Source organism: Muscardinus avellanarius, assembly GCF_963383645.1.
Source record: "Muscardinus avellanarius genome assembly, chromosome: 1".
Taxonomy (NCBI): domain Eukaryota; kingdom Metazoa; phylum Chordata; class Mammalia; order Rodentia; family Gliridae; genus Muscardinus; species Muscardinus avellanarius.
In genome coordinates this window covers 2,574,390-2,718,568 of record NC_137786.1, presented here as the reverse complement: position 1 = coordinate 2,718,568, position 144,179 = coordinate 2,574,390, and positions in this window count along the sequence as shown.

The following is a 144,179-nucleotide window of genomic DNA, read 5'->3' as shown; positions in this document are numbered from 1 at the left end:
CTCCCGTTTTCACATCAAGTCCACACATCTCCATAATCGTTCCTCTGTGCCGGGCGCCCCTTGCTTTGTTTTCCAGTTCTATTTTCTAACGGCATGCCTCAGTCCCATCCATATTCAAGTTAGCGCTCTAAAATGAAACTATAAATTTCAATTTGGAGAAAATAAGCCCTCATTTGGGTTCATAAGTTTTAAATAACACATTACCATCGCGACGGCGTTTGCATTTCTAACGCGATTCGATGCACTTGACAATAGGCCCTCCACCGCACGCAGGAGGGGGAGCACACGCCGTGGACGCGGCGGCCCGGGCTGGAGGCATTTATTAGAGCTGTCAGTCAGTGCTGACGGGCAGAGCGAAATTATTTCTGAAGAAATTGGAGACATTTGTGTACGCTGCATTGTCTGCAGGTTCTGAAGTTTCAGAATCTTATTTTTCAAACCTCTTCAAAACCGTGTCTTCAGTTTAAACCTGTATCATGGTAAGTGTTCCATGCCAGCCTCAAGACTCAAGAGAGGAATTTCAAGGGTGATGTGGATGCCAGCGCAGGGCAGCCATGGCTTCTGGGATAGCCAGTCCGCCCCCTAGGCCATCAGTCTTACCCATGGTAGCATAGCTACGTCCCACAATGGCACGAGCAAGGAGCCCCTGCATTCCTCTTTTGCTTTCTTATCAGGATTGTGAGGATCACAGTTCAAGGCCAGCCTCAGCCCCTTAGTGTGATGCTCAGCAACCTAGCAAGATACTGTTTCAAAATAAAAGATAAGAAGGGCTGGCCGGGCATGGTGGCACACGCGTGTAATCCCAGCATTCAGGAGGCTGAAACTGGAGGATCATGGTTCGCGGACAACCTCAGCTACTTTGTGAGGCCCTCTGCAAATTACTGAGACCCTGTTTCAAAATAAAAAATTAAAAAAAAGATCTAAAGGGCTGGAACATAACTCAGTAGTAAATGCCCCTGGGCTCAATTCCTAGTACCAAAAAAAAGTCATATAGGTAGACACAGAAGTAAAAGTACATATGTGATGTTACAGTATGACAAATTGTGTATTTCATAATATATATTGTGTTAAACATGAGATGACATAAGATCTACTACATACATGCTTATATCACTTTGACCTACAAAAATAAAACATTTCAAAGACAATATTACCCTCCCACTTTAAGAAGATGAAATTAGGAAATTTGTCAACGCTTTGAATGTTAGGCCTATGTTTTCCCTAAATTCCAGGAAATCTAGTTTCTTCTTTTACATAGTAGCTCTACTCCTGAAATACTTTATGATAATGCTCCCCCCCGCCCCCCGCACCCAGAAAGCTACCCTGTTCTTTAAGAAACCTGCTTTAGGAGAAGCTCCTTCACCAGAGCCTAACCTCCTGGGCGAGGACACAGACCACACCAGGCAACGTGAGCTTTCCGTGTGGGGAAGAAGTAAGGCTCATGCTAACATCTGACCCCATCAAGGCAGAAGACCTGAGCAGCGCTGAGAAAGAGCTCGGTCCTGGGCGCAGAGACATCAGAAGACAGGCCTGATGGTAGAAGTGTAAAGCACCCCGCTCCCGGCTCACCTCACGACATCACTGAAGGTCTACGCACACCACTCCTTTTACCTGGTACGTCATGCCAACTTTCCTATAAAATATAGCACTATGACAAGCAACTGAAAAATGTAATTTGAAGACACTGAACAAACATCAGAACTAGAGTCAAATACGTCAGGAGTGCTGGAATTGTAAGAGCAAGAAATTAAAAGCAAACCACTCAGTCAAATAAAAATTGAAGGAATTTTTGACAGGAATCATCTCTTGTAAGAAATGTTAGATTTTTAGAGAAAAGCAAAATGATGTAGCTCAGAAACAAAGATCTACAAAAGGAAAGAAAAAGCATTAGAAAAAGAATAAGTAAATGTAAGTAATAACTTTCACTTTTCTTCTTAATTAATTTAATAAGTATTTCTCCAAAATAATAATAAAATAGTTCATTAAAAGTGTGCCTGTCTGTGTGTTTACATAAATTATGTAAGTATGCAAGTGGGTAGACATATGTGTAACTATATATTAATGGACTGCATCATCGTAATGATACAGGAATGGGGGAAATTAAAATTATCTTTTTAAAAAGTGCATTTACTGCCAGGCCTGTTGGCACACACTTGTAATCTTAGAATCTGGGAGGCTGACACAGGAGGATCGTGGTTTGCAGACAGTCTCAGCTACTTAGGAGGCCCTTTGCAACTCAGTGAGACCCTGTTTCAAGTAAAGAATAAAAAAATAGTGCTGGGGGTGTAGCATGTAGGTAGTATGACCCTGAGTTCCATCGCTAGTACAGAAAAAAAAAGTGCATTTACTGTGAAGAAGGATAGTTATGTGACATTGTACTTGAATTAGTTGTGAATATCTAGTTACTCTAGGACAACTGTGAAGGGGTTCTTTTTTTTTGTCTTTTTTGGAACCAGGGATCGAACCCAGAGCACCACACACACCTGCCAAGCAGGCGCTTTGCCACTGAGCTACATCCCGGCCCTAGGGCAACTATTAAATTAGTAAAAAAAAAAAAAGAAATGAAATTAATATGCTGAGAAAGGAGAGGAAATTGAATCATAACAATGTTCAATCAAAAATATAAGAGACAATAATGTGTATAAAACTCAAAAAGACCAAAAGCAGCAAGTAGAAAATAGTAAGAAATGCAGTGGATAGTAATCCTTTATCAACAGTCTGCTCAAGTTCTGGTTATCTACGTACACTGATTTAAAAGCAAATCTAGAGTCTACCAAAAGGAAGGCTCAAGTCTATATGCTTCCAAATAGAAACGACTTAAAATATTAAGACACATACACATTAAGGTAAGTTGGTGGTAAAAGAAATGGCATGCTAGCATTACTCAAAAGACAATGGGAGCAGCTATATTAATTCCAGACAGAGCAGATTTGTGAGCAGAGAAAATTATCAGAAATAAATAGGGACATTACATCATCACAAAGGGGCCAAAATAGCAAACTTCCATGTGCATAAACCTAATAACACAGAGGGTCAGAATATGCAAGGCAAAAATTGATAAGAATGCAATGATAAATAGATATATTTATCATAAAAGTTAGAGACTTTAAGACCCTTCTATCAGAAATGGGCAGATATGGCAGGTGGAAAAGAAATATTGAAATCAACAGCACCATTAGTCAACTGAAATTAGCTGATCTTTACAAACATTTTATCCACCAAAAGCAGATTAAATATTTTTCTTACCTCATTTAGAATATTTACCAATATAAATCAAACTATGAACCATAAAGCACAAATTTAAAAAATTAAAAGAATAGAAATAACAAAATATCTCCTCTCAGACCCCAGTGGAAACAAACTGGAAATCAATGACAAAAAGAAAGCTTCAAAGCCCTGAAACAATTGAAGATAAAAACACTAAAACACTAAAAATAGTGTGCATAAATAAACACTAAAAATGAATACATGAACAAAAGAAAATAACCTCAACAAAATTTTTAAAATATTTTAAATAGCTAATACCAGTACTTGGGAGGCTAAGATCAGAAAATCACAGGTTCAAGACCATCCTCAGCAACCTAACAAGACTCTGTTTCAAAACAAAAAATAAAAAAGATCGGAGAGGTAGCTCAGAGGTAGAATGCCCAGGTGCAATCCCAGTATCAACCAATCAATCAATCAATTTGATTGAAGTGAAAATGAGAGTGTAATTTATCAATTTTTTGTGATACAGCAGAGGTTCATAATGGGAGTTTTTAACATTAAATGCATGTAGTAGACAAATAACTAAAATCTAATCATGTAAACTTGCACTCTGGGCAACTAAACAAACTAGAACAAATTAAACCTAAAACCAGGGGAAATAAAAAGTAATAAAGTTGAAGAACTTAAAGGAAAAAAGTACAAAATGAGTCAACAAAGTTACAATTTGATTCTTTGGAAATATCAGTACAATGAATAAAACTGTATCTGTTCTAAGAATAAAATGGGAGGGACATAACTTACTAAAACTTTAAAGGGAAGCAAGGACATGCTATGGTTCACATCAGTGTTAAAGGGATAATAAAGAAATATAATAAATAACCTTGTGCCCATAATTTATATGAGAAAGACCATATATTTGAAGGTAGTATCTGCTAAAACTCACACACAAAGAATTGAAAATCAACTAGCCCTACTTAATCAATGACCTATAACCTTTCAAAGTATAAAGACTTGCTGTTGAATCCTACCAAACACAAAAGAAAGAACTTATGTTATTCCCCTTTTAGCTTTTTCAGGAAAATAGAAACTTTGGACTCACTCTATGAGGCTAGTCTTTTCTAATACCAAAACCAGGCAATGACATTCCAGGAAAAGGAAATGTCAAGCTAACATCTCTCATGAATATCAGTTCAAAATCCTCAATAAAATTGTATGGAATTAAATCCAACAATTCATGAAAAAATTATACACCATGATTAAGTTGGATTTATCATAGAAATGCAACAATTAAAAATTAATGTATTCCATCAAATCAATAGGTTAAATAATAATAGTATGATCATATCAATAGACTTTATTCATCACCATACATGCAGCTATAATCCAGCCATGCAGCCAGGTCTGTTGGCACATGCTTATAATCTCAGCATTTGGGAGAGTGAGACAGGAGGATTGCAGGTTCAAGGCCAGCCTCAGCTACTTAGTGAAACTGTCAGTAACCTAGTAAGACCCTACTACAAAATAAAGAATAAAAAAATAGGGCTGAGGGTGTAGCTCAGAGGTAGAATGGCCCTGGCTTCCATCCCAAGTACTGCAAAAAAAAAAAAAAAATTGACCATGCAACTTAGTGAAAATAAGATTTATCTTCTTATGGTTTCAGGCTTAGTCTATGTGAGGCCAGAGACCAGGAATCTCAGGACATGGTGGCAGGAGGCGGAGAAAAGGAGAGTATATGAACTGTGCTCACATCATGGAGGCTGGAAGCAAGAGAGAGTGAGCCACAGGAGGAAAGACCATGCATGTAATCTCCAAGGCCACACCCCAGGGACCCACCACCTGCAATCACAGCCTGCTGGCCTACCAAGTACCACCGCAGTAAATTCATTAGGATGGATTTATCCACTTCTGGGATTGCAACCCCACAACTCAATTGTATCAACTCTGAACATTAGTAAAGAAGCTCTTTAGGGGACATTGCATATTTAACTCTAACATAGACACAAAGAAAAAGTAGCAAAATTCAACATTATTCATTTAAAAACTTTCCAGGAAACTAGCAATGGAAACTTTCTCAATCTGATAAAAACAAAATCTACAAAGAGTCTCTAGCTACTATTAAGTTTAGTGAAAATTTCAAAAAATCTAGACACAAATCTACACCCTTCACAAAAATTAACTCAAAATGTATTCTAGACTGAAATGTATGTGCACAGCTGCAAAATTACTAGAGAATAAGACAGGGGGTTTAGGTGCTTTGGGCACGGAAATGCACTTTTAAAAATCAGTATCAAAAACACTATCCAGAAAAGAAGAATTGAGAAGCTGGGCATTGTAAAATGTCTGTTCTGCAGAAAGTATGCCAAGAGATTGAAAGGAACCCTCATATTCTTGGAGAAAATGTTTGCAAAATAGTTCATAAAAGGCAGTTACCCAAAATATACTACAGACGCTTAACACTCTCAAGCAGAAAGGGAAAAACTTGGTTTAAAAAAGGTGGGCAAAAGATCTTGACAGACACTTCACCAAAGAAGAAACACAGAAGCAAATACACTTGTGAAAAAGATACTGAGCATCAGGTCACTAGAAAATTGCAAACAAGAGTGGCGACCAGCTCCCACCCCACAGCTGCAGAAGGGCCAGAACCCAGACGCTAACAAGCCTAGTGCTGGTGACGGTGTGGAGTAACCAGCATGCCCACTCATTTCTGGCAAGAATCTCATACAAAACTAGCACAGGGTCCAGCAGGAAAGGTTCTTAACATCGTACTAAAAGGAGTTGGAACCTTACTCCACATGAAAATTTTAACACGGATGTTTGTAGCGTCTTAATTTGTAGTTACCCAAACTTGGAAGCAGCCACAATGCTGAGTGGATACAATGTGAGTGGATACATCGGTTATGGCATATCTACGCAATGGAATATTATATAGCTCTACTGAAAATAAGCTTCCAAACAGTGAGATGATGTGGAAGAACGCATCTATGAAGAAACAGAAGCCAGTATAAGAGGGCGAGACACTCTAGGATCCCAATTTTGTGTCTGAAAAAGACAAAGTATAGATTCAGTTGAAAGATGAGTGACCATGCAGGTGAAGGGAGAGATGGACGGATGAGCAGAGAGAGCACACAGAATTCTTCAGGTAGTGAAGACACAATGCCTGATACAGCGACCGAAGCTGCAAGTTACCACACAGTTGACCAAAGCCGTCAGCTCACACACCGGGAGTGTCCCGCTGCCACTGGACTCCGTGCAGTCACGCTGTGCCTGCGTGTCCGCGGCCCCTCGTGTTCTGAAGGGTTTAGTTGCAGGGCTGGGCTTCTGTAGGGCTTTCTGTGCTTTGTGCTAAATTCTGCTGTGATGCTGAACCTGCACTGACAAAGAATGTACATACGTTTTAAAGAAATAATCTGTAAGTTTGGATAATAATTTAATTCTCTTCAGTGTGTACTTCACGTTGCTACAGCTCTTCAAGGGCAGAAAAATAGGACATGAATGTAGAAGTTCTTTTCTATCATTTCTTTAAAAATAAAATTTTTGCACAAAAATTTTTAGTATTAATCACAAGCCATCCAGCATAAAAGTTTTAAAAAGAAAATTTCATAATTTCTGTTGTGGTATGATAGAGAGAGAGAGTTCTTTTTTCTTTCTTTTTTTCACTAGAAAAACATATCTATTATCATATTCTCCAAAGAGAAGCTCTAATTATGTGAATCCAGAATTTGTTTTTAAATGAAAAGAACAAATTGGCTTAGTAGACAAGCGTTTGTTGACACATGAATTAACGGATATTTAGTCGGGCAATGATCACGCATTTCCTGAAGAGAACTTCCCATTGCTGAATTGTACTTACTGGTGTGACTGGACTCAGAGCTACAGCCCGAGGCCGAGTTCTTTCCATGTGTAATCCTGCTGCGGGTTGATGAGACAAGACTCTGCTTCTACAGCTCTGGTCTTGGGCCCCTTTCTCAGGACAAACAAGTTCTTAGACCCTATGCGAGCTGCAACAAAACCTGCACGTTGATCTTCCTTAAACTTAATGGATCGCTCCGTTTTGTCAAGATTTTGCCATAAATCCACCCCAAGGATCTTTGCATTTTGTGAGCTGTCAAAATTTTAAGCAAAGACATGATGTTCACATGACAGGCCAAAGCTGAGATTTTTTTGAGGGGTAGAAGGGGAGGTGTCACGGTCCCGGAAAGATCTGGATGGCTCCAGGTGCAGAAGCATCCTTTGCCAGCTTTCCAGGTGGGAACCTTCAAAAAACAGTGTTTCCTTCTGCTTTCAAGCATTGCAGTCAACACTGGGTGTACTTCTTAAGTAATTTTACCTCTGCACAAATCCATCTGGCCAGTTATCTTCCTTATTTCTACTTTCTGCTTTTTCTTTGCACTAACATCAATGAGCCATGAGTTATATGATAGGTGGAATGCACACATACAGAGGATGCACTGTGAACTCACCTCACAGATGAGCGCGCAAGTAGGCCATGCGATTAGGAAATTCCCCAGGCTCCCAGGCCGCTGGCCAACAGGGACTAGCCCGTCCCCTCTCTCTGGTGAGGCCTCCACTGGCCAGCCACACCCCAGCAGCCCTGCAACCAGCAGACCTCAGCCTTCCGTCATCCTGCAGACACCATGACACAGCACTACTGGGTTGTTCAGAATTAGGCAGAGGAAGAACTTGGAAATTTTGACCAGGACACATGACAAATATAAAATATGTTCAGGCTAAATGATGGCTGAAGATGTGGGCAGGGGAAGTGCTTGATGTTTGAACGTTTCACTAAGGCATTAAGGATCTGCTATGTCCTGAATCCTGTATGTGTGTGCACTGTACACTGTGTTCTACGATGGTGGCCCTCGATTATGGCCTTCTGTCCACAGACTGGAGATGCAGCAGAACCAGTGCTGTCATTGCCATCCTGAGGGCCGTTGGTGTAGATTCCAGAAGAGTGCGGAGGCCTCTGGAGCTCCTCCTAATGAGGGCAGATCAGTACCCTCATTATCCAGGCAGCAGAGGGGAACTCCAAACTTCCTCCTCTGTCTGGTTCTGCCCAGGCCCACAGCTGGTGGGCTGAGGCCTACGCACAGTAGGGAAAAGGGGATCCTTGCCCTCAGCGCCCCTCTCAGGTTCTGAGCTCATCAAGAAACGTGCTCACCCACAGACACACCCATAGATAATATGTCACCAGAAATCTGGGCACCAAGTGGTCCAGGCAAGTTGACACATAAAACAATCATCGTCCACAAAGAGAAACTGCAGCTCAGAAAAGCCCACCTTCCGGGGGAAATGAGAAGAGGTGGGCTTTAGCCCCACTCCGGCCTGCGCCATGAAATCTCACCTGAATTTTCAAATAGGAACATTCTCTCATAAAAAGGTAGAGGAGGCATTGAGAGATTTTATGAGTCTTATCTTCATATTCTTTAAAGATGTGAATATAAAAATTATGTTCTTTAAAAATTTTAAATGACCTTAAAATGCAGAAATGGAGGGAAATTCACTATTACAAAATCTAAAGAAATGTATTTGTTGTATTTGAGTTATAGCCCACTTAATTCTATATTTCCTGAAGATGACTCCCAAGGAAGAAATGTTGTATTATGATGTTCCCATTATCTACCAGAAAGGTATGTGCCTGTTCATCAGTAAAGATTTTTGAAATTTAGATTTAAAAAAAAAAATGTCCCCTTGATTCCTTAGCTTACATATGCTGGTCCAAGTGCTGATTCTGGACTTTCAGAAGAGCCTCGGTCTCCTCCTTGGCTTCTGAGCTCCACCAGTGTAGGATTCTACAGGGTGGAGTAGGTTTTGGAGTGGACCCGCCTCGGTGGGTTTCAAAGACCCCAGGTGTCACATCTTTCTCACCTCAGTTTGCTTCTGTGCAATGGCTGATTTTGTGTGCCAACTTGACTAGGCCACAGAGTGCCCAGACATTTGGTCAAACGGTGTTCTGGGGTTCCTGTGCGAGTGTTTCTGGACAAGGTTCACAGTGAGTTAGTAGATGAAGTTAAGCAGGTCACCCTTCCTATGATCCATGTACACATTTGCAGCACTGAATAAATCAGGATAGGACACAGGGTCGTCCTCTCATGAGAGAAAATTCACCCTGTTGTCAGTAGTATCCCCCCAGCTGGGGTGTGTGTGTGTGTGTGTGTGTGTGTGTGTGTGTGTGTGTTACTGAGGACTGAATCCAGGAGTTTTCTACCTCTGAACTACACATGGCCAGCCCTTTTTTATTTTTTCTTCTGAAACAGGCTCTCGTTAGGTTACTGAAGCTCGCCTCAGACCTGTTGATCCTCCTGTCTCAGCCTCCCAAGTACTGGGTCCTAAGTGTGTGCCGGGGTTTCTGGCTCCTCCCAACTTCCAAGTAGAGTTCTGGTAGGGTCTTTGCTCTCCTAACGGGGCTTATGCCTTTTCTGAACATCGCTGTGCCTTCCTTGCAGGTTTTCACAGGTCTCCTTAGCAATTCCAGGAATTCCGATACTATGAAGAGGATGTAAGTTTAAATCCTGACATTTCTGCAAAAGGATTGCTTCTCTACCACATTGCCAAGACTTCCGGACAGGCCCCTGGAAGCACTGCCCTCCTTTAGGGACCCTGGAATGGTCAGGGCTGTCTGGGTGCTTCCAGGCATGGGCAGAAACCAAACGAGCACCAGGAAAATAGTTCGATTGGATTGTCCCAAGACAGCAGGCCTTTTACGTTTCCTAACTGAATGTGTGGTCCATTGTGTCCGGATTGGACCTGACACACGCTTCCAGCCCATTATGATTTACAGAACGGGTCAGTGCTCCGTGACGCGTCCTGAGCCGAGTCTGGCCGCTCCTGCCCTGCTCTAGAGGCCTTGGGCACAGGTGCCCGTTGTCAGGGTACCGCTGCAATTGTTCAGCTGGCCCAGTTGACACCTGTTCTTGTGAACTCTCTCCAGCTTGGCATCTTGTCTCAGCTGCAAGCAGGTATTTTGCTGTGTCCACAAACACAGCAGTGAGCCGCCATCTTTCAAGTGTGCTGGTCGTAATGTAAATGAATGCTTCCCGGGAACTTCCCCGGGCTATGAACTGGCCAGCCAACTGCTCCCAGCTACTCTGATCTGGCTCAGGGACGTGTGGCCACATGAAAGGCTTCTGTTGTTTTCCCTGCCGCTCTTTTTAATTGATATGTTATGCCCACTGTGGATTGCGTCTGTGTTTTAACAACAGTTTGATTATGCAGAGAGATGCACCCATAGGGGCTGGAAGAGATAAACCCGAGATCAAGAGGAGGATGGACTCCGACAAGGGCAATGCGGAGTGCGCCCTGCCGGGTCTGCCTTCCGCCGGGAAGGCTGAACGGAGGAGCAAATGCTCCTCTTCACGTTGAAAACCAGGCAACGTGACGAGGCTTGGCTATTGAGACTGGCGCCACTATAGTTTATAAGTCCTGTGTGTCTGTGCACATGACAGCATCACCCAGATTCCTACATTATTTTAACTTCTTTTCCTTAGAAATCTGATTTGAGGTTAAACATCATAAATGAGAACCGTAACTTTTCTCTTCTTTTCTTTTCCCTTTCTACCTTCCTTTTTTCTCTTTTTCTGTCTTTCTTCTCTTCCTTTCCCTTGGCCATTTTCCTATGTTAGGAATTCCTAAAGAAGAGAAGCTCTTGGTTTGGTTTGAGTTTCTGTTTCTTAGCATTCAGTAATCTATTGCTACACTAACAACTATCTTAAGACAAGGAGTAAGGTACTTTCTACTTCTCCGGCTCCTTTTCTACAGAGGGAGCAGCAAATCCATTGGCGAGCTGGGTGGCTTAACATGCAAATCACTCCAGGAGAGGTGCTCAAAAGGAGAGCCGTCCCTGCAGAAGTGGCCAGTCCTGGCCTTGGAGGTGGGAGACTCGGGTCTCTCTCCCCGCGGGGGCCCTGCCCAAGCTTTGGTTAGGGCAACCTGTTGCTCATTCTTCAAGTGCTCAGAACCCATAAACTGTCTTCAGGAGATCAGCCTGTGTCCCAACTTTGCTTATTTTCACTGACAGAAAATTAAAAACTAAAACTAAAAAACAAACAAACAAACAAACAAACAAACTTCACAAACAACCCAGAGTTAGCCAAAAATAGAACCAGGGAATGGATCTCAAAATAAAATTTATAAGAAAAATGATTTTATTTTTAAAGTATCGAATTATTTCTTTTTTTAAGGTGACTTCATTTATATATCACTTAGATACCTGAGACTGACTTGCTTCCTTCTCAAAAAAAAAAAAAAAAAAATCCAACATGAGATACAAGAGCTCCAGTTCTCAGTTAAGGGTAGAGCGCTTTCCTCCAAGGAAACTAAACTTGCTCGTTGGTGTCTGCCTGACGCATACGTCTGTTCTTATTGAGTTCGGTGTTTCCTATCTATCATTTTAAGACAGTAGAATCTTATCTGTCCTAAAGTCAATGAGATAAGAAACTGCCCGTCCATGTAGGAGTTCAAGCACCAAACTTGTTAAAAACTTGAAAAAAGTCGGGCGTGGTGGGCAACGCTTGTAATCCCTGCGCTTGGAAGGCGGAGACGGGAGGATCACGCTGGCTCGAAGCCAACCACGCTGGCTTAAGAGACCCTGTTTCTAAAAATAAAAAAGTTTAAAATAGGTCTGGGAGTGTAGCCCAGAGGTAGAAGGGCTTCCAGGAACCCCAGTACCACCAAAAAAAAAAAAAAAAAAAACCTTGAAAAAACCCTGTGAATCCTATTAAAAATATATTCTGATAACATAAGAAAATACATCAATGATTTAACATTCACACTTTTGTAGTTCTTTATAAAAATACACCACAAATTATGTGAACTATAGTCACCCTATGTGCCGTAGAATATTAGAACGTATTGCTTCTATGGAACTATGTTTTGGTAGGATTATCCTGCCCCATTGTTCTCCTACCCCTCGGGCTCTGGTCTCTACTCCCCACACTACTTTCAACTTCTATGACGCTGACACTTCAGCTCCCATAGAAGAGTGAGGACAGAAAGTGCTTTTCTGTAGCGATGGTGTTGCTTTCGATTGAAATGTCTCCCATGAATGACAGTGGAGTTATAATGATCTGATAGAAAAGTATTAGAGAAATAAGACAGCAGAGGGGGGTGGAAAGGAGAGATGTCCTGCCTTCCACCAGCATCTTGCTTGCACTGAAACTTTTAAGCAAAGCACTGCAATCCCAGAAGACAGCAAGGTCATGGGGTGTCAGGGGAGAACATCCAGGTGGACATGGATGAATCAGAGAATTAAGGGGTGAAGCTCTGGGAAATGAGGGAGTTGTCAAGGCCTTTGCTTTTCATCTCCTTTGGTCCTTGGAGATTTGTTAGTGTGCAGTTCGTGCCGCTCCCAAGCTGGATCAAGGTGACCTCAACACTGATGACTAAACGCTCCCAGCTTTTCCTCTGTGTCCAACTCATTTCCCTTAACCTTCAGTTCCATCCATTTTGTCATAATGAAAGGATTTCATTTTTAATGGCTGAATAATATTCTATTGTATCCCTATACCACACTTTCCTTATCCATTTCTCAGTCACCGGACAGATTTCATATCTTTTTATGAGGTTAACCACCAGTAAAACCAGAATCCTAAAAGTAAAATAGTTTCCTGCTTGATTAGAAACTACTATGTTTGTGATTACAATAACTTCACCACTAATCCCCTAAAAGAGGTCCAAAATTTTCAGGAAAGTGAACTGATCTTCCAAACACACAGTACGAAGAGCTCCTCCGCAGCTTGGCTTCCACAGGCCAGCAGCCCAGCAGCGTCCCCAGCCTAGCCCCAGGACGGCATTGCCTTCAATTTAAAAACCTTGGAAAAGGTACGGGCTGAACTGTCGGCAGCATCGCTAACGACGAGGAGGAGCAACAAACGTGCCTTTGACTCTGGGGGAGGAGGTGAACCCCTTTGCCTAGGTCTCCATCCCAGTGGCACCAGTCAGCAGCAGTTAACAACTATTCTGTAAACAGGATGGAATGCGCCCACCGCTCTGACCGCTGGAAAAAAGCCGGTCACTAGCCCCGGGGGACGCCGGTGCCCCGGCAGCTGCCCCGCTGCTATCCAAGTGCGCGAATAAAAACCCGGCGCTCGTAACGAGGAGTTTGATAGAGTGTTAACAATCTTCAGCTTCGGGCCGAGCTGTTAACCAAAAAGTCGTCATTAACTGCTGGTAATGACTGCGTTCCTCAGAGTTATTGCTTAATTATGAACTGGAGAGCCCGGGCCGGGCCTCCTGACACGGGGAATACCTCCACATCCAGCTTGTGCCGCCGAAGGCTCCGCCTCTCGGAGCTGGGGACGATTTGTCAGGCGCTCAGGGGCTGCTGGCTGCCTTTGTCTGCACAGCTTGGGGTATTTCAGGCCTCCAGAGGCCTGGACTCTCTGCAGTCGTAAACACAGCGGAGTGCTGGGAATAGGCGACTTCTCAGAAATGCTGGCCTATTATAATCTAGAATTGGCCGCTGGGGTGGGATGACCCCAAATCCCCACCCCTGGACTACTGAGCTCTTGGGGATAATGCCTCTTCACATGCACCCATTCACGCACATACGTACACATGGGAACACATGCACATGTAAACATACACACACATGCACACACTCTTGTAAAAAGTACTCAGTTCTACTGCTAACATAGAGCCAGTTACATCATGCTGGAACTTTCTACAGGACTGGAGAAGCAATGCCTGAGTGGGTGATGGTTTTCATTAGCGGGCGGAGTCTTTAAAGTCGGTCGTTAGATTTCTGAAGTTGAATAAGAGTGGTCAGTTTCCATGTCACTGGTCAGGAGTAAGTTGCTTAATTCTGCACGCACGCACACACACACACACACACACACACACACACACACAGGCATCCGCACACGCACACAGGCACACGCAGACGCACACTCCTGCGTCTTGGTAATGATTTGATGGCGTCCAGAGACCTTAAATTCTCAGGTTCACTAGCAGCAAATTCTTCGGTGGAGAAAATGGGCGGGACATTCAAGTTCAAGTCTGGAAAAACCACAGTGTAGGCTCTCGGGGGTGATCCCTGCGTCGTCGTGGGGACCATTCCCAAGAGCTGCAGCAAGAAGGCCTCAGGCTGCACTTCCTGTTTTGAATTAAACCCAGTTTCTGTGCAGTAAGAGCCATTTCCTTCCTCAGCCTTCACCCTTTTTATTTGATCCCTGGACTCTTTTTTTTCTTTCCCGGACAACGGCTTTATTTTTTTATTTTATATTTTTTGCGGTACTGGTGATGGAACCCGGGGCATTTTACCTCCAAGCTACACCTCCAGCCCTATTTTTTATTCTTTATTTTAAGACAGGGTCTCACTGAGTTGCAGAGGGCCTCACTAAGTACCTGAGGCTGTCCGCGACTGAGATCCTCCTATCTCAGCCTCCTGAATGCTGGGATTACAAGCGTGCGCCTCCACGCCCGGCTTCTCCTGGACAATATCTTTAAGTGATGTGACAGATTTGACTTCGATGTGTATAAAACTCTACGTCCCAGCAGCGTGTTGATCCTGTTTCCGAGAGGACAGCCGACCTGCACTGGATTCCATCCGCTGAGACAAGGAGGGGCTGATCTGTATTTCCATGGACACTATCAGTTGGTTCAAAATGATTCGGCAACTTCTAGCTTACAATGTGCAGGCTTATCCCATTGTAGTTAAGCAAAACGTAATCACTGAAAGCTAAGGAGGAATCTCCGCATGCACGAATCGACGGGGTTTTAAATTCCAGAAGTGGTCTCTGGACTGCTGTGAGCACGAGCCCTTGTTTCTTCCTCTTCCCCTGAGACACCAATGTGGCCGGGAGGATTAGTGTTTGGCACAAAAGGGCGATGGAGACCTTCCTGGACATAGGCCACTACTGATGCTCCAGCAGGTGTTCCTGTACAACAAATTGGCTTCATGATCCAGGCTACTGTCTTGAGAAAGATTGTCAGGGTCCCTCCTATGTCCCAGCGAAGGGCCAGCAGGAAAGGAGCTGCTTGCGAAGGTCCTAGGCGGGGACCCTCAGTAGGGCCAATGTCCAGGGAAGGTGCTTCCCCTTTGCTCCCTCAGGCCCCAACCAGAAGGGCAGCATTGCTCCCTAAGAGGAGGAGCCCCAGCAGGGAGCAGAAACACCAGTTGTCCTGCCTCTGTGGGGCTTCGAGTCGGCTGCCCAGGCTCCCCATCTTCCCCAGCACTTCACCTCGGAGGATGCTTGGAAGGGACCCGGGCCTCTGCCTTTTCTTACCTGGGGTTCCAGGGGCACGTGCTCTGTGGGGAGCAGGAAAGAGCAGGGAGCTGTTCAGGGAGAAGACTCGAGAACAGTCGTGCAGAGGATAGACTGAACAAGTGTGCCTGGGTCTGTCGACAGGAGGCACACAGCCCACTTAGCAAGGCCCAGGTAGGCATTTGCTGGTTGATGAGTGCACAGCTGGGTGGACACACACCCGGCCCCCAGCCTGGCCTGCTGCCTGGGCACAGCGGTCCACCAGGCATTCAAAAGTGGCCTGTGCAGAGAAGGGGTGGGGCAGTTTCCCAGACCCTGAGTCTTGAGGGGAGGGGAGGGCTGGCACCTGCGCTGATGTCCCCTGATCAGGCCAATCTTAGAGCTCCTCCAGTTAGGACTTCTGGCTCTGGTCCATTCGCAGGCAGGGCTATGGATAGAATAAAACGACTGAGGTTTGGGGTATGAATTTACCCAGCTGTGCACTTCTGACCCCGGTGGTGTGACCGGAGCCCCTGCGTCCTGACCCGGCTGGTGCTGCCCTCCAGAGCGAGGCGTGCTCTCTCTGCAGAATATGAAAGGCATAGCTGAGAGTGTTCTCTGTCTCCACTCCTTGTTTGTAAGAAGCTACTAACATGGATTTAGGGGAAACTATTTTACAGACACATTTGTCCGTGCCAGAATTAAATGAAAGCAATATTAAAAATGTCTTTGAACGTGTTGCACAATTCTCGAAGACTATTAGAAACCGTGCCTGGGAACACGCACTTCGCCGTCCTCCCCTCGCACAGCATGCCGGATTCATTTGGCCAAGATGAGGCTTCAGGCACCCAGCACCTCCTGGAGTCGGATCCCGCCCTGTTGCCCGAGGCCCGGCCAGCAAGAGGAAGAGGCCCCGCCTGGAGAGGAGCCCAGCAAAAGGAGGCCAGGCCAGGCAGTGAGCCTCGCGAGAGGTGCCGCGGTGCTTGGTGCTGGCGTTCTCGTGCTTAGTTAATTAAACGAAACAAGTAGGGGTTGAATGGACATACTACAGGCTCCGCGAAGGGAATGCTAACTCCCTCTCTCTCCCTCTCCGCAACACGGAGCTGGGCAGACTTTCCATAGTAATGCAACAGGTACTTGCAGAGCCCAGAATTACGCACACTGCCAGTGGAGCTGTTTTCTTTGGATGTGTTATTCATTATTTCAAGCTTCAGAAACAGAGATGTGGAAAAAATGAGATGTTCTGTATCAAGCTTCTCAAAACAAACAGCAAATTAGAACCTAGCGAGCACCAGGCTCTGTGTAGATGCTGTAGCTCATCACACACACACACACACACACACACACACACCGTGCACGTGCATATGCACAAACACACATTTATGCTCTGAGACATTCACAGGCTGCATAAAAGCATCGTAATGGGGATCGCGTTCATGCTAATTAAGCCTGGTCCTCCTGGCTCTTTCCGAATCTGCTTACATGCTCAGGGATTTTCCTTCCTCTTTGCTCATGGCCTTGTTTATCTTCTGCAGACACAAGGAGGAGACTCTGGTACATGTTTTGTTTTCATGAGAACAGACTGGTTACAAAATCCCTAGCAGGTCCGCAATGGCCCTCAGTCAACTGAGGGAGGGAGGATCTCTGGGTCAGTCAGGGAAAACCTGAAACTCTTCCCCACCCCTCTGTGGACACCACCTCAGAATTAGAAGTAAAACTGAGTTGTGTTTAAGATCATAGCACTATAGATAATCTGAATACTAAAATACTTACATATAGAGCATGTACTGCCTCTGTGTCTAATAGCTGTGGTGTGGAATAGTGTGTGCTTTTGCAATGACCAAGAATATCTTCAAAAGAAAATAATTTCACACATAAATTCAAGAGAATTATCCTTAAAGAGAATTGTTAGTCCTTTTTTTATTCTTGATTTATTACACAGTTCCAAATACTCTCCCCAAAACACCTTATTAATATACTCTGTAGGGGTATTCTCATATATGGTATGACAAAAGTGACAGGTGCTATGATTTAGCATTTGATATTGGGTGTTAGTTAATAATTGTGATTTTGTGTTCTCTTGAACTGAACGGACATGCCTTTTAGACTCATGAGCTGAAACAGAATTTTACTTTTTAACATTATACTACTAAAACATCAAACAATACTCAACTTGAAGAAACACTCTCCCAAAATTTTCAGAAAATATTAAATTTTTATCTAATAATCAAATAAACTTTTCTTTTCTAAGTAGTTTTTGTCAAGCATTTTAGTCCAAATGCCAAATACAACAACTAAAAACCATTATTTCCTTTTTTATAATGGCTGAAAACTGATTAACACAGCAAACATGGACACTGTGAACATTTGAAAGTGCTGCCTTCCAGTCCTGCTCCAAGAATATTTCTTCTATAAATTTTAAAAGATAATTAGAAAGTCAAATACATACTGTCAAAAGTTTGTATTATAGGAGGTTGTGGAAATTTGAGAGGTAGGACCTATTAGGAGGCCTTCAGATCACTGAAAGAAAAGAGAAGAGAGACCGAGAGAAGGACAAAGAAGGAAAGAGAGAGAAGGAAAGAGAAAGAAAGGGAAAAAGAAGGGAGAGACAAAAAGGGAGAAAGAAAGATAAGGGAAGAGAAAAAAGTACAGAAGGAAAAGAAGGGAAAAGAAGAGAGAAAAAAGAAGAGGAAAGAAAGAGAAGGGAAAGGAAATTTGGCTCCACCCTTCAAAAGTGCAATACTATAATTCTTAAGATATGGCTTTCGGCTTGAGATATTGGAATCGATGCTATAACTCTAGATCTCATAGTATATACTCCTGTTTTGTAAAATTATATTTCTAATCTATAATTTATAACTCTCTATAACGTATAGGGAGAACCCAACTGTATCACTGATGTCACTGATTCCAAAGTACCCAAAAAGTATAAAATTCTCACTCTACTATAGAAATTGAAAAAGAGCTGTTATTGCAACTTCTATGAGAACGATGTGTTTGTAGTTTTGGATTTTTTTTTTGCTTGTATGGTGCGTGTGTGTGTGTGTGTGTGTGTGTGTGTGTGTGTGTGTATGTGTGTGTGTGTGTGTGTGTGTGTGTGTGTGTGTGTGTGTGTGTGCAGGGTAGCCCTTAATAAGAGAAATATTTAGTCTTAACCTAACATATTTTAAGAATCATTTTGATGAAATACAACAATACAAAAACAAAAAAGTTTTGTGCATTTATGTAGTAAATTAGCTTGGCATCCTGTTGAAAATAAAAATGGCACTTCACATAGGAGGCCAAAGACAGTGCTCTTGTGGGAGCTGTGTGGAACGCTAAGCCATCTCCTTACTCTGTAGCGGGATACTTATCTCACCTGATAGAGAAAGGTAATATGTCACTTTGTCAACAAATTCCTTGACTTAGAAAAGCACCAGAGACAGACCGTGACAATGGTAGCCTTCTATATCTTATATTTATAATTGTCTTCTGAGGCCGAAATAATGGCACAGGTAGTGTCAGGTAGGAAGGAAAAACAGGAAATCAGCCCGTGCCCTGGAATCACATGGGCAAGGCCATATGAAGGAAGTCACATGGTGAGATCACATGGGGAAATCCATGGTGAGGTCCCTGGGGAAGTCCATGGTGAGGTCACATGGTAAGGTCACATAGTGAAGTCCATGGTGAGGTCACATTGTGAGGTCCCTGGTGAGGTCCATGATGAGGTCCATGGTGAGGTCACATGGTGAGGTCCATGGTGAGGTCACATTGTGAGGTCCCTGGTGAGGTCCATGGTGAGGTCCATGATGAGGTCACATTATGAGGTCCATGGTGAGGTCCATGGTGAGGTCACATGGTAAGGTCACATAGTGAAGTCCATGGTGAGGTCACATTGTGAGGTCCATGGTGAGGTCACATTGTGAGGTCCCTGGTGAGGTCCATGATGAGGTCCATGGTGAGGTCACATGGTGAGGTCCATGGTGAGGTCCATGGTGAAGTCCATGGTGAGGTCACATTGTGAGGTCCCTGGTGAGGTCCATGGTGAGGTCCATGATGAGGTCACATTATGAGGTCCATGGTGAGGTCCATGGTGAGGTCACATGGTAAGGTCACATAGTGAAGTCCATGGTGAGGTCACATTGTGAGGTCCCTGGTGAGGTCCCTGGTGAGGTCCCTGGTGAGGTCCATGGTGAGGTCCATGGTGAGGTCCATGGTAAGGTTCATGGTGAGGTCCATGGTGAGGTCCGTGGTGAGGTCCATGGTAAGATTCATGGTGAGGTCCGTGGTGAGGTCCGTGGTGAGGTCCATGGTGAGGTCCATGGTGAGGTCACATGGTGAGGTCCATGGTGAGGTCCATGGTGAGGTTCATGGTGAGGTCCATGGTGAGGTCACATGGTAAGGTCACATAGTGAAGTCCATGGTGAGGTCACATGGTGAAATTCATGGTGATATAATATGGTGAGGTCACATGGTGAGGTCCATGATGAGGTTCGTGGTGAGGTCAATGGTGAGGTCCATGGTGAGGTCCATGGTGAGGTCCATTGGTAAGGTCACATAGTGAAGTCCATGGTGAGGTCACATGGTGAAATTCATGGTGATATAACATGGTGAGGTCACATGGTGAGGTCCATGGTGAGGTTCGTGGTGAGGTCCATGGTGAGGTCCATGGTGAGGTCCATGGTGAGGTCTATGGTGAGGTTCATGGTGAGGTCCATGGTGAGGTCACATGGTAAGGTCACATAGTGAAGTCCATGGTGAGGTCACATGGTGAAATTCATGGTGATATAACATGGTGAGGTCACATGGTGAGGTCCATGGTGAGGTCCATGGTGAGGTCCATGGTGAGGTTCATGGTGAGGTCCATGGTGAGGTCACATGGTAAGGTCACATAGTGAAGTCCACGGTGAGGTCACATGGTGAAATTCATGGTGATATAACATGGTGAGGTCACATGGTGAGGTCCATGGTGAGGTCCATGGTAAGGTCCATGGTGAGGTCCATGGTGAGGTCCATGGTGAGGTCCATGGTGAGGTCCATGGTGAGGTCACATGGTAAGGTCACATAGTGAAGTCCATGGTGAGGTCACATGGTGAAATTCATGGTGATATAACATGGTGAGGTTCATGATGAGGTCACATGGTGAGGTCCATGGTGAGGTCCATGGTGAGGTCACATGGTGAGGTCCATGGTGAGGTCCATGGTGAGGTTCATGGTGAGGTCCATGGTGAGGTCACATGGTAAGGTCACATAGTGAAGTCCATGGTGAGGTCACATGGTGAAATTCATGGTGATATAACATGGTGAGGTCACATGGTGAGGTCCATGGTGAGGTCCATGGTGAGGTCCATGGTAAGGTCCATGGTGAGGTCCATGGTGAGGTCCATGGTGAGGTCACATGGTAAGGTCACATAGTGAAGTCCATGGTGAGGTCACATGGTGAAATTCATGGTGATATAACATGGTGAGGTTCATGATGAGGTCACATGGTGAGGTCCATGGTGAGGTCCATGATGAGGTCACACGGTGAGGTCACATGGTGAGGTCCATGGTGAGGTCCATGGTGAGGTCACATGATGAGGACCATCACCTCTCCGACTACGCCCCCAGCCCTATTTTTTAGTCTTTATTTTGAAACAGGGTCTCACTGAGTTGCAAAGGGCCTCACTAAGTAGCTGAGGCTGTCCTCGAACCGCAATCCTCCTGTCTCAGCCTCCCAAATGCTGGGATTAGCAGCGTAAGCCTCCTAAGCTTTCAGGGACTTGTCCAAACAAACCCTTGCCCATTCCCATGTCCTGAAGTTCTTCAAATGCTTTGTGCTTTTCTAGAAGCTTCATTGTTTCAGGTCTTAAACTTAAGTCTTTAATGCTTTAAGCAGATGTTCATAAGTGATGAGAGATGGGATCTAGGTTAGTTAGTATGAAGATTATGCAGAACAATATGGAGATTCCTGAAAAAATTAAACAGAATGACCACAGAATTTTGCAAGCATACTACTGGGTATATATATCCAAAATAAATCAGCATGCCATGAGGCAGCTGGGCCCCCAGGTTTATTGCTGGGGTATTCACAATTGCCAAGAGTTAACCAACCTTACTCTCCACCAACTGATGAACAGATAAAAAAAATGTGATTGTATGCACAATGGAGCACTACTTAGCCATCAAAAGAATTAAATGCTGTCATTTGTGACAAAATGGATAGAATGGATTATTGTGTTAAATGAAATAAACAGTCTATGTGTGGAGTCTAAAAGGTTGATCTTACAGAAGTTGAGCATGGAGCGGTGGTTATCCTTATCTGATGGGGAGACTTGACCAAGGGTCACGAGTCACAGGGAGGTAGGAGCAAGGCATTGGGTGCTATTGCACAGCAGTGACTGTAAAAAATAGTGTTACACTCTCCGTGTGAAAATCTACAAGAGGGGACAGAATATTATCATCTGGAACAATTGGTAATTAAAGAGTTCAAGCTGATTTGAACTTTACATAATGGGTACTTGTGTTGAAAGACCACAGAGTGCCACAGTATTATGCAGATCCTTTTGTTTATGTGTATTAAATAAAATAAAGAAATAGCCAGGCCTAAATAAAATAGCACACACCTATAATCCCAGTGACTCAGGACACAGGCAGAATGATCCCAAGTTCGAGCCCAGCCTTGGCAACATAGCAAGACTGTCTCAAAATTAAAAAGAAAAAAGATGGGTGTTGGAGATGTAGCTCAGTGATACAGCACCCTTATATCCAATCCCAGTACTGCAAAAGTAAATGAACAAACAAGGAGAATTCTGCCTACAACGATTTCTCAAGATTCTCACGAAGGCAGGCCAGGTTGATCAGAAACCAAGGATGGGGATGGGGACTGGACTGAAATCCAGGGTTACCAATAATGAGGCGTGATCGCACATCAAAGGTGGAGTCCTCATAATCCTGACACAGTAGGATTCCTGCAGCCCCGCTAAGAGCAGGCGGGGCTGGCGTCCTGGTGAACAGAGGGCTCCAAGGAGTCCGAGGGAAGCTTGGTAAGGAGTCTCCTCGATATCTTGAACAAGGCAGCAATGCTGCAGATGGGGAGACACAGATGGGGAGACAGGCAGGAAGTTTTAAGACCTGGGGGAAATTTGGCCTGCATTGGGTACTCAGCAGGTATTTTGATGGTTCCAGAGGCTTTCCATAGCAAGTAATACTGGGAGGGGAATGATGTGCTTCCTGCAAGGGAAGAAGACCCGGAGCACGCTCCTGGGAGTCCTCAGCTCTAGGCAAGTGTGCCCCAGCACTGGGGTCAGTCACAGGTCTGAGAATGTTTCTGCATCCGTCTCCACCCAGAAGCATCACGTAGGACCCTGAGAGTATAGGCCAGTGCATCTGACCACGCCCTTCAGCACCCACGGATGCGACACATCTGGCCCACCACATCTTGTGTACGATATTGTCCTCTCTGGAGAACCACAAACCACATTACCTTGAATTACCAAATCAAAAGACCGCGTGAAGCAACTTCATCACACGGTCTTAGCATTTTCATGTCATAAACCCTCTGAACCCCTCCCCACGCACTTTATACCCATTACGTTACTGAGAATTTCTCACACCAGATGTCAGTTGAAGATGAATGTGGCCACCCTTGGTTTCTCAGCTGGAATCTGAATATTTTTAAAGATGGCTAAAGCTATTAAGGGCAGAAGCATCAGCTAAGAAATAGGAGCTGGGCCAGTACGGGCTGCCTTCATGTGGGCTTCACCTGGGCTCCCATGTGCAAATCCGTGCTGTTCTAAGATGCCTTACCCCAGTGGGGAAGGACGGGGACAGGTAAGAAGGTGGGAAGGGAACCACAGCTCAGAGCGGCTTGAGTTCCATCACCCCGTCAGCTTTCCTGTGTGCATCCCAGGAGCTTGGGATCCACCCTGCTGAGTGCTGCAGGCATGGCTGCTCTGAGCCAGGAGGGAGGAGGAGAAGACAGAGCCCAAAGCCCTTGGCTTTCCCTGCAGCCAGGCTGCGAGCTGAGAACATCCGAGGGCCAGGCGACAGAGGGATGCGTGATTGCGGCTGTGCAGCCCCAATGGCTCTGCAAGGGCTCCTGGAAGGAGATGAGCAGGTGATCCCAGACATGGTGCTATGTGTGGGAAAAGAAAAGCTGTCCAGGGTGACCAGATGGGGACTAAAGTATAGTTGTGGAGGTGTGGAGTGAGGAGGCTGGAGGATCAATGGCCGTCTGTGACCTCAGGAGCATGCACCCCTCTGAGGGCCACCTCCCTGCCCTGGATAAAGAGCCTGCTCTCCCTGGGCGCAGACGTATCCTTACTGGAGGGAAACCCAGAGCCCAGGAAACACTGAGGGCTTGCCTTGGTGAGATAAGTAAGCAAAGAGGCTGTGTAGGGAAAGGGGCAGCAGGCAAGGGAGGAGGGCACGGAGTAACGGGAGGATGATGGGAGAGGAGGCTAGTGTTACCAAGTGTTACTGTGGGGCATCAAGTGAGGTCAAGGTGACCCCAGGCACCCGAAGCCAACGTGAGTAGCATGGCAGCCTGAAGTCTTGGTAAAGCAAGGGTCAAGTCAGGGGATCTACGGGGCAAGAACCTAGGAAGTGGAGATTTAGACTCAGATGATCCTCAAACCTACTGGTCCTTGATGGCAGGAGAGCCCAGGAGAGCTAAGATCCAGGGTGAGAGGGCGCTGTGAGAGCAGCGGGGGGCAGCAGAGTGGGCCCGGTGCAGCCAGGGCTGCTTCTGCCCCCCAGGATGCACACAGTGAGCATGGAAAGAAGCGCCTCCATCCAGGAAGGCTCGTGGCAAGGTTAAGAAGGGGACCAAGGCGAGCAGTTATCCTTGGGCATGAGTGGACGTGGAGACCAAGCAAGCCTTGGAGGAAGAGAAAGAAAACGCCAAGGAAGAAATGGGGAGGCTTACAAAACCAGAGAAAGAAACAAGATGCTGTTTTCTCTACTGCTTGTTCCAGATCAATAAATTGACGCATTTAAAACCTTGCTCTTTCTCTGGGACTTCTTGAATATTAAAGACAAAAGTAAACGCCTATGCTGGAATTCCAGCATTCAAGAAGCTGAAACAGAAGGATCACAGGTTTGAGATCAGCCTCAGAAACTTAGTGAAGCCCTCTGCAAATTAGTAGACCCTATTTAAAATAAAAAAGAAACTAAATAGGATTGGGTGTAGCTTAGAGGCAGAATGCAGAATGCCCCTGGGTTCCATTTCTACTATCAAAAGGTAATAAATAGAGTAAAAAGGTGAGTGGGTGACCAAGGGCAAGAAGCGACCCACCTGCTGTGGCTTGAGAAGGAGGAGCCAGACACAGCGGTGGCCCCAACATCTCCAAAGGGCTGGCCCAGGAGGAGTGCATCCGTGCACTTAATTGAGAAGAACTGAGAGTGCTCTGCTGGGGCCCAGAGCCTGGATGTTCAAGATCGGGAGTAGAGATGACACTTGGCTCACTTCCTACGTGCGACCTTGGATAGAGCTTTAGTTTCTGTGTGCCGCATTTCCTTTCATTTGCCACTGGAGCTTGGCATAGAGATATACTTAGCTTTGTCCTCCAGTACGTCCCTGTACAGCAGCAAGGGTGAGCTCACCCCACCCCATGGTGATTCTACCTGACTCTGACGTGTTTCTTTTTGCTGTTGCTATTACACACATGATGCATTCGGTGATTCTGTGGTCTAACTGCACTGCCCATTTATTTTCTTTCTGCTTTCTAAATAAAACTTTCCTTTCATGGCCTCCGGCCCCTGGCAAAGCTTGGATGCCGCTTGCTAATTATCCAATGTTTTTGTGCATATATTGCCACCAAGTGTTGCAAGAGAATTGTGTTGGGGATTAATTTATAGAAACATTACTATCTAACTATAGATAGGACTGTGTCACTTCAAGAAACATATTCCAAAGCTGGACATCATGGTACACACCTGAAATCCTCGTACATAAGAGGCTGAGAAAAGAGAATCACAGGTTCAAGGCCAGCCTCAGTAATGAGGTGCCCAGTTACTGAGTGAGACCCTGCTTCAAAATAAAAAATAAAAAGGGCTCAGGGTGTAGCTTGGAGGTAGAATGACCCTGGGTTCAAGTCCCAGTACTAAAAAGGAAACATGTTCCAGGGAGGGGGACTTTAGCTTTGATTATACACCACATAAATCTGTTCTCGGTGCAAGGCGTCTTGGGCCCCTTGAAGTTGCAGAGTGACAGATACCAAGGCGTCTAGCCCAGCGCAGAGGCCGTGGGACACAGACTGGTGAGGGACACAGTCACGCAAGCTCCACCAGAGGGCAAGACAGGGAGTGCTGGGAAGGAGACACAGGCCAACGAGAAACTATGGTTTGCATCACGAAAAACACACACAGTCAACACCTCAATTTACTCCTATCTGCTTTATGATTTTTAATAGTTTGTTGATTTTTGCGTTGCTCAAAACTTCAAAGATTTTCACAGGAAAAACGATGTTGGATTCAAGAGAACTGAGAACGCGGGCAGGAGCACTTGCCTTTCAAGGCCATGTTGGTTCAGAAAGACTTCTGGACAGCAATTTAGAATGTGGTCATATTTTCCCGAGGGGCGATTGGAGAGAGACCCTGATCGTCAGAGTTGAGCTTCATACGCTTTAAGGACAGAGGACATACCTGGAAGTCTCCGCATTGAACACGCTGAGATTTGAGTCCATGGCTCAGCTTTTCTAGAGAGCAGTCCAACTCCAGAGCTTGGTCTCTTGCGAGCGCACATCAGATCCCCTGGTCCTCATCTGCCGTCGCACACCTTGACACACCCAATTATGCATCACATTAACTTATTTGCAACAGCCTGTGTTGGCCTTGGGAAGCCCACATAGCCCCAGTGGGACTCAAGGAGGTGTGAGGGGAGGGTCGTTCCTCTCTCTCTTTTTTCCAGTCTTTGCTCTTTGTTGTTTTCAATTATTTGGGCCAAAATTGCTGAAATGTTTTAAATTACCTCCAGAAAAGTTGCTCCTTTTGCAATTTACATTGTTTTTCACCTAATCAATGGATATGACAGAAAAAGCCACGTGGGCATAGTGTTGATCTTGCTAGAGATTTTCTCCTTCAAAAGAAGCAAAATGAAAAATAAAACAAGAGACAAAGAAGTTTGACCAACATCCTCTAGGAGTGAAGCATCTCCAGGTCCCATCCTACCGCTTCCTGCCCTGAGCTTTTCCATTCCGCCCTTCCTGCTGCTGCAGACAGGACATTAGACAGGACTGTCTAAAAAGGCTCCCCAGCTGGGTGTGGTGGCACATGCTGTAATCCCAGCATTTGGGAGTCTGAGACAGAAGGATCGCAATTCTAAGATAGCCTAAGCTACTACTTAGTGGGGCCCTTTGCAACTCAGTGAGACCCTGTTTCAAAATAAAGAATAAAAAATAGGTCTGGGGGTGTAGCTCGGAGGAGGTGGAATGTCCCTGGGTCCCATCCCCAGTACTGCACACACAAAATAAATAAATAAATTAATTAATTAATTAAAAGGGCCTCCCCAGGGAAGCACGTCCACCTCTTGCCGATTAGCCAGCATCTCCTCCCAAGGATATTTTGAGCCTTCTCTATTCAAACTCTGTGTTAAGCTTCAGCTTATAGAATTAACTTTAGCCCAGATCTTCCATTACTGTTGGAGATAGATTAATAATTGACAATATCATTGTAAACACAACTACTAGCCTGGTGATGACTAATTTTTGACTATTTTAACATGTCTCAGTCCAGGTGTGTAGCTCAGTGGCAGAGTGCTTGGCTAGCATTCAATCCCCAGCAAGACAAAAATATATATATAATAAATAAAGATGTCAGTGTGCATGTAAATTAACCAGCTAGTTAATGTATTGCTCAATGTCCAAGGCCTCAGACTCATTTTGACGAGTTTGTGCGGTTCACACAGCACCCGGCGTGTTCCCTCTGGATCCTGCCCAGTCTCCCACCCACCTCCCTGTGAATGAGGTTTGCAGTGATGTTTTGCCGGGTGGACGTAGCTTATTTGATCTACTTCCTTCCCCAGTCCTCCTTCTGCTCCTCCCCACCTCCCTCCCCAGTCCTCTACCACTGTTCTGCTGGTCTCTCTCTCTCCTGCTGGATTTGAAGTCCCCTTCATTTTCTATTTTCCTGAAGATTCCACTTTTGAGAGAAAATGCACACCCACAACTCTCTGAGACTGACTGATCTCACTTAGCTCAGTATAAGTTCCCTCCATTTCCTGCAAATGACATAAATTTGTTCTTCTTTATGGCTGAGTAAAATCGCATTGCATGACTATACCACATTTCTTTCCCCACTCACCTGTTGGTGGACACCAAGGCTGCTCCCATGATTTGGCAACTGTGAACTGTGTTGTTAGAAACACAGATATGCATATATTCCTATAGTACTTCAACTTTAATTTCAGTTGTTCTGAATTTAATACTTGCTTGAAAATTTATGTTTCCTTCTATATGTATTAGTAAAATTAAGTGAAAATTAAGTAATTTTTTTTCTTAGTGAAATTAAGAAGAAATTGCTGTTAGCAATCAATCATTTCTTGATCACCGGCCATGGCCATTTGAATATCTGATATTTCAATTGAGTTGACGCTTTGCCATTATCTTTCTTTTTCTCCACCAACAGTTGTAACTTCTTAAGGCCCCTGAAGGCGTTTCTATCCAGTGGCTCAATTTGAACTCCCAGAAGAGTGTGAGGGAGCCCTGAGGTCACATAAAGAACCCCAACCCTGACTACCATCTGCACCTGGCCACACTCACATGCTGGGTTAATCTGATTATGTGGAAATGGTAGTTTTGAAAGAGGACAAAACTCATGTTGAGTTTTGGCAGAAAAATAACACAGTAGACGTGGGGTTCCTCTTTTAAAAATCACTGGCCCGGTCTTGTAAGTAATTGAGTTTAAATAAGCTGGTGTCTGGGGTGAACAGCTCATCTGGCCCACGCTGTCACTTTCCATGGTTCTCCATTTCACGGGGGACAGAACGTCCTTCCTGGGACACTCCTGCCAGCCCTTGGGCTTTGGTACTCCCGTGCTGGTGGACAGAACTTGCTAAGTTTTCTTTTCTGTTATGATTCTCCAGGAATCTCCTGGAATGTTCCATGGTGTTTTCTGAAGGTTGAGTCCAGACATCCTTTTTTGGTTGAGTTACAAGGAGAAGTCACTGCAAGTGCTAAAAAACTCACCTCAGGGCAGGAGGAGTTTATCAGCACCAAGTTCAAGTGACTCCTGGGAGTTTCAACTGTTAATCCTAAAGAAATAAGAATGGCCATCGAATTAAAGCTTCTGGGAGGTGTCTGAAAGGCATGGGCATTAACCAGCTTTCCACTGCTGTGACAAAACAGCTGATACAGAAACATAACCAGAAGAAAGGTATTTGGCTTATGGTTTCAGAAGCTTTGTCCTGTGGGTGTTTGGCCCTGCTGCTCTGGTCCTGGGTCAGCATGGCAGACCACGATGGGAGAGTGTAGCAGAGGACCTATAGTTCACCTCCTAATGGCCAGGAAGCAAGGGAGGCGGAAGGAGGGAGGGCCATGAAGTTCTTCTCTAGAGAACCTCTCCAAAGACCTCACTCTCTCCCACTAGCTCCTCTCCTCGAGTTTCCATCTTTTGATAGGGCTGCAGCATGGGCCCAAGCCTTAGCACACAGGCCTTTGAGGACATTCAGGTCCCGGGGACAGCAGCGCCCTCCTTCCCGCAGGTCCGCCACTTGCCTGCAGTCTCTCAACAGCAGAACATATTTTCATAGGAGAAGATGTTTTTACTAATTTTTTTATACACATTCAAATAAAGACTGGATTTTCAAATCGACATGTTATCCTGAAAGTTTTTGATTCACAAGAAAACTGCAGAGAGAAGAGACCCTTCCGGTGTGTCCACACCTTATTCCTCTATGTTCACACCCAAACTAAAGACGCTGCATTCGACGGTCAGTGAAGCACACTGCAGCAGTGTTCTCACTGGAGCCCAGAGTCACAGCCGCAGATCCATCCCAGGAGCCCGCTCACGGGCTGGAAGTGCACTGAGCCATTGCATCTGTTCAGGCCCCTCTCTGGGCGTTTCTCAGAATTTCCTTGCTGGGATGTCCTGGCAGCTCTGAGGAGCGCTGGCCGTGCCTCTTGACGGCACGCCTCTAGTGGGGACTCATCGCTGTCTTCCTGGCGACTGGCTGGGGCCGCAGGTTCTGACGGCAGCACGGGGCTCAGGCATGATCTCGTCACATTGGATGTGCTATGGACGGGTCCCACCCCGCTCAGCTGACCTCACCTGGCTGAGGTGGCCTTTGTCAGTTTCCCCCACTGGGAAGTTGCTTCCCTCCCTTTTCTTGCTGAACTTGTTGGAGGAAAATTGTTTTGCACAGCCCTTTCTTATGTGGGACATCATCTCCATTTCCTTGAGGGTGGAGTGACTACATAAATTATTTTGAATTTCCCTAAACAAGTGATTTGTCTATGTCTCACATTTATTTCAGTTGTAATTGCAACTTATTTACATTGGCATAGAGTCCTTGATAATATATTTTTTGTTTTTATTTTTGCTTGTTTTCTTTTTATTTTGGTGCTAGAGATTGACTCAGGGGTGTTCTAATTCCCAGCTACACTTCAGACTTTTTTTTTTTTTTTTTTTTTTTTAAGTATCGGGAATGGAACCCAGGGGCATTCTACCTCCAAGCTACACCACCAGCCCTATTTTTTAATTCTTTATTTTGAAACAGGGTCTCACTGAGTTGCAAAGGGCCTCACTAAGTAGTAGGTGAGACTCTTTGAACCACGATCCTCCTGTCTCAGCTTCCCAAATGCTGGGATTACAAGTGTGTGCCACCACACCCAGATATACTTCAGACTTTTTACTCATTTATTTTTTATTTTGAAATAAGGTCTGGCTAAGTTGCTGAGGATATCACTAATTTGCTGAGACTATCCTCAAACCTAAGATCTTCCTGTCTCAGACTCCCAAGTACTGGGATTACAGGTATATGTCATCGTGCAAGAGTTAGACATTCAGCCTACATTCAACGATACAATCCGATGCCGTTTTTTGTGTGTGGTAGTTCTATCACTTAGCTCTGACATCCCGCTGGCACACCCAGTACTGTGTACATGTGTGCATGTATGTGTGCCAGTGTATGTGGTGTGCACTTCTGTGTTTTCTTGCCATACCTGACGCTCAGGACTCATGGTCAATGTTCCCACCACAATCCTAGCAAGTCATCCTGGAACCCTAGCTCCTTTTACTGCAGAAGGGAACCACAATGCATGATTTCAGAGCTGAGGATGGCGTACCTGCGGGGAGTCATAGCTTCTAGGCGCTCTGGGCTGGTGAGACCAATAAACACACAGTGTACACTGACCTGCGCATGTGCGCATGTCCAGAGATGGCCCTGCCCATCATCTGCATCTCTCTGAAGCTGAACAGAGACCCGCACTGACGTTGCTAACGCTCCACCCATCACCACACAATGGACTCCCCAGCCTTTTCATATCTTTATCACCCAGCATGAGAAGCCTGGGTCTCGCGACATGCCACCAGTCACTTAGCTGTTTATTCCTGCTATTCATAAGAGTTTCTGAAGTCACCTGGACTGCATGGGAAAATTTAATGAATTATGATAACTGCCTGTATACTGGGTTTGGCTTTCCTTTGTGTGTGTGTGTGCGTGGTGCTGGAGTTTAAACCCAGGGGCGTTCTACCTCTGAGCTACATCTCTGGCCCTATTTTACTTTTATTTTGAAACAGAGTTTTCCTAGGTTGATGAGAGTCATGCTACTTGATGAGGCTGTCCTTTGTAATCCTCCTGTCTCGGCCTCCCAGGTACTGGAATTATAAGTGTGCCCACCACACCATACTCTCACAATGTTCACCTATTTAGACAGCAGCTTGGCTCAACGGCTTTATCCCCACCTGCTTTGGTGAAGTTGGTTTGTACTTTTGTGATCCAGTTCGGTTATTCTTACTGACATACTGATTTCTTATGTCCTAAATGATTTGCACATGGAAAGTTTTATTCTTTGTGCTTATAGGTGAAGAAAATCATAATGTCATGTGTCTACCAGAATACCCAGAATGCACGCACTGCTCAATTAACCCCACTACCCCAGAACCATCTGACAGCCTTGATCTGTTTACCATCCCATCTCTGTTTTGCTTTTTTTACAGATTATCATATAAATATCATATACTATGCAGCAATGTTAGACTTCTTTATTTCATTAACTCATATACATTTAAAATTAATTTATCTTTACAGGGCTTGAGAGCTTTTTTATTGCCGGATAATATTCTATTATTTCTATATACCACTATTTATTTATTCATCCATCTATTGATGGACAGGGGTCAGGTCATGCTGCTCCCTGGTTTTAGTGATGGTTTGTAAAGGCGGCTCCCATATGGGCATTCACATACAGCATTATGTGACGTCAGGTATAACTCAGTGGGATAAATACCTAGGAGTGTGATATCTGGTTTGTCTGATAATACCTTGTCCTTTATAAGAAGCTGCCAAACTTGTCTTCCAAACTGGAGATAAATGGTGTGTTCCCACCAGCAAAGAGGGGCAGTCCCCCTTGCTCTGCATCTGGTATGGCCAATGTTTGAGGATTTCTGTTTCTCTAAGTGGTGTCTTAGGATGGTTATGATATTTTAAATATAAATTCCCTGATAACATATAATCATAATTTTTGTATACTTTGCATCTCCATATCTTCCCTAGTAATGTTTCTGTTCTTATATAATATATATTTTAATTCTTTTTTCATGTTGAATTATAAGTGTTTTATCTATATTTTAGATACAAGCTCTCCATCAGAATATCTGTCTTATAATATTTTTACCCAATCTATTCATAAAAGTATCTTCCATAGTTATTTTACTTTTAAAAATTTAAATTATTTTTTCACATATGGTGCTTTTGATTGTGTCTAAGAATTCACCACGGACCACTCAGTTCTGCAGACTTTTTCAATTATTTTCTTCTAGAAACGTCATAACTTTACATTTTGACATGCAAATCTATCATTCACTTTGAGTTTATTTTTGTGGAAGGTAGAAATTCTAAATTTAGGTTCATGCTTATTTTTGCATAAAGTTGTTCGATTGCTCTAACATCAATTGTAAAAAACGCCATTTTTTCTCTATTAAATTGCCTCTGTGCTTGCAGCAAATTCAGCTTAAGCTGGGTGAGGTAGCACGCTCTTGCAATCCACATACTTGAGAGGCCGAGACAGGAAGATCACATGTTGGAGGGCAGCCTGAGCAACTTAGAGAGACCTTGTTTCATAATAAAATAATTAATAATAATAATAATAATAATAATAATAAAAGCCGGGCATGGTGGCTCACACTTGTAATCCCAGCATTCGGGAGGCTGAGACAGGAGGATTATGGTTCGCAGACAGGCTCAGCTACTTAGTGAGGCCCTTTGCAACTCAGTGAGACCCTGTTTCAAAATAAAGAATGATAAAATAGGGCAGGGGGTGTAGCTCAGAGATTGAATGTCTCTGGGTTTCACCCCCGGACCCACAATAAATAAATAAATAAATAAATAAATAAATAAATAAATAAATCTGGGGATATACCTCAGGTAGAATGCACCTGGGTTTAATCACCAGTATTAAACATATAACTGAGGGGAGGGTGCTGGGCTGAGTGGCAGAGTGCTTGCCTAGCAAGCTGCACCCCCGAGTTCAGTCCCCAGCATCACAGTTTCTTGCGTCAGTCAATTTATTTTTTTAACTTTTTATTGGTGCATTGTAGTCATACATCTTACTGGAGTCCAAGATGGTGGAGGCGTACATGCACACATCACTCAATTATCCCTTCCCCAGTTCCTTCCCCATTCCCTCCCTCTCCCTCCTTCCTGTGTTTGGCTTAGTGATTGGCTTTGATGTTAGTTAATGTACATCATGTGCATTAGAGAGTTTCCCTCTCCCCCTCCCACCCCCTCAGTTAGGCCACCTTATTTGCATATCTATAGGATCTCCTTCTTCATCTAGGGTTCTTCCTGTGACCCATTTTCTCCCTAGTTTTCTCATATTAGGGAGAACTTCCAATTTCTTATTTTTTGTAACTGACTAATCTCACTTAGCATAATGTCCTCCAGTTCCATCCATTTCCCTGAAATGACATAATTGTGTTTTTCTTTATGGCTGAGTAAAATCCCATTGTGAACATATCCCATAGTTTTGTGATTCATTCATCTGTTGATGGGCATCTTGGCTGGTTCCATAGTCTGGCTATGGTCAATTGTGGGGCTATGAACACAGATACGCAGGCATTAAGTTGGTGGGTTGGTTTCCATTCTTTTGGGTAGATCCACAGAAGTGGTATTGCTGGGACATAGGGTTAGTGAAACCACTTTGGAAAACTGTGTGGAGGATGCTCAGAAGAATGGGCAAGAACTTGCCACGTGATCCAGCGTCAGCCGATGTGTTTCCTATTGCTGGACTCTGGGCTCGGCTGCTCCTGTTCTCTCATTGACATACGGCTGTCGTGATGCTGTTGGTTTGGTCTGGCCTTGGGACCAGACCTTGTGGGGTGGGGGTCTGGAAGCCTTTCCTCTTCGGCACTGTGCTGTCCTCTTCAGCTCTGTCACCCTGCCGTGTAGACTTGAGGATTTGCTCGCCAATAATTACAAAGTAGCTTACTGGGACTTTATTGTGACCGCATCAAAGTGAAAGGTGCAGGTCCCCCACAGTGGCAGGATTGATACCTTCACTGCGCCCGATCTTCCCCTGCAGGGACACAGGCTCACTCAACATTTGTTGAGGGATCCATTGCTTACTCCATCAGCATTTTGTTGTTTCCACAAACACATTTTCATGGTTTTGTACCTAAATTTTAATTTGTTTATTAGCGCAACTGTAGATGGTATTACTTTTTATGGTCCCACCTGTCCACTGCTGCTATACAGGAACACAATTGGCTTTTGTACATTGACTTTTCAAACTTGCTATGCCTGTTTATTAGTTCCAGGAGCTTTTTGTAGATATTTAAAATTTTATACATAGACAGTTATGTCACCTGCAAATAAAAAAAGGTTTTTCCCCCCCACAACATCTGTATATGAGGGGAGAGAAGGAGCTGCACCTCACCGTATAAAAATGCACTCGCTACCACTTCAGTACAGGACGGTGCTGAGGAGGACGCTGTCATTTGGAGGTTGGACACCTTCCAAAGATTACGTCTTCAAATCATGGTCCCCACATTGCTGCTGCTGGGAGGGGGAGGGACACACGAGGAAGGGACGAGGGAAGCCTCCTAGGGCAATAAAGGTGTGCACTTGAAAGGCATTATGGGATTGTGGGTTCCCCTCTTCTCCCTGGCTTCAGATATGGCAGCTTGCTCTGCCATGCTCCCAGCATCAGGTGTGGCCCTCGCGTGAAGCCCCGACTAAAAGAGCTTGAAGCTCCAGAACCATGAGTCAAAGCAGACCTCTTACTAGTTGACAAGTAGCCTATATCAGGCATTTTATTATAGTAACAGCCAGGTCATGTAGTACACACCAGTTCCTGGTACCTGGCATGAAGACATAGTGTCCAGTGTCTCACTAGGAAGTATGAGGTTACATGTGCTTTGCCACTTAGGAAGTTTTTCTCTATTCTTAATGTACTGAGAGTCTTTATTTTGAAAGATGTTGAATTTTGCCAAATATTTTTTTTTACATTAACTGATGTGATCATGTGGTTTTGCTTGTTTTAGACTATTGATTTGGGAGATTACACGAATTAATTTTTGAATGTTAAATCAATATGGCATACCTAGAATAAAACCCACTTATTTATGATGTATAATCCTTACTATACATTGTTGGATTATAATTTGCTAATATTTTATTGGGGATTATTTAGTTATGTTTATGAAAGATATTGTTCTGTAATTTTTTCTTTTATGGAAACATATTATCTGATTTTGTTGTTGGAATAAAGCTAGCCTCATAAAATGAGTTGGGTAGTATTCTCTGTTTCTATTTAAAGGAAGATATTATAAAGAAGTGGCATTAATTTTTCTTTTAATATTTGGTGGAATTAACTACAAAATCCTTTGAATAATGTGTGTTTTAAAAATATTATTAATATTTACTGAATATCTTTAATACTTGTTTCTTTTTTGTGGAACTAGGGAATAGAACCCAGGGGCATTCTACCTTTAATCTACACCACCAGCCCTATATTTTATTCTTTATTTTGAAACAGAATCTCATTGAGTTGCAAAGGGCCTCACTAAGTAGTAGCTGAGGCTGTCCATGAACCATGATCCTCTTGTCTCAACCTCCCAAATGCTGGGATTACAAGTGTGCGCCACCACACCTGGCTTTTGCATATTTCAAATATCTATTTGTTTAACATTTTATCTCTCTACTATTTCTATGAATATGGGACAGTGTAGCCGGGCAGGGTGCTGCACACTTGTAATCCCAATATTTGGGGGGCTGAGACCAGATGATCGCGGTTCACGGACAGCCTCAGCTACTTAGTGAGGCCCTCCGCAATTCAGTGAGACCCTGTTTCAAAATAAAGAATAAAAATTGGGCAGGGGGTATAGCTCGGAGGTCAAATGTCTCTGGGTTCCATTAGCAGACCCGAAATAAATAAATAAATAAATGAATAAATAAATAAATACGAGACAATGTGACTATTCACATACTGTGACTCTTCATGCAATTTTGGTGGTTTCAGAGAATTGCTCTGTTTCATCTTTATTCCCAAACTTGTGGAGATGAAGTTGTTTTTAGTATCATCTTATCTACTTTTAATGTCTTTAGTATAAATAGTGTTGACCCCACATATATCTGGTATTTTTATTTGTTTTTATTCTCTGCTCTGTTTATTGATGACACTAAATTTATAATTTTTGTTAGTTTTCCAAGAAAATTTTACATTTTGTTGATTTTCTTTCCAGTTTCAATTTTCTTGATTTATGTCTTCTTTTTGTGGCTTTTGTCATTGCATTGTTTTAAGCTTAAATCTCTTCTGTGTCTAGGTGACTAAGCTGAAAGCTTGTGTCATTTACTTTAGACCTTTCTTCTCTCATACTTGAGGTATTTCTGCCTCTTCACCCAATTTTCATATTCATTTTGTGAAAACTGTATTTTAAATTTCTGTTAAGACTTCTTATTTGGCTCATAAATTATCTGCATATGTGTTGCCTAATTCTCAAGTCATTGGGAACATGGAACCATTTTTCTGTTATTCACAGACTTTTATTCCACTGTGACCTGAGAACAGTCTTTTGGGTGTGGTGTGTCGTATTTCAAATCTGTTCATGTGTGTTCCCCAGCAGGTGATGTGGTTTATTATGGTGAATGGTCTATCTCAGCATGAGAAAAAATTGTATTCTGCTTTGCTGGATAGATCAATCTATAAAAGTCAAATTAGATCCAGTAGATTAATAGTGCTATTTAGGTCATATTTTTCTTTATTGGTTTTCACTCTGTCTGATCTATCATTTTCTGACGTGGGGTATTAAGTCTTCCAGTGTAAATGTGTTTGCATCATTTTTTTCCTTTCAGTTCTGTGAGATTTTGCCCCATGCATTTTGATGCCCTACTGGGAGTTGCATACAGATCTGGATTTGCTATACCCTCTTCATCAACTCACTGAACCGTCATTACATAACAGCCCTTTAACCTTACTAAATTTTCCATGTTCCCAATCTTTTTGTCTGAAATGTATGTAGTTGTCTCAACTTTTGATTGCAGTTGTCCTAATTTATCTCTCTCTGTTCCTCTGCTTTTGACTCTGTATCTTTATTTGAGAACAATTTCTTGCAGACAAAAACAATAGAAAGAATATTTTATTCACTTTTTTATTCATCCTGAAAATCTCTGTCCTTTAATCCATCTATTTAGACCATTCATATTTAAAGTGGTAATTGATGTCCTTGGATTGATTTTTACCACATTGTAACTATTTTCATTTGTTCTTTGCTTTTTCCTTTCCTTTATTTTTCTGCCTTCTTTAATTGAACATCTCTATGATTCTATTTTACCTCCCCTCTTTCCATGTCAATTGAAGTTACTTTTGAAAATCTTTTAATGGTTACATTTGCTTTTCCAATATTCATTTTCATGTAATCTAAGTCCACACTTGAGTAACATGAAGCCAATCACAGGGAGCCCAATTCCCTTACTGCGACTTTCCTGCCTCCTCCCTCCATCTCTTGTGAGATTATTGTCATTCTGTGTCATGCAATGTTTCTCTTAATGCTTTAGATAAGTCCTTAGGTCGATCAATAAAAACAAACATAAAAATTCCTATTTTACTGTCATGTCTTCTCCGGTGCTTTGCTTTTCTATATGAAGATTCATTTTATTGGTTCCTGACCTGTATCATTCTTTTCCTCTGTGAAAACTTTTTATTTTAAACATTTAGTGAAAAGCAGATCTATTGGCAACAAATTCTCTCCATTGGTTTGCTTGATAAATGCTTATTTCCTCTCCTTTTGAAGGCTAACTTTCTTACATGAGCATTTTGAATTGATATTTTTATTTTTCAACAGTAAATATTGTACTTCACTACCTTCAGGCTGGCAGGGCTTCTGGCCAGAGTTCTGCTATAATTCTAATCTGTGTTTCTCTCTATATAAGGTGTCTTTCCTTCTCTCTGACTAATTTTGATATTTTTCCTTGTCTTTGGTTTCCACAGTTTTAACACAATATGCGCAGTTGTGTCTGCTCATGTTTGTGTTTATTTCTTCTGCCTGTCATCTCCTGAGCATTCTGAACATGGAGCTTTGCATCTCCTGGAAATTCTGGAACATTAGAAAGCTCTTGAAAGCCTTTTATTTCAAATATTTCTCCTTTTAGTAACTCAAGTGTGTATGCACATTCGTGTTTGTAAAATTGATCCACAGTTCTTGACTGTACTTTTCTAGGTGTTTCTTCATCTCACTAATTCTTACACACAAGTTTGGGAAAGATTCCATTCACCAGTAATCAAGATTATTGGTTATCTATGTTCCATCTGGTGACAAGCACACAAGAGACATTCTTCAGTGGTCTGATTGTGCTTATCTTTAGCATTTTTTATTTTTTTCTTAGAATTACCATCCCTCTACTTTCGGTATCAGTTATTGTTTTGCTATATACCTTAATTTGTGAATTATATTTAAAGTAGTTCATTTAAAATGAAAATATTTAAAATTAATTATATGTAAAATTCCCCATCTGGCATTTCCAGCTTTTGTGTCTTTTCTGAATCTGCCCATCTTCTTCATTTTTTATTTCCCATTATATCTTGATATGTCTTGCAGTTTTTGGTTGAAAGCTGGACGTTATTTTTGGTCATGGCTCCAGCCTCTCTGGCTCCTGGTCCTTGTACACTAGGCAGGCAGCTCTCAGCAGTGAGTGTATGCCTTTCTCCTCCGGGCTCAGAGACACAGTTTACCCTGCATGTTGAGCTCTATGTCAGGTCAAGAGAAACCACTGATTTGTAACTTTTCCAGGTTTTTCTTGATGTAAGGATAGGAATCTCTTTCATTTCCTTATATATTCAAACTGATATTGAATGCTCAAACCCTAGTACCATACACACAAAAAAGGCACATTACTAAATAAATTGTAAAAAATAATAGTAACAATAGCAACTTGTAATGCTCTGGAAAGAACTGAATGGCTGCTGTGTAGAGTTATCTGTGAACTGGAGCTTCACAGCACTGGAGACGCAGCTTGGAGAGTGAGCTGTAGGTGAGCTTGTGACCCCCAGTGCCCTCAGACCATGCCCCAGGGAGCTCACCTGCACAGGAGTGTGCAGTGGGGGTGGACTGGTCAACACAGACTGGATGCCTCTCACAGAGCTTTGCTTGCATGTTATGCCACAGATGTATGAGGTCATCACCATCGTCCCGCTGCTACAGATCTGGAAAATGAGGCAAGACAAGCCGAGTCATCTGCCCCATCATACACCTAGCTGGTGTCAGAGCCAGGACAAGTTCAGGTCTGTCTGACTCAAAATGACTCTTGACAGGGATTGAATGGTACCCTGGAAGGACCAGCAAGAGCTCATTTGCCATAACCCATCAGTTTTGTGGCTTTTAAAACTGAGGGTATAGGAGAAAGAGAGAGGGGGAAAGAGAGAGAGGAGAAGAAGAAAAAGAAGAGCCGGGCGTGGTGGTGCACGCTTGTAATCCCAGCATCCGGGAGGCTGAGACAGGAGGGTCACAATTCGAGGACAGCCTCAGCTACTTAGTGAGGCCCTCTGCAACTCAGTGAGACCCTGTTTCAAAATAAAAAATAAGACTGACGGTATAGCTCTCCCTGTGTTCCCAGTACCACAAAAAAAGAAGAAGAGAAGGGGGAGGAGAATGACAAGGAAGAAGAGGAGGAGGAGGAAGAGGAGTTGGAGGAGGAGGAGGAGGAGGAGGAGGAAGGAGGAGGAGGAGGAGGAGGAGGAGAAATGAGACTCCAAAGATTAAGATCACTATTCCATGCACCTCCCCAAAATGGAGCAGGGGTACAGGGACTAGTGAGGCTCCATGTAGAGCTGCTTGCTGGACAGGACCTAGGCCAGACGGGAGGTGGCATGGGGGAGTGACCTGTGTAAAAGCCCCTTCGTCTAATGTGAAGGGGCACAAATAACTGCAACTGGTTGAGGAAAAGAGAACAAAGAAGTGATTGGACCACAAACGGACTGCGGATAAGAAGACTGCAGAGGAAGGAAAGACGTGTCCTCTGCCTCAGCCTGCCAAAGGACAGGAGCCAGGCACTCGTCATGGGCCACCGTTCTCTGAGTACAGGCCATGGCTCCGTGGGAGGCAGAAGAAGGGGACGTGGGAGGCCTGGGGTTCTGGAGACAGTGGCAGCCCTACAGCCTGCACTAGCAACAAAGTACCTTGGAGTAGGGCAGCAGGAATGCGCTCATTCCTCAGCCCAGGAGCAGAGCCACATCTACAGCATGGCCATGCTAAGATCCATCCTCCAGAAAAGAATGATCTCTCCAAGGTAAATGTACTGATGTAACAGTGACCATGGCTGGTGTGGCCACATGGCCCTGCTTTGTCCCTCCATCCTGTCCTTATGGAGAATCAGTGAAAGGAGGCGAATCATAATCCCAAGTGACAGCCCAGGATCGGAGCAAGGGTCAGACGTGGAAGACGGAAGGACCCAAGCTGCAGCTCCGGTTGGGTGGGGGCAGCTGGATGTTCTTGGCTTGCCGTCTGACCACTCTCCCTCACCGCCTCCCATGAGCACGGCCTCCCATGAGCACGGCCTCATCCAAGTCCAGCTTCGAGTCCAAGACTTCAGCAGCCTCCTGTAGAAAACTGTCCCTGCCCTCCCAGGGCCCAGTTCAAGGGGGCCGAACCTGTGTCCTTGTGCTTCCACACTAGTGTACACCTGCCTCAGCCTGGATCTCAGCTTTCTGCAGAGATCCCACACACCTGAGGTGCCATGCACGTCATGGAGGGGCTAGTCGGTTAAAGTATGAGACATTAATGCATATAAGAAAAGTCCTGAGCGAGCCGATTCTCCTCCTCCTCCTCATCCTTCTCTTTCTCCTCCTCCTCCTCCTCTTCCTCCCCCTCTCTTCTTCCTCCCCTTCTCTTCTTCTCCTCCTCCTCCTCCTCCTCCTCCTCCTCCTCCTTCTTCTTCTTCTCCTTCTCCTTCTCCTTCTCCTTCTTTTTCTCCTTCTTCTTCATCGTGGTACTGGAACCACAGGGGCATTCTACCAGGGGCATTCTACCTCTGAACTATAACTCCAACCCTATTTTTATTATTTATTTTGAAATAGGGTCTCACTAAGTAGCTGAGGCTGTTCTCAAACCACAATCCTCCTGCCTCAGCCTCACGTGAGGACACAGTGATATAGCTCCTGTCCACCATCTGCAAGGAGAACCGGCACCAAAATCCAACCATGCTGGCTCAATGCAGGTGGAATTTCAGCCTCTGGGGCTGTGGAACAATAAAGGTCTGCTGTTTAACCCTTGCCTGTGGTAGACTGAGCTAACACAACATTTCCTTTAAGTTGTAAATTTTTAAAATTATTATATATTCTTCCAAGTTTTTCCATTAGTGATACCTAGTTTCAGTGTATACACAGCACATGTAAAAGGAATTAGATTCTCATGTATTGATTCCATGATTCGATTAGTCTAAAACCCAGTAGGTACAGTATCTCTGACAAAATGGTAGCCAACCAACAGTGAAATCAGAGTATTTCATTTTACACGATGCTATTTTGATCCTTTCATAGACACTTGGTTGTGAACGTTGAGTTCAATAAATTTCTTTAATCAAATAGACAGACACACTTTCTCCCTGCAGAGCATCTCAACCCAAGTGACCCTGTGCTGTGATGCGAACAACCTCTGAGGTCTTCATGCGGGTGCTGTCCTTCAGGGACGCTGGCCCACTAGTCCCCTGGGTCCCAGGGGAGTGCACAGCAGGAAGGAGAAAGGGACCCACTCACAGCACTGCAGGGCAAGGGCGCGCTCAGCTTCATGGGACAAGACCTGCTGACTGTGGTTTGTTTGAAATAATTTGGGTCAGGAGCACAGTGCGCTGCCAATTCAAATCTCAGGCCTTCCTGTTGGAAGAGTTCTTTCTGACCCATTGGGTCACAGGGCATGAAGACTCCTGCTGCCCAGGTCAGGTCACACGGGAGTTGACACCAGGGTGGAGCAGAGGTGGCTGTGGATACGCTGTTTTCAGGATGGGCTTGGGAAGGTGGCCTCCATGACTCCTGCAGGACCCTCTCCTGGAAGGAGGAGGGCAGTGCTGTGAGCGCTGTGGAGCCCTGTGAAGATGGGCATTGGTGCATCTTACAGTCCAATGCAAGACGCCACTGAAGCCCGCCGCTTGACTCAGCACCGTCTATGGCCACGGAGGCTGCAGGACATTCCTCTCCAGACACCATTTCAATTCTCATGGCAGTGGCAGAGTGAGACTAGGTCCCATCCTCATTGGCAAGGACCAACGCCCTGGAGGCCCTGGTTCCTAGCCCCAGAAGTGGCTGCAGCCTCTCAGCATCTGCTCTGGGAACACAGAACATGGAGTGTGGCATCAGTCAAGTGTCCCACAGCTGCTGCAGGTGTGCGAGGCACACCAGAACCCAGGGCATCACGGGAAGGCCACCTACTGAGTGGCTGCCTTTGAGGAGGCTGTAGGAATCAGCAAAGGCCACTCACACACAGAGTGAGCCTGCTGTTTACTCAGAGCTGCCTAGGACAGGAGTCTCCACAGTCACTTGCACTTGGCAGAGTCATTGGGGAGCAGGAAGATCCTCGATGGGGAAAAGGGAGCTTGAGGGTGAGCCTGGTGGAGGCTGGGAGGCTGGTGAACTTTGGGGAGCATGTTTGCTGTCTGCAGCTGGGTACAATGAGGGAAACGTTGTCCATGGCTGCATCCTATCAACTCTGGGCTGAGCGCTGCTGACCTGTGTCCAAGCACTCGGTCTTCTTGGGGCTGACCACTGTGTCGTGTGCATTTAGTGTCTCAGCTGTCCTGTGCTAGGACAAAGTCACCTGTGTCTCTCAGAGTGGGCGGGACAGCAGGGAGGGCACCCTTCAGTGGGAGGAAGAGGCCAGAGCCCCTGAGACATCTTGTGGTTCCAGCAGACCAGATCCCAGAGAGGGTCCTTAAGGACAATACAGAAATACACCTTAGTCCCTGGACTTCACCTACAGCTAGGAGAGGGAAAGGTGAGTTATTTATTCATGATGAAGGTGACATTTTGTTCTATTTAGTAGAAGGACAAGGAGACTGCCTGCCTCCCTGCATTGAAGTTGGTGTGTACAAAGCCGGATTGTGCCTTTTAAATACTCACTGGGGCAGAAAAGCCCCTTGTCAAGGGAAAGTTCTCTGTCTCTATTAATTCTGTTGCTAATAAGCCAGAGAATGGCACATTGTTAACCTAAGTGCCCCATAATGGTTTTATAAGCTATTTAATCTCAAAGAAAAGAACAGCACAGCCACTTCTACATAAATCACACTCAAACATGATTTCTGTCTTTTCATGTTAATAAATTCCCAAAACCACGGCGTACACATTCCCCAAACTTCTCCGAACTCTACATCCCAGCAGCATGAGTCCACTCCGACAGGTGGATTGCAAACAAAAGCCATTTCATCTGTGTCCGACTCACTGGAGTCCACAGGAAACAGAACTTTCAAGGCCTACAGCCCCAGCACAGGTGCAGAGCTGTGTGGGCAGGAAAGTGGCCCAGAGGCACCAGCGTCCTGGAGCCGCAGGCGGGTGACGGCCAGCAGCTCGGCCTCCTCTGGGTGCAAATCCCTAGGCACAGGGGCCTGGCCAGGCCTGCAGTCACTCACCAGGGTTCAGGCAGCATCCGAGAGGCTCAAAGGGTTGTGTCAGGAGGGATGGGTCTGGGGAGGGCACCCAGAAGGCTCCAGGATGGAGGCAGAAAGAGCCTCACCCTGCCCTCAGTTTTGAGTTCACTGTGGTCCGCTTGGGAAGTCCATAAGAAGCATCAGGGATCCAAAATCCGTAAGTGTTTGGGCTCTCCCCTCCTGTTCCCTATTTCAAGGACCTAATCCATGGTGAACCACTCCTAGAGGCTGGGTCTGGGGACCTAGAGAGAGCCTGCATCGATGGCCACCAGCCTCTCCAGCTGTCTCTGCTCAGCCTGGGGCTCAGTTAGGTCCAACACAGTTGAGATAGGATATTTTGCAGCAGAAGATTTTCAGAACTGTTTGGAAAAAGGGGGAATCTGCTAGCCCGAAGGAAGCCTTTAGTGGGAGCCCTGGATCCCGCTTCTAGTCTGGGTCCTGCTTGTCAAAATCCCTCCCACACCTTACTCTGGATCCGCCACTGAAGAAGAGGGCTCGGCTCCCCTCAAGGAGGGCCTGGGTGCTGCACTTTGGAGAGCTCTGGACTGCTCCGTTTCCCTCCCTGGAGGCTCTGAGGAAGAGGTGTCACCCAAGGACCCGGCTGACAGCTCTGAAGGGGCCAAGGCTGCTGGAGAACCCGTAGCTGTCCAAGGGAGGCCAGGCAGAGTCACACAGAAGCTCCACACTCCAGCCCACGTGGTGCTATTGTCTCAGGCCAAAGGCATCCCTAAGCCACGTGTTCACGGTGGGCGACTCCATCAAACCTAAAATAGACGACGCAGCTGAGAGCCAACATTCCTGACTCTTGTCAGATTTGTTTTCTGTTTTTCCCTGTGTTCAGGCAACTTTGAACAACAGGAATTCCTAGAAGGAAGCAATAAACAACCAGGAACTAATCTGTTTTCTGTAGAAATATTGTGATATGTCATGGCTACTATGGTTAGGAGAATTACAAAGATTTTTTTTTAATACTTTCAAAATAAGATTACCTTTTCGGCCAAATGTAGGGGGACCTCATTTAATTTCAAATTCAAATGTCCTGCAGGATTATAATTTATTATTTTTAGAAAATGTAACCATTGTGTTGTTAACAGCCCTGTCAATAAAAATATGCAGCTTATATAGTAAATGTAATAATACATTACTATTTATAATAACCAAATATAAGTGGGATGGAGAGTCCAGATCCTTCCGGGCTTATGTTGTCAATACTGATGAGAGGTATGACTTTGTTGCTAGATTGGTTTTAGAGCGGCCCTTGCTCTGTGACTAGTACCCCTCCTCCGGTGTATCTTCCGTGGGGTGAGCCCTGTTTCTGTCTGATCACGAAGCACCAAAAACAATTTCCCTGACCTTCAGCTTTGACTTTGATTCCACATCAGCCATTTAAATAGGAAGGTAGTAAGCCAGCGTGTTCAGATAAAACCTGTACTTGGGAAGATTTGCAAAATGGGAAGGCAGAGGATGTGGTGTTTGCCACTGGCATATGGAAGAGATAAAAGCCAGATAAAAGCCTCTTTACAGACAGGAAATAATGAATATGAGGGAAAGAAGGGGGGAGGGTTTTTTGTGTTTTTAAGTGCAAAGCAAAAGTTTCAGCAAGAGAAAAGAGCCCTTCTCCCCTCCCCCTGACCCCATTCTGAGAAGGAACTGTCTAATCTGGTCCTTCCAGACGAATCACGTGGGAAAGTCTGGCGCCCTGGCATTTGCAAGTGAGTTGGGCCTGACGCGATTTACCTCTGACATCAAGTCCTCGGCAGTGAATTTTTATATTTAATGGGATGCGGGGTCATTTCCCAGGAGCTATTTAGGGGACCTTTGTAGATTCCGATGGGATTCTCCCCTCAGAAGTGCCTAACGCTGACTATGAACCATGATTCATGCATTCCTCCAGCTGATCAAGTTAGCTTCATGCATCCAGGCAGTGAAGAAAAGCGCCTTCTCTCCAGCCAGAACACCCGCCCACCGCCACCGGGGCATTTAGAGATATTTTTTTCTTTACTTCCTTTTGTTTGTACAACATTCTTTTGAGAAAAAAAGTACAGACTCCATTTCCATGTGACCAAGAATGGGAAGGAGATGGTAAAAATAAAGCCGGCCGATGAAAAGATGACCACTGCCCCACACCCAGCTCTGATTGCACGTCTCCACACAGTGCTAAGATGAGCCAGACAACCTGAAGCGCAGAAGGACAGAAGACAGCCAAACACCCTGCGCTGATCGTGGCTGTGGTCACTGAACGCACGGCAGTGCTGGAGTTTCCTTGGCAAACAAACTCTTATACAGCCTGTGAGTTTGTAGGAAGCCATCCGTCTCTCCCACATTCAGCGCCATGCTCTCCACACGAGCTCTGGTCCACACAGTGCCTGTCCAGGGCAAGGAGCTGTCTGAATTTCACAGGAGAGCAGCCTTTCCTTCCCAAGGCCAGACATACTAAAGGAGACCTTGGCCCCAGGGCTGGACAGGAGATGTACGACACTGGACCCTGTCACGTGGGAATGATTGAGGAACATCCATCTGGAGTCCTATGGCTTCTGCCTCCATTGGAAGGAGCTAATAATAATGGAAGCTTTCCGGGAAGTGGGCTGTGGCCAGCCTGGGAACATCCAGTAGTGTGTACGTGTCCAGCCTTACAACGGCACCTTGTTTAATTTTATCATAAAAAAACTACCAGGGCTTAATCCCGTGATATCATACGTGACTGAGTTCTTGCCCAAGAGCCCAAAAACCCAAAGTTTCACAATCAAAGTTGGCCAGCTATCTTTCTCTGAGGGTAAAATTTTCTTTGGCTCTCTGGTGTCTCCTTTTCAAAGATTGAGAAAAATCAGCCTCCTTAAATACATAAACAAAGCCAGGCGTGGTGGTGCACGCTTGTAATCCCCATGCTTGGGAGGCGGAGACAGATGATCACGCAGATTCGAAGCCAGTCTAGCTGGCTTAAGAGACCCTGTTTCCAAATAAAATATAAAATAGGTCTGAGAATGTAGCCCAGAGAGGTAGAAGGGTTCCATCCCCAGTACCACCAAAAAACAAAAACAAACAAACAAACAAAAAAACCCTGAAACATGACTGGGTGTAGTAGCGCAGGCCTGTAATCCAAGCTCCTGGGGAGACTGAGGCATGAAGCCAACCTGGGCAACCTAGCAAGATTCTGTCTCAAAATAACAAATAAAATAGAAAAGGGCTGGTATATAGCTCAGTGGTGGACTGTCCTTGTGTTCAATCCTCAGTATTGAAAAGAAAAAGATTTAAATTCTGAAACAAAAATCCTAGTTAACTTAGGTGAAATTGTTATCTGAATAAAGAGGGGCCACCAGGAAAGATCCTTTGAGCTCTCCACACTGACAGACCCACGCTGCATGGGCCGCCTGGGCTCTGCTGGAGCGCGTTGGCTTGGGAGCACAGAGCTGAAGGGAAAACTTGCCGTCTCACCTGTGAACCACAGAGCTGGAGAGGCAAACTACTACGTCAATACCTGTGAAGTTCTTTGATTTCCCAGAACTTCTCTTCCAATGTTTATTGTGAGCCAAGTTTCATTAGAAACAGAAATTCCAAAATTTTGCTACTAGAGGAAAACATATATTAATATTATAGTTATTATAGTTACAGCAGATGTCTCTCCTTATATTATCTGTATCGAGCAGAAAGAATAACAGGTTTGGTTCCAATGTATTCCAAGACTAGCTGGCACTGTTGACTGAGTCACAAGCAGAAGCTATCCAGCTCACCGTGACAGTGAGATTTCATTCCATAATGCCTGATCAAGAAATTTTAATAAAAATAAAGTTGTCAGTGTTGAGATTACCCGGAAACATAATTTAGTGGTCTTTGTCAGAGACTGGAACCTCTGTGTCTGCTCTGCAAGAAAGGCATTGTGGGTCCACTCTCAACATCCTCGGCTTGTGTGACAATGTCTTGACGCTCTAGCACCTCACGATGGGATTGGAACAGGGATCTCAAGACAGAAAAAGGTAAAATGAGTTGACATGGTGGATCCTAAGTCAGAAGCTGTCATTGTCACTAAAAGAGGAGACTTGGGGACAGGCATGTCAGGAAGGAAGACGCTTATGTAGCAAGAGAGGTCTCAGAGGAGACCTGCTCGCACCTTGCCATCAGACTTTCAGCCTTGAGACCCGGCAGATGAGGACAAATGTCTGTCTGTCCGGTCTCCTGGTAGGTGGTATTTTTATGGCAGCCTCAACAAAGCATGATGTAAATGATTTTGCCTATTTTATTAGTTTTTTTTAATTACACTAGATAATTTCAACTACCTATTCTTTGCCTTAAATATATGTTCATCTAATACATTGTGGGTGGGACTGCAAATTAGTGCAACCACTTTGGAAAACTGTATGGAGGATCCTCAGAAGAATGGGAACAAATATACCATTTGATCCAGCAATACCACCTCTGGGTATCTACCCAAAAGAATGGAAACCAAACTACCAAACTAATGCATGCATATCTATGTTCATAGCTACACTATTCACAATTGCCAAACTATGGAACCAGCCAAGATGTCCACCAACAGATGAATGGATTATAAAACTATTGGATATGTACGCAATGGAATTTTACTCGGCCATAAAGAAAACCACAATTACATCATTTACAGGGAAATGAATGGCACTGGAGGACATCATGCTAAGTGAGATTAGTCAGTCACAAAAAATAAGAAATCAGATATTTTCCCTAATATGTGAAAGCCAGGGAGAAACTGGGTCATAGGAGGAGGAACTCCAGACGAAGAAGGAGAAACTACAGATGAGCAAATAAGGCGACCCGAGGGCATGGGAGGGGAAGAGGGGCATTCTCTAATGTTCATGATGTACACTGGCAAACATATCCAAGTCAGTCACCAAGCTAAACATGAGAAGGAGGGAGGGGGAGGGAATGGGGCAGGAATTGAATAAAGGCTAATTGGGTGATGTGTGCATGTGTGCCTCCACCATCTTGTGCTCCATTAAGATGTATGACTACAATGCACCAATAAGAAAATTAAAAAGATTGTTCAGAGAAACCTCGACTCGACACCCCCCTGAGTCAGGGGCTTGCCATCTGGTGTGGTCCTCACTGAGATGACGCCCTCAGAGGCCTCGTGGAAGATGAGCAGTGGGGCCAGTGGGTGGCCATGTGGTGCTCTGACCCAGGGCAGCAGGCCACAGAGCAAACCCTGGCTGCCAGGCCAGGCGGCGGGCGTGCTGGAGCAAGTGGCATGAGTTATTTTATGTGGCAATTCCCAAGTCTAAATCTTAATATTAAATGCAGGGGGTGAAAAGCAAATATTACAAATTTAATCTACTTAAAACAGAACCATAAATCTTATTACATTTCCAACCACTCTGCGTTCATGGGTGAGCAACAGATGTTAATACTTGGCAAGTAAATCGCCTTTGCCAGATGTTAACCCCCCGGCTCAGCTCCCTCCAAATGGCATCCGCTCCCAGGCACGAGCAAGCAAGGTTCTCAAGAGCAAGGTTTCATGTAGCGGGTGTTGTAGTCTCACGGGCCAATGCTGGAAGAACCCGTCTGACCGAAATCAAGGACCCTAGTAACGAGTCTTTAATGTCTGCATAGCTACAGCAGCAGTTGGTCCTGCAGGGATGCTGATGTGCCCAGAGGCCACCGCGAGCTGGTGTAAACTCTTCTCCATCCACAGTCATCATGGACCAGCAGAGAGCCATGATCTGCCCCCCATGCTGGGACACAGATTTCCTTAGCAGAGCGCTCCACCCCCAAGCTCAATGACCATGGATGCAAAAGCACCTCTTCCTGGCTCATGAAAGACAGAAGTGTTTGGAGCCTGGTATCCACCCCCTTTCCCCCAGCAAATATTCATGATGGTAGTATTTTCTTGTTATTTTCAATTCAATGTGCAGAAAGGACCTGAGGCTGGAAGAAAGGCAATTGTAGAGAAAATACCCTGAAATCAAGAAGCTGATTTCCAAGCTTAATGAGGAAGAGTCATAATCTTAGTAGCTCCTGGTATGGTTCCCCGTGAAGTCCTTGAGGAAGAGCTGGCCATGGAAGGCTCCTGGGACTTAGGATGCAAACCTGCCCATCCATACTCACCCCACACCACACGTGTGCTGGCTTGCTCCTTCACACCATTCTCACACTGCACATGATAACCACACCTGCTTATGCTCGCATTCCTCCCGGCCCCAGGTTCCCTCTAAGTGTTCATCATAACCGAGGTCTAGAAGTCCTCCATCCACCTGTGACCTCCTGAGACCCTCCACCCACCTATAATAAGTCCTAGGTGTCCCCCACCCATCCTGGATGCCTGCCTACCTTCCCTGCCCCATTCCCTCCTGCTTCTCTCTTTCCAAGGCCCCTCTTCCTCTGTTCTGTGGTCATAGCAGGGGTTGAGCAGCTCAGGGAAGCTGTGACTCTCTCGCGCGAGAGCATCCAGCCAGTAGCTAGCCATTTGGCTTCCTTGGGGCTCATTAAGTAGACGTGGAACCCAGACAAGTGAGACCCTGGCAGCTTGATGGAGACCTTTATAAGTCTGATCCTCAGAACCACCCAAGTTGGTCATTCCACCTCCCTGGCTTGGGTGTCAAAAAATGATTGGACTATGACACTCTATGGCCCAGTGCTTAAAATTCCAGGTCATGGGTGTCAGAGGCAGCCCAGGAGAACATGTGCCACAGAGAACGGCACATGTTCAGTTGCAGGTGCCAGGGCTCCACTGAAGCTCTGGGAGGGGGTCTTGATTCAGATGTGGGTGTTAGGGTTCCAGGAATGGCTGCACCCTGTGATAGGATTAAATTTGGAGAGCACAGCCTTGCCTAGCCTCAAGGCCTGGGTGTGGGAGCAGAGATTTCCTAGGAATTGAAGTTCCCTTTAATTACTGATTGACAGAAGCTGGGGCTCTGAGTGAGTGCAGAGCCAACAGGGTCTATGATGTCCCAGAGAAGAAGCAGAGTGTAGGCAGGAGCCATCTGAGGGCTGTGAGGGGCAGGCAGGCTGGGGGACAGGGCCAGGCCGAGGAGCAGGCTGAGACTGGTGACCCCAATGCCCATCTGGCCCTGCACCCTTAGCCCACACTCTTGCTCCCTAAAACCCATCGGCTGAGTACTGTCGGTCTCTACTTAGAGATGTAGAAACTGTTCAGACTGATCCAAGGAAGAGGAAGTTGGGTTCAGAGAGTAGAGGAAGGGGGAAGGAGGGAGGAGAGGCTGGGGAAAAGCGCACCCCTAAAACAATCCAGGGAACACCACGATGAAACAGTCCTGGAGAAAGAAAAGAGTCCTGGGCACCCGTTGGTGGCAAGAGAGAGCCCATGGGAAAAGACTTTGTCATGACACTCAACCCCTGAGGGCGGAAGAACATGGGGTGGCAGATACAGCAAAAAATACCATGTATCTTGGACCTGGCTCTGAAGCTGCGAGGGACCCCAGGCTTCCTGTGCCCTTTGTGTTGTCTTCTAGGTCTTAGGGTCTTGTTTTGAGGGGGTTACTGGGGATGGAACCCAGGGGCATTCTACCTCCGAGCTACGCCCCCAGCCCTAGATTTTATTCTTTATTTTGAAACAGGGTCTCACTGAGTTGCAAAGGGCCTCACTAAGTAGCTGAGGCTGTCTGAACCGCGATCCTCCGGTCTCAGCCTCCCAAATTCTGGGGTTATAAGCCTGCACTGCCTCTCCTAGCTTTTGGGGTCTTGAAGCATAGTCAACTCCTACCCAGGAAGCAGAAGTTGGACCACTGCAGAAACAGGGCCAGACTCAAATCAGAACTTTCCTCTTTCTCCCTGGGCAGGAAGAACACATAAGACCCAAATGCCTCCAGCTACCTAAACCCTCCTTCAGGGAAGCTCCCTCCTGGGGCTCAGCCAGGACCCTCTCAAGCTGGAGCAGGAGAGCTGACTGGAGCTGGGCTGAGCATCAGAGTTAGGACGCTGCTGTCCCCGCACCGAGAGGTCTGTCCCAGCTTGGGTTCCCTAGAACGTAGGAAATCTGGTTCCCTGGTGCCTGAACTCTGGGCCATTTCTCAGCGGGTCCCAAGCCCAAAGCATGCAGCTATGGGTCACATTAACAAGCACCCTGTCACCAGAGGGGTGAAGACAAGGGCCAAATAAATAATGAGGTTGGGATTTCAAGATGCGGCATCTCCAGAGCACTCAGCTCACCGCAGGCAAAGAGGGCGTAAACTACGACCATGTGTAAGCTGGTGAGCAGAGGCCGCCGTCCTCAGGAAACAGTGCGGAAGGATGCAGAGGTCCAGGAGACAGGAGCCGTGGGCTGTGTGCCAGCGCAGGGACCTGGAGGTAAGACAGAAAGAGAATCAGGGACTCAGGCACCCAGCATCTCTGTCCCAAAAGCTGGCTGTGCTTTTGAAATCAGTTCTAGATGTTCCCTCTATGGACTGAATAAATCTCAGTTCGAATAGGAGTGGTTAGTTTGAAGAGTTTTAAGGTCCTCAGACCAAAACTTCTGACCACCATGATTACTCACAATGACAGTGTTTTTATGGGGATTCTTCATGACCCAGGGTACTTAAAAACGTAGAACTGTGAGAGGGGAGGAAAGAAAGAAAGAGAAAAAAGATAAAAAAAATAAAGGAATCTAATGTGTCAGAGAAAATAAAAGGAGAAGAGGTGAGCAGGGCAAGAAGGGACCCTGAGGGGAGAAGAGAGGAAATAAAGGAAAAGAAAGAAAATCCCCATAATCCACCAAGCCGGGGAAGATTGAGAAGTCAGGGTGTGCGCTATACTTACCAGAAATGACCAGCCGCTCTTTGTTCTTCCTACAGCATCCAGAAGCCCTGGCTACCTGCAGGCTCACCGTTCCCCACCAGCAAGCCAGGTGCCCCTTCCCAGGATATCCACGAATTCTATCACCACCATCACCATGACCACCACCACCATGACCACAACCATCACTACCACAATCATCACTGCCACAAGCATCACCACCACCATCACTACTACTGTAACCATCATCACCACCACCATCACCACCTCCATCACCCACCATCAACATCACCATCACTATCACCACCATCACCGTAGCTACCTCTGTCACCATTACCATGACCACCACCACCGCAGCCATCACTACCACCATCATCACCACCCCTATACCATCACCACCATTACTATTACCACCAACACCACTGCCACCTTCACCATCATCACACCGCCATCACCATCACCACCATGGCCACCACCACTATCATGACTGTGACCACCACAAACACATCACCACCAATATTACCATCACCATCACCACCATCATCACAGCCCTTACCATAACATCACTACCATCACCATCAACCACCCTCTACCACCATCACCACCGTTACCATCACCAACACCTCCCCTACCACCATTGTCACCCACTACCACCATCACCACCATTACTATGAGAGAACTGTATACTTTGCTGGTGGTCTGTGGCCCCTCAGTCCGGGAGGTCATCAACACATCCACCACAACACAGCAGAGTCCTGACGGCAGTCCCCAAACCCACATGTGAAGCTTGGTCAGCAGTGTACACGGGTGGGGCCATCAGGAAGCCACCACGCTACACGGACAGCAAACATGAGGACACAAGCCACACTTTGACCGCAGCCCTCAGCACTTAGAAATGGGCCTTTCTTCTCTCTAAGTCCTAGTCTGCGGTATCTTGTGAAAGGAACACAAACAGACTGAGACAGGGCGAGTTACTGTCATAATCACAGCCACAGCCATGTAATTGGCTTTGACTCTTGAGTCTCATTGACTCCTGACGTCTTCTTCCACTTAGCTTTCACAAGGATCCACAGTCCTGTTGCGGGGTGGGCTCCAGAGAACCCCAGAGACTCCCCTGGGAACAGCATTCCACTTCCCTCCTCGGCTGCATTCCGAATTCCCAGCTCATCTGCTGGAGTGAGCCGCCTGTGCTAGGCAGAGGTCCCCCAAGCCTGTGTATTTACACTGGCGTCCATTGACTTGCAGGGTGCAGGGCAGATGATATCTTCTCCAGGCCCCCAGCAGGGCCTGGGGCTCTCTGGACTTTAGCACCAGCATGAACGGAAGAAGAAATATGAGCAGGTACGCAGGTACGGGGGGAGAGGTACGTTTTTCTCCACACTAACAGGCCTGATGCCGCTACCTCCTGACACCACCATGTGGGCCACGTGGTTATTCTGTTGTTGCTGGTTTTACTTTTCAAATGTTTCTCTGGTGCATCACATTGGGGTATAGAAAAATTCACGCACACAGCTCCTGCTGCCCTCCCAGCAGCTGCCTCCCCTCCCTGCCCCTGTCTTTGAGACTGGAATTGGTCATTTTAAATAATTTGTAGCATTACTTGAACTGTTCCGTTCTTCCTGGCTTCGCCTCCCTTCCCTAATCCGCGCAGTCTCTCCCCTGGAGTCTCAGCTCATCTATCTAATGGTACCTTTATTTCCCAGTATTCCTCTCGCGTCCACATAGAAGAGAAAATGTACATTGGCTTGTTTTTGAGACTGGCTAATTGCATTTAGTATTAAGTTGCTGATTTCATAATTGTGTTTAGAGTGATTTCTTCTAGAAATTGTCTTTAATTGTTGACTCTACTGGCCTCTCCCGGCTCCTCTCTGTGTTTTTGACTCTGGCGTGTCTGTTCCTCTGGATGTACCTGTGTGGACCTCTGTGTCTCTCCCACGGGCACATGTGCAGCCATCTCACCTGGAGGAGGTAGAGAGTCAGAGGAAAAACGAGTCCTCCTCTTTGGAAATTGAGGAAGAGATGAACACCTTGTGCCAGACAGCCTCCCAGTGGCAGCCAGGAACGTGGGCTCTCCTTAGAGGAAAAGTGAAAGCATCGTGATAGAAAAGGGTTTCAAACTGTAATATGCTGCCAACTCGTGACAGAAAAACTCCTGGTCTGCCCTCATTGTCCACAGGGTTATCGACCTGGACCCGGGGCCTCATTTAAATTGTGGGCAGTGCCTCCCTGCCAGCAGGTCTAGGCTCTAACAAACGTGAAGCCTCCACAAGGCTCCCTGGAGCGATTTGCCCCAGGAATAGAGCCGGCGCCCGGAGAGGCTGTCTCAGCCCCCACGGGCCCTGTAACTCCATCTTTTATCCTACAACTCCTGGGTGGTAAGACAAGAATCTGTTACATATATTAAAATAACCTCCAAGGCTTAGGTTGTTCCTGACACATCTGCCGCTGATCAGAAAAAAAGGAAAAAGGGGTGGCAGACAGAAATGTAGAATTTTAGAGAAAAGTAAAAGACCAGCTTGGCATAGGTAAAAATTAAAAAAAAAAGATTTCCTTTGACTATGTGATAAAATATAGTCTTGAGGGCTATTGAGAAAAAGAGACATGTTAATTTCTGAGCTTCTGAAAGGCCACTGCGGTCGCCTGGCAAGGGCTTCCTCCTCAGGGACGAGCGTGTGGGTGCAGACGCATGAAAACCCATCTTCCTCTGTGCGCCTTCCCATTGTCATCCCGTAGTCCCCGTTTAAGGACTTTAAGTCTTATAATTTAATAAGTGCCAGTGGACCAGGCATCGCTGTGTTGATCCTGATCTTAATAAACTTTGATCTAAAGCCATAATTCCAAAAGGATGGCGCCACCTCCTTTGTCCCCTCTTAATACTGAATGTAAATTGACCTCCTGTACATCTGGAGATCAAGCGCAGAGCTCAATTTAGCTTTGCGCACACTGAGGATTCTTAAAGACCCGGGTTCTATTCAAATGTGAGGTTTTCACTGCACACAGCCTTAATCAAAAGTGGAACCACATAGAATGGTTTAAATTTAATCCAAATCTCAGCGAATTCATGAATCTGCCTCCGCGCGCTTCACGGGAGTGGGCTCATAAATGCTATTTCTGCTTTCATGGACGGTGGTTTCACCAGCTCCTGGGCTCACATCAAACGCCAGGGGCTGAGCTTCCTTCTGCCTGCACATGGATTTTATGACAGGAGCAAGATAAAATGTATTTTTGTTAATTGATGGCGAATAGTAAAGATGGTTTGTCCTTGAGTGGCAATCGCTGCTAGCTAGCTTGGGCAACAGTCACACAGAATTAGAAATCTGATGATCCTGAATGGATACTGTATGTGCAGAAACAAAGAATCCAGTGTATGTATGTGAGGGTTGACAGATATGGTGGCAGAGAGGGCGTCCAGAGGGAAGGAATCACATCTTTATTAAATTAACTGGGTGCTATTTCACACTGGAGTAGAATAGTTTATCTCACACAGGTAGGAAGTATTGGGACTTATCAAGATTTTAGAATTAAAAAATAACAGGCAATATGTAGCAGTTTTGAGATTTCACTATTAAGTTAAACGTATCGCTAACACTTCCTTCTCGTACATGCCTTTAAAAAATAGTCGAACAGGAGTGAAGGGCCATTTATCAAAGTTATAGAAAAGAAACTTGAGCTGAAAGTCAGTTAACCCTTATGTGTAAAAATAACTTTCAATATTGCAAATGTGCCCCGAGAAAACTGATTTTCAAGAATAAATCAACTTATAATGGAACGCATCCATGAGGATTGTGGAAGGCATCGGAGTGGTGAGGATGGGCTTTGACTTGAACAAATGAGATGTCTCCACATCACACACGGCTTCCCACAGCCCCAAGAGCTGCTCCCTGGAGGAGCCGCCCCGCTGGCAGGCAGTCCAGGTGGAGCCCGTGGAGCGTGAGCCTGAGACCTAGCCAGGTGTCCTCAGCCACCAATGTGGTGGACAATCGGGCTTTGCCCAGCCTCCTTCCACCTCTCTCCTGCTTCCCGCGGTACCCGAGGGCTATGGCACCTCCCCTGGCTCATCCCCCAAGTGGAGGAAATTGGGGCCCTGCCAGTCCAGCCTTCAGGTGGGGCCGTGGCACCCCGGCCACCTGCCTCTTCTCAGCTCCACAAAGAAAATGTTTCTCGGTGCCAGAGAACGGTTGGAGAAATCAAACCTAACCAAAAAAAAAAGTGTCTTTAATACAATACAATATGATATTTGGTCAGATTCGAGGTATCATTTACGTACAATAAATTCACCCTTTTTACCATTCTGCACTTTGACAAATCTGTACAGCCATATATGCACCACTCCAAGGACAGAGGACACCTCCCTGAGTGGAAACGTCCCAAGTGCCCTCTGTGCTGACCCTCCCCGCCCCAACCCCCGGTCCATCCTTGGCCCTCCAGGTTTGCGGTCTGCAGGACGACACAGTGGTGGCATCCACACTTGGGCTCCTGTCTCTGTCTTCTGCTTTAGTGTCCACAGCGCTTTTGAGGTGTCCCTGTCCTGCGCCAGTGTGGGATTGCTGGAGCTTCACAGCTGCTTTCCGTCTGAGTGCTGGGCACTGAGCGGACGCTGTTTACTAGGCTTGCTTACCCACCCCGGCTCATGAGCACTTGGGGGTTGTGCGAGTTGCAGCTCACAACATCCGTGTACATGCATTAGTGTGGACATGTGTTCTCACTTCTCTGAAATGGATGCATGGGATTAGCAGGGCCGGGTCATGTGGCCGTGTGTTTTTAACTGGTTAGGAAGCGTCCAGACTGCTTCCACACGAGTTGGCCCACGCTGCTTTGCACCCGCCCTGCAGAGCTTCTGGCCCATCCATGCACATCCCCGGCGGCTAGCACTTGCTCTGGTTGGTTTTTCTCCTGCTTTTCCGTGAGATTCTCACCTGCTTATGGTTGTGCCTCAGTGTGGTTTAATTTGTGTTTTCCTGGTGACGTGATCTTGAGCATCTTTTCACAGACTGACTGGACAGTCTTACATTTTTTTGGTAAGAAATCTGTTCAGATCCTCTACTGATTCTTTTTTCTAAGAAAAGTTTGAGGTTCTTAGCAAAAGTAAGCAGAAGGAACCGAGTTATGCCACACAGAATCTGTGCACTGTCCACTGCCCCTCGGCACGCAGCACCGCCTATTCCCAACTGTGGAAATGAGCTGTGGAAACTCAGCTACCACGGCCCCGCCCTGCTCACTGCAGCTCTTGGCTTCTGATTCCTCTTGGCTCATTAACCACCATTTTTCCTTACGCTATTTAAAACCCCACCTGGAATACGACTCTTTTATTTCCTATCAACACCCAAATCCTCTCTCTCTCAAAGCTAATGGCGCCAGCCCTTCCTTTCATTTCTGTCTCTATCTTCATGCTGGTGCTTTAAAAGAGAGCTCGGTCTGAGTGGCAAATGTGTTTATTGTCGTTAAAATTCACTTGAGGGAGGCAGGCTCTCGGGGAATCATTTCATGTGAAAGTCTTGTGCTCTCCCAGGGAACCGAGACACAGCACTCGCCAGCTGTGAAGAGCAGGATGGGGCCACTCCATCCCACCCAGAGGCCACCCTGTTCCTCGAACCCCACTGTGGCCCTTTGGCTATGCTGGGGCTGATGCCACTCTCGAGATAAGCATGGAAATGGTGGTCAGTGTCCCGTTCACCGTGTCCAGGAGCAGCCGCCCTGGCCCAGGGAGAGAGATGAGCCTGTTTTTGTCCTGACCACAGCGTGGCAGGCCAGCTGTCCTGGGCTAGTGCATGAATGAAGGAAGCCATCAATAGCCTGGAAAGTGAAAAGGAGAGGAAGCAGGTGGAGAGTTAACGTGAGATCTGAAATAAGGAGACACTTCCCATCAGAAGGAGAAGATTCGGGAAGGAGGCCCCTGGGAGAACCGGCCCGTTGCCTGGATGCCGTCCTGACGGTGGAGACGGCACGGATACCCCGGGGACCAGTTAGCAGTTCCTCCCGTTAAAATCTTCAAATTCACACCATTGCTATTTACTCACCTCATTTAAGCTGTCATCCAAGTAGACAACTAAGTAATTCACAGTTTTATTTCCTTGCATTGGTTTCAGGGAGATTTGTAAATCTGAAAGACATCTCCCATCATTTTATATTATGCTCTTCCTAATCGAGATTTTCCCCTGAACTTTGGCAGTTATCATTTTTATAGAGATGCTTTTTGGGGATAAATAGACTTAACATAAAATTGTTCATCTTACCCATTTTTAAGTGTACAGCACAGTGCCTTCAAAGACAGTCAGTGTCCTGGAAGCATCCTTGTCACCCTCTCCGTACCCATTTACTCCCCAGCTGAAACTTGGAAGCAGTTAACACTAACCCTCGTCCCTTCCTAGCCCTGACACCCTTCAATTTATGTTTTGTGTTCATGATATTTTTTCAGTACTGTGGATAGAACCAAGGGGCATTCTCCCTCGAGCTATACCCCCAGCCCCATTTTTTATTCTTTATTTTGAAATAGGTTCTCATTAATTTGCAGAGGGTCTCACTAAGTAGCTGAGGCTGGCTATGAACTTGCTATTTTCCTGTCTCAGCCTCCCATGTACTGGGATTACAAGCGTGCACCACCACACCCGGCCTGGCTATGTCCATGGATTTTTAACATGCCTTTATTGGTGCACTGTAATTATATATGTATATATAAAATGCCTGAACCTGGCCACCCAGGCCCTCCAGTTAGTAGTTAGTGCGTGTATCAGCATCAGGGTTCGCCTGTTGTGTCTGGCTTATTTCACTTGGCACGATGTCTTCAAGGTGAACCCAAGCAGTATAAGCCAGAATTTTCTTCCATGTTAAGACTGAATCCCATTCTATGTTTATGCCAGATGTTGTTTCTCCCTTCTCTATTGTTGGGCGCTCGGGTGGCTTCCACCTTTTGGCTGTTATGAATACTGCTGCCTTGAGCATGGGTGTGCAGACATTCACTCGGATTGCTTTCATTTGGGGCCTTGTCTTCCACCGCAAGCGGGCTGGCTGGACCACACGGTAATTAATTCTATACCCGACGTTTTGAAGGACTGCCGTACCTATTTTCATAGCCACGGCATTATTTTAAATCCCCACCACCAATGCAGAAAGACCCTGATTTTGGCACGTTTTGGCCAGCACGTGTTCTTTGTTGTTTTTATGCGGCCGTCCTCCCATTAGGTGAGGAGCAGCGTCTCACTGTAATTTCGGCTGCCATTTCCCCAGTGACTCGAGCCGCTGAGCATCATTTTATACACTTGTCGGTTGTCTGGACATCTCTGGAGAAATGTTGACTTAAGTTCTTTGCTCATTTTTCGCCACTGGGTTGTTTACTTCTTGATTGCTGAGCTGTAAAATACTAACTCTTTCCCACTTATTTTTCAAATTCACAGCTCTCTTCTATAATTTCTCCAGGAGGCACATTGTGTGTGTGCCTGGGCTCTTATTTTGGACTCAGCACCCATCTGGAATATTAGCCCAGCATTTGTCTGTGTGACCGTCTAAGGGACGCCGATCTTCATCTCTGAGCTTTGGTAAAAGAACTGGGCTTTGATAAATAATCCCCTCATTAATGGAGTAATGCATTGTCTAGTACATGCTAGGTACTCAATTAATTTCAGTAGAATCTGAATATGAATTACCTTTTTTGGCTATTCTATGAGTGTGCCGTATTTCTGAGAGGGGAACAAAAAGAAAAGAAATGCAATTATCTGACACCAGATATGTGGGGAGTGCTTTTTATTCTGTAATCTAATAACAAAGAGAAAGGGCAAGATAAGTGAATTTAATAAAACGCTGAACAACATCGGTTGTTTGTATATATTAATGGTGTGCTTAATGCCTCAAATATTGTGTATGTGGCAAACGGAGATAATTAATGTTATTTCCTGCTTGCTGCTCTTGGCCCCGGCGTGTTGGTAACGGGCTTTGTTTTTCCTGAACGAATGGGCTTCATGTCCTTGTTCTGCTTTTATTTGTTCTTCTCAGAAAGTTGAGAAAAAACTCATTAGCTAAACAACATAACGCTTTTGCAGACAAAACATCTCAAACATCACGTACTGGAAAGTTAATGGTTAAGAAGTGGGGATGGTTGTGGTTTTTCAGTATCTTAAGATATCCCCCCTCATTAATGTTCCTTGAGAACCACAGTGGGGCTGAATGTGATGGGCAGGACAAATGGAAAAAGAATCGTTTCACCTACTGGACATCAAGGTGGACAAATGGGGGTGGAGGTAGGGAAAGTATTTGTAGTCTATTAACATCCATTTAAAACTGTTCCCTCTTCTAGGGGGTAATGGCATGAATTTACATGTTGTATGGAAGGCCAGAGAGATGTCCTGTGGATCTAGGACACAACTGTCCTCACAGTCAAGTCCCCACACAACAGGGCCATCGCTCCTGCTGCCAGCAAGCCATCCCTGGTGTCACACTGTCCCCGGGTCTCTGGGTTCTGCCCCCTCAGGAGCGCTCTGAACCCAGTGGACATCATGGTAGGAGGACCAGCTGTTACCACTGGGTTACGGCTTTATATCCTTCTGTCACGCCTCAGCCTTCTCTCCCCACCACACATGCAAATGTAGACACCTGTGAACCTTTTTGAAACACCAGCAGGGAAGAGTTTGAAAGATACAAGTGAGAAAAAATTCTTAATTCGATTATTTCTAATTTTGAGAAAAGTAGGTCAAGTTTTAGTCCTTTATTACAAAATGACCAACAATAAATTCTGTGTATCACTGGCTGCTTTCAGAGTCAGGACCATGAACATCTGTTAGGCTCATTGCCTAAGACACTTGTGTCCAAGTTAAAATAATTTGTACAGAAGAAGTCCCATATTGTTTCATATGCATTTATGTTATTGAGTTTAGGTTGCTACAAATGTCTCTATATGTGTTTGTTGACTGGTAATGAGAGGACAAAATAACTAACTCTCTGCTTCAGTGCTACAGGTAGCATTCATCCATTCATTTGTTTGTCCATTTGTCCAGCAAGTGTTAATTGGAGGTGAACTTGAGGCTGAGCACTAGGCATCCAAGTTGACCCCCACATTGCCCTTCGCTAAATGTCCCCCGTCTGCCCTGCTCTGTACAGAGGTCATCGCCCACACGTGGCCACCCAGCACTGGTGCAAATGGAGGAACTGAATTTTTACTTAGTCTGAGCTTGGACTCAATCCTTGTGCAGCAGGTGACCCCTCCACAGATGGAGAGCTTCCGCACAGGACGTTCCTCTGGAAGCCTCCACGCATCTGCGCCTGGGGCTGACATTGCTTCTGAGCCTTTCTGTCGGCGTCAGTTGCAGGTGTTGGAAAGGCTGATGATTAGGAGGAGCCGGGACCTGGAATCCCATTGTGTGTTGCTGCCACGTGTGTGGGGTCAGGGTCTCATCTTCTGCTGCACTGATGTTGAAACCCTTGAAGGACAAGCCGAGCCCTGCCTGTCTACACCTAGGACCCGGCACCTGTGTTTGGATGGCTGTTCTAGAGAGAACAGAATGCGACCATTTTGAGAAATGTGTCGAATGAAACCAGGACACCTGAATTTGAGAAATAAAAGATAGAACCAGGACATCTAAATTTGAGACATAAATGTGGATAATTGTGTGACTTTGGGTCAGTTATTTAAGAATGATCTGTTTCCTCCTGCACCAGAAAGCTGTGCATTTCAGGGAGGTGCAAGGCCAGAGGGCATGAATGCACCATGCAAACTCTGAAGTGCAGTGCACCCTGTGTGAGCTGCTGTTTCCTCCAGCAGGCTCATGCGCTGATGTGTGTGGTTCCCCAGGTATCTGCGTCATCCCCTGGTCCCCATCCAAGTCCCACAATGATGTCCTGTAGAGACACCATCTCCATGCCAGAGAAGGGTCTATCCCCCTCCTCATTGTGGCTGTGGTCCTCAGGGAGGGGGCAGTGGTGGGAAACAGAGCCTGCCTCGGGAGCTGTGCATCCCGTCACAAAGGATGAAGGCAGGCCACGGCTGTGTTGGGCTCTTCCAAAGCACCTCCATTCCCAGTGTTGTTGAGTGGGAATGCCCCAAGGCGACTGCGCTAAGTGGAAAGGATGCTCTGTCGCCAGCCCGGGTGCTCCGCATCACCAGTCCTGATGCGGTTCAACAGTGCCAGGGGTCAGCATCTTGCTTGGCCAGGCCTCAGATCTTTTATACATTCTAAACCCAATTCCTTCAATGCTTGTACTCAGAAGATGGTTACAGCATTCCGGTCTCTTTTTCAAGGAGTGGGAAATAAATACTCTTCATGCAGGATGAAGTCTACAGCGTTGATTGACAGGGCAGGTATTGCTTCATTCCAACCAAGATTATAGGGCCATAAATCGATTGGTGGAAACATCACCCAGGGGTTTAAATCTCCCCTTCACAACGTAGCAAACGCCCTGTGCTCACCTGACACTGCTGATGGCAAGAGGCTTTTAAAGAGTAAAATACTACCCAGTCTTTGTGCTTTCCCTGAGCAGTTTAGCATTTTATGTACAGAAGGGAAATGGGAAGAGAAGGAAATAGGTCTTGAAATCCAACTGGTTGTGAAAGGCTTTGTTTTGGCCCAAACCCGGTTTAGACTTTAATTAGAATTAAGATCCTATGTGGCGAGCTTCCTCCATGACTCTTGGTTTGGCTTCTCTCAGGTCCCCAGCTGCCCCCTTCCCCCAACGCCTGCCAGCCACTCCTTCAGTGAGTCCTCAGTAGGAACCTTCCCCCCGTGAGAGGTTGAGACCACTCTGGGAAAACACATGGAAACCTTCATAAACTATAAAGAGTTTTAGAAGTGCAAACTGGTACCCAGAAGTGGCATTGCTGGGTCATATGGTAAGTTTGTCCCCACTCTTCTGAGGACCCCCCATACTCTTTTCCAAAGTGGTCTGTCCACAGATGAATGGATTACAATATTATTGGATATGCACACGATGGAATTTTACTCAGCCATAAAGAAGAACAAAATCACATCATTTATAGGGAAATGGATGGAAATGGAGAACACGATGCTAAGTGAGATTAGTCAGTCACAAAAAATAAGAAATTGGATGCTCTCTAATATGCAGAAGCTAGAGAGAAAGCCGTCATAGGAGGAACTCTAGAAGGAGAAACTAGAGATGAGCAAATAAGGCCACCTGACTGAGGGGATGGGAGGGGGAAGACAGAAAGCCCTTAATGCACATGGTGCACATTCACAGACATATCAAAGTCCATCACTAAGCCAACATGAGAAGGAGAGGGGGGAGGGATGGGTCGGGAATTGGGGAAGGGCTAATTGGGTGATGTGTGCATGTACACCTCTACCATCTTTTACTCCATTAAGATGCATGACTACAGTGCACCAATAAAAACTTTAAAAAGAAGCGCAACATGGTATCACGGTACATTCTCCCCTCAGAGAAGTCATGATAGCTCTAGGTACACGAGGTCATGAGGTCAGTGGTGCCGATCTATGTGTAGTCAAAATGGTGACACAGTAGATTAGAAGAGACAAATTGCAGGATGTAAACAAAACTGACCAGAGTGACTGAAATCATGAACAAATTATGTAAGAGAAACTGAACCTTCAGTAAGTTCTGGGTGCACAGCAGGAAAGGGTCTGATGAGAGACCCTCCTGGCAGCTCCAGCATAGCTCTCAGTGCGTTTGCTTGTTTACAGGTTGATCAACATGATAACAGGTCACTTGGAACACACTGCCTCAAAGTTAAGAATGCTTGAATTATAGTGACCCACATGGAACTTTCCAGAAATCCCATGGCTCTCCGTGGACTCAGCAATCCATACAGCAGCATGGAATAGGATGAAAATTGTACTTCTCAAGTGATTTCCTTAGAAGAGACTCTCCTACTGGAAATGTCCTCAGCCTGTGTGCATGGGTAAGCCATCCTCTGACCCACATGTGTAGCGCAGATGATGCAATTGTGTCCCCCAGAGCAGGTACCTTGATGGCCAAACTCCCAGTGCGACTATTTAAGGTAAGGACTTAAGGTTAATTGAGATCCTAAGGGCAGAGCCCTCATCTCACAAGATTTGTGTCCTCAGAGGCAGGCACCAGCGCTCTCCCTCTCCACCCCGCCAGGGCACTGGGAGCAGAGAGCCATCCATGGACCAGGAAGAGAGACCCCCAGATCCCAGGCCCAGCTGGGTCCTCGTGTGGGAGGTCCGCGCACCCAGAACTGTGAGGAAGCAAATGTTGACGAAGCCCCATCACTGACACTTTGTGATGGCGGCCCAGCCGAACGCGACCCATCTCACTCGACTCTTAGAAGTCTCTGCGCACTGAGTGTAATTCAAGAGGAAGGCTGGAGGAGTGCTGGGACGCTGGGACTGTTAGTGAAAATCCTCGCTGGCACCCCCAGGCTACGCCCTTGTGCATCTACGATGCATTGATACGTATCCAAAGATAATAAAGCTCTCAAACTGTTAGAGGAAGAAATCATGATACGTAAAATGTTAAGGCAGGGCCAATTTTCTATCAGGGGTTTCTGTTCCAGACACACACTTATGGCGAGGGGTGATTTTTCTTTCTCTAAAAATAAACCTGCATTTTAATTTGAAGCACAGTTTGGTTTAAATTGTTTTCTTTTCTTTATTTATCCTGACTGGACGTGCTCCCCTCTGCTCCAGAACACTTTCTTATAATATTGTCTTTTATCCAGCAGACTTTCTGTTTTCAAGCAAGCAAGGCTTGATTTAATAGTTTCCAGTTTTGCTGCACAAACCCAGCAGAAGCCAAGCATTTGGTGCTCTGATTGCTTTAGGGACAAGATGTCTCGGGCAAGTGATTAGACACATGCCCTTAGAAAATAATTTCCCTAAGGTTTGTGTTCATTGGCTCAGACATATAAAAAACCCACTAAGCTCCAAGCAACATCTAGTCTTAGAACAGAGACCCCAAAGCAGGAGCATGGGGCGCCTGGGGGCACTGGCATGTGCAGAGGGTGGTAGTGTGACTTCTTGGCAGGGTTTGAAAACCCTTCCCACAACTGCTTGCTGTGTGACTTTAGGTCACTCACATAACCTCTCTGTGTCTGTTTTTACCCGTGAAAAATAGATCCACACCTCCCTTTGTGGGGGTGCATAGGATCGAGTGAATTAAGCAGGGGAGGTGTCTTTGACGCCTAGTGGAGGCTCCGCTCTCAGGCGTTAGTAAGTGTCCCTCTTTGATCCACAGGGTGAGAAGTGGCTTAGACCCAGGGACTCTTTTAAGGAAGGAATGTGCTCTTGCCGTTGTTCTGGGTTGAAGCTGTGCCCTTCCAAATTCACATATGAATGCCCTGACCCCAAGTATCTCATGCAAAGGTTGCATTTGGAAATAGGGTCCTTGTAGATACAACTAATTAAGATAACGTTATATTTAGATAGTAAATGTCCCCTAAAGAGCTCATTTATTAATGTTCGGAGTTGCTGTAATTGAATCCCAGGGTTGTTATCCCAGCAGTGCTCAGTAGGCTGTAGGATGTGTCTGGAGGAGTTGTCCCTGGGGTGCAGCCTTGGAGAATATATACACGCAGTGCCTCCGCCCCGCCCTGTCTCCTGGTCCCAGCCTTCATGGTGTGAAGAGCACATCCCATAAGCCCTCCTTTGCCTTGTTTCCCGCCGCCATGCTCTGAGATCCGTGGTCCCCAGCCTCACATGAACCAAACCCCAAACCATAAGGAAATAAATCTTAGCCGGGCGTGGTGGCACATGCTTGTGGTCCCAGCATTTAGGAGGCTGAGATAGGAGGATCACAGTTCACAGACAGTCTCAGCTACTTAGTGAGGCCCTCTGCAACTCAGTGAGACCCTATTTCAGAACAAAGAATAAAAAGTAATGCTCGGGATGTAGCTCAGAGGTAGAATGCCCCTGGGTTCCATCTCTAGTACTGCAAATAAATAAATAAATAAATAAATCTTTTTTTCTAAGCTACATGGGCAATCATTTCTATTATAGCTGTAACATTGCTGACAGATACAGATGAGGTTTTTGCAGGGTGGCCCTAGTCCAGTGTGACTCAAGCCCTATCTTAGGGGAGGCACAAGGGGCACGGTTGCCAGGTGAAGTCAGCGATGAGTGGGCGGCACTATGGCTATACCAGGACCACCAGAGGACCCCCACCTCCCTTGTAATGCTGTTTACGAATAGAATGGCCCAGCCACAATCTTTAAGAACCACTGACTAAAAGATAAATTTTAAATGTCAGCAATATTCTCTCCTATAGAAAAAAATATATATGCAGGTGGAATTGCCTGTTCAGTGTCTACAAGTTCAGCCGATCAGCTATTAAATGTCATTTAATCTTGTAAGGGCTTCACAGCAGAGGAAGAGCTACTCCTCCCTGTCTCTCCCACCCCTCCTGTGGGTGGCGGCTCCTGCTTCCTGATCAGAGCTTGGAGGAGATGCCCAGCCCAGGACTCCCTACCATCAGCCTTGGGGCAAGTTTCTTTCCTTCTTTTCTTTCTTTCTTTCTTTCTTTCTTTCTTTCTTTCTTTCTTTCTTTCTTTCTTTCTTCTTTCTTTCTTCTTTCTTTCTTTCTTCTTTTTTCTTTTTTCTTTTTTTTTTTTTTGCAGTACTGGGGATGGATCCCAGGGGCATTTTACCTCCGAGCTACACCCCCAGCCCTATTTTTTTATTCTTTATTTTGAAATAGGGTAATTATTTTAAAAAGAGGGCCTAAGTAGTAGCTGAGGCTTTCTGCTATCCTCCTGTCTCAGCCTCCCAAATGCTGGGGTTACAAGTGTGCACCACCACACCCAGGGGGCACTGGGCGTGCGTGAGGCAGGAAAGAAGCAGAACCCGACTTGAGCCACAGCCCAAGCACTGGGCTCTGAGGCCCTGTTCCACCCTCCTCTCCCTCCACATCTCCTCATTCTCCGTGTAAAAGCAAAGAAACAAGCAAAATTCCTTTCTTTGGACCATTTGCAATGCAGCTACAGCTGCCGGGTACCTGCTCAGCAGAACAACCTGACCATGCCACTGGACGCAGCAGAGAGAGTGTGGTCTCTGCTCCCAGAAGGATGGCTCTCCAGAGACCTCGTGGTACAAGGGCCGTGGATCCACTCTGCACTGCTCCTTTGCTGGGCCAGTGAGATGTGCCTTACATGAGCAGATCCTGTCCTGTGTTCTTGACTTACCCCACCTCCGGGCTCCTGGGTAGACTCTGCTCCTCATCCAACAGGGACTCTCCAGGTTGGAACCAGGACACCTGGGCTGCATCTTCTCCTTCTCCACTTGGCCCCTGAGTTTTCAGTCCTGCCTTCCACTTCCACTCAGAGGCCAGCATTTTCCAGATGGGACGGTCCAGCCAGGCCTTGCCCCTGGCACCTGAGCTTAGCGAGCATGGTCCCCATCGCACTACCCAGCCAAGGGCCATGCCGCCGGCCAGCTTCTGCTCTTCTGCTGCCCAGCCCCAGCCCATGAGATTGTGGCTCTACCTCCGGTCCACAGCCGGGATGCAGTCACTTCTTATTACTTGTGTCATGATGGCTGAAGACACACCGTCTTCCTCTGACGGTCTCCACCAACCTGCAGGGATCTCCCAGACTTCGCCTTGCCCCTTTGAGTCGATTTTTAACCTGGCAGGTGGAGAGGGGCTGAGTGAATTCAAGATGGTGTCCTCCGTCTGCTGGGCCAGCCAGCTGCCTTGTCCTCAGGGTGGCAGGAAGAGCCCTGAGCTCCGCCTGCCCCTGGCCATGGGCGCCTTCTCCCTGACATCTTTAGCCTCATCCCCTGGGCTCCAGCTTTCTCCTTTGAACTCTAAGAGTCTCTGCGCCATGTCCAGAACACTCTTGCCCTGTAATCTGCAGAGTGGAAGCCCTCAGCTCCTCAGAGGCCTCAGCCAGGACAGCCTGGCCACGCCACTGGACACAGCAACCCCTCCGCACACTCTGAGGTCCCATCCTTTTGTTCTGATTATGTTAAACCATGGTGCATGTGACGTGTCAACGCACAGGTGGGTTGACTTCTGAGTTATAGTTGATTGTCTCTGCTGCAGGAATGAAGGCCCATGCGCCTGGAAAGGCATGTGTTCACCGAGGCATCCCGAGGCACAAGGCAGATCAATGCTTTGTGCACATTGGCAAATCATAGGTGTGTGTGCACTCATGGGGCAGAGAGTGAGGGCACGGGTTCTTAATACAATGTGGAATGATTAAATCAAGCAAAACTGACCTGCATGTAATGTCTAATATTTGTTTTTTTGTTTGTTTGTTTGTTTTTTTGGGCAGTACTTGGGATGGAACCCAGGGCCATCCTACCTCCGAGCTACACCCCCAGCCCTATCTTTAAGTCTTTTATTTTTGAAACAGGGTCTCACTGAGTTGCGAAGGGCCTCACTAAGTAGCTGAGACTGTCCATGAACAACGATCCTCCTTTCTCTACCTCCCGAATGCTAGGAATACAAGTGTGTGCCACCATACCCGGCTTTTGTATATTTGATTGTTCTTGTCATGAGTACATTTGAGCTCCTAGTGATGGTGAAAACACAACCTTTAGTTATTAGAATTATTCTCTATTTGCCATGCTATGCAATAGATGTTAAAAAAAAAAAAAGTCGTAGAGCTTGTTTGCTCTCCTACCTGAGGCTCTGTGTGCCTGGTTATCATCTCTGCCACCCAGCCCCTGTCCCTACTCTGAGCGTCTATGGGCTCAGCATACATCCCACATCTAGGTCAGAACACGCAGCTCTGTCTCTCTGTGCTTAGCTGACTTCACTCAGCATTACGTTCTCCTGATTCTATCTGTGTTGTCAAGGACTAATGACAAAATACCTTTTATTTTTTTTGTGTGTGTGTGCTGGTCTGGGGATAGCACCCAGAGGCATTCGACCTCCAAGCTATACCTCCTGCCCTAATTTTTATTCTTTATTTTAAAACAGGGTCTCACTAAGTTGCAGAAGGGCCTCACTAAATAGCTGAGGCTGTCAGCGAACCGCGATCCTCCAGTCTCAGCCTCCAGAATGCTGGGATTACAAGTGTGCACCACCACGCCCAGCTGCCTTCTTTTTTTTTTTAAGACTGATAATTTTTAAATAAATCAATTGATGGAGATATAGAGAATATCTCAAAAGGACACACACACACACACACACCTTTGGGGAGCTGACTGTAGGCTTTGGGATCCAAGACTCTGATGACTCTCTGAGGGGTGTGGCCACCATGCCGGTGTCCTTCAGCATCCTGTCTGGGGCACTCGGCCTCCAGCCTTTGCTTGTCTTGCTCCTGCCCAGAGTCACATAGATGGCCTTCCCTCCAGGGCCCTGGTCTTTCCCTGGACGTCAGAGGGGCTCTCAGAGAATGAAACTCAGCCTACCTGGGTGCCAGCTGCATGCACTTGGGAACCACACAGTGCTCGGTGTCATGGCACAGGAAGGCCAGCGCCGCTCCTGCCAGTGGAGCTGCTCAGGCAGAGACAGAGGGAAGGGAGAGCCATGGTGTCCCTGCAGCCCTGCAGCTCTGCAGCCCAGCCTCCTTCCCAAGCCAATTTCAGGAGAGACAGGACATGTATTTTAAGCGCTACCTAATTCCTTGCAGGAACCTTCTGCTGATAGAGAACCACTCATCAGAAGACAGAACATGTGGTGCATCCCTCTCAAGTTTCCCTGCGTGGTACATGGAGAGATATAAAGCCTATGGTCATTGAAAACAAGGCTTCAGCTTCCTCTGTACCCTCATCTAAAGCCCGGTCTAAAGCCCGGTCCAGCCCCTGATCCCTATGCACCTTGAAAAGTGCTGGTGAACAGAAGACAGACATTGAATAAGCCATCAACGACAAGCAGATATGATCTGAGGCATCCATTGGGAACACCTTACATTACTTTTGCATTAACTGCCTAAGAGTTCAACATTTTATGTCCATTCAACTGCCGATGGATGCCTACGCTGGTTCTATAATTTGACTATTATGAGTTGCGCACGTGTTGTGGGTATTACGTGTATGCACGTATCACTCTCATATTCTAATTTTTACTCTTTTGAAAAGAACGCACGTGGCGGGAGGACAGAGATGGTGGCATGCGGCATGAAGGGAAGGACACCAGGAGATGCTGTGTGCATAGATGGATCTACCACTTTGAATCTCACTGCAGCGTAAAATTACATTGCACCAAAAACGTTTTTTAAAAAAGAATTAAAGCTGGGTGTGGTGGCGCACGCTTGTAATCCCCGCTTGGGAGGCAGAGACAGGAGGATCGCGCAGGTTCGAAGCCAGCCGTGCGCGCTGACTTAGGAGACCCTGTTTCCAAATAAAAATGTAAAAATAGGTCTGGGAGTGGAGCCTGGAGGTAGAAGGGCTTCCAGGAACCCCAGTACCACCAAAAAAAAAAAAAAAAGAATTAAATATGTATAATGGAGGACATTTTCAATGTACTTGGCAAACAATATTGGAAGAATTACCCTTTTGCCCCTGGACATTTAGCAACATGCTGCTTTTCTCCTGAGGATAGTATAGCTACAGATTAAAAGACTTGAACAGGCTGCATTGCTAGATTAGGGATCCAGAATGATGGCTCTAAACAAATTTGAGGAAGTTATGCAATGTAAAGTAATATAAAGTAAACATATACTTATATGCTCATTTAAATAAAATATACATGTTCTTCATAAATATCAACATAAATAACTTTATGGAATATTAATGTATATCCATATCCATTTTAATCAAATCTCACTTCTCAATTATAGGCACTGTTTGTTTAGTTTCGGGGTGCTGAGGATGGAACCCAGGGCCTCAAACACGCTAAGCAAGTGTCCTACCACTGAGCTATAACGCCAGCCCTCTGATATGTTAAAACTGAAATAATAGATCCTGGATAAAATCCCTGGCACCTGCATCAGATATCGGCCTAACATTTTAAGGACTCCATATTCTCTAGACCATGGTCAATGTTTCATGAGTATTGGAGACCACAGGCCTGGCGTCTTCCTCTATGGAGATTAGGGAAAGCAAGTGGGGTTCCTCGCCTCCTCCTAGTTACGGACTTGGGGAATATCCCGTGACTGATTAGGGACTAAGCCTGACTGGGGACCAGAACACCAATGAGGTGGGCCGAGGGCGGCTCGGGCTCTGGGAATCTGGGTGTTTCCGGAGACAACTGGATTTTCACAGAGCAGAATCCTTCTCCTCTCCTGGCTCCAATTTAAACAAAGACCGAGGCACCCTGTGTCTGCTTTTCCAGCCTGGGCCGCTGCTGTTTATCAAGCCAAGGCAAATCCAATTAGCTCGTGGCCTACCTCCCACCCTTATTAACCTGCTCAGCTGTGAGGAACTCAACAGCCCCTGCCAATATCTCATTTCTCTGCCGGGGCTGATAAGATCTGCTGAAGATATTCAATGGGTCTTCTTTCAGTGTGGCTCCTGCCCCATCCTTCCAGCCACCTGCATCTGAGCCACGGTGGCCGGATCTTATTTTCCTACATGAAATAGGATGGTAACTTGGGGGCCCGCGCAGCGTGCTGGGACGAACGCTGATGGGGCCTGGCGCGGAGTGACAGGCTGGCCTGATTCCCCTTATCGCGGCTGGCCCACAAAGGCCGGGCCGGCCCGGGTGATTAGCATTCCCGGGTGAGAGCACAGGCCTATTTTGTCACCCAGACGGATTGAGCCTTTCACTCAGCATCGCCTGTGAGTGACACATGGCCCGACCGGGAGGACAACATTGTTATTTGAGTTAAGAAATCAATTTGTATCAAATGTACACTGTAATTTATTTGTTGGCTTTGAAGGGAACCGAGCTGAGATAAATGAGAGCAGCCTTCTTTCTTTCCCCCTATGCCTAGCTGATAAAGTTCTTGCGAAGCCCCAGATAGCTGCAGTCAGAGCCAAAGTGACAAACATGTTTCAAGTTGCACACTGATCTTTAAATCTCAAAAAGAACACCTTGTCGGACATGATAGAACATTTTTTACCTTTTCCCTCTATCTGTCAGAAGGCTGCTGTGACACATCGCTTTAGTATTTCTGCTGACATTTTCTTTATCAAGCACATCTGTTTGTGGTCCAAAGATGCTTATTCCTATTTTCTTCCATCTATAGCAGCTGAAGAAACTGCCAGTAGGAAGGGAGCAAGCGGGACCCGCGGGCCAGCCCAGCCTGGGAGCTCGGCCGGGCCTGCTCAGGGCCATTGGGTTGTGCCCGGAACTCGTCAGCCGCCCGGCGCCTCCTCTTCCTCTTCCTCTCCCTTTGCCATCATCTTTGACTCCATCTTTACCTTTATAGAGAACGTTTACATTTACATCCGGCTTGTGTGAGGGGGAGGCTTCACAGGGCTCGCTTTTCCCACTGGTTGCTGTGCTGTTAGGATGTGTTCGGCCTCTGTCTATGCATTGTTATTCTTGAAATTTCATGAACAATCATACAGACACCTAGTCCCAGCTTTGAGCACGTGGGTGCCCTTGCCGGGGGCTGTGTGTTGAGGAGAGCTAAGGTCATGGCCAGACTTACTTCTTGACACCTTTTGGCAATGATTCCGTGGGTGGCCCCTTCCCTTCCCCGGCTATTTTTACGAATGCATCCTAAGAGTCAGAAGTCCAGCCTCAACTGTGAAAACACCTGTTGTCAGCTTGCTGGTCCTGTGGCTCGGGCCTGACCACCTCTCACACCAGGGAGGGAAGGTGGCAGCTTGGGTGCTCCCTCTCTCTCTTTGGCCTTCTCTTTCTCTGGCCTTATCTGTCTTCTTAGGATGAAGTGCTGTGGGAACTTCATTTATTTGAAACTGAAGCCGGAATCCCTAGAGAGGACACCTGCGGTTGTTACAGCACCTCCCAGGAGGACTTACTTCTGGGCCCGAGGGGAAGATCCCAGGAGGACTTACCTCTGGGCCCCAGGGGAAGATCCCAGGAGGACTTACCTCTGGGCCCCGGGGGAAGATCCCAGGAGGACTTACCTCTGGGCCCCAGGGGACTAGAGCATCAGCCGCACCTGGGACTCTGATCTGCGACAAGATCAGAACTCCCTATGGAGTTTTGATTCTTTGTTTGGTAACAGTCTTATGCAAATATAATTCACACCCATATATTTCCCTCTCTTACCAGGCACAGCACAATGACTTTGAATATTGGAGCTGCTCAACTCTCCCCACCTTGGACTTTAGAACATCTTTATCAGATCAGAAAGAAGCCCTGTAACTTGGGCCACCTCATCCCACCATGACGCCCCACCCCAGCCCTCGGCCACCTCTGCCCTACCTTCTGTCTCTACAGGAATGTCTGCTCTGTGGAGGCCAGAAAGAAGTGTTCTTCCGTGGCTGGCTTCACTGAGCTTGTCTCAAGGGCCATCCCATCGTAGCACGGCCCCGCACCCGCTTTCTTCTGGAGTTGAATGACGTTCCGTTGCAGGGGTTGCCCCATGCATGCGTCCCTCGTCCACCCCTTGATGGACATTTGAGTGGTTTCTCTGTCTGAGCTGCTATGAATACTGCCACAAAAGACTGTGTGTGTGGTCACAATATTATTTCTGTTGTGCAGATCCCAGCGGTGGGGTCGCTGTGCTAGCTCCGCACTGAACATCTTGGGAACCGCCAGCTGCTCACCCACACGGCAGCCTCTGGCTCCGGTTTACACCCAGACCCACAAACGAATCAAGCCGTTTCCACTGAGCAGAAAGTCAGGAGGCAACTGCTGAAAGAAGGACCAGAAATGCCATTATGGAAAGAAGCAGGGATGTGTGGAAGTGATGGACGGAGCGGAAAAGAAGAGCAAGAAGTGGGAGAATTTCAAAACTCAACCAGTGAGCAAGCAGGGCACGAGCCGTGCTGGCCGCCTCCGGGTCACAGGCCAGACAGGCAGCTGGAATGAGAACAGCCCCTCTGTACCGTAAGGCACACGCAGCGCGCTCTGCAGACACGGGACTCCGTGTAAGGATGACGCACAACATGGACGCTGTAAGGGCTGGGAACGTGAGCTCAGGGTCGCTGTCGCCGGCCCGTGCCCTGTGGGGCTCAGGCCCTCAGGGCGCAGAACACACCCTGGGCAGCTGGGTGCTCATCACAAGGTCCTGCTAAGACTCCATCACGAAGCTCACCTCCTCGCCGCGGTGGAAGAGATGTCTTCAAAACGCAGGAGGGCCTCTGGAACATGACATGGCTTTTTCAAAATGACACATGGATCAGTTGAGTATTAAAGAGCAAATGCGAGAAGAGATATTTTACTTTTAAAATATATAAGCCGGGCGTGGTGGCGCACGCTTGTCATCCCAGCATTCAGGAGGCTGAGACCGGAGGATCGCGGTTCGTGGCCAGCCTCAGATACTTAGTGAGGCCCTCTGCAACTCGGTGAGACCCTATTTCAAAATAAAGAACAATAAAATAAAAATAGGGTTGGGGATGTAGCTTGGCGATTGAATGGCCCTGGGTTCCATCCCCAGTGCCGCTACAAAAAATAAAATATATATTTTAAATATATTCAATTGGCTACACTTTCTTAAAACTTATGCATGCTGTGTAAGGGTTTCCAATTATTTAAAAATTTATATACACCATGTGAGGTTCTGGGCTGAATTTCTGTTTGTTTCTCTGTTTGAACGTAGAGACATTCTGTGCATTCTCTCTGGGTGGCAGAGCAAGCACTGTTTCAGTACACGTGTATCTATAGGTGATATCGACAGCCAAGAAAGGCCACCACAGCACTTTAAACGTTAATAGTGCAGGACTCACTAAGGGCATATTTATTTAGGCTGGAAACTAATTTTGAGCATAGATGGTTCCACGGCCTAATCAGAATTGAAATCCGTGGCTTTGGAATTATGAACTCATGATCGTTTTAATCGATTTCTCTCTGCGGGTTACAGAGCTTCTCTGGAGAGGTGATGAGCTGAGTCTTTATGATAATCCCACGGCGGGATCAATGTGGAGACCGCGCTCGGGGCGGCCTCCATACTTCCTGCCATTTCAGGACTCAGAAAGGACGATTTGCGTTGCACCAGCCAGGGACCTACTCCTGAGAAGCAAATCGCTAAGCTGCCCTTGCGCTCTGGAGTTTGGGAATGGTGCCACTGCTAAGCTCAGCCTCACCGTGCCCCCAGGTGCCTGCTCCTCCTGTAGGAGGCAGATGCAGTACCCGCACGCTCAACTGGAAGACTCCACGGGGTCAAACAGGAAGCCTGCCCCACCCCAGCCATCCTCGGCACCTTCTCTGTCAGCCCTGAGAGGAGCTGCACCTCTGCTCAGGACAGGGGATGGGTGAACAAATAAACAAGCAAACTGCGGCATCCCCTGCGGGGTAATGGCTATGCCTTTCCAACATAATTGGGAAACCAGTAGCTCTTTCAAACTCGGTTATTTTTCATTAACGAAAACCAAGATTACTCTGTTCAGCTTGGAATATTGGCCTGGTATTTATTGGTTGGGTCCTCTAAAACCAGACCTGGAATAGCTGGCATCCCTCTTCCAGGCTGGATAAAAGTCTTCTTAATTAGGAAAAATGGTGTGATAATCCTGAATTATGAAATACGTATTTAAATGCAGTTTTATTACTTTCATGTACTTTATACACTACTAAGCACGATATAAATCTACATTACTATTAGGAGGTGAGTTAATGAAAAAAATACAGCATCACATAATACATTATAATTATAAACCCGGCAGCACTCAGGAGTTAGTTGCCAGGCCCAGGGCTGAAGTCACAGAAAAGACTTCTAAACTTCCCATTTCTTGTTTGGAAACAGAATGGCTTTTAGCTTAAATGTTTTATGTTCTTGTTTAGTATCTTGACCACTTCCAGACAATTTTTTTTTTGAGAAACATAAATTTTAGTCAGATTCACATATCCTCAGAAAATGACAGAGAAATCTGAATGAGTGAAATTCAGGTTATTTAGCTCAAATAGAAATATTCCAAAAATAGAATGTGCCATGAACACAACTCTATCTAGATAGAAGATATTTAATCCAGAAGCAACCTAGATGAAATTAAAAGAGAAAAGAATCCGGGTGTGGTGGAGCACGCGTGTAATCCCAGCATTTGGGAGGCTGAGACCGGAGGATCGCGGTTCGCCATCAGCCTCAGCTACTTAGTGAGGCCCTCTAAATCTCAGTGAAACCCTGTTTCAAAATAAAAGAATAAAAATTGGGGCAAGGGGTGTAGCTCGGAGGTCAAATGCCCCTGGGTTCCATCCCCAGACCTGCAAAAAATAGTTGTAAAAGAGAAAAGGAGGTTGAAAACATACACTCCTACTGCTCGGGTTAGATGCAGATCATCGCCTGCAGAGCTTCCTTGTTCATGTTCAGAGCTGGTACAGTTAAGGCGTGGAGGTAATCATCCATCAGGAATAAATCCATTGTGATGGTTTCTGGGTGGTGACCTAGGCAGGTGGGTGTGGCTGGGGAAGGTGAGTCCTGGGACTGCGTGCTGGTCTGACTTCCCTTGCTTCTGGCCTCTGGGATGTGAGAGCAGAGCCCTTGCTCCCTGCTCTCTCTGCTCCCACTCCCATTCCCCGAGCTCCACAGACCCAGCCTGACAGGGGCTGGACTCTGGAATCTTCAAAAACCTGTGAAGCAAAAAGGTCTTCCTTCCTCTAAGCTGTGACCAGTTGTTTTGGATTAAGGCAGGAGAAAGGTGACCAAGACACTTACTAAACTCCTCCAATAATTGGTAATATTTGTTATTGTTAAAAAGTTAAACAGTTTGTGTTGATCATGTGTAGTAAAAAAAAAAAAACAGCTGCCAGGCATCGTTATAATACTAAACGTGCCCTTCTCCATAAGCATTTAGTTTGAAGTAGTAACAAAGACTGAAAGAATTAAGTAATAGAGGGAAAGTGGTGAGCCCAGGGTGCTGGAGGCCTTTCAGGGATGTGCTTGGACAAGCCACTGGAGCTGTGTGGCTGCCCCAGGAATCATATTTTCCCAGATGTAATCCAGCCTGAAGGGTCTAGGAGAGGCTGTCTGTAGATTCTTTCCAGGCCTTTGACAACCTGGTGGAGAGAGACGGAAAGCCCAGTGAAGGCTGGCCACTGTGACGGGGGTCGTAGGTGGCTACGGTGGTCAGCAGAACCTCAGAGGCCAGCTGCTCCTTAGACACCAGCCTCAGGGCCTCAGGAGAGTCCACAGTCAAGCCAGAAGAATGGAGTCCCGTCAACACTGTTGTGAGCTGGGTGTTTGTGTTCACAGCTGGGACTCCCACCCCCAGAACTGGTGTATTTGGAATATGGGTGTAATTAAGGTTCAATGAGGTCATAATGCTGAGGCCCTGATCCAAGAGGATCTGTATTCTTCTAAGAAAAGACACCAGAGAGCTCCGTCTCCCCACAAGATTGCCGCAAGGAAAGGCCACGCAAGGACACAGAGAGAAGGTGGCCATCTACAAGCCAGAGTGGGTCCTGGCCAGAAACCTCATGGCTGTCTGCAGACCTTCCACTTCCAGCTTCTCAAAGAGACTCGGGCGGCTTCCTTTGTATTTACTTATTTTCCACACACTGGCTGTCAAGATCAGTCTACCCCCTATCCTCACCTCCCAGCACTGACACTGGCCACATATCAGCAGGAAGAAGGCCATTTTAAAAGTTTGTTCATGCCCACAGGTAGGACAGAAAGTAAGGAGCCCGGCATTGCCAGGCGCAGGAGGCAGGGACTCCCCTGCTGCAGGCGGTGCTTGTCCAAGCCCCACAGAGCCCTCATCTGCCCAGGCCGGGAGCCGGAGAGGCGGCGCTGTGCCCTCATCCGCTGAGGCTTCACTGTGCCTTTTCCCTAGCTCCCAGCATTTAAAAATAGCCGCATGGCCCTGGGTGGTGGCACACGCTTGTAATCCCAGCATTTGGGAGGTTGAGACAGGATCGCGGTTCTCAGACATACTTAGTGAGGCTCTTTGCAACTCAGTGAGACCTTGTTTCAAATTAAGAATAAAAAATAGGGCTGGGGGTGTCGCTGGGAGGTAGGATGCCCCTGGGTTCCATTGCCAGACCTGTTAAATAAATAAATAAATAAATAAATAAATAAATAAATAAATAATGGGGTTGGGGGTCTCTCGGAGGTAGAATGCCCCTGGGTTCCATTCCCCCAGTACTGCAAAATAAATAAATAGATAAATAAGGCTGGTGTGTGTGTGTGGGGGGTCTCTCAGAGGTAGAATGTCCCTGGGTTCCATCCCCTCACAAAAAGAAAAAGAAAAAAACAGCCACCAGCCGCAGAGCAAATGAGCACCACCGTACAGATGGAACTTCAGAGAGCGGACACAAGGTCCCACAGCCTGCAGGAGCCCTCCAAGGTGTGTTAACACAGAAAGTTCACGAGAGCACCAGTGTGGGCGGCAGGGTAGATCAAGGAGACGCTGGCATCGGAAGGCAAGGTGGCATTCCATTAGAATATACTGAATTAATTCCATGACAATCATTTCTAAAGTGATTTGCTTGTCACAAAGAGATACTCTAACTTCAAATCTATTTTCTTTAATTGTAGGCCTGAGTTGTTACCAGTAAGGAAATTGGTCTTTATTTTGGAGTCTTAGGCCAGACGCACACCAACTCATCCAGCACCTAGAGCTCTTCTCCCTTTGACCAAGAAATGACTTGTGATTCAAACAACGGGGAGCTTGGTTGTGACTGACAGAATCGTGCGGGATGCGAGCTGTTCGTGCGGGAAGGGCGCTGCGGGAGCCCGTGCCGTCCTGAGCGCCTTTGCTGTCTTTCACAGGAACCGAGCCGGCTGGCGATCAGCTGGGTGTGGTCAGGATGGTTCTGGCCTGAGAGCGCCAGGCTCAGTGGAGCACACCTTGGTACTTAGGAAACCAAGTCAGCATCGCAGGCTTAAAACCAGTGTGTGGTGACTTAGCAAAACCCTGTTTCAAAGCTAAAAAATAAGATAGGGCTAGCTCAGAGGTAGAATGCCCCTAGGTTCAATCCCCAGTGATACACACACGCACACACACACACACACACACACACACACACACACACACACAGCATGAGCACATACACATAAACAAGTACAAATGGGCTGAGAATACACAGTGTTAAGAAACCATCTATGTGCCTCCAATAGACCTGGGAGCCACACAGGAGGACCTGACTGACTACATGGGGCAGGACTTCTCCTGCTGAGTGCCCCAGCTCTGGGCTGGCAGGCGGAGCTGCAGCCAGCTGCCTGTGGGGTGGACAGGCAGCACTGTCCCCTGCCCTGGGCCCCCTGACACCGAGGTGCATCCTGGGACATCCAAAGGAGGCCAGGCTTCTCTGTACAGCATCCCAACAGCAGCCTTCAGAAGGGAACACGTTGCCCTGGACCATGCCCAGGACTTCCGGCTGCTTGCCCAGCTCCCAGGGGCTGGCTGGCTGGCTAAACCGCGGGCAAGGCCCTGGGTTCATCTCCAGCATGGAACCAACAAATATAGCCATGCACTGGAGTTTGCCTTTGCCGCGGGACACAGTGTGGACTAACATGCCTCAGTCTTGTAAAAGCCCCTCACAAGGAGAGAAAGAAGCAGCCCCCCAATGGGATTGGGACTGAACAGAGCCCGGTAAGCTGACTGAGCCAGCGGAGCCAATCCTGGGTGGGCTTTTCATTTTCAGTGCAGTTTCATCAAACTTCCAAGTTCCTAGCATTTACCCGCATTTTCTAAGTTTCTAAAACTACAACCTGACAGTAAAATAATTTCAGAAAAAAAATGTATGCGTTGATGCAGTGCCGTGCAGAGCATACGTCTGCAGAAACACTGTAAAGGAAAATCCCCAGGACATCTTGCCCCTCCGTCTGCCCGCCCTCTAGGAAGCCCTGGCGTCCATCCCAAACCTGTTCCTGCAAGAGAAAATGCTTGGCATGTGGTTGAGCTTTCCCACGGCCCCGGCGGAGGGTTTCCTCACCCTTGACTAAGTACAGGTAAAAGTTAAATTAAGTTGGTGCTCACGCTTTAATAATTCATCCCACTTAAAATTCAGAGCACTCCGTGGAGCCTTTTATGGGCCCATGTAGCTCCTCTCAACCCCTCATGAATATTGAAGTCCCGTTGGGCCCGTGGAGGGCTCACTGGTCCTTACAGCCGGTCACCGGGGTGGGCCCCTATCAGTTACTTTCACCACCGCATAGGACGGTCGCCGCCGTCCTCGGCTTGCAGACTTTGCCCACGGAAATCGCTGCTTTAAAGAATGTCCTCCTCTTAGGAGACAACAGCAGACACATGTGGATGGCAAATATTTCAAGCCAGATTTGAACTATCAGAGGTGAGCGGGAAATTCCTGTGTTCAGAGTCATAATAGAAATATTTTAGGAAGATTAATACATGAAAGACTTAGCTCATGGTGCTAGGACTTTAATGACAAGAACAATGGCACTGCACTTAGAAGGGAAGGAAGAGTTTTTTCCACGGGTAATTTGCGCCCAGTGCGGATTTCACATAGCCTGTGGTCCTCCTTTACTGTGCTGCTCAGCTTGGGCCCTTCTGGCTGTTACATAGTACTTATATTTCCAGTTCAGTAGTCTCTGTGAGATCTCAGATATGCCCTACAGAAGGAATAATAAAACTAAGTAAAATTTTATTACCAGGGAAAATGCCCATGGCTGTAAAAGTCTTTTTATAGTGGTAATGTTTGGTTTTAATATTTAATAAGCATAAACCGCCATAAAGAAACACAACATTATGTTCAATCCCTTGAAGGATGGTGAGATTTGAAATTGTACAGGTGAAATTTTATCTGATGTAACTAAAAAGGATTTGGAAGTACTTCAAACTTAGATCCAGGATCCAGATGGCTGGTCCTCAGCCCCAGCAAAACCCAGCACTTGATGATAAGGAGTTCATCAGCTCGTGTTCCAAACAAATGGGACGCCGAGAAGGCGAGTGTTGTCAGGTATGTAGAAGTGAGTCATGTATCTGACATCCGCAGATGAAGTCAGATGTGTTCTGTGGATAAAAAAAAAAGCCCAGGTCACAGGAAAATAGCTTAAGAGCCTCTAACGTGAATCAACGCCAATTATTACAGTCTAAGAACTGACTAACTGCTTGAAAATTCTTTGAAGACAGTTAAGGAAACGGTGATGGAATTGGCCAGAAACGTCAAGTGGAGCCCTCAGGACCTTGCTGCAGGGCCTAATTTCAATTACTTTAATTTCAAAAAAGGTAAAAAAAAAAATCAGTACTGAATTTTGAGAGGTCAAGGTCTTCTTATTTTTACTTTAAAAGCGTTTCCCTTTCTTGACTTTTACAGCTAGCAAATGACATCGATTCACAGCAATCAATGCTGGGACTCCAGGGGCCAAGTGTGGGTGTTTTTCCTTTTGGTCATGGTTTGAGTGATCACTATCTACTGAAAAATGCTACCTAGAGGTATGTGCCTGGGCTGAGAGGGTTGACATGACTTTAAAAAATATGTACGTATATATAATACAAGACGTTAATTTTTAAAATTTTTTGTTGGTGCACTGTATTCATACATCATAATGGGATAAAAACTTGTGTAGACATACATGCACACATCGCCCAGTTAGCTCCTACCCAATCCCCACACCATTCCCTCCCCATCCCTCCTTCCCATGCTTGGCTTAGTGGTTGACATCTAATATTATAGCAATTTATCCAAAATTAACAATAATAATCTCAAATAACAGATTCATTTGTCTGATATCAAACTTTTGATCACTTAGAGATAACATTTCAGTATTTCTTTTTTGCTTTCTTTCTTTCTTACCAGAGGATTTTTTTTTCTTTTTTTTAAGGTAAAAATATTGTACTTTTTTTTTTTCAGAAAAAATCTATCCTAACATGAAATATGAACTCTAAATACCCAAAACAGTCTCAAATAAGAACAAAGCTAGAAGATGTACATTTTCTGATTTCAAACCTTATAGAGCTACAATAATTGAAATAGTGTAGTACTGCTATAAAGGCAGATATATAAACCAGTGGAGTAAAATAAAAAGCCTAGAAATAAATTCTTCTATATATATAGTCAAGTTATTTTTGACAAAGTTTCCAAGAACATTTGGTGAAGGAAATAATAATCATTTCACTAAATATTGTTGAAAAATAATAATACATGAAAAAGAATAAAATTGGACCCTTACCTAACACCATATACAAATATTAACTCAAAATAGATAAAAGAACTAAATGTAAATCTTAAGACTATAAACTTTTAGAAGAAAACCTGGGTCATAACACTTCATAACACTGAAATTGACAGTGATTTCTTGGATATAATTTCTTTCTTTCTTTTTTTTTTCTTTTTTTTTTTTTTTTGGTGGTACTGAGGTTTCTGGAAGCCCTTCTACCTCCGGGCTACACTCCCAGACCTATTTTATTTTTGGAAACAGGGTCTCATAAGCCAGTGCGGCTGGCTTTGAACCTGCGCGATCCTCCTGTCTCCGCCTCCCAAGCGCAGGGATTACAAGCGTGTGCCACCACACCCGGCTCTTGGATATAATTTCAAAAGCACAGGCAACAAAAGAATAAACAAACTTCGTAAAAAATAAAAAAAAATGTACATCCAAAAACAATGTAAACAGAGTTAAAAGTTACTGATAGAACGGGATTAAATATTTCCAAATGCTATATCTGAAGGTATATTAATATTTCAAATAGAGATCCTAAAAATTAGCAACAATAAAAGCAAACAGTACAATTTAGAAATACAATTTAGAAATAGGTAAAAGACTAAAATAAATAATGAATCTCCTAAGATTTTGACCTATAAACACATGAATATATTCTTCTTTGCTTAATTGTCTGCTGAATGGAAAATCTTGTTTCTCTGGTTCTGGTGTGTATTACCTATTTCTTCTTTGTAGTTAATCTCTTTGAGTATGTTCTCTAGCGCTGGTTTTGAAGACATAAATTCCTTCAGTTTCTGTTTGTCATGGAAGCTTCTTATTTCACCATCTAATTTGATAGTTTTGCTGGGTAGGAAAGTTTTGGCTGGAAGCTGTTTTCTTTCAGAGTTTGGAACATGTTACTCCAAGTCCTTCTGGCTTTCATGACTTGGTTTGGGAAGTCTGGAGTGATTCTAATTGGTTTGCCTCTGAATGTCACTTGGCCCTTTGTTTTTGTTGCCTTTAAGATTCTCTCCTTGGCTTCCACATCGGTCATTTTGGCAATTATGTGGCGTGGGGATCCTCCTCTCTGATCCTGTCTAAAGGGAGTTCTATAAGTTTCCTGGACCTGTGTATCGACCTCTTGCTCTATGTTTGGAAAACTGTCTGCTATTATTTCTTTGAAGAGATTATTGGTCCCTTTGGTTTCACCTTCTTTTCCCTCCTCTATTCCGATTATTCTTAGGTTAGCTCTCTTAAAATGGGCCCATATTTCTTCAATGTCTGTCAGATTCCTGCTGTCTGATTTTTTTTCTAAGTTATAAATTATGCATTCATTTTTGGAGTGATGATCTTCTAGGAGCGAGATTCTATTCTCCATGTGGTCTAATTGATTGTTTATACTTTGAATTGAGGCCTTTACTTCAATGATTGCATCCTTTATTTATTTTAGACTCTGTAAATTCTTTTCAAAGGTCCTGTATTATTTCTACAGTTATATTCCTGATTTGATCTTCTGGAGATCTCTGAATTTCTGTGTTATCAGGTTCTGATAATATGGCGTTGTGGGCATTCATTGCTCTATTGTTGTTCCTCTTTCCCATGATTTCAGAATTTTGTGCCTTCCCTGGGTCACTATGACTTCACTTAGGGTGCTCAGTATCAAGTCTGTTGCAATCTCAGCTGCCACTACTCCTTTACTGGGTTGTATCGCAAAGTCTCATACCCAGGAAGTTAATCGAGGCTGCACGAGACCGTGGGGGTGCTGAGCTGGGCGTTTTCCCATGGGGAGCTGTGACTAGGGTGTGGTATCTCTGCCACTGCTACTCCTTCACTGGGTTGGGCTGCAAAATATCCGACCCAAGGAGATTATCAAAGCTACGCAAGTCCCTGGGAGTGCAGTACAGGAATTTCTCCTTTAGGGACTGCAATTTCACTCACGGTTATTGTGTGCGCAGATCTGGAGCTGTGGCAGTGCACGGTGAACTCACTGTCGCTGCTGGCAATATGGCGCCGCTGCCATGCCCTCGGCCATGAGGCTGGCGTATTTCTTTTCTGCTTTTTAGCTCCATTCTGAGTCCCTGGAAGGTGTGATGAGCTTGGCCAGTGGGAGTTTTAGATGTTCATTATGCTGAAAGAACTGCTGAATTACACCCAAATGATTTGCAGCTGCTCACTTCAGCTCCTTATTTACCTTTCCTCTCTGGTGCTGTGAGAAAAGATGGTGCCAGCGCAGCTCCACTGCCACATTGCAGGCTTGATTTCTGGTCTCTGGTTTCTTCTAGTCTTTTTTTCTCTCTGTCCCTTGTGTTTACATTTTTTATTTCTCAGCAGATGGTGTTTTCTGGCTATGAAAAGCGCTGATTTTGTGGCAACAGAGACCGAGTTTTAGCAGGACTCGTAAATGCTGCTTTTCTTGGTTGCCATCTTCTCGGAAGTCCCAAGTGTTAATTTTTGCAAAGTTAACAAGTAATAGAAAGCCTAGTTGTAGAGCAGAGCACCAGCACAAGATAAGTTTGTCCACTGAGCCCAAAACTAGATCACCCAGTAAAGAGTGGGTAAGAGAAGTCCACTTGTTTGGAATTATATGAACCAACTATGTGTAGACATGGTATTTAATTAAATTTGTTACCTGATTATATCAATTCATCCCATAAATTGCAGCCGTCATGTAGCCTGGGGACTCCTCCATGGGTAGCTATTCACTATTCTTCACACCACCCCAGAAAAATATGCAGATCAGCGTTGTGAAAATTCGTCCAGATGATGGCCTGGAGGTTTCGGCTGAGGTAGAGCCAGGCCAAGGGCATCCCCTAACTCCGCCCTTGATGGAGAGAGGCTGCAGCTTTGGATCAGATGCGGCGTGCGTCTGGGTGATTGCTGCAGCCCGTGCCCTTGTAAATTCATTATCAGAAGCTAATAGCACAGATCTAATAAAATGACCATAAAAGTTAATCATTGCTAAACAGCAACCTATAACCAACTGTATGATGTGAGTTTCACAACTAATAACTCTAAAGTTAGGACTTTAGGAAGCAGATAATTCACTGATCATTCCAGGTGCAGGCAGGCATGCTGAGCTCAGTGAGAGCCCGGCACCGTGAGCACTGGTGACAGAGTCCAGTGAAGTAGAAGACCAGGAGCACTCTAGTGTATCTGACTGGTCAGCCAATGCTGTGGAAGGTGGACCAAGTACACAGGTGAGCCCACGAGGACGCGCACTGGTCTATGGGTGTGCTAAACACAATGGTGACTAGTCAGAAAAACAGAAGTAACACGGGATCTTTGCAAATAACATTAAGTCGTCCAATCCCACCTGTCTTTCTGATAGCACACCAAATTCCCTTCTCAGCCTTGTACTTAAGGGTTCTTAACATTGTGAAAGTTTTTATAAAATCATTTTATACAGTCCTGTTTGGATATCATACTCTGAACTCGGCTTTATAGATGCTGAATGGCTTAAATATTTATGTGAAGCAGCATAAGCAACATTAAGCTTATTTAATTGTTTTTAACTAGGTAATGACATAGTCCATAAAAAGGGTGATGGCTTCATATAAAGGTTTTACTTTGCATTTCAAACTGTGTTTTTCTTGCACTCTTCTGGGATTTATTTAAGGCAATGACCATCAAACTTTAGTGTGCATAAGAGAGATTGAAGAGGGCTGCTAAACATCAGATCCCACTGCTGACACTGTGATTCAGTAGATGAGCCTCCACATTTATCATTTTCAATAGGCTTCCCAAGCGTTTCTGGCGTAGGGGCCCAGAGATGACATTTTGCAGAACCCTCTCGTACCCATGCCCTTTGTCATTCATCAGGGTGAATGAAGAAGGGTGATGACGTCCCTTTGCATTGACAATGGGTAGATCATGGCAAATTCCCTTGGGAATCACCCTTGACTTGGCCCTCATCTTGACCTTGACGCAGTAAGGGAAGGGACTGCAGAGTGGTCAGCGTGCAGTTTCCAGGCCTGGAGGAATCTGAGCTTCTGCTCTTCCCAGCTAACTACAACTGCTCTTCATGGGCAGTGTGAAGTGTGCACTGCTGTGTAGGGAGGAGTGAAAGAGTGTCTCCACTGCCAGACGAGGAGGATAGAACACGTACTCATACAGCTACCCTCAGGTGTTGCCCAGTGCTTGGCTCAGAGCACCTGGGCTATAAACATCCATTATTGTTATTATTGTCATAATAATTATTATTGGTGTTCATTTTCCATTATTAACACATTTCAGTTGCTGGTTATGTGTCTTGTCTATTGAAGCAAATTATCTAGAATAAGTAGTATTATAGGCACAATCTAAACTCACTTCTATCATTTACTAAAATTACAGACTAATGACCTCGTACTTGGTCTCTGACGTGCCCATAGGCTTGGTGTAAAGAGCAATGTATTCTATTTTTGAACATTGAAGTTAGAATTACTTTTTCAGGTCATCAGTGAAATATCATCAGTAAACGAAGTGAATTCTTCCCCAGAATTGTGAGGCTTCGATAATTCAGTTTCTGAAAACAGCTGAAAAAATAAATAATGTGACATATTCGTAAGAGGCGCCATTTTTTTTCCAGTACTGGGGATGGAACCCAGAGGCATTCTACCTCTGAGCTACACCCCCAGCCCTATTTTTTATTCTTTATTTTTAAACTAGGTCTCACTGAGTTGCAGAGGGCCTCACTAAGTAGCTAAGGCTGTCCTTGAGCCACGACTCTCTGGTCTCAGCCTCCCAAATGCTGAGATTACAAGCGTGTGCCACCACACCCAGCTAAGAGGCACCATTTTTTAACCTTAATTTTGCCATTTTGAAGACATCATAGCATCAGTTTCTTGATGTTCCAAATGATTCTATTCTCTTTCATTTTCTTTTTTGACCAGATAAAACACATACACACACATACGCACATACACACACACATACACACATACACATACACACACAAATACATACACATACACTTTGCTAGGTTTTGTTTGCACGTGCGTATACACCCCTCTGATCTGTTTAAGCTCACACAGCACTAGCAGAACTCCAAAACTAGAGAAGACAAGCTTAGGTGAATCTAAGCAGGAGTCAACTCTGGCAATGGGGCTTGGGACCCACAGCCAGAGGAGCTGGGATGGAGGCTGAGACACTGATGTCTTACGGGTTGATTCTATAAGCAAAACACGGGGCTCCATCCTCAGTCTTATAAAGGCATGATGAGAAATGTGTGCTTCTGCCCATCCGTCAGTCTAACTACATATTGCTAGATAAGTAAGTAGGTAAATGAATAGTTCAGTGGGTTAGATGATAATGATGATCAAGGTGAATGGATTCGTACATGTATGTAGAGACATGCGCACATGCATCTATACATATGTACATACATGCATACAAGAGCGGATGAATACATAGAAATTTGTGTGGATAGATGCACACATATATACAGGCATAGGTATATACATACATGGAATAGTGGTTAAACAATGACTTCTGGCTGGTCTCAAAGTTACTTTTCTTAGAACAACTTCTGTAGACTTTTTTATCAAGCTGCACCAACTTGTAGCGTCACACTCATTCTGCAAATACAGAAACTATATTATCCCATGGGATCATAATGCTGAAATGTGAGAAATGTATGGATTTGATTCACAATAGACACACACACACACACACACACACACACACACACACATTGTTCTATCTACTATATCCTCTGGTTACCATATTTCCTGGAGGTCATTGCCTTTAGGAGGGGAATGAAAGTCCTTCCCAAGCTGACAAGAACAGCAAAGAGTGGCCTCATCACCCTCGCGTCACCGAGGCAGTTCTCCCGGGCCCGGAGTGCTCACCTACAAGCACCTGTTGAGCCTCTGGGAGCACCGCACCCTCACCTGCCAGCCAGCCAGGGCGAGAGCTCTCTGCTCTACCTTACTCTGCTGATTCCTACCTCGGCCTTTGTGTGCTTGAGCACTTTTACAGTACTGGCAAATAAATACACTGATATCCAGTGACTTATGCAAATGTCTTCATGTGCTTGAATGTAGTATGCATTCTGCTACGATTAAGGGTCCATATACATGCATATGAAAATGTGACATTTCTTGATAATTTTGTCCTAATCTTCCATATCTCCTCTTATCTATCTTCCAAACCTGTTGCTCACTTTTTTCTCTGTCTTCTAAAATAACTTAGGGAAAAAGGAAGAGAGTCAACTTATAACAATATCCTAGAAGAAAATCTTTTTGAACTAAAAAAAAATGAACCTGCAGATTAGTTTTCAGGCCAGAAAAAGCAGATCCAGAGGAAAGTGTGGGCTCTAATAGATGTGAATTCTTACAAAAAAATGGTTCAGTAGATATTCTTGGCCCAATTCAATCTCCTAGAAGGAGGCAAGGAGCCTATTTCTTGTGCTCTATTAGCTATACTTACCCCTAAACTAGTCCAAAGGTGTCATGTGTGTGTGTGTGTGTGTGTGTGTGTGTGTGTGTGTGTGTATGTTACATATTTCTTCATAAAATTAAAAAACGACCATTCCTGAAATATTTTTGCATGCAAATATCTTAATGATTCTGAAACCTGGATTTCAAGCAGAGACAGTGCATAAAAACAAAGTATAACCCCAGTACACAAATAAAAGTATACAAAATAAATAATAATGAAAATGTGAAAGAAAAACCCAGAATATAAGAGTGGCAGCCAGGCATGGTGGTGCATGCTTGTAATTCCAGTACTTGGGAGGCTGAGACAGGAGGATCACAGGTTCAGGGCCAACCTCCACTGCTTAGTGAGGCTCCCGCAACTTATTGAGACCATTTCAAAATAAAGAAAAAATAGGGCTGGGGATGTAGCTTGGAGATAGAATGCCCTGGGTTCTATCCCCAGTACCACAAAAAGAAGAAGAAGAAGAAGAAGAAGAAGAAGAAGAAGAAGAAGAAGAAGAAGAAGAAGAAGAAGAAGAAGAAGAGGAAGAAGGAGGAGGAGGAGGAGGAGGAGGAGGAGGAGGAGGAGGACGGCCACTAACACTCTCTTGCCCAAGCCTGTGTTTCCAGGCACCAACCTTCCTAAAGCTGTTCCAAGAGCACCTTGGGCCTGTAAAGCCATGCAGCTATGGCATTTTGCACATGTTTGAAAAGATGGCGCCTGCTGCCGTGAAGAAGGAGAAATCCCTAAGTCATAGCTACACTGAAAAAGCTGCTGTCAAAACGAAGCAGCAAACCCTTCACAGGTTGAAGGTGGAAAGCCGAGACCCAACCCTAGCTTCAGCTGAGCTGTACTTCAGAACGCTGGCCTAACACTGCCGTGGACGGACCATTCCAGGATCCAAGTTATCAAGTGCTCTGGTGCTGTGTGCTCCCGGTTTCCCAGGCCCAGTGGTGTGGATGCAGGTCTCCGGGGCTCTGGAGACACAGGCGAGGAAGTCCAGACATGGCTCTGGGGGAGACTGCAGGGGTCCTCTGCTTCTTTGCTGGCATCTCTGTCAGTGACTGAGGTGCTGTTGTGAACCACTGGCCCCCAGAGATGCCCTGGGAAGGAGAAGAACCACCCAGCTGCCCTCAGCCTGAAAGAAGACAAGAAACAAGGATTGGCGTGCTGCACCAAGGCTTTGTGGTACTCATTGTCTGGAAACAAACAGCAGAAAGATCCATACACAGTATAATTCATATCCTAAAGTGTTGGATTAAGAGATAGCCATCTAACCAGAAGCATAAAATTATAAAAAGTTTTGTGAATTTGCCTCGATACATTCTTCTCTAGGTTTATAGATTGTATCTAATTAACACAAATTTTATATATCATAAAATAAATTCAATGCTTCAATGTTTCAAAGAGAATGGGAGAAAAATATTTACAGTGGCTATTACACTCAGTTCACTCTTTCAGTTTATTCAGACAAACTCCTAACCACATTGGACTGTGAAAGGAGGAACCACGAGGTGCGCAAGTCTCCTTGGGTCTCATTACCCAAAACAGCATGGAAGTTACTCTACTCAAAGCAATGGATTTTGCAGCACAAAACGTAGATACTTCACACAGCAGGATAAAATGGCAAGTCCTACAAGTCTCTGATGCTGTAAATTGTACCTAAAATTAATATATATATATATATATATATACATATATATATATGAATATCACTTGATATCAAACTTCACATGGGGGCATGTTTTCACCAATTAACCAAGCTAATATATATTCAAAATTACCATAAATTAAATGACATGTGTACTTGTAAAATGGGAAAAGTGAAAATGTATCTTTAAATTTTAACCACTGCTGCAGACCATATGAACACAGAAATTAGGAGAAAAATTTAATGATATTCTGAATTAAAATGACTTTAAATAGAATCGCTCCTGTATCACGTAACAGGTGAAATGCTTTCAAACAACATCCTGAGGCGATTCATTGGCTATGTTACAGCAAAAAGGAGTTAAAGGGCCCAGAATGTTTGGGCAGCCCTGGGCTAAAATGTTCTAGTTAAAAATTCAGGCTTTTATCATATGCACCGAGTGGGCGAATCTCCATTTCTCCACTTGCAACCAGGTTTAGGTAACAAGAAAATCACTAGAGGAGACATGAGCGGCCAACTCTTGTAACAGCAACACCGCGCAGGCTTTTGTTTGATAGAGACCTGTCTGCCAGCGGCCGGGTGATCACCCTCTTCCCCAGGCATTCTCCCTCTGTCTGTCCTCTGCTCCCGCGGCTTGCACGGCACCCGCCCGGGGAAGTTAGGCCTCAGAGAAGCTGGTGTCCCAGGCACAGTAAAGGACTGGGCAGTACACTGGATGAACTATGTGATGTGCATGTGGCCAGCAGGCCACAGTGAAGCCCTCGCCTTCATACAATTGGTATCACCAATCAGATATTTAAAAAATACACATAATTTCAGATTTAAATAAGTTAAACTAGATTCTATGAAAATATTTTCAAGGGGGAAGAAGAAGGAAAGTGACCTTTGAGTGATCAGCACATCTTTCCTTCCAAAATGAATTCAGCTCCTGGCTTTTCACCACAGATGGAAATTGTCCAGCTTTCCCCCTGAGCGTAGAATCAACTCGAGCCAGTTCCTGGGACAGTTGGGAGAACAGAGACGTCTTGGTCATCACTGTGAGGTGTTGTGCACATCTTTGTCCTCCAGGGTCCTGGCATCACCACCCAGATGAGGCAGGAGGGTCTGTCTGCAGGGTCATGGGTTGAGCTCTGGGATTGGGGTGACCCATGTGCTAGGCAGCAGCTTCACCCAGCAGGTCCTGGGATGGCTCAGCTGGGAGTTCTGAGGGTCCGCACCTGCCCACAGATCGCATCTCATGACACCCAGAGGGTGGCCCCCGTGAATTCCCAAGCTCCCACTCAGCAGGCTTCTCCCCACCCCTAAAGCCCTCCCATTCTCTCCATCCAGGTCTGGATCCCAGCCTTGCCGATTACCCATTTTCTAGCTACTCTATTTTCTCAGCCCCAGATCCAGGGCTTCTCCTTTATGTCAACCATTTCTGAAATAATTCTTCTTCTCCTTCTCCTTCTCCTTCTCCTCCTTCTCCTCCTTCTCCTCCTTCTCCTCCTCTCCTCCTCCTCCTCCTCCTCCTCCTCCTCCTCCTCCTCCTCCTCCTCCTCCTCCTCCTTCTTCTTCTTCTTCTTCTTCATTCTTTGTGACGGTACTGGTAATCAAACTCAGGAGCAATTTACCTCTGAGCTTTACCAACAGCTCTATTTTATTTTTTTAAGTTGCTATGTCTGGTCTGGAACCTGTGACCCTTCCATCTGTACCTCCTAGGTACTGAGATTGCAGGCATGTGTCACCATGCCCAACTCTTGTATTCTTTGAAGCAGCTTTTGTCCCTTTTTTACCCAAGACCCCTGACTTCAATACTCATTATAGCTAGTAGTTCTTCGTGCTAAACCTCCTCTGTTCAAATCACGGGTGGGTCTGTGCCCTTGGCAGGGCCCTGGTTGTCTGGCGCCTCCAGAGCCCGAGGTGCTGTTTGTACAATGCAGATCCTCTTTCTGTCTTTCCATCCAATCCCATGGTCACAAAAGCGCATCACTGGGCCGCCAAGCCTAAAGCGGGCTCATGGGTCAGCACACTTCTTGATCCTTCACACAGGCGCTCCTCTCCAATGTGCAACACAAGTAGGAGTGCAGTTGGGTGTTTTGACAAAATAGAAAATTGATTAACTATAGAATTAAAAAGCCAGTGAAAGAGATCACAGTGGCTGCTTCCCTGAGAGCTGAGTTCCCCACAGGGTGCCAGGTGGGGCTTCTCCAGGTGGTCTTCTGGGCAAACCCGTCTTCTCCAAGGTGCAGACCAAACACAAAAGGCAATTGCCCCTCTCTGCTAGGATTCCAGAATTTAAAAAAGTGAATGCTACAGAGGAAAAACAAAATCAAGTGTAGCAGGCAAGGCTTCCCTTTGAGACAAAACTCCATAACTTACCCTGGAGCCAAAACTATTGAAGTTGTAAGAGGTCATGGAACTGCAGAGGGCTGTGCTGAGCTAATAGTGGTGATAATGTGTCACGGCTTCCACACCTTCCCTTAACATCATACTGGAAAGGACGTAGTAAGAGTGAAGACCGTGAAGATCCTCACACATCTAGATATTTAGGAAAGGAAAGAGAATTCTGGGTGCTATTGGAGCCGGAACTCTCGATATCCCAACAGTATCGTTGGCAGCTTCATCCTGACCGCGCCTCCCCCTGCCTGTCCTTCCCCGAGTCAGCTCCTGGTAAAGAGCCGGCCAGGAGCTCAGCTGCACTGTTGCTAGCATCCTCAGGTCCTTGAAAGCCCAGCACATCCTGGTTCTGGGTCTCCATTCTGATTTGGACAGCCAGCTTTGCCTTCCTCTGTCTCATTTCTGCTCCGGTGTGAAAAAGTGGGCCCCAGGACCCCGCGGGAGCTGCAGCACAGCATTCCCTGAACCCGCAGGGAAGCCAGCCGCCCTCCCCCAGCCGGGAACCTGCCTAGAATACTAACTCCGGAGCGACCATTCTGTGAGACAGTGAAGACTCTCCCTAGTGGAAAGCACGGTGCCTTCAGGTTTTGCTCTTTCCTGCAGCGCCACGGACCTTACTTCAATTCTGATATCAAACGCCACGATTTTCCTATCTCATCTGGGTCACCAAGTTCGGTGTCTTATTCTGAGGGGGAGAGGATGAAAGAGAATGGACCCTCTGACTCCCATTTGGGAATTTTTACTCTGTCTGCGCATCACAACAAGAGCCGCCAACACCACACAATGGCCGACTGTTCCCTGTCCTGTTTGGGATTCCCTGAACAAATGGTGCTGGCTCTGAAGGGGAGGCGCTGCGTCCATCTGCCAGGAATCCTTCCCCTCCGGGCCAGACTGTCACGTAGCGCGCGGTGGGGCTCCAGCCGGGTGAGCCCTGCGCATTCAGAGCGATGCGGCTCACCCTCGGTTTCCCCAGATGCCTAGCCACGAACCATTTATTATCCTGAAGCCGTCTCCTTGCATGCATTATTCGGTGAGCTAGCTAGGAAGAGCCCTCCATCTCTCTGAACGAGGCAGAGACTGGTTCCCATTGTCAGGAGCTGCAGGGGTGGAAAATACTTGGCATCGCCGGGCACTTTGCTTGGGAAAGCGCTGTGTGCCCTGGGGATGGGAACACTGTGAGAACCAGGCCGTCCACGCAGCCACAATGTCTGCTCAGGTCCACAGAGAGCCCAGGGGCTCGCAGCAGGGACGATGGAGTAGCCCAGGAAACGGGCTCCCGGCAGTGAGCAGCCACTGGGGGGAATTTCAATAGGGCCCAAGGTGGTTTGTTCCAGTGGGCTCCGGGTCTGCCATGACCCGGGTCCTCAGTCCACTGAAATGGTTTTCATTCATAGCATCGTTCTGAGGAAAGGATGTGCAAGCAGTTTTGTACCAGCACAAAGCAAAATGTTTGGTAAAACAACTCAGTAGAAAAGAGCTGAGACCTTGTAGCCCACCTTGATGGGAGTACTTACAGACAGTGGCCAGCGAGCAAGGGAATTGAGAATGGCTCACAGGAACGAAGGCATCTGCCCGTCTGAGAAAGACTGGGGCGTACACAGTGTCCAAGCACTGACTGCAGTCGTGCCTGTTTTTTATCACTTAATCTCCAAAGCTAAATTGCTCGACACTCCCCACTTTATGTGAGCCATTCTAGTGCTCCTACAACTGCTCTTCTAGAAGGCATTTACGGTGTCTAACAAAAGTGCTCTGTCTTCTTCTATTAATATTGGGGATTGAACCCAGGGCATTCTACGCCCAAGCTCTGTTCCCAGAACTATTTTTACTTTTATTTTGAAATAGGGTATCGCTAGGTTGATGAGAGTCATACTATTGTTGAGACCATCCTCAATCCTGTGCTCCTCCTGTCTCATCCTCCCAAGTACTGGCATTACAGGCATGTGCCACCATGCCCATCTGATCCTGACATATTTAAATGACATATTTAAATATGTTGTCTGATCCTGACATATTTAAATGAAAAATTTCAGTACTCCTTTGCTGGGATTCTGTCTGGTCATCCTGAAATAACTGAGAGAGACTGAAAGAAGACCCAGTGGTTGAGCCCCTTTCTGGGTTTAGTCTCCAGTAACACACATACACACACAAAACAACAACAACATGAAAAGGGCTGGAGATAGCCCTATAGAATATCCCTGGGTTCAATCCTCAGTACTACACACACACACACACACACACACACACACAGTGTGTTACCTGTAATTTATCAATTTCATTTAGGCTATAGAAATATTAGCACCTTTATTTCTCTCTCTCTCTCTCTCTCTCTCTCTCTCTCTCTCTCTCTCTCTCCCTCTCCCTCTCCCTCTCCCTCTCCCTCTCTCTCTGGGTAGGAGAGGACTGGGTATTTAGCCCATTATGATTCTAACTCTGGGCTACCATTGTTTTTATTTATTTTGAACAAGGTCTTATTCAAAATACTGTGTCTAAAATACTGTGTCTGGCCTTAAACCTGGGATCCTCCTGTATCAGCCTCCCAAGTACAGGTATTACAGACATACACCACCATTCCCAGCTAACACCTGTATTTTCTGGAAAAAGAAAGAAAATATAAGATGTTGGAACAGGCACTTTGGAAGAAGGGTTAACTAGAGGGCAAGATATTCATGAGATAAAAGAATGTATGAGACACATCTGTTACAAATACGGAAAGATCCTTACGAACATGCTAGTGCATGCGAAAGCAAACTGCATAGTCGGTAGAGTGTAGTGTCGGCCACACCTAAAAAGTATAAATCAATACTCTAAATCTTTACTAAACATTTATATTAAAGCATTAAAAATATTCAGGAAGATACATAAAAGTTTACAATGGTACAAACATACAGGAAGGAGTAGGCACGGTACCAGATTTTAAGGAGAATGGAAAATATCATTAATGTCCTCATTTTTTCAAAACTTAGAGAATAGTGTCCATATATTACATATAATTTTATGTAATGCAAATATGTAGAAAATGGTAGAAGTAAACACGTCCAAATATTGCCAATATTTAATTTTATGGGGGAGAACTAGAGAGAGTTGGCCTCCAACACTGCCTTCAAACTTTGCCCCACATCAAATGCCTTGAAGAGAAGAGAACTTCAACTCAAGACTGCCAACCATTGTTTTCAAGGTAAATGCTACAGACACTCTGTGGTTATGGCTATCCGAGGGTGATTGCTGGTAGAACAGTCCAGAAGGGCATTAGAGAAGCATGGTAGGAAGAAAGACTGCCGGCGAGGTAGCCTTGGTCAGAAAGCAGGGGAGGGTGTACACACCTGCCTCTGTGGCGTCCAATGACAGGGATGTGGAGACAGAGGAGCTACTGCCCAAGACAACTCCCTGTCCATGAAGGACCAAGCAGCTGGTGGACAGGAAAGGCTTGGAGACTATCTCTACATAGGCATGAAATGCAAGAAAGTCCCTGGGAAGGAGCCGGCAGCCCCACATTACACTGAGCCTCACAGCAGACCCCCCTGACCTTCTCTCAGCTGCTCTGCTGCCCACGGGGCCATGCAGTGCCACGGGGTGGAGCAGTGCTGCCCTGGTAAGGTGAAGGAGGTCTCGATTCCAGATGTGACAGTATTTGAACCTTGGACGTCTAGGAAGTAAGTAGTGTTGCAGTCCTTATGATGGGGTCAGTGCCCTTGTAAGAAGAAACCAGACTCTTGTTCTCTCTCTCCATCCTGTGAGGACACAGCAAAAGGTAAGCCAGGAAAAAAGACCTTCTTCGAACCCAGTCTTCTGTACCTGATCTCAGATTCCTGATCTCAGATTCCTAGCTTCTAGAACCATGGGAAAATCAATTTCTTGTCATTTTCATGGAAGTCTAAGCAGACCAAAAGGCCATCCTGTAACCAACAAAACAGAGTACAACCTTTTGAATATCAGCCATTGTGTCAATCAGCTTTCCATCTCTATGAAAAAATTCCCAAGTCAACTGAGGAGGAGGGAGGGTTTAACTGAACGCGGTGTTCGTGGTTTAGTCCACAGTTAGTGGGCTCTGTTGCTTTGGGATCTGTGGTGAGGCGCAGCATCATGTCAGAGAGATGAGTGCAGCAAGGAAACAGACAGAGGAAGGGCCCAAATGCCTGACACCCTTCCAGAGTCACATCCAATAACCTAACTTCCTCCCGCAGGCCCCAACAGCTCTGGAAAAGTTCCACAGCTCCCAGTGGCACCACACTGGCCTCCGAGCTTCAGGCACATGCTCCTTGAGAGACGTGTAAGATCTAAACCATCACAGCCCTCCTGAGACCTCCGGACTCTGCAAGAGTTCCAGGGAAATGATGCCAGGTTGTGTGCCATTGAGTAAAGGCATTGTTTGGAAGGATCTAAATAACTTGCAACTTAATTAGGATAATAATCACAGTCCAACCTGCCATGTACTCGCACGATCAGAAGCTTATTCTGAATGAAGTCAGTATTCACAGATGCTTTTTTCCCACCAACTCTCCAGTCTGGGATCATGGGTGGACATTTTGAAAGCATTTTCCCCACGGGAAGGACATTTCACCCAAACAAACATATGGTGCAGTGACAGTGACGTCTTAAAATATCGCATTATTGCTTATGTGTGGCTGGACTGAGTGAGCTATGCTCCTTCCAACTTATTATGACTTGGGCTTGCACAGATAAAGGAAGTAGGTAGAGAATTGTTCTGGGTTGGACTTTGCAGTGCTGGACGAGCCACACATTGGAAGCTGCTCTGAATTTCCTCCGTGTCCTCCACATGTTAGTGGCATTAGTTTGGACACTCAAGCCAGGACTCTAGGCTGTGGGTGTCCTGCAGGGCCTGGGCTTGTTCTGCAGTTCGGGATGCATTTGGAAACTTTCCTCATGATGGCAGACTTTGATGGATCCAGAACCTAATCCATGTCTTCACTGCCCTTGTTTGTGGGGTGCTCCATGTCAGTCAATGTCAAGCTAATCAGCGCCACTCAGATGGTGATCAGTTCCTCTCTGCTGTCTCCCTCTCCTTTGTGTCTGTTACGCAGAGGCACGGTGTGGATTTCCCAGCCGGCACCGAGAACCTGTGATAAAAGGCAGCGTGTGAACACACGTCCAGCCACACACCAGCAGTGGCATTGCCATGATCCCCAGCTCTCTTAATCGCGGGAATTGGACGTAACTAAATGATACCTTTCTATGCTGCTTTCCCACCACCACCACCACCAGGGCTTTATTTCCATTGTTCTCTGATACTAATGACACTTTCTGTTATTACTTTTAAGACCAACTCTAAAGTTTTTTCAAAAATAGAAATATATAACACTGCATATAGGAGTAATAGAATCCCGCCCACCATATAGCCGAGCTGCTAAGTCTGAGGGCTGTGGGCCCGGTAGCTCTTCAATGAGAGAGTGTGCAGAGAGATCCTTGCTACAAGCTGTGTTCTGCACCGGCCCCCTGGAGCAAACTCAGAGCTGACAGCACTGACCGAGGAAGAGCGACTGCGCGGCTCTGGCTACCGCCTAGATAAAGGTGAGGTCCTGCTCTGCTAAGTGGGGATGGTGTGAAGCAGGTTAATAAAAATAATCACCCAGCCAGAGACAGACAACATTGATAGACCTTCCTGGAAATGTGGGCCCGATCCTCGGGTCAGACCCGAGGAGGTGCTGCAAAGGGACGTCGTTTTCCCAAGTCAGCGGCTCAGTTCACTTGAGATGTCTGTGAAATCGTTGTTCCTGAAAAATGAACAGCTGTTGGCAGGCTCCTCGGTAGATGGATGTCTGTACCCTATCCATATCCGCAGAGTGAAGATGCCGCTGATGTCATAATGCGGCTGACTAAATAAACGACAAGCTCGGTGAGTCTTGAACATTGGAGACATATTTAGCTATGTTTTGGTTTTGTTTTTTTTTGAAAGAGGCTGACACACACAATCCCATACTCTACACATCTATGAGAACATTTTAGGATTACAGGTTGAACTTCCAAAATTATTTCATCAAGATGCAGAGGTAAATTTTGTAACAAAGAAAACCAATTTAGTTTTTTTTACGATGTATTTTTTTCATGTGTTAATCTTTTATTTACACAAAGTTATTATATGAAACAGGTTAAAACTTCACAGAAGTAACATTTGTCCAAAAGAAAACTAGAGAAGAAAATGAAAATGTTGCTGACTTAAAATTGCATGACACAGGCAAGAACCAGAGGGGACTCGGGCAGGCGAAGGGGCCACGCTCTCAAGGGAAGTCAAGGCCCCGGGACTGTAGCCGCCTCTTAAGGAGACCCAGTGCTCTGAGCATCCGGTGGTCTCTCTCCTTTTCTCATAAATGGTTAAGAGATCAGCTACTGCCAAGCCTCAGAACTATTAGCGTCTGCATAGAATCATCGCTCTCTTTTACATTTACTTATTTTAAAGCACTCCGTGAGCAAATTACTACTGAGATTCCGGTGGACAGGAATGTGCGCTGTCAAGGTTATCCGGCGGCTGCGTTTCAGTAGCCGTCGGGAGCGTGGATGAGATGCCTTGCCCGTAAGTGAGACGTCTTTCTCGGGATTCTGCTGATGGTGATTCTGCTGCCGGGCTGCTGCACCCGCCGGGGCCACAGAATCTTACCTAGGCGTGCACATCTTTCTATTTCTCTAAGGGATTCTATATGCTTCCTTCAAGGACAGTGGGAAAGATTCAACTAATCATACAAGAAAATCATATTAAGTAATGGTGCCCTCAGTAATGAGTTAGGTTTAAAATTGTTTTAAATACACCTCACCATAAACCAACATTTTGTGTAACTTCACCAACACTTAGAATTGCTAGGCACACTTATTTATTATATAAATTATGTAATTACAGCATAAAATACACAATAGATTGGAATACTATGACTTCCTATACACAGTCTTTTTTTTTTAAATTAATTTATTTTTTAAATTGGTGCATTGTAGTCATATATCAATCACATTGGAGTACAAGACTTGAGAGGATATACAAGCACACATCATCCAATTAGCCCTCCTCCAGCCCCCATCCCATTCCCTCCCCCTCCCTCCATCCCACATTTCTTTGGTGATTTACTTTGATACATTTGTTTATGTACCTCCTGCATTTTAAAGAGGCTCCATCCTCCAGTATTACATACCCTCTGATTGGTCACATTAGTTGCTTCACTATAGGGCCCTTTCTATAGCTCAACCTCTTCCTGTTGCCCTTTTCCTCCTAGTTATTGCTGATTAAGAGAAGCATCTGATTTATATTTTCTGCGATATTTCTCTGTGCATGCTGCGTTGCAAGTACCAATCCCACTCTTGATGGTCCCAGTAGTGGCCTGGCTACTCAGTGGACTGATCCAGACCTCGCTGGCTCACGCAGCGGCCTTGCCTCATGGGAGGACCCAGTTCTGGTCTCGCTGGCCCCTGAACCGGTCAAACCCCTAAGCTGGCTTTGGTCCCGACCTTGGAGGCCACAGGAGTGAACTTGCCTCACGCCAGGCTCCGAAGCTGGCCATTGGCCCCTGCACCGGTCTAACCCCTTGGCAGGATTCCAATCCTGGCCTCGGAGGCCCCAACACTGGTAATGCCTCACGGCAGGCTCCGATGCCGGCCTCACTGGCCCCAGCACCGGCCTAACCCCTTGACAGGCTCTTATCCTGGCCTCAGAGGCCCCAGTACCGGCCTTGCCTCACGGCAGGCTCCGATGCCGGCCTCGCTGGCCCCAGCACCGGCCTAACCCCTCGGCATGCTCCGATCCCGGCCTCGGAGGCCCCAGCACTGGTCATGCCTCACGGCGGGCTCCGCTGCCGGCCTCGTTGGCCCCAGCACTGGCCTAACCTCTCGGCAAGCTCTTATCCTGGCCTCGGAGGCCCCAGTACCGGCCTTGCCTCACAGTAGGCTCCGATGCCGGCCTTGCTGGCCCCAGCACCGGCCTAACCCCTCGGCAGGCTCTTATCCTGGCCTCAGAGGCCCCAGTACCGGCCTTGCCTCACGGCAGGCTCCGATGCCGGCCTCGCTGGCCCCAGCACCGGCCTAACCCCTCGGCATGCTCCGATCCCGGCCTCGGAGGCCCCAGCACTGGTCATGCCTCACGGCAGGCTCTACTGCCGGCCTCGTTGGCCCCAGCACTGGCCTAACCTCTCGGCAAGCTCTTATCCTGGCCTCGGAGGCCCCAGTACCGGCCTTGCCTCACAGTAGGCTCCGATGCCGGCCTTGCTGGCCCCAGCACCGGCCTAACCCCTCGGCAGGCTCTTATCCTGGCCTCGAGGCCCCAGTACCGGCCTTGCCTCACGGCAGGCTCCGATGCCGGCCTCGCTGGCCCCAGCACCGGCCTAACCCCTCAGCAGGCTCTTATCCTGGCCTCGGAGGCCCCAGTACCGGCCTTGCCTCACGGCAGGCTCCGATGCCGGCCTCACTGGCCCCAGCAGCGGCCTAACCCCTCGGCAGGCTCCGATCCCGGCCTCAGAGGCCCCAGTACTGGCCTTGCCTCACGGCAGGCTCCGATGCCGGCCTCGCTGGCCCCAGCACCGGCCTAACCCCTTGGCAGGCTCTTATCCTGGCCTCGGAGGCCCCAGTACCGGCCTTGCCTCACGGCAGGCTCCGATGCCGGCCTTGCTGGCCCCAGCACCGGCCTAACCCCTCGGCAGGCTCTTATCCTGGCCTCAGAGGCCCCAGTACCGGCCTTGCCTCACGGCAGGCTCCGATGCCGGCCTCGCTGGCCCCAGCACCGGCCTAACCCCTCGGCATGCTCCGATCCCGGCCTCGGAGGCCCCAGCACTGGTCATGCCTCACGGCAGGCTCCACTGCCGGCCTCGTTGGCCCCAGCACTGGCCTAACCTCTCGGCAAGCTCTTATCCTGGCCTCGGAGGCCCCAGTACCGGCCTTGCCTCACAGTAGGCTCCGATGCCGGCCTTGCTGGCCCCAGCACCGGCCTAACCCCTCGGCAGGCTCTTATCCTGGCCTCGAGGCCCCAGTACCGGCCTTGCCTCACGGCAGGCTCCGATGCCGGCCTCGCTGGCCCCAGCACCGGCCTAACCCCTCAGCAGGCTCTTATCCTGGCCTCGGAGGCCCCAGTACCGGCCTTGCCTCACGGCAGGCTCCGATGCCGGCCTCACTGGCCCCAGCAGCGGCCTAACCCCTCGGCAGGCTCCGATCCCGGCCTCAGAGGCCCCAGTACTGGCCTTGCCTCACGGCAGGCTCCGATGCCGGCCTCGCTGGCCCCAGCACCGGCCTAACCCCTTGGCAGGCTCTTATCCTGGCCTCGGAGGCCCCAGTACCGGCCTTGCCTCACGGCAGGCTCCGATGCCGGCCTCGCTGGCCCCAGCACCGGCCTACCCCCTCGGCATGCTCCGATCCCGGCCTCGGAGGCCCCAGCACTGGTCATGCCTCACGGCAGGCTCCACTGCCGGCCTCGTTGGCCCCAGCACTGGCCTAACCTCTCGGCAAGCTCTTATCCTGGCCTCGGAGGCCCCAGTACCGGCCTTGCCTCACAGTAGGCTCCGATGCCGGCCTTGCTGGCCCCAGCACCGGCCTAACCCCTCGGCAGGCTCTTATCCTGGCCTCGAGGCCCCAGTACCGGCCTTGCCTCACGGCAGGCTCCGATGCCGGCCTCGCTGGCCCCAGCACCGGCCTAACCCCTCAACAGGCTCTTATCCTGGCCTCGGAGGCCCCAGTACCGGCCTTGCCTCACGGCAGGCTCCGATGCCGGCCTCACTGGCCCCAGCAGCGGCCTAACCCCTCGGCAGGCTCCGATCCCGGCCTCAGAGGCCCCAGTACTGGCCTTGCCTCACGGCAGGCTCCGATGCCGGCCTCGCTGGCCCCAGCACCGGCCTAACCCCTCGGCAGGCTCTTATCCTGGCCTCGAGGCCCCAGTACCGGCCTTGCCTCACGGCAGGCTCCGATGCCGGCCTCGCTGGCCCCAGCACCGGCCTAACCCCTCGGCAGGCTCTTATCCTGGCCTCGGAGGCCCCAGTACCGGCCTTGCCTCACGGCAGGCTCCGATGCCGGCCTCACTGGCCCCAGCAGCGGCCTAACCCCTCGGCAGGCTCCGATCCCGGCCTCAGAGGCCCCAGTACTGGCCTTGCCTCACGGCAGGCTCCGATGCCGGCCTCGCTGGCCCCAGCACCGGCCTAACCCCTTGGCAGGCTCTTATCCTGGCCTCGGAGGCCCCAGTACCGGCCTTGCCTCACGGCAGGCTCCGATGCCGGCCTTGCTGGCCCCAGCACCGGCCTAACCCCTCGGCAGGCTCTTATCCTGGCCTCAGAGGCCCCAGTACCGGCCTTGCCTCACGGCAGGCTCCGATGCCGGCCTCGCTGGCCCCAGCACCGGCCTAACCCCTCGGCATGCTCCGATCCCGGCCTCGGAGGCCCCAGCACTGGTCATGCCTCACGGCAGGCTCCACTGCCGGCCTCGTTGGCCCCAGCACTGGCCTAACCTCTCGGCAAGCTCTTATCCTGGCCTCGGAGGCCCCAGTACCGGCCTTGCCTCACAGTAGGCTCCGATGCCGGCCTTGCTGGCCCCAGCACCGGCCTAACCCCTCGGCAGGCTCTTATCCTGGCCTCGAGGCCCCAGTACCGGCCTTGCCTCACGGCAGGCTCCGATGCCGGCCTCGCTGGCCCCAGCACCGGCCTAACCCCTCAGCAGGCTCTTATCCTGGCCTCGGAGGCCCCAGTACCGGCCTTGCCTCACGGCAGGCTCCGATGCCGGCCTCACTGGCCCCAGCAGCGGCCTAACCCCTCGGCAGGCTCCGATCCCGGCCTCAGAGGCCCCAGTACTGGCCTTGCCTCACGGCAGGCTCCGATGCCGGCCTCGCTGGCCCCAGCACCGGCCTAACCCCTTGGCAGGCTCTTATCCTGGCCTCGGAGGCCCCAGTACCGGCCTTGCCTCACGGCAGGCTCCGATGCCGGCCTCGCTGGCCCCAGCACCGGCCTACCCCCTCGGCATGCTCCGATCCCGGCCTCGGAGGCCCCAGCACTGGTCATGCCTCACGGCAGGCTCCACTGCCGGCCTCGTTGGCCCCAGCACTGGCCTAACCTCTCGGCAAGCTCTTATCCTGGCCTCGGAGGCCCCAGTACCGGCCTTGCCTCACAGTAGGCTCCGATGCCGGCCTTGCTGGCCCCAGCACCGGCCTAACCCCTCGGCAGGCTCTTATCCTGGCCTCGAGGCCCCAGTACCGGCCTTGCCTCACGGCAGGCTCCGATGCCGGCCTCGCTGGCCCCAGCACCGGCCTAACCCCTCAGCAGGCTCTTATCCTGGCCTCGGAGGCCCCAGTACCGGCCTTGCCTCACGGCAGGCTCCGATGCCGGCCTCACTGGCCCCAGCAGCGGCCTAACCCCTCGGCAGGCTCCGATCCCGGCCTCAGAGGCCCCAGTACTGGCCTTGCCTCACGGCAGGCTCCGATGCCGGCCTCGCTGGCCCCAGCACCGGCCTAACCCCTTGGCAGGCTCTTATCCTGGCCTCGGAGGCCCCAGTACCGGCCTTGCCTCACGGCAGGCTCCGATGCCGGCCTCGCTGGCCCCAGCACCGGCCTACCCCCTCGGCATGCTCCGATCCCGGCCTCGGAGGCCCCAGCACTGGTCATGCCTCACGGCAGGCTCCACTGCCGGCCTCGTTGGCCCCAGCACTGGCCTAACCTCTCGGCAAGCTCTTATCCTGGCCTCGGAGGCCCCAGTACCGGCCTTGCCTCACAGTAGGCTCCGATGCCGGCCTTGCTGGCCCCAGCACCGGCCTAACCCCTCGGCAGGCTCTTATCCTGGCCTCGAGGCCCCAGTACCGGCCTTGCCTCACGGCAGGCTCCGATGCCGGCCTCGCTGGCCCCAGCACCGGCCTAACCCCTCAGCAGGCTCTTATCCTGGCCTCGGAGGCCCCAGTACCGGCCTTGCCTCACGGCAGGCTCCGATGCCGGCCTCACTGGCCCCAGCAGCGGCCTAACCCCTCGGCAGGCTCCGATCCCGGCCTCAGAGGCCCCAGTACCGGCCTTGCCTCACGGCAGGCTCCGATGCCGGCCTCGCTGGCCCCAGCACCGGCCTAACCCCTTGGCAGGCTCTTATCCTGGCCTCGGAGGCCCCAGTACCGGCCTTGCCTCACGGCAGGCTCCGATGCCGGCCTCGCTGGCCCCAGCACCGGCCTACCCCCTCGGCATGCTCCGATCCCGGCCTCGGAGGCCCCAGCACTGGGCATGCCTCACGGCAGGCTCCGCTGCCGGCCTCGTTGGCCCCAGCACCGGCCTAACCCCTCAGCAAGCTCTTATCCTGGCCTCGGAGGCCCCAGTACCGGCCTTGCCTCACGGCAGGCTCCGATGCCGGCCTCGCTGGCCCCAGCACCGGCCTAACCCCTCGGCAGGCTCTTATCCTGGCCTAGAGGCCCCAGTTCGGCCTTGCCTCAAGGCAGGCTCCGATGCCGGCCTCACTGGCCCCAGCACTGGCCTAACCCCTCGGCAGGCTCTTATCCTGGCCTCGGAGGCCCCAGTACCGGCCTTGCCTCAAGGCAGGCTCCGATGCCGGCCTCGCTGGCCCCAGCACCGGCCTAACCCCTCAGCAGGCTCTTATCCTGGCCTCGGAGGCCCCAGTACCGGCCTTGCCTCAAGGCAGGCTCCGATGCTGGCCTCGCTGGCCCCAGCAGCGGCCTAACCCCTCGGCAGGCTCCGATCCCGGCCTCGGAGGCCCCAGCACTGGTCATGCCTCAAGGCAGGCTCCGATGCCGGCCTTGCTGGCCCCAGCACCGGCCTAACCCCTCGGCAGGTTCTTGTCCTCGCCTCGGAGGCCCCAGTACCGGCCTTGCCTCAAGGCAGGCTCCGATGCCGGCCTCGCTGGCCCCAGCACCGGCCTAACCCCTCGGCATGCTCCGATCCTGGCCTCGGAGGCCCCAGCACTGGTCATGCCTCAAGGCAGGCTCCGATGCCGGCCTTGCTGGCCCCAGCACCGGCCTAACCCCTCAGCAAGCTCTTATCCTGGCCTCGGAGGCCCCAGCACCGGCCTTGCCTCACGGCAGGGTCCGATGCCGGCCTCACTGGCCCCAGCAGCGGCCTAACCCCTCGGCAGGCTCCGATCCCGGCCTCGGAGGCCCCAGCACTGGTCATGCCTCAAGGCAGGCTCCGATGCCGGCCTCGCTGGCCCCAGCACCGGCCTAACCCCTCAGCAGGCTCTTGTCCTGGCCTCGGAGGCCCCAGTACCGGCCTTGCCTCAAGGCAGGCTCCGATGCCGGCCTCGCTGGCCCCAGCAGCGCCCTAACCCCTCGGCATGCTCCGATCCTGGCCTCGGAGGCCCCAGCACTGGTCATGCCTCAAGGCAGGCTCCGATGCCGGCCTCCCTGGCCCCAGCACCGGCCTAACCCCTCAGCAGGCTCTTATCCTGGCCTCGGAGGCCCCAGCACCGGCCTAACCCCTCGGCAGGCTCTTATCCTGGCCTCGGAGGCCCCAGTACCGGCTTTGCTTCACGGCAGGCTCCGATGCCGGCCTCACTGACCCCAGCACCGGCCTAACCCCTCAGCAAGTTCCGGACCCGACCTCGGAGGCCCTAGCACAAGCCTTGCATCATGGCAGGCTCCAATGCCGGCCTCGCTGGCCCCAGCATCAGTCTAACCCCTCTGCAGGTTCCAATCCCGGCCACGGAGGCCTCAGTAGTGGCCTTGCCTCACAGCAAGCTCCGATGTCGGCCACTGGCCCCAGCGCCCGCCTAACCCCTCAGCAGGTTCCGATCACTGTCTCTGTGGTTAGTATTTCAAAGGATCCAGTTGTAATGTATCAGATCTCTGCCTCCCCCGAATATTGGCCACTGGCATTGCCACTGCCTCCACCGTTTCAAATCCTTCCCAGGCTCTTTTTCCACTCTGAATGTTGTCCAGTGTTCCTAAGCATGCGTGATGGTAGCATTCGACATTTGGTGTAATTTCTCCAAAAAAATAAAGTTGGTAAGATCCGGTTTCTGCTTCTCCTGAATACAAGTCTCTACCACCATCGCGAAGAACTCTTTCAACACCGCATTTCTCCTTGGTCTCCGCTAAACTCTCTCCTTATATGTGATGTCTGAGATTCTTAACAATATAGAGAAATAGCAGTCCTCTTTCACGGCGAATTTTTCCATAAGTTCCAGTGCATTTAGATAAGTTTCGTCTGCATCTCCAGTGTCCTGGCATCCATAACGGCTTTCTTACCACCTCTCCGATATTTTTCTTTATCTTTTTCTGTTCTGGGCCCGGTTTCTCCAGGGGTCTGGCGTGCTACTCGCAGTTTGGCTGGGACCCAGAGTCCCGCGATCCGGGCCCCAGCTGGCGTGCCCTGTGCTCGACCCCGCCCAGAACCCAGCGTCTTACTGGGCCTTGTTTCTCCAGGGGTCTGGCGTGCTACTCACAGTTCGGCCTGGGGCCCAGAGTCCCGAGACCCGGGCCCCATCTGGCGTGCCCAGCCCGCGACCCCTGCCCAGAACCCAGCGTCTTATTGGGTCTGGTTTCTCCAGGGGTCTGGCGTGCTATGCGCAGTTCGGTCTGGGGCCCAGAGTCCCGCGACCCGGGCCCCATCTGGCGTGCCCAGCCCGCGACCCCCGCCCAGAACCCAGCGTCTTACTGGGCCTTGTTTCTCCAGGGGTCTGGCGTGCTACTCACAGTTCGGCCTGGGGCCCAGAGTCCCGTGACCCGGGCCCCATTAGGCGTGCCCCGCCCGCGACCCCCGCCCAGAACCCAGCGTCTTACTGGGCCTGGTTTCTCCAGGGATCTGGCGTGCTACTCGCAGTTCTGCCTGGGGCCCAGAGTCCCGCGACCCGGGCCCCATCTGGCGTGCCCAGCCCGCGACCCCAGCCCAGAACCCAGCGTCTTACTGGGCCTGGTTTCTCCAGGGGTCTGGCGTGCTATGCGCAGTTCGGCAGGGGCCCAGAGTCCCGCGACCCGGGCCCCATCTGGCGTGCCCAGCCCGCGACCCCCGCCCAGAACCCAGTGTCTTACTGGGTCTGGTTTCTCCAGGGGTCTGGCGTGCTACGCGCACCACAGTCTTTTTTAATGGGCTAAAATTGTATTTAATACTTAACAAATTAATAATAATAACAGCATCGATATCCACAATCCTAAGAAAATAATTCTGGAACTATAAGTTGTTAAATTATGAAATCAAGAATGTGAATAATACTTATTGATAAAAATATGGTTTAATTTAAAAAACATAAACAGCATTAACTTTCAAACATGTTTCATCTAACACTGGAAATTATCATATGATCTACATCTGAGGGTCATTTAAAAGGAATTTTAGCACTGGAGATGTCTATTCATTAGGTAAAATACTATTAAGTGTATTTCTCTAGGGTCACATTTCAGAGGTCACAAATGTGCATGAGAGGACTATGGATAATTTTATTCTGATTTGTAAGTAGCCACTCATTTCTATTAGGAATATCCATTGCTTTGTAAGTAGAAAGAGAAAGATTACTTTTAATGTTAAAAAAGAACACCTTCAAAATTCTCGGGTAAAAATTTGTGTATAGAATTCCTTGAGTTTTGACAGAGAAGATAAGAAATACCTTCTTAGGTTAATAGCAAATGTCTTTAAGTTGTTTTCCACATATTATCCTCGAGTTAATTCTTTTTTTTTTCTTGCTGGTTCAGGTGTATGAGAATCAAAGCAATGTTAGTAAATGCTTCGTGACACCGTTGGTTCATTCTGATAATTTGTGGTGAACTCTTTAATACTAGTATTTTAGGCTCATGATGCCACCAGTTATTCAGATAAACTTTCAAATTGTCCAAATATCAGATTTTACAGATTTGATACAGGGACAGTGGTCAAATGTTTTGCTCCGCTGAAAACAAGTAGCTTAAGCCTGGCCCGCTCCCACTTGCAGTGGTATTTTTCTAATCCTCTTCTTTCCTGCTTAGCTATCAATTTAAACAGTAGCTTGAATTCAAGCTACCAAGGGTTGGGATAAATACCTTTATAGCCACATGAGATAGATGAAAACGGCATGAGAGTGGACCACAAAAAGTGGTGATGGTATTAAAAAAATGACAGGAATGGTTTTAGTTGGAGACGCACACATGGAGAGTTTTCTTCTAAGGCCGTTTTGATTAATCTAATCCACCACGACCAATTCACAATTCAATATGAGAGGTAAGGGTGCCTGAAGACGCCCTTTACTATCGTCTGAGGGGAAAACATGTCTAAGTGAGGGATGAGAACATGGCAGGCCTAAGCAGGTGATAAGGATCTGGACTGTGGCTGGCTGCGATAACGTGGCGGTGATGGCCAGGGAGGGGATGGGGTGCCCCATGGGCTCCCTGCTCACGGGGTGGCACAGGTGGCAGCCAGCTCGCCACACTCACAGCTATTCTTTCAGGATCAGCAAGGGAGCAGAGGTCCTCTGTGCTGCGATATTTGCTCAAATCAGCAACTGTGGGATTTATTTATTAAGGAGAAATTATGTTTTTTAAATAATCATTCTTTTGGGTTTTTTTTTCTATTCCTAGAAGAACACTGTTAGGCTTTCAAAAGCATTTGTTTCCATTTGCACACATGCACACACACACACACACATACACACACACATACACACACACATACACACACACACACACACACACACACAGTGTTGAAGAACTTGGGTCAATCTCTATTAACTGAGCAAAGGTGAATTCTTTTTCTCTATTTCCATTTGGTTAAGTTTGATTTCCCATAGATGATCTACATTTATTTTCTCTCCTTATCCTAAAAGACCCTTGGGTTTCATTGATCTGCCTATTCATCTGTGCATCCTCTTCCTATCCATCCAATCACCCGGTGCCTCTATGATGGCCTGGGTATGCAGGCAGTGGGAAACTCTGAGCACCCATGTTTGTGAGGACCAGACATAGCATTCAGAAGTTAACACACAGACCCTCACAGTGCTGGTAAGCATTAGGGAGGAAGCAATGGACCTTTATGAAACATGCAAAGCATGCCATATTTAGAAAAAAAATCAGGGAGTGGGTCCATCCCTGAGGTGGTCAGGGAGTGACCTTGAAGCTGAGCCCTGGTGGTATGGAAGGCAAATGATCCTGGCATAAGAAGTGTCTCAAGCTCCACCTGCAGCAGAGAGGAGTCAAGCATTAGCAAGAAACTGATGGAAGTCACCTCTGCAGCAGCCCAGGAAACAGGGGAATATAAAGTGATGGACGAGGGTGAGGGGTGTTGGGCCAGCTTCTCTGTGAGTGTGGGAAGTTGTTTACTCCATAAAACTGAACTGAGAGCCAACTGATGGCACAATGCAGTGACACAATGCCTTCTAATGGTAATTCTTATATAACGTCTAAGAGCTCATTTCTGCTCCCCACAAAGAAAATGTAAGTACAGGACTAGGTAAGCACAGAAAGCTGAGCTTCCAGGGAAAGACAATATTCTAGCAGCATTCCCAATGCTACTACCCAAAATACTTGATGACCACAACTTAGAAAAAGAAAAATTTATTTGCTCACACTATTGGAGCTTTCAGAGGTTCAGTGCATGTTGGGTCCACTGAAGTTTTCAGAGCTCAGGGTATGGCAAGGGGAGTAGAGAGAGAAGAGATTGAGGGCTCTGCTCTCACATTATAGAGGCAAGAATAAGAGAGAGAGAGATAGGAAAGGAGGAAAATTATATATACGTATATATGGAGAGAGAGAAAAAGAGAGAGAAAGAGGGAGTCTGCAGGAGCACAGCATCAGGGACCTCTCTGCAGTAACTAACATGGCTGTCTTGTCTGTGATGTGAAGTCTGGGGGCCATTATAGATCCAAACCATAAAAGACAAAAGGAGAATGAAGCCTGAGTAGGAAAGAGTTTTGTTAGAGAAAAAAAGCTGAAGTTCAGTTCTGAGTATATGATACTAAAAATGCCCGCAGCATCCAAGTTCAAATGAATATGCAGAATAGATAGCAATTCCATAATAAAAATAAAGTAAAAGCTCTTGGCTGGAGGACATGTGTAAAACGAATAAGGTCATTTCTTAAAGATATACATGTTTATTAGTCCATAATAATGATATGATTATTAATGGTATTAGCTCACCTCTTTAGACAAGAGACACAGGGAAAATAAGATATGGAGTTTTCTTATTTGCTGGAAAAGCCAGTTAGAGTAAATTCCTCCTAAACCTTAAGATAAGATTATTTGTCAAAATATGAGAAAACTGGGAAAAGCTCAGAGCCTGTGTTAGTCAGTTCTCCATCACTACAGGCAAATGCCTGAGAGTAATCAACCTGGCAACAAAAGAAAGATGTATTTGGGCTTACAGTTTGGGAGTTTACAGCCCTTGGTTGGTTGGCCCTGTGGGTTTAGGGACTGTGGTAATGCAGGACATCATTGCGGAAGTCCATGGCTGTGGGACATGCTCACTCCATGTTGTAAGGGAAGCAAAGAGGAAGAGCCTGAGGCCCCGGTATTCCCCTCAAGTGAATGTTCCCAGTGATCAAACTGGACCTCTCTCCACAACACCACAGGCAACCAGTCCCTTAACACATGAGCACTTGGGGTACATTTATCCATCCACAAGAGAACCCCTCCTTGGACACCACAGTATTCTGAATAGAGGTGGTCTTGTGATTGACATTTAGCCTCTCTTCTTATATGATTATTTGTATTCTTAGAGATCTGGCTTAATTTTTAAATTTAGTTAACATTATAAAATATTTAAATAGAAATGGAAATTACTACTTTCAGGCCGAATTTTCCATTTGAAAGGTGATATTAAGGTATCAGTCTGTATTTTCTCTCCAGTCCATGGCATAGGAGTCTGAGTTTATATAATAAAAACAAGGATGAAGACCCCTGAAGCCATCAGCTGCAAATTAAACCTGCAAATTATGACATGAGTTTTTGTGTAGGACATGATCTTTTTCCTTATATCACAAAACATTCATTTTCCTAAAGGAATTACTTTTGATTCAGTGAAAGAAGGAAAGAGAAAGAACAAGGTTGGTCTCCTCTAACCCAGTGCCAGAGTCTGTCATCCCTGTGCTCCGTCTACAGAATGGAGACAGTGAGCAAGGGAACCAAGTCCTGACCCATGGGATTTCTATCAGTAGGACACAGAAAGCACCAGAGAACCAGGTGTGACATGGGCTTCCTCGTGTGTTCTGTGAACAAGACACAGCAGAGTTGGAGGTAGAATAGCAGTGTGACCTTCAGACACGTGGTCAGGCAGCCTCACCATGAAAAAGCAAGTGGTCAGAGAGCTGGAGAGCAAGAGGGGCGGCCACCAGAAGGGGCCCCAGAGATAGAGGGCTGGGGTTGGGAGATACTTGGGAGCATGGATGTCCAGCAGGCCTCCTGGAAAGCTGGCAGTGGAGGCTGCATGGAGATGCTGAGCGGGAAGGATAAGGGTACCGGAGACAGAAGTGAGGAGCAGAAGCCAGCGGCCATGGATGAGGATGCTGAGGTCAAGATGCTGGCCATCACTGGCCTAAGTGTAGCTCAGGGGGAGGGTACAGGCTCACAGCATGGAGAAGGGGCTTTGACAAGAAGGCACCCTTGGGAATGTGACAGCTCCGTGCTGCTCTGGATGGAAGGGAGATGAGTTCTTTCCATCCACACCCCACAGCCTCAGCCCTTGGAATCAAGACCTGGTCACCGGGATGCCAGCTGCAGCTGGAGCAGCCTCCGCTGGGTCTCCAGAGTGAGAAGACCCCACTGTGGGCACTGTGACATCTCACTGTGAAGTCTGCTGTGAGGTCATGCCAGAGGAGGACCGAGAACAAAGAAACAAAGAGACATGCCTGTTGACCACTGTCCTGGACTCAGAGAACCAGCAGTTAATACAACGATGCCTATACCCTTTCCCCTTCCTGCTTAAAAAAATCCCTAGACTGTAAGGAGGTGGGCTTTTGAATCCCATGGGCTCTCCCTAGTCAGATGCCTCCTTCCAGGTTTTAATCCTAAATAAAGCCCGTTCCCTGCCGCCAGGCTGTGTTTTCTTTGCCCCCATATATCCCAACACCTACAGCCCTCTTGGGAAGCAGCTCCCCTAGACCTCATGTTCTGTTATCAGGAGAGCACATCTATTCTCATGAATTGTCTCTCTTAGTCTTGGCTTTTTATCTTAAAATAATCAACCCAAGCAGGACTTGGTAGTGCAGGCTTGTAATCCCAGTACTTGGGGAATGAGGACCTGAGTGTTCCAGAAACTCAGATGAGCTCCTAGCATCCACCCAGAAGGTGGGAGGACCCATCCTGCCTTCCCAAACACCCTCCCTTGCCTTGATGTCCTGCACCGTCCACTCCCTCCCCTGAAGAAGCCTGTTCACCTTGCAGGCACGCTCCCTCCTCCTGGACCACCCTTCCCTTTTCTTCTCTGGTGGGCCCTGGCTCTTGGGCCCACATCCACAGATGCTCATCGACAGTGGTAACAAAAGTGCCTCCTCGTCCATGGTTGGCCAGGGACGACCCAGCCAACCAGATCTGTGTGGGTCACGGTGCGGCTCTGGAAAGGATGAGATCGACAAGAACTTCTGACCATTATTCTCCCTTGTGCTGTTGTTCTAATCATTGCTTTTTCCTCATTATTTCGTATCACCTCGGCTTGCTTTTTTTTTTTCCAATTTGCCACTGAAAAAGAAGTCACGCCTCTCTATTATTATAAGGTAATAATAAAATACCTAGCACTACATTCACTGTCTGCTTTAGAAAGAATGAACACCCTATGAGGAAATTTAATAAAACCTATTTGTGACTTAATCACCCTGGATATGTGTTAATTTCAATTTCATATATTTTATGCTTCTTAGGGACAAAGACTCAAACCTGCTATTATTAACTCTAGTGGAGAATGAAGAGCGGTGAAGAGATAAAATTTCATTGCTATGATTCAATTTTACTTTCATGCTAGTCAGCTAGATGGGCAAGAGACTGTGTCTGTAGCCTCAGGAATAATGTCTCTACAATCAAATCAGCCTCCAAGAGCTAATGGTGATCGGGATTTTTAAAGTACCGTTAAAAACCCTAGTGACCCAAGTTGAATTTAGCATCCCTGGAAATGCTCAGAAAAGAAGCGAGTCCGTTAATTGTCAATATTCTGATTCACTTCTGTATTTCGCCTATCCTCCGAAAGTCATCGGGGAGTTTTACATCATGGACCAAAATTGCATGCTGCTTAAAGCTGGATAGGAAGTGCCTACAGATGGGAGCAGAGCAGGTGACCCGCAGACTCCCTGCCTCTCCTTCAGGTGACCTCAGCATCAGGAACCCGAGGGGGAGAGGCCCCAACACCTGGGCAGGGAATCAGCCACGGTGTCAAATTAGACCACGGGAGCCTGTTGGAGCCACGAGGTCTCACCGCACGTCCCTTCTGTGTGCAGCCCCTGATGTGAAGTCACCCTGATGGCTTCGGAACCTAAGTAAGTATGATTGGATGTGGAGACAGGTCCACAGCAGCATCGCAGAGGTGGAAAGTAAGAAACTATTTCCATGGCGGTAGAAGGGCAGCGAGGAGAGGGAGCTGGCCGTGCGGAGTTGATGCGATCTATAGCTCTATAATGGACACTAAGCACGTAAGCACAGGGCGGTCCTGTTTGCAGAAGAATGGAGTCGGAGCTGGGCTTCTTTTGTCCTATGAAGGTCACGATCAGACAGAGAGGTAATCAGAACAACTGATGAGGGACTGGGTGTGACGGTGGAGTGGAGACCCCGTGTCTGTTGAAGACCCTAGCACGCTTGCAAGGTCCTGGCCTTTGTCGTACATTTGCTTGAGAACAAAAATGAAAAGTTTAAATGAATTTTATTTTTTTGTGTGTGATTTCAGGCCTCACTCTCTGGAAAAATACAATTATTCAATTTACAAGATTTTCTTCCTAAAACCAAAAAGAGGTTTTGAGGCCTGGGAAACTAGCACAAGGATCCACTGCTTCTTCACCCAGAAACACCAGTTCCATGCACCGAACACCTGGCCCACGCATTCCTCTGTCACATGAAGAATGGCTTCGAGTACAGGTCTTGATTTCCAGACAGGAAGAACCGGTGTGAGCACTCCCTGAGGAGTTTTCAGGTAGACAGATGTAAGTAATTTCCCAAGTAAAGTTCCCAGAGGCGCTCTAAAGATATCTCAGTGTTCCCCTGAGTTTCACTTTTCCTTTGAAGTGGGGGGCCTGAAGTTTCCTTTTTATAGACTTACATAGCACACAATGGGACCGAGTCTCACATCACCACGCTCCTCATGGTTACCGTGACACCCAGCATGTGCGCAGCAGTCAGTGAGCTCCCCTGCTTCTTTTTAGTCCTCCCCTTCCCTAGAAGAGGCATTGAGATTGGCACAGTGCTCTCTTATACACACAGGGTAGGTTTCCTTTAGATTGTGTTTTGAAGCTCCCAGCCCCAGATGCGGGACACACAGGTGTTTTCTTAATGCAAGGCCAAGCAGGGGGTGGCGAGGTGCACAGCCCTCCTTCTGCCTGCGCACGGCACCGCACCGGGCTGAGAGGAGGCTGATCCCAGGCCGGTGGCAAGAGGCAAGAGTCTCACCTGATACACAGGTGTGCTTCTGTCACCCCCAGCCCGTCCTAGTCATCACTGATCGCCGCTGTTTTAGATCAGAAATCCCATGCCTCTTGAGAATTCTGTTTTCCTTAAAGTTACTATTATGAATAAAATAAAGCTCTTAAAAGGTCATTTGTTAAATAGAATTTAGTGGGCTTTTCTTGCTCATGACTTGTATCAATATTAAGTTCAAACAGCTACTTGTAGGAGAGAAATAGAGACATAGATACATAGATGTAGATGTGGATGCAGGTAAATATATATATGACAGAGGTGTAGACATAGATACTGATGGATTACTGATACATAGAGAGGTAGACCAGATGCCAACATTGATTTTGCTAGAGATACTGATGGTCATATATTGATATAATAGATACAGATGTAGATGTTGATATAAAGATGATACAGATAAATATATAGATAGAAATACTGTTTTGATATAGATATCGATAAAGGTAGCAATGTAGATACATATGTAGATGGATGCAAATATAATACCTAGATATAAGTAGATATTGATAGAGCTAACAATGTTGACTGTTGATATATGTATATAAACTTTCATTGAAACTCTGCTACACTTGGTAAAATACCCAGGACTAAACAGATTTTGTTATTAAAAAAAAAAAAAAAAAACATGTGTGGCTACTGGAATATCCTATGTCGTAATAACACAATCTATGTCCTGGGACAGAGCATTGCTGAGCAAGTCTGCCATTTATCCTGCCAAGGCCTGAAGTCAAGCTTCCTGAGGGTTTCACAGGACATCAGCCCTTCTCTTCTGATAATACCGGCAACCAGTCTAGATTGACAGGTGAGTTACCCAATCCAGTCCCTCGGCACGTAGGCAAAGGTCAGGCTACAATGGAATACCCCATTGGCCAGAAGCCAGGGTATCTCTTTCTATGCTTTCTCATGGAAGCTCTGTCAAGCTCTCATCCCTCCCACCTACCCTTTGGGACCAGACATTTTAACTCAGAAGCAGAACCTACCATTTTCTTACTAGAAATTTATAACTTGCGATTTCAGAACATAATGCTGCTCCTTTTAAGAGCAGGATGCTTACAGAGGGTACACATAAGGCTGCTTGAAACCATGGAGAGCCACAGACCCCATAGCTCATTACCAACCCAGGCCAGGCCCAGAAATCTATTCTCATCAGCGGTTGCATGTGAAAAGAATCCCGTTCAAATTCATGCTAGCATGGTCCTTTCCTGGGTCTTCCTAGGAGTGCATAAAAAGCATGGTGTGGCCCAAATGCCAATTGGTTAGAAATAAATGGATTATGGTAATGGTGTTCTTTTAATCCAGTGAGGAGAACTCTTGTCACAGAAGCAACTGCCTACCTTGAGGAAGAGTTTTACAAAATAGGAAATGAAAACCCCCTGGAATGTTAGATATTTGCCTTAGTAATATTTGGTAATTTTATGTATATACCCAGTCATTTACACACACACACACACACACACACACACACACACACACACACACACACAATCAACTGCTTCATACACCCTCACTCTCCCAGTCCACTCTCTGCTGCTCTGGAAATTCTTTCTTATTCACTACCCCCTCATCCCGAAAGCATGTGGAGTGAGGATTATTATTAAATGATGAAGATGGGGTCCACAGCTCAAAAATACCCAGCCCTCCCCAGAGCCTCAGAGCTTGTGAGAATTTGCATCCAGTGTCGACAGGGTCGACCTGAACCCCAGCCTCATAGCACTGCTTTGTGCACCTCTATTTCAATAAGATGAGATTCCCAGGAAGAACGGCCCACGGCGCACCTCTCAAGTCCACCCATTACCCCGGGAGCTAATCGAGACTACAGAACATGCCCTGCTAGCTGGATGTCATGGGCTTAGGCAGCTACCTCTGCCTCCTGCGGCTGCCTCTGTACAGTCGCCCTTTCTAAGATTCAAGGAGAAGAGTGGTAGTTTCAGAAATCATGGCGAGCCTAGGGTGCACAAACACATTATTTAGAAAAAGCTCCCCCAATAAAATCCTGCACACAATCTGGTCCCCAAATGATGATACATAAAAGCATCCCTAAGCGTTTCTCAGGCTCCTGCGCAACATCCTTCACAAATTTCATGCACTTTAGAAACCCAGAAAGTTATCTTTGAACGTCCACTTACAGCTGTCTCTGGAGCTCTCCATCAAAGGAAATGGGGAGCAACACTTTGGACGACTTTACGTCCCATCTGTTCTAAGAAGCTGCAGCAATCTCAGCCTGCAGCTGAGGGAGCATCGCAGACGTTTCTGCACAATGCCCTCTATGCGACATCAGTGCTCGCCATCCCGTGCCACCCAGCATCTGTTTGTGCCCCCGCACTGCGAGGACAGGATTTCCAAAGAACGGTTCTCCAACCACTGGTGCAAATGAACTGTATAATTTTAAGATTTCTGATATTTTTATCTTATTTTTATGTAATGAAAGCTTTTTGTAACCTGATACTTAAACTGAGATGGTACTTCCAAGTTGCAAATGTGTGTTCAGGCCTCATGCATATTTTAGGAGCAAGCCATAGGAACCCTGCACGAACCAGGCCGCACAGCACCCCTGCTTCCGCTGAAATCAACAGCAAATTATCTCAGCGTCCTGCTGCCCATTGGAAGGAGAATCGTCGCCACCACATCTGTATCTCCCTCCCAGGTCTCTCTGCTTTAATTGTGTGTCTTCTTTTTTAATCACAGAAATATACAGTTGTGCAAGCACTTTAGTGTGTCTATTCTCAGCACATCTCAAATGCAACTGTTGATAAAAAGGATCTTGACAGTTCTGGAAGACCACTGCCAAGCTCTGAAGAGGGGCTGGGGTTGGGAGCAGTGACCTCTGCAGTGGTCAGCTGCTGCTGCTGACTACAACCTCTCCACCCACCCATGGAGTCCCCGCTGACCTCTGCAGTGGCAAGCATGGCACGCGCTCCAGGGGAGGCAGGGCCACCCACCATGGGCATCTGGTGCCTCCTGCTCCATGTCATACTCGAGGGCTGCTGTTCACCCAGGGGCAGCAAATGTGGCCCAGCTTTCAAAGAGACCTCAAGAAATGTCTGCAGAGCACCGTGGAAAGTGGTGAAAGGAGCCTTTCTCCAAATGCTCTGTAGGAACAGCATAGCCCTGACTTTCTAGAAAGCTGTGATGCTGAGAGGGCTGCCAGGCGAGCCATGATTAGTGCACTGCCCCACTGAGGCTCTGGAGCACCTGTGAGGAGCTGGCCTCAGCCCCCACCTGCCCTTGCGCCCCCTGGTCTCGGAGGAGCGGCACTCTACTACGGAGTCACTCTCTCCCATCCAGGGCCATCCCAGTGGCCGGTGGTGATTGAACCCACTGTCTTCACAGCCCCAACTTCAGAGGACACGGCAGCGCCCAGTCCCTGAGCTGCCCTGGGCTGCCGGAGCCCAGCAAGCCTTCGTTCACACGTGGAATGGCTTTGCAGAAGAAGGGAAAGTGCCAAAGCCACAGGCAAACTTTAGGAATCCTGCGCATCGCACTGATAGTCAACCAGCTTCCTGGACACTCAGGGGGCAGTTTCACCAAAGGGAGGAAGGTTAGCCCTACTTTTGCTTGAAGGCTGCGCTTTGTGATAAGTATGTCTTTACTGGAATTCGAACTAAGGGAAACCGTGGGGATGTTTCAGGGAGGTAGACAGGGTTCAATTGTTCAATCCCATTTGCTGGGCACTTTGTGCATAAGATATTTAAGGAGCTTACCTGTGTATTTCCACCATAATATTAAAAGATAAATAACATTATTCCAGGTGTCACCAATATAAAAGTGAACTCAGATACCAAGAAACCAACAGCAAAGAAAAGATGCAAGTTCAGGCCTATCTAATTCTAATTTTATATTCTATAGATGATGGATAGATAGATAGACAGACAGACAGACATAGAGATAGTGGTGATTGAACTCAGGAACATTCTGCCTCTGAGCTACATCCCCAGGCCTTTTTATTTTTAAACAGAGTCTCCCTAAATTGCTGAAAATCCCACTAAGTGACTGAAGACTTTACTAATTTGCCGGGACCAGCCTTGAAACTGTGGTCTCCAGCCTCAGCCTCCCAAGTACTGAGATTACAGGCCAAGTTTATATTCTTATTTCATATGTTGAAAACAACAGCCACAACGCCTCCCTCTTGCTGAAGATCAATCTGCCCACACCGGAGCACCCCGAGGGGTATCAGGACACACGCACCACACTCGGCCCTGCCTCCTCTTCTGCGGTGCTGGCAGTGATGCTCTAAGGCCCTCTGCACTGCTTCCAGGCGTCTGACTTGCTGCACGTGCCACATGGATCTCGATTCCATCCTCAGTGTTCCTTGCATTTTTGTTTTCTGAACGATGTTCGCTAATTTGAAAATGGTCTGCCTCGAGAGTCAGGACTCATGCTGGGCCCACTGCCTTACGGCCCAGCCTGGCCTTTGCCAGAGTGTTTAAAGGGCCCACTCCATGGGGCTTTGGGACTGGAGCCCCTGCTGTGCATCTGGACTGTAGGAGGGGCCTTCACGGCCTGAGCAGGGGACAGTAGAGGGAGGCTCCTGACCACCCCATTCTGCCTAGTAGAACTTGTCCCTTCCAGACGTTTCTCCAATGGCAGGACTTTCCAGCCATGGGCTGTTTCTCAGTAAGAGCCAGAGACAAGTGACAAAGGGATAAATCTAAAACGTGTGTTGACAACATCTTCCAGATTGACAGAGAATTGAAGGTCTCTTGGTTGCTAGCCTTAGACGAACTGATGTTTGCAAGTTGTGTTTTGAAAGCCCAGAGTATGAAGCATGGCCCTGAGAGGGCCATGTGCGAGTGGGCCCACTGGCCTGAGCCAGGCTGCTCCAGGGCACCCAGCCTGCTCCCTCTCTCTGCATCCCTGGCAAGAACACTCAAGACTCTGTGTGGAAAAGACGCAGGGCTGAAGATGAAACAGAAACAGCTGTCTAAGTTGGGCTCACTCCATCCCACCAGGTACCACAGCCATCTTAAAACCTTTTGCCATGCCTTTTGGGAAAACCTCCACACAGGGTAAAAGAAATCGTGAGGCACAGGCCAATCGTCACCACCTGAGGGCTCTCCCAGTCTTTACTTGGCCCCGGGAACCAGGCAGCCAGAGTCAGAAGAGAGCAAGATCATTGAGTTTCTTGTTTAAACCTCCTCCCTGGCAGTGGAAATTATTTCCTAAAGACATTTCTGGCATGCATGCAAATTTTCTCCAAAGTGAGAGAAATTTCCCAGTTAGGAAACATCACTAAATCTTCAGAGGTGATCCGACAGAAGACAGTCTCCTCGGGGCCCAGAACAGCCCTGCCAGGGTTGGGGATGGTTCCTGCCCCACACCTGACTAGAGAACGATTTAGTCAGAAGAATGGGAGTAGCCACCAATGCTCTTGGGAACAGGATCCCCAAGGATACCACAAGGATGCCCTAACAAGAGCTGCCGAGCGCGCAGGCCTTCCCACAGTGAGCCCCATCACGACTTCCATTGAAAGAGCATTAAGACAGTTTTCCTCACCAACCACAGCTCCACAGAAAAGGACAAACATGTGCCCTTCCTTACGCTTTTGTCAAAGCAGAGAGGGCGCTGATGTAACCTGGAGATGCCGCGTTTCTCCTCAGGAAGGACGCCTCTGCTGTCAGTCACGCACTCAGCGCGTTCTTCACTGGAAAGGCCCCTTATCGCGATCGCATGCAATAGACAGGGCGATTTGGGAAGTCAATGTCTCGCTCCTTTTGAAAGCTTCTTTTGCTGTGTGTTCTAAGATGCAAGCTTCAAACTGTCAGAGTTTTGTTTCTGTTGATAAACCAGGCCTGGGATTGATGCCCAGAGGGTGGTCTGACTTGAAATTATGAGACAAAACTTGAATTAAATTAATTATCTTGGTAGCTTGGGGAAGGAAGGCAAAGAAAACACACTCTCTGAGCTGCACGGATAGATAATCCATAATTGTTATTGGTCAATTGACAGCTTGCTTTCCTAGATTAATGACATTTTCTACACACTTACTATTTGCCAAGATAACATTTCTGCCGACATTGGAGGCTCATGGCCTCTGAGAGACGTCGCCTGTAGCATACTTAATACATCCCCACATTAGCTGGCCGTTTATGTGACTGCAGATACCAGAGAAGAAACAGTTGGCTTCTCTTTAACAGTGTTAAATATTTACGCCATAAACATCTGTTAGTCCGCTGTCCACTTTAAAAGGCAATTTGTAGTCGAAATTTTCTTACTTCAATTTAACTGCTACAGATCTTACATAAAATCCTCACTTCTCAGTAAATATTGTGGTCACATATAATGATCTCACTTTAAACACTCTGTATAAGTAAGTGGGTGCTGAGTTTCTCTGGAGTTGATGAAATGCTCTGGCACACACAGCTTTGCAAATGTACTACTAGCCACTGGACTTTGTGCCCGGGAAGGTGAATTGAAAGTATGTAAATTGCATCTTATTACCAATAAAATTAACCCTCAAGGCTGACATGGCCACTGATGGACCCCAGCAGTTGCGACGTCCTTCTGAAGAGTAGTCCCGCTTCTGACATCTTCCCCTGGTGAAGCTTTGGCATTTCTGTCCCTTGAGCCACAGTGAGCCTACAAGTAGTGTGTGTTGCTTGCTAGTGAATCTCTTAGATTGTCTGGTTTGGTTTTAGAATGAATCAGAATAGAGAGTTATGGTGCACGTGTGTCTGGGCTAGACATCATTTTGTGAAGGTGTTGTTTCATTTCTCTGTGGACCTACCCGTCTCCTGGGCCACAGCGTAAAGGGTGCTGTTTGCTGTTCACAGTTGTGAGAGCCTCTGTAGAGACTCTCCTGTACCACTGCCGCGGCTCCCTCTGGCCACACTATAGAGCCAGCATTTCCCCTGTTTGGGGAGTACCGCATGCTAGAGATTAAAAAACAAGCAAGCAAACCTGTCTCCCCGGTGCAGACAGTCCAGCGCCCTCTTACTCCATCTGCTTCTAGACAGCTCTGCTGTAGCCCACTATCTCACGCTCCTTGTGCAGGGAGTGGACTAGAATCTCTGAGCAGGACTAAGCAGGAAGGATGTGGACATCACCATCTCTTCTGATGCGATCTCCACAGAAGGACCCATGTCCTCTTTGCAAAGGTGTTCACTTCCTGAGGGCCTGGATTGAGTGCCCGTTTAAGGAAGCGAAGCTTTTCTACGGACTGTAAGTGTCACATGACAGTCAGAGCGATGCTGCTCACTCTCATCTGCTGCAGGCCAGGCTGGGCTTCCTGGGGAGTCGAGGCTCCCAGTCCCAGGACCCAGATCCTCTCAGGGGCCCCAGGACATGTCTGAAGACCCCAAGGCAGAAGCTATGTTATCTAGTGTGCTTGCCTGACATCCACCAGGGTCACAGGTCTTCAACTCCCCTCTCCCTTGAGGTCTACCTCTGCAAAAACTTTGCCTCCTACAGCCTCCGGCACTGTTTCTGGCTGTGCCTGTCACCTTCATCCTTTAGGCCTTCTTAGCCTTCCTGCTTCTCTGACCCAGCTCCACTCCACGCAAAGCCTTCGCGACTTAGGGTCATCAAGATTGTGCCCACTCATCTCACCATCCGGGGTGGACCCCAGTGCATGTCAAAGCACCTGCCAGGCTCGTGGGTTGGGGTCTACCAGACCTCCAAGCTCCGTAGCACTGGGGAGCCCAGCAGCCGCACGCCTGCCTCCCTGCATCACGGTGGGCTCCTCCTTTCCATCACACTCCACCCTCCTGTGATATCAAGCCTCCTATATGCCTATGCTCAGCCCTGGGATAAAGATTGTGTACCCCAGCCCTCGTGGCACAAGTAGCCCATAGGAGCTGCCGCTGCGTCCAACAGGGAGAAACAGCATCTCTTCAGGATCAGCAGGTCAGCCTGCTGAGCAGAGCACTGAGCGGCCACTTCCACACACCCCCTCCCGTGAACCTTCTGACCAACGTCGAAGGCACCCGAAGGCACCATCGCTCAAAAATAGCAGAGAATCACTGGCTCGAACTGGTGCCTGTCTTGGGACACATTTTGTTGGGGAAATGAGGGGCCCTTGTGCCTGCCTCTGAGACCAGGAGGTGACCTACTGTGGCTGTGGACTTGGAGACATCCAGGGCCCCCACTTTGGAGAGGGAATCAGCATGTCATGGTGGGCTCTGCACTGAGGCCACCTCACCTGGGAGCAGGGAGGGGACAGCCCAGGCCAGGGCAGGACCCTGGACAGAGCCCTGGGGGAGGAGGAGTCACAGAAGCTGTGGACCCTGCTGTAGCAGAGGAGAGCCAGAAGCAATGAGCTGGGAGCCCTGACCATGTAAGAAGTCAGGCCCTGAGTCCTGAGAAATGTGGGCTCCATATGGGAGGCACTGAGGAGCACCAGAAAGGTGAGATTCTGCTTCCCTCTCTAGGGATCATTGCTATGTGCCAGGGACCCAGGGAAGGCTTTGAATCCTGTGTTCACTGAAGATTCTGGAAAAGAAGCAGTTGTGCTTCAGAGGTGGGGCTGGAGCAGCATTTACCCTGCAAGAGTTGCCTTTGAAAAAGCAAAGTCCCATCTCTCAAAAGACCCAGATGGAGCCCTTGGGGGCTTGCTGTCCTGGAAAGATCGGGCCTCGGGAGAACAGAGCCCTGGGCTCCTGTGAACAAAAGAGGGCTAGCGAAGGTCAGGAGCCCTGGGCTCAGGATTAGCACGGTATGGGTATGGCCCGCTCTGTCCTGGGATCTCCGTTCCCCACCAGCCAGAGCCGCCATTCTGGAAGTTTAGCTTTGGAGGATGAGACAGCACAGGAGAGGGGGCTGCAAATGCACGCAGAACACGAGAGTCAAGGAACTCTTGCCGCAAGTGGCCTCTGAAACGTGCAAGGAACTGCTGCATCCGGAGCAGCCCCTCGGCTCCTCACCTCTGCCAAGGCCAGCACCTCTCAGGCCCCGGGTTCTGTACTTTCTGATGCCGCCTGGGAATGATGTTTCTTTAAAAAGACACAGAGGAGTCACTGCTCCTTCAAAGGGGCCTGACTGGAAATCAAGTTAATTTCACCCGGAGAAGACTTTTGTGGGAATATTTTGCATCAATTCACTATAAAAACTCTAAGAATCTGTTTCCACTACAGGAGACATGCCCATCAAGGATGAAAACAATTCTTAATTTTACTATTTTTTCTGTAAATAAATTTTCTGTAAATAAATGCCCATCAAGGATGAAAACAATTCTTAATTTTGCTATTTTTTCTGTAAATAAATTCTGTAGATAAATTTAATGATTAATTTATCATTAATTTTTTAATGATAAAAATGAACTATAACGAAGTCTAGGGAAGAAGTACTTACTCGTGCTCTGAATTTATTTCTACTCTTTGTCATCTTGTCTTGGAAGCAGAATAGGATTCTGAGGACTTGGTAGCCATAGGCAGTACCCTTCTGCATTTCTCCAGACAAGAAAATGTTTTGGTGGTGATAACAGGCCAGCAAAGTTGAGAGTCAGTGAGTACACATGAAATGCCTGAAGTGGGTGTCTATTCTGGGGGTACGCTGAGGCATGGGATGACTTCTTTAAATATAACGTGGCATATCCAAGTTGGAATGCAGCTTTGCAAGGGTCACTGTATTGTGATTTTTCTACCACAACCCAGAATGTCCTACCTTTCAATATTACAAATTAACTGATTGCCACTAACAATTTTGAAAAATTAAAATTCTCAACTGAGACAATATTGCTTGGTATCATTGTAACTCTTTTTTTTTTCTTTCTTTTCTTTTCTTTTTTTCTTTTTCAACTAGGAATGAAACCTGGGGCATTCAACCTCTGAGCTATATTCCTAGCCCTCTTTATTTTGAAACAGGATCTTGCTAAGTGTCTGAGGGTCTTTTTAAGTTGCTGAGGCTGCCCTCAAACCTGCAGGCCTCCTGTCCCAGCCTCCAAGTACTGAGGGCACAGGCCTGGGCCTGCACACCTGGCTGTCATAATATATGACAAGATACTTGGCATTTTTATTCCTTCAAAAACCTTAACTTCAACTACATCTAAGAACTACTTTCTGGCCACTAGGACAGAAAAGAAAATGGCTTGCGTAGAACCCATGGTCTGGGGCTGGGGGACAAGCTCCTGCCTTCATCCTGCGGGTCTTGCCTGGTGTGCTGCTCTCTGGCTCCGCCCTACTTCTTCTTCCTGTTCCCTCCTCCTCTCTGAGCAGTGCTCTTCCTCAGCCCTTAGACCAAGGGTCACTTCTTTAAAGGGCCTCCTCGTCGCCCAGCTCCGTCAGGTTTGCAGGTGAGCCTGTCCATTGCGGGGTGCTCCCTCCCATCTCCCCGCTCCTCACCCTGCCTGGGTTCAGGAGAGCCCTGGTGAAGTTGGTTCCTCTGTGTGGTGGTCACCCGTTTGCCCAACTCCATGACACCGTGGCCACATCCTGGCTTCACCACTAACAAGAGGCCGTGTCCTGGCAGGGTGACTCTCTTCAACATATCCGTTAACTCAGGAATTTCCATTTCAGAGAGCTGCCAAGTAAAGCCATGAACCACCACTAACGTCCACCCTCACTCGCTTGTTCCACTGCTAGGCACAGTTGTTTGGACACCATGTAGTGGTGTTTCTACATGTCATCAGTGAGCCCTTCTGTCTCCAGAAAAACAGGTGGGCTCAAAATCCAAAGTACACATGCTATGATAAAAGGGAAATGAATTCTCATGTGTGAAAGAAAAGTCGTAAACCCATGTGACTTCAAAAAAGGCCTGAAGAAGCCAGGAATGGTGGCGCAGGCTTGTAATCCCAGCATTCGGGAGGCCGAGACAGGAGAAACCGGGTTTGCAGCCAGCCTCGGCTACTTAGTGACGCCCTTTGCAACTCAGTGAGACCCTGTTTCAATTAAAGAATGCAACATAGGGCTGTGGGTGTAGCTTGGAAGTAGAATGCCCCTAGGTTTCATCCCCAGTATATATAAAAAAAAAAAATGCCTGACGCTTTGTGGAGGCCTGAGTCATGCTCCGTTCCTCGAGAGAGCCGCACCTGGCTGTCCCTCAGCTGTGGGACTCCTTGTCGTCAAAGACCACAGAGCAGGCTTCTCTAAGCCCATGGTCCTCACAGTGAACTCACGGACATGCACCTCATTCACTCCTGAGATCAGTAGAAATTAGTCTAATCAGAGAGTCTTGGATGTTGTAAACTGTGTCCCCACAAAGCTGACCACTTCACCGTGGACACCTCGACCCATCGTAACAGCGTCACTGGCCATCGTGGAGGCACACCCTACCAGGAAGGCAGAGTATGCCTTGTACGCACAAGCAAGCTATTGTTTGCGCTGGGATTTTCTCCGTTTGTTTCTAAGTGTAACTATTTGTGTAAGGCAGTCCTTAATAAACTGCTACCAGTTCTTCACAGAAAATGATTTGGGTTTTATTTACTGCTGGTCAGCAGCTCTAACCTCAAAGATAGCGGAGCCGGGCAGGGTGTGTGGTCCCACCCTCCTGACTCCCTGCTGAGCACCTGTGGCTGAGTCCTGGCTTCCAGGTGAGAAATAGCTGCTTTCCCAGCTCAGAGGCATCCGGGAGATTCTGCCTCGCTGAGTCCATGAGCAGGGGTGACCCATGGGGGTCCGGTGTACCCATGGGGAGGTGGGTGGCGGCGGAGCTGACCTGAACTTCTTCCTGCCCAGCATCCAGGGGCCATCCGAGTGCCTGTCCTAGTTGTAAGCAAGCAAGATGTGGGCTCTCTGAGTGCAGAGAGGCATAGGACAGGACTGCAGTTCAGCAGGCCTGACTTGAGAGGCACTGATCAGCGCCTGGATGCAGGACGGGCTGCTCGCTCCCTGTCTCGGCACTTAGAGCCTGCTTTGTCACGGAGTCTGAGCCACCAATCTCTCGCTTCCTATAGGTCTTGGGAACGTCCATTCGAGGGAGTGAGGGACAATCTGTAAAAGCGGAGGAAGCAGAGCCGCAGAGGCCCACGGCCCCCAGAAGGGCCTTGCTCACAGGGGCGGTGGAGGCAGAGCGCCCTCCCACAACCCATCCTGCCTGCCCCATCGTCTCCGCTCCAGTACCTCCTAACTCCACACACGGCTGAGTCCTTGGCTTCTCCCAGCACACCCCTCTCACCGTAAGACTGGCGGCCACAGTCCCCACACTGTTACTGACGAGGCTCTGCCTTCCGCATGTGGACTGTCCCGGCAGGCTAAGGCCCTCCAACTTCCCCGTCTCGACCTAGTGCCTTATCTCGGAGAAAGCCCATGGTTTCTTCCCAATCCAGTGCCTACGGGGCTTCTCCCTCAGAGGCCATCTGTGACAAGCGTGATGGTTTTAGAATCGAGGCTTCTGCTTTTTCTAGGACAGGAATTGGCACTGAACGCAGTGGTCCTCAGGTTTGCCTCTCCTCTGAGTGAGCGCTCGCAGAGCCGGGCACGCTCACCGATGCCCGTGTACTGGGCTCACGCTTGTCTCAGGTGACGGTGTGGTACCTGCCAGCCTTATGACTTACTGGGCCTGGATTTTGCTGTCTGTACTTTTCTGACACATCGCTTTCTACAGGATCTGCCTCTCACTGCTGTGTTTCGGGGGCTCCAGGAGGCCCCCTGGCTAGGCATCGCTCTGCCCCTTGAACAAGGAAAGATACAAAGTGGTCACTCCCCACCCAGCACCTGGCGGCTGATGGGAGACACCACAGTCACTAGCAGGTAAGGTGGCGCACACCTGTCATCCCAGTTCTTGGGAGGCTGGGACAGTAGGATCACAGGTCTGACAGCAGTGCACAGTTACTTAGACCCTATTTTCAAATTTTAAAAAAGTAGAAAGGGCTGGGGCTTAGCCCTGGGATCAATCGCTAGGGCAGAAAGGCAAGAAGGAAGGAATCAAGGGAAGAAAGAAGGGAGAGAGAAAGCCTGGCCACCTCTGGTCTGATCCTACAGCTCCATGGAAACAGGAAGCCGACTCGGGGTCTGGTAGGTCCTCTAGACGCATCAGCACACGTTCTCCCTAAGGCTGACGAGAAGGGAGAAGGACGCACCACATCAGGTTGGCCGGCATGCCTGGTCCTGCTCCCGGGAGCCCAGGCCTGTGTAAGCCTGGACCTGAGTGGCCCGTGAGTCCTGCCCTCCTGCAGGTGCCTGCTGTGCGGGCATCTGAGCGGGATGGTCCCTCGGGCTTCCTGCTGTGCTCAGAGCTCACAAGGGTGCTCAGGTCCAGAGTGCGGCACGTGTTAAGTGATGCCCATGGATTTGCACGGGCTGTAGAAGGTCGTGGAGAATGCCTGAAAAGTCAGAAATAAAGGGAACCAAGACACACATCAAACACAGTCTATTCGGACAGGATAAACCCTCAGTTTCTTAAGTTTCAAAAACAGGTCAAAGAGCACAGGGACAAAGATGACGAGGGCGATTAACTAAGCGGTCTACTTCCCACACCAGCTATGAGTCTCTGGGCAACGTGAAGGCATCCCAGAGCATGTCTACACAGCCTTCCTGACACCGCAACTCACCCCAGGTCACGTCAGAAATAAGTACCGCTGCCAAAACTGTGTGCAAAGTCTTCACAAATACATGAATAATAATACCAATAACCAAAATGATGTTGCATCATTAAAAACATTGGTAAGTGTGTGGATGGCCAGACTTTCACCACTAACAAAACATTAGAAGGTATTAAATGGAAAAAGAATATAAAAAGTTGTGTACATTTCAAAATACCAAAAGTACAAAATTGTTTCCACAAATATTTTGTAAACTTCACAAACGAGATGTGTGGGAATGAAATAATAATTAGAAAAAACCAGTGTGTCTGGGTAATAGAAGGTACCCAGAACAGCCCACTGGGCATTTCCCTTTAGAGAGACAAGTCGGGCTCTGCACCAGGACGTCTCTAAGACTCCCACACTAAGCAAAGTTTTCAGTAACTCAGAAGTGCTTCTGCCTGGAACTAAATGGAAACAGTGTAGAAAAGAGAATAGCCTTTCAGGAGCAGAAAGTGCCTGGACACTTCTGGCAAGACAGTTGGGCAGAACCTTCAAGAAGGGACTGTGGCAGAACTGTTTCCTCTATCAGAACAGAGTCCTCTGAGCAGGGTCTGCTTCTCAGCTTACCTCCTCCTGTAAGGAGTATGCCATGGCTCTGCGTGCACTTTGACCAGCTTGAAATATTAACTAGCTAAAGGTCAAGCGTGAACACAAGCGATGTTGAGAGTGGAGTATTTTAATACCAAGCCCTTCCAGTTGTGGGGTGTGTTTTCTACACCAAAAGAAGACTAAGTGGTTTTCTCCCAGTCAGAGTATTTAGAAGATTTTCCTTCCTGACACATGCCAGGTCTGAAATCCACTCCTGCACCCCAGCTCTAAGGAGCCTGAGGAGGAGCAAGGCCTCCGTTTCTTCTGGCAGAGCCCACTCAGCAGCGCTCTTGACCCGCATTCCACCAGGGTTATTAGTCAAAGTAATCGTTTATTTTTTTCACCAGAAAAATAAACCCTCATGCACTCAGCGCGGCGGGCCCCGAGCTGTCCCGGGCTTTGTTTGACTTGGGAAGTCCTCTTATTATGAAAAATTATTCAATAATGGATGAGGAGTCTGTGAAAACCTCTCCCACACAACATTAATTTACCGAGTTATATGGCCCTGCCACCAAGTGAGACCACCAAGGGTTATCTGGGGTCTCACAAGGGCCAGGAGGGGTGTCTGCAGGCAGCGGAGCCCGAGGCGGCCCTCACTGTGCGTCGTGAAGCCCAAAATCCAGGAACAAGAAGCACAAGACACTGTGGGCAGTGGTTCAGTCTTCTCCAAACAGGGGTCTAGGTGACCCACCACACACAGGCACATGGCACGGAGCCCCCTTGGCTTCCAGGGTTTGCAAACGTACACTGTACTGTTAGTTCCAGGCCTGCCCCCAAATCTAGGGCTAATATGGACTCATATGCTGTGATTTTGCTTAGTCTTAGCTGGGGCATTATTTTCGGGGGATGAGGACCAGACGGGAGTCAGTGCAGAAGGCCGGTCTCTGAACTTCACTTGGGAGAGGCAACATGGCGCAGTGGCTGCCGGCACAGGCACCACGGCTCTCCCCAGGCCTGCTCCTCCGTCATCGCTGTCTCTGGGATTCCCCGTGACCTCTCACAGGCCGCCCTCCTCCAGCTGGACAACCCAGTGAGCACTTGCCTGCTCCCCACTGGAGAGTGAATTACCTCGAAGAAGGTCTCCAAGGACTTTCCCCAAGGCCCATCACCCTCAGGAATAGCATGGCCACCACGTAGCCATGAAGATGGCTTTATTAATCTTGCCAGAAAAAAATCAAGACAACTACTCTAGCTATGTTGTTTACAGTCTCAAAAATAAATGAGTCCCTGGTTCTCTTCCTCTATCACTTCACAGGATGTCTGGAAGCCAGGCGGCAGGACAGAGACTACTTCCTGAGGACCACCGCTCTCCCGTCAGCCTCCAGAAGCACAAAAGAGGCCAAAGAAAGAGGCCTTGCTCCACCCGTCCTACCCGCCAGGCCCTGCTGTGGAGAGAAACAGGAGGCGGAGGAGAAACAGAACAACAGTACGAGGACCCAGGTCTCTCCTGGAGCTTCCCAGGCCCCCGCAGCTTCTCCATGGAACCATCAGTCCTTGAGGATGCTGCAGACCGGCGGAGGCCTCCAGGACCCTGCTGGCCAGGCTCCAGCAGCACCAGAGCTCAGCGCAGCGGCCTCCGGGAAAGACACCCCTGCCTAGGTAACCCGCACACAGGTCACCTCTGCACAAGATTCTGGCAAACAAACCCAGAACCTGCCTCCATTCCTGAACTTCTGTTGAAATTTCTAAATGAAAGATAGTATAGTGTATCAGGTAATATAGTCATTTATACTTTAAAAAAAAAACTTCCCTGAGATTATACATCTTCGAAATTAAAATTTATACACATGAACTAAAGCATGAGTCAAATTCAACATGAAACAACATAAAAGTGTGTGTCCTGTTAGGATAAGTGAGGGACTTCAAACTTTTAGGTAAAGCTAGAGAAGAATGTTGAGCTGCACTAATTCAGCGATTAGATGCTAAAATCAAAGCGCTCGTGTGGTCTCTGGATCTGTAGAGCCAACGAGCTTTGCCATTACCCCACAGCTGGCCCCATTACTGACATGTCCCCGTTTGGGCTCCGAGCTCAGGCCTCTGAGCAGGGACCAAGGGCTGGGGTGACTGCACTGCCGCTGCCGGGATTGATTCCATCTCATCAGAAGACCTGGCTGTCTCCTCCTAGCTCCCCTCAAGGGACACATTAGAGGACCCTGAGAGAGCCTGGACTGAGTCCCAGGAAGAACCTGGACACACCACTGGGCTTTTTAAAAAGTAGATCTTGTAAGCTCGTACTGGTGCACCCTAGTGTCACGTCCTAATGGAAATCATAGTGACAATGACCTACGTGCACAGGGCACTTGGGGGCTTTCCCTCGGCTCCCTGGCCGTCGCCCTTCCCCACACTGAGGATGAAGATTGACCTTGGTATTCTCTCTTATGTACATAATTTGAGAAAAGTAACTCCTTCACTGCCGCTCCCTCCTCCCCCTTTCCTTCCCCTAGTCCACGGTCTGGCTCTACTGAAGTTTCGCCTCCGTTAGCTGAAGTTCCTCTGGTATCCCAGTTACTCCCTAGCTCCGCGTAGGAAAGAACGCACACCACCCTTCGCTTTCCATGGCTGATCAATCCCACGTGGCATACAGTTCTTCAGGCCCATCTATTTCCCTGCAAATGACTTTATTTTCATCTCCTTTATTGCTGAGCAGAATTCTATTGTGTGTATATCTCATAATTTTGTAATCTACTCACCTGTTGATGGAACCAGTTGGTTCCATAATTTGGCTGCTATGAATCGCCCTGCTATGAACATGGATATGCATATATTCCTGCAATTCTCTGATTTAAGCCCCTTCGAAAAGACTGCCAGGAGCAGTATAGGTGGATCCATTCGGCTTTCCTGTCATGGCTCATGGGGGAGCAGGGGACAAGGGCCTCTGCCTCCCAAGGGCAAAGCACAGGGCCTTTCCCAGGGCCTGGATCCCTAGCTGGGAGATCCCAGTATAAGCTCTGTGGCTTCCAAGCTCGTGGGCAGACCCGGTGGGCTCGGGCCACTTCAGCTCCCCTTCCCATCGGGGAAGCCAAGGACTTAAGTGCTTTTGTGTTTGGTAATTTATAAATAGTCTGTGCTATAAGGTTTCTAAACACAATGGAGAATGTTTAGCTTTTCCCAGAGTGACACAGGGTTGGCAGGTACTCCCTGCCAGCTCGGACGGTCTGCGTTCCCATGCTGGGGCCACAGAGAATCATTACTCACGATGTGGAATGCTTTGCTTTCACTGGGGCTCTTCTGCTCCTGAGCTCTGACGTCAGGGCCTTGACCCATAGGCTCCGTCTGCACAGCAGGGGATGTTCACGGGAGAGCGCAGGTACAAGGTGTTGGCTTTGGTCCTGTGCAGGAGGTGAGACCAGCCTGGGATGGACCTCACCCACACCAGGTCCTGGACACTGCTCCCTCTTTCAGCCCCTCTAGTCATTGTTCAGGACCATTGGGCAGAATCAAAGCGTACTGGAAATTTTCAATTAAAAATGTCAGGATCAGGTGAGCAGGGCGCTACACATCTCTCACCCCTATAGTTGAGAGGCTGAGAGAGGAGGATCACAGGTCTGAGTTCAGTCTGAGTAACATAATGGGACTCACATAAACCTAGCAAGACCCTCTTTTCAAACAAAATAAATGAAAATACATAAAAAGGGCTGGAGATGTAGCTCAGAGGTAGAATGCCCCTGGGTTCAATCTGCAGTGCCACAAACACACAGAAGTCAAGATCTCAGCAAAGACCAACGAAGTGGCACTTTGTGGCGTGTATTTGAAAGTGAAAGAAAGAAACAAATTCTCCTCTGGATTCATGAAAAAATATTTTTAAATACACCCAACCATGTGTTTTATTTGGGTAAATGTGGAGGGATTGCTGTGTACAACCACCACCCTGTGTAGCAGAACTTTGTTGGAAGGGCACCGCGGTGACACCTCTTTCCCAAATTAAAACTAAGCATCGTTTTTATTTTGCGATAATTGCTGCATTTACTTCATTTAAATAAAGAAAAATATCACAGTGTGATTGAATTTAAACTGTGAGGAGGAGCTCACCTTTGAGGGATTACACACGCTTCCACGGAGCCAGACGCAATACACAGGTCTGGAATATTTCCAGGCTGGCTTGTAATATTTTCTGGATAATCTCTTGAAGATTTTCTTTCTCTTATTATGTTCTTCTGTTGCTTCTATAATTATTTTAATTATCACTACTGGTAGGTGTCTAGTCTGTGAGTGGATTTTTGCAAATGCAGGGCTAATCCCCGAGGTAAATGCAGTAACTTGTGTAAGTTGCCCCATCGCCAAGGAAGGGGATGACTTCTGCAGGTCCCATTGGAAGGGGCACTGTATGATGTGGTGTGTGTGCGCATTCCACTCCAGACCCCAGTTTTCCATCATCCACGTAGCATGTTTAGCAATATACAAAGCACAACCCCTTAGGGAAAAAACAGATTTTAATTTTAAAACAAAAATTCACATGGCTATTGTGATGGTGAGATATAAAACATCCCCTGCACAGCTCACACGGGGCTGACATAATCAAGTCATGAAGGTTGCTTTCTCATCAGAGGACAAATCCATTGTGATGGGTCGACTGGGAGGCAACCCAGGCGGGTGGGGTGTGATGGCGATGGTGGGTCACGGAGACATGGCCCTGGGCTGTGCTTCTGTCTTTGAACCCTCTTGCTTTCTCGCTCCTGGAAACTTCTGGCCTCCATGATGTAAGAGCAGAGCCTTCCCCTCTCCCTCTGTCTGATCCCTACTGCTGTTCTCTGAGCGCTACAGACACCGGGCTCAGCTGGACTGAGCACAGAACTCTCCAAACAAACAAACAAACAAACTGCAAGCAAACAAATCCTGCTTCTCTAAGTTGTGCCGCCGGTCGCTTGGGCATGGCTGTGAAGATGCGCACGGAGATGCACATTTGCGTGATGGTGGGGGAAAGGGTGTCCAGCTGCTGGTGACATGGGCCTGCCAGAAGATGACATCAGTTCTTAAGATCCTTTACCTGCAGGAGAATGCTCCTGTCCCTGCGGCTTCCAGGCACCTGCTATCAACTGCGAGTTATGTTGTGTGAATGGCAGCTGCTGAAACTCCACACAGGTTACCAGTTCCTAAAGAAAGGCAGAGTGTTAGTGAGAGCTTTGTGTCTGTTTATCTAGCATTTCAATCATTTTCTCATTCATATATATATATATATATATATATATATATATATATATAATTTTTTTTTTTGGTGGTACTGGGGGTGTCACTCGGGGACTTTCTACCTCCAAGCTATACTCCCAGACCTATTTTATATTTTTTTATTTGGAAGCAGGGTGTTACTACGTTGCTGAGAGCCTCACTAAGCAGCTGAGGCTGGCTTCGAACCTGTGCGATCCTCCTGTCTCAGCCTCCCAAGCGCAGGGATTACAAGTGTGCGCCACCACGTCCGGTTTCTCATTCATTTGAAAACTCAGCGAGGAAGACTAAGTTCTCAGCACTGTGCAAGCAAACAGACGCCCGAGTGCTAAAGAGGCTGGATCAGCGCAGGTCCTCCCTCTCCTCCTCTTCCTTTCTTTTTTCCAGCAGAACCATCACCCACCTAGGGGAAGCTGAGGCACAGTCCTCCCGTCCTGCTTCCCTCCCAACCCCGGGCCCGGCCCCTCCTCCCCCACGCCTTCCCTCCCATCGATGCCCTCGGCCCTTGCTCCTTTCTGCATCTCAGAGAAGAACGGTGACTGGAAAACATGCACAGCTAAACTACAACCCAGATTAATGCTCCTTGTTTATTATGTGGTCTTTTATGAAGAATCAATCAGCAGCAGGATACTAAGCATGACGACTTCCATGTGGTAGGCACCTGCCTTGTGCCAGATGTTTCTTAGAGTCTCCACAAACCATTTCTAAGCCTCACAAGCGGACGTGGATTATGGGACTCAGAGAGGTCAATTAACTTGAGCAAGATCACACAGCTACTAAACAGGCACCCGGAGAAAACCTGGCTTTGCCCGGCTACCGAGCGTACCCTTACGGATTTTAGTCAGCCGCTCACAATGCGCTGCGATTTCTGGGAGATTCCAAATTCTGTAAGAACAGAATTCTTTCCTACACTTCCTGTTTAGAAGTGGCATACTTTTGCTGATCATGTCTTACTGGAAATATTTTAGCTTTTACCTTTTCAAATTGAAAGAAGCCTTCAAGCCTGGCACGGTGGCAAACCCCTGTAATCTAGTACTTGGGAGGCTGAGACAGGAGGATCGTGGTTTGCAGCCAGCCTCAGCTACTTAGTGAGGCCCTTTGCAACTCAGTGAGACCCTGTTTCAAAATAAAGAATAAAAAATAGGGCTGGGGGTGCAGCTCGGAGATAGAGTGCCCCTGGGTTCCATCCCCAGTACCGCAAAAAAAAAAAAAAAAAAGAATTAATTCCTCCTGTTCACTGTAGATTAGAATCCAACATGTTGGCTGGGGTTCAAGGAGAGACACAGGTCCAGTCACTGTCTGGGCTGCAGCAGGCCTCTGAGGGGCCTCATTATTTACCTTTGAGATAGGATGATTTCCAAATGACTACAATTTTCCTGAGACTGAAGCTCTTTGAGGATGTCATTGAGAATATTATTTTTCATGCAGCTCTTCAATGTAATATCGATATAATGGCATCTATTTTTTACAAATATTTTTCTTACCCTTGAAAATAATCAAAATCATAGGGTTGAAATTGATGAAATGGACATTGTTGTAGGGCCGCTGCCCTGTGAACTCTGCCCTTCCCTCTCTGACCGCCCCCCACCCCCGTTCTCAACCCTTTGGGGTTAGCTTCTGGGCTCAGGGAGCCATTGCCCACCCTGCTGGCCAGACCTGGTGGTCTGGGTCTGGGTGTGGGGTCTGGCTCATTCCCAGGCTCATACCTCCCCCAGATGCCAATGACCCTAGTACACCTGGTTGTCCTTGGGGCTCCTCCAGCGGGCCCCAATTCCCAAGCCACCCCAGTGTGACCAGATTGGAGGGTCACTCTCTGCTACTTCACACAGCACCCCAAACCCCCAGGAAAAGTGATGTCAGCATTTGATGGGGCTTCTCACCTGCATGGGTGGTGCCAGAGTCTGGGTTCTGACACCCAGCCCCAGATTCCAGCGAGGATGGAGAAGGTCCCTGTGCAGATTTCACCGCCAGCCTCTCAGGCCGCCATAGGCACCTGTTGCACTGTAGTGGCTGAGGCCCAGCAGCTCTCCCTGGTGCCATTTCTGGGGCACAGGGGTGCCATGAGTTTCCCAGGGTCTCCCTCCCAAGACTGGCCACGGGCATGCAGCCCATAGCTGGCTATCTGGGTGTTTGGGTGGGACGGAACGCAGGACTGGTCCAGGAGCCTCTCCTCCTCCGCAGACCTAGAGCGCACGCTGGCGCTAAGGCGGAGGGGCACCTGCATGGGCCCTCTTCCCACTGCGAGGTCCCCTCTAGTTTTCTAAGATTTCTGCGGAGCTCCCGATTCATCTTCACGATGACTTTGGGCCATCAGAAACAAAATGTCCATCCACGAATTTCCCTGTTGGCAGAGAAGCCTGTCTGCTTTCCAGTTGTGTGGGTAAGAGGTCAATAGAACAGGCCAATAAAAATACGCCAATATCACAAGACACCCCCCCAACACACACACACACACACACACACACACACACACACACACACACACTTCTTCAAAGGCCTCCTTTTGTTAGAGAAGTACAGAGAGGCAGCCAGCCTCCCCAGAGGTGACAGGAAACAAAGAAAAAGAAAGCGGCCATCTCAAGTGGGACTTCTGATGACAAACATCTCAGACAATGGCCACCCGAGAGGAACCTAATCTCTCCTAGGAGAAGCGATGTCCGGGCTGGGCGTGGATGCATCTGTAAGCTCAGTACTTGGGAGGCTGAGACAGGAGGGTGGCAGGATCCAGGTCAGCCTCAGCAACTTAGTGAGATCCTGTTTCAAAGCAAAGACTAAGAAAGGGCTGAGGGACTGGGCCCGAGGTAGAATGTCCCTGGGTTCCATCTCCAGAAACACACACACACACACACACACACACACACACACAAATAAATAAGTCAGTAAATAAATAAATAATAAAATAAGGAGGAGGATGAAGAGAAGTGAGATCTGCTACACACAGACAGCCCGGGGCAGAGTGTAGGAAGTCAGGAGTACTGATGTGGGAGCTGTCCACTCTTAACAGAGCTCACAGTAGGCCCTCCATGTCCAATCTTAACAGAGCGCACAGTAGCCATCCATATCTTCATGTGCCATGTCCATGGATTCAAATAACTGTGGGTAGAAAATATTTAAAAAGTCAGGCGTGGTGGCGCACGCTTGTAATCCCAAGACAGGAGGATCGCGGTTTGTGGCCAGCCTCAGCTACTTAGTGAGGCCCTTTGCAACTCAGTGAGACCCTGTTTCAAAATAAGGAATAAAAAATAGGGCTGGGGGTGTGCCTCAGAGGTAGAATGCCCCTGAGTTCCATCTCCAGTACCAAAAAAAAAAAAAATTAAATTTGCCACGCTATTGGGCATCTATAGACTTTTTTCTTGTCATTATTCTCTAAGCAATGCGGTATAGCAACTACTTGGCTCTCATATTGCAACAAGAATTAAAGGGACTCTAGAGATGACTGACGGTAGGCAGGAGGACGTGTGCCGCTTGTATGCAAATGGACCGCATTTCATACACGGGAATGGAGCACTGCAGGCTTTGCTGTGGGGCGGGGCCCTGGCCAACCCTCCGCAGAAACCCAGGCACAACTGTGCACTTTTGCTTCAGGAAGGCAGCGAGCACACGTGCAGCCTCGCCTAGCCAAGGATACCAGGATGTAGGACCACAGAGCAATGTGCGTCCCATAAATCACGAGAAGAAAGTTGCACGCACCCTGAATTATGGAGCAGAAATGCCCGTCCGCTCCCTGCATCTGGTCTCCTTCCGTACAGCTGATGAAGACGGCTCAGATGTCCGATGAGGTCTGCATTGCAAATGCTCTGGGATTGTTTCTTCTGCTTCTTCAAACTCCCATGCTCCGGAGGGCTTTTCCCTTCCATATTTGCTTATCCTGATGTTTCCCTTTGCATAAAAAGCAATCCCATAATCCTACGGATCAAAGAGTGTTGGGTTTATTGACTGACTTCCTGGTGTCAGAGGTTAGCGCGCACGGCCAGACACAGGGGATATTAGGAAATAAAAAGGGTTACAAATATGAAATCCAGGGATAAAATGCCAGCACCAAGAGAGATCTGTAGCGCTGTAATAATCAGCTGCAGGAGTTTCATATGCAGTTCTGGCGCTCAGTCCAATAATCTGAATAAGAAAACAAATGGTGCGGGGATCTAGGGCAGATGGGGAGTGGTTCCCCCAGAAGCCTGCAGAGTCTCCGGAGAGGGCTGGGCCACTCGGCTGAGGATCTGAGGATGGGCTTGGCCTCCTTACCCAGCAAATGCCAGGTGCAGCCTGGGGGCAGCGGAGCCGGAGCCGGGGTAGACCTGGGGCAAGGGGTAGCTCATCTGAAGCAGTTTGGATGCAGAGTGGCCACAGAAGTGTCTGGAGGATGCTCCCAACAGTGCTGCCAGAATAAAGCCACCATGGCCAGTTTGGCTAATATGGTAATTAATCCAACTGAATCCACTTGGTTTGCTCTTTGGAACTGCTACCTCTGTTAATTAAGAGGCCATGCATGAGCCGGGCGTGGTGGCGCACACTTGTCATCCCCGCATCCGGAGGCTGAGACAGGAGGATCGCGGTTCGCAGACAGCCTCGGCTACTTAGCGAGGCCCTTGGCAACTCTGTGAGACCCTGTTTCAAAATAAAAAGTAAAAAACAGGGCAGGGGGTGTAGCTCGGAGGTCAAATGTCCCTGGGTTCCATCCCCAGACCTGCAAAAAAAAATAATAAAAAAAAAAAGAGGCCGTGCCTAGGAAGCTGAAGCGGCAGGAGGCGCCACGCGGCCTAGGACATACCTGACCAAGACCTTCCCACCGCTCCAGCCTCGCCGGCCTCAGCGCCTGCAAATTGAGGACTGAGGCCTGTCTGCAATGCGCAGCGTGTGTGTGCGAGCGTAACCGTGTGCACGATCGTTATGTGCATATGCATGTTTGTGTCATATGTGGATTATTAGTGTGTGTATGTCTGCATCTGTTTACCTGTGAGGGTGCTGTGTGTGTGTGTGTGTGTGTGTGTGTGTGTGTGTGTGTGTGTGGTGTAGAGGTGATTCCGAGTGCGATTCTTGGTGTTTATGTGTGGGTTCATGTTCTGTATTGCACGTGTGTGCATGTGTGTGTGAAGGGAGTCCCAGCATGTTATAGCCTGTGTGTTCGTTACAAGCCCCAACCACTGGCAAAGAGATCAGTAGGGAGGAGTTTCTCTCCCTGGAGGAAGCTCCCCAGGTCTTGGTGTTCAGCCCCCCCCCCCACAGGGCATGACTGGCTGCCTCCCGAAAGCGTCCTCACAGCTGGCCCCAGCAGGCTTTCCAGAGACTTTCCAAGAGCCCAGCTTCTCTTTCATGGACCCCTCATAATTCCAGTGTCTAGGCACGGATTCTCTGCCAAGCATACCCAGCCCTGCTCATGCCCAGTGCCTGGGGCCACCCAGGCAAAATGCTAAGAGTTGGGTCAGCCCTGGGCTTGCTCCTTGGTCCATGGGCGATGGTCCGTGGGCGATGGAGGGCAGGACCTTCCCGTCCCAGGAAGGCCAGTCCGCTCCTGCAGACACTGCATGTGAGGGAACCCCACAGAGGAGCCTCCATGCCTTTCTTTTCTCCTCCCTCTGTCCCTCCCTCCCTCCTCTGGCTTCCTCCCTTTCCTCCTCTCCATCCTCTTTTCCTTCCCCCTCCAGCTCTTCCTTCTCCTTTTCTCCCCTGCCTTCTTCCTTCCTCCCTCTTCTTCCTTTCTGTCCTCCCTGGCCCCTCCTCCTCTTTTTTCTCCTCTTGTCTTTCTTTCCTTTCCCTTCCCCCATTCATCCTCCTTCCCATCTTCCATGGTCCCTCCTGCTCTTCTCCCTCCCCTCCTCCTTCTCCCCTCCTCCCTTCCTCCCTCCTCCCTCCCTTCTGTTCCATCCTCCTCCTCCCAGGGACTGTGCAGCACTGTGCAGGATCTGCACTCACCCCAGCGCTCACTCAGCCCATGCAGACATCAATAGCTTCCTCCAGGCACCAAGGGCACCATTGGGTCCAGTGGGGTCTGTCCTCTGCAGCCCCCATGGGCCGCCTGGCACAGCCTCTGGAGGTCCCTGCATTCTGCTGAGCAGGTTTCCAGATCCCAGAGGAGGGTTTCTGCCTGGGTAACTGCGGGGCTCATCATCACGTCAGCCCCAGGAAAAGAGGGGCCCGCTGCATCTCAGGCCACAATTCCCACACTTCCCGATCTGGCGAGCCTGATGTGCACACAGCAGTCGTCTGGTGTGGTTTATCACCGACAGACAAGCAGGGAGCCCGGAAAGAGGGTCAGCATCATGAACAGGTCCCCGAGGCTGGAGCACCTGCCAAGGTAGGTGTGATGGGCTGTATGTGACCCCTGGCACTGCCGTGGGGGACCCTGAAAGGCAGCCCACCCTGGGAGTCACCTGGCTCCTGGAGGAGGGAGGAGCAGCACCCAGGTGATCCATGAGGGGGAACCCTGAAATGCTGCCATGTCAGGGCAGGAGCAGGACGTGTGGTCTTCCTGCAGCTCCTCCAGACCTGGAACACGGCCTTTCCAGCACATCCCAGGATGGTTCCTAGTGCTGCCTACGGGCACCGGAGGGAAGAGAACCCCATCCTTCAAAGCCGCTAGGAGATCAGTCTTACAGATCCACGAGGCCCAACAACCATGAGGTCTGCCCCAGACACCACGACAACCCCTCTGCCACCTAACACTGAGAAATGGTGACTACTGTTTAAGAAACCAGACACTCAGAGAACCTCGCCCAGGAGCTGACAGAGCAGAATGCTTGCCCGCCCTTTGTGAGTGAATGAAGGTACGAATGAATGTGCGCACTAGTGCTGAACCCTTTTCCGTACCCTGCAAGCTGCTGAGAATATCAACATAAACAAGCTAAAATGAGAAACGCTGTCCTATTACTATGACACAGTCATATTCTGCTGAAAACAGTAATTTTGGTTAAATTTGCATAGCAGATGGTGTAGCCTACTGAATTATTTATAAAACATTCAATGTAAAGTTAATTAAAAATGTTTATAGTAAATAAGATTCCGAATCAGCGACTTGTTCCTCTGCTCATTGTTAAATATCTTTTCTGGTTAATGTTAACATTTTAAGAGCCAGCGTGCAGTCCACAACTCAGGATAAATGCAAATGTGGTCAACGTAACTTGCTGCTCCCCAGATCACGGGTTATTTGCAGGGACTAAGAAACTCGAGCTAGCAGGGTTCCAGCCTTGAGGATATCCCTCACACCGACTGGGTGTCTGGGTCTATGACTCCCGGGATTGCCCCATGAGCCCTTTCCTGCAGCCCACGCGTGGCTCTGCAGCCCGGAGCTTTTCGCAACCTGTCCACCATACTCCTGGTTCATGGAAAATCTGAGCCGCGGCATCTGGTGAACACACAGCTCAGGTCCTGGGCTCTGAGCATACAGACCCTCAGGCCCTGCTCAGGGCTGGGTGAGGTGGGTTTGCTCATCTTTGTAGCCCAGGATGGATGCACACTTAGAGTTCAATGCATGCTGATCGAATATATGGATGAGTGCTTGCTTGCTTTCTTTTTTTCCTGTGGTACTGGGGATGGAACCCAGGGGCATTCTACCTCCAATCTATACCCCCAGCCATATGTTTTTATTCATTATTTTGAAACAGAGTCTCACTGAATTGCAAAGAACCTCACTAGGTAGTAGCTGAGGCTGTCCGCAAACCGCGATCCTCCTGTCTCAGCCTCCCAAATGCTGGGATGACAAGCGTGCGCCACCACGCTCAGCTGAATGAATGGTTTCTTATCGTCCCCCAAGACTCCGACCCGCAGGGGCTTAGAGAACGACACAGACATCTCTTCAGCTGAAATATGAATTCTTCTTTAATGGATCCTTAATTCTTCTTCTAATATGTCTCAATATGTCTCTGAATATGTCTAATATGTCTGACAATGCGTACAACAAGCACAATATATATCAGCATCATAATCCCTCCCTCTATTCCCTGCCAACCCCAAGCTTCCCACCGCTAGGGCATGCACACTTCTGACTCTCTCATAGGCAGGCTGGTGGTAGCACGAGGTGCTGCGTCACTGATCATTCTGCAGGCACGTAGCATGGCACACTGCGCATGCTCAAGGAGACGTCCATCTTGTGAGTCTCATGACTTGGCTGCAAGCCTAGGCACCATCTTGAATCCATGCTGGCAACAAGCCTGGGTGCCATCTCGGTCCAGCCGAGTGGGCCCCGACAGTTTCTTCTCAGCTAAAGCAACTACTGGCCAGTGGCTCATCTAAGAACAAATAAACCTGGATTCTGAGGAAGAGTACAGATGCTTAAATCTTCCAAGGCGAGTCACTCTGCCTTACCCCACGTTCCTGTCCCTCCCCAGCAGGCCCTGGTCACAGGAAGGACCAGGTCAAGGTGACCCCTGAGCTACAAACTCTCAGGGAAGGGCTCCGGTGTGAGGTGGGTTGGCCTGTCCTTTCTGGGCAGGGCCTCTGCATGGTGGCAGCAGCAAAGGTCTGGATGGAGGGAGGCTTTTGTGGACAGAAACACTGCCCTTTCTCAGTCAGAGGCAGCAGGAAAGGAGGCACTGGAGCTAGTCTCTGGGCTCGAGGTCACAGCGGGAGCATCCTCAGCCTGCTCGTAGCTGTGGCCCTAGGAGAGCAGCAGCCCCCAAGGCAGAGACTGACCTTACAGAACATGGCCCTGCCCAGCACAGGTGGCTGCTGGGCCGAGGAGGCCAGAGGTCCCCAGTACACCACACACAAATGTCCCTGAGATCAGAGAAGCGACCACAGCCATCAGCTTCCACAGTTTATGTGGCGACCCGCTCACGGAAATGGAGAGCGAGGAAAGAGAAGACAGTAGAGAAGGACCCAGGGACTGAGGCTGGGGCACAACAGTGTTTATTATGAAGCCCTGCAGCGTATTTACATCATTCAGAAATACCAAGAACTCTCTAACCCACGCCAGCAATGCACATCAGGCACACAGCAGGTAACCCATGTAAAAGCGTACCTGGAGCCACAGCGTCTTCTCAAAGCTCAGACAAGAGTGGGGGTCCTTCTGGGCAGAGTAAATGGCCAGGAGCTTACCAGGCAGAATACACACAGAACTTAAGGACGCGACCAGTCATGGGCAAAGCAATGGGGAAGTGAAAGGAAACAGACGTGCAGAATGAACCTGGGTAACTGGGCTAAGGATGGGTAAGCCGGCAGCAGCTTGCTGTTCTACGTGCACCAAAGCGACCTCAGCCTCTTGTGACTGGCCTGTCAGCGCTCTGTCTCCCAATGCGTTTAGAGGAATGAGGCTGCATCTACTGATGAGAAGCCGCCTCCAAGCAGGGCGGGGTGCCCGCTCACAGGGTGGTGGCCCAGCTTGTGCCCTGAGTTGCTTGAGTCATGAAGAGCCATGACTGGGCTTCTTGGCAAGGTTCCTTGGTGTGTAAGCAAGGAGGTAAAATCAGTGCACAATTCTGTCCTGTAGGGCTGTAGACACAGGATTCTCCCACCTTGGCCTGTGGACATCACCTGTGTGGAGAGCCAGGGCCTCAGCGGACACATCCTCGGGCACACTGATGTGTTCATCGTTCGTTACTGCACACAGGTACCTGTGTGAAACACCAGGGTGAAGTCTGGCATGATGTGTCCATCCACATTCTTGCAGCTATATTCTAAGAGACTGACTGTGTAACTTGAAGGAAAGAAGATTTATCTTCTTATAGTTTTGGATTCAGTCCACATGAGGCCGGGGACCACAGATCTTAGGGCATGGCGGCGGGAAAGTGGAGAGAGGGAGAGTGCATGGGCTGTGCTCACGTTACAGAGGCCAGAAGTGCGAGAGATAAAGCAGGGAGGAGGAACCACCTATAATCTCCTAGGCTGCATCCCCAGGGACCACCTCCAGCCACGCCCCT